Genomic DNA, 143,881 nt, shown 5'->3' with positions numbered 1-143,881 from the left:
CTGTTATTACAATGATAGCCTCTTACAGTCCAGAAAGTGTGGTATACAGACAGTGTGACCTGAGCAGGTGGACATGCCGGCAGTGTGACCCGGGCACGGGTCGGTTATGTGCTCTGTTATCCCCATCCCTTGAGGTGTGAGACCACTGTCTGCCGAGCTGGGGGCTTGCCTCCCAGGATACTGTGATTCTCAGGAATCTCGCCTACTGGGAGCCAGTGTCTGTGAGCCTTCAGTCAGTTGAGCAACCGCAGGCCAAACCAGGCTGGGGCCACAGCCCAGGCCCCTGTTTCCACCCTGGCAAGAGCACCAGTTGCTCTCAGGCCTGAGCTGGGACCCAGCCTAGGCGGGGCAGAGCAAGGCAGCCAGCGCCCCAGCGAGGGCACAGTTCCGCTGCTGCTGTTTTGAATAAGAAACTGAAATCAAGTGCTGTGTTAAGTCACAGCCCGTGTGAAGTCAGCTGTTACCAGCAGTGGGGAAGGGTTTTCTGCGCCACTTGAGGTGAGACAGCTGGTTTTGTGTAAGACATATATGCCAACTGCAGAGAGAAGCAAGGGCCGTGGGCAGCACTTGGCCCACCACAGGCCATCCACTTAGGGGCTCCGTGGGTTCCAGCCCCGCGTGGAGTTGTGTCCATAATAAAGGTGTAACTGTTATTACACTGACTCAAGGGGGGGAGTGTTCGAAAAGGCACATGACAGAGTTGGCAGACCGGGCACAAAGTCCTGGCGCTAGAACTTTCTCACTGGTGGTGTTGAGTACCCGAGCCTCCGTTCCTCCTCCTTTGACCCCTGACTCAGTGGGTGATGAGGGCTAAGTGAGACTTGGGGCTGAGCTCCAGCATGAGAACTATTTGCTGTTGCCGTGCGCTCCGTAGGTGTGCACACTCCTCCCTTCAGCATAGGCAGTGCCTTCTTCAAAAGGCCACATCCTACAGGAAGGAAAGCTAACGGCTGCTTGGGGTCAGCCCGCCCTCAGTGGAGAGAGAGCAAGACAGACAAGGCAGCTGAACTGTGCATCAGCTTCCCAAATCCACGTCGGACCGGCAGCTCGCTGAGGGGGACGCCCAAGCCCGAGGAAGCCCGCACTGGCCCCTTTACTTCCTTGGTGGTGGTGTTGCCTCAAAACTGCCCTGAAGAACCTAGGGGTAAGATGGGAATAAAGACACAGACCTACTAGAGCATGGAGTTGAGGATATGGGGAGGGGGAAGGGTAAGCTGGGAAAAAGTGAGAGAGTGGCATGGACATATATACACTACCAAACGTAAAAGTGGGAAGCAGTGGGAAGCAGCCGCAGAGCACAGGGAGATCAGCTCGGTGCTTTGTGACCACCTAGAGGGGTGGGATAGGGAGGGTGGGAGGGAGGGAGACGCAAGAGAGAGGGGATATGGGAACATATGTATATGTATAACTGATTCACTTTGTTATAAAGCAGAAACTAACACACCATTGTAAAGCAATTATACTCCAATAAAGATGTTAAAAAAAAAAAACTGCCCTGACCACCCACACGCTACTTCCCTCCTGCCCCATCCCAGGACCCTGCCCCTCCTCACTTCCCCTCGTACCTCCCTTCTACTTCTAATAACTTCCACATCCTTCTTTTTCTTCTTTTGAGCCCATAGTTACCTTCCCCATGCACGCTGAGATCAGGGCCCAAGCCTAGGGTCGCTCCCGAGGTCCTGGTCTGCGAGGGGGAGGGAGGCAGCAGCTGGGCTCATTCAGTACCTCTTCCCGTGTGCCTGGCTCCAGCTGAGACATCACACACACGCACGCTCACCCACACTCTCTCACATGCGCGCACACTCACACACATTACATTGTTATCCAAAGTTTGCAGAGGAGGGCATGGGACATTAAAGGGACTAAGAGACTTCCCGGAGTCCACGCTGCAAGTGGCGCTGAAATGCCCTCCCAAGTCCTCTGGTTTTAAAGCTACGATGCTCTCTGCTCGCCCTGCACGCTGCCTCTTTGATGGACAAGCGACAGCCGCTTAGGTCAACTGATGTACTGACAGGGTCCTGTAAGTGAATTATTTACGTGGGATACTTTTAAATTACTGGAAAGGATATGAGAAGGGGTCATCAGGCTGCTCATAAAACCAGTCGCGTTATTTAGGTGTGGTGGTGTGTTGATTTGGGTCAGTCCCACTGAAGGAGGAATAGACTTTCCAGCACATGTTATCAAAACATCTGTGTTAAGTGTCCTGGAGCACATGCAGTTACTGGACTTCCCGTGGGTGTGGGTCAAGAACTGAATTTTTTTTCAACGTAGTTTCCCTACCCTGTTGGAGAGGGGTTTAAGAGTGTTACCACCGAAATGCCTGTCCAGGGACACAGGTGCACATAGACTCTGTGTCCTTGTGCAAAAGGAATAACACCTTAGATATAGAAACTCCTGTCAAGGTGTTACCAGTTTTAATCAATGCACCCTAATCCATGAACTTTACTCTGATTTTAACTCCAGTCAATCTTCAGCAACAGTCCTTGTTGGCCACTTCTTCCCTCATTATTTTGCTTTTAATTTTGATTCACCTCTTAGTAAAATTGAGCACCTCTTAAAGGATTTTGAGGAAAGATATCTAGGATTGTATTATTTATGAGCCCTTCAATATTCAGAATATCTTTCTGGTGTCTTTACATACGAGTGATGTCAGCTGTGCCTAAAATCTGAAGACTGTTACCTTTTGCTTCAGAAAACTCCAGACTTAGCCGCCTTGTCTTTTGGCTTTAATGTCACCTGGGAAAAGTCTTCTGCCAGTAAGAGGTAGCTCCTTTGTTGATAATAGTGGCCTTGCTATTACTTTTTTCGGTCTGTTTGGATACATGTAGGATTCATTATTCTTGATATTCACGAGTATCGGCGGAATCGATTTAGGAGCAGATCTTGGCCCAGTAATTCTCTCTGGTCACTTCGTTTCCATCCAACCTCTAGACCTAGTTTTGTTGTTGCTTTATTTTGTTTCAGACTTTCCTTATGGAGATAACTCTGCAAACCCTGATTGTGCTTCTCTGCCTCACTCCTTCTCTCCCTTTCTTTCTTCTATCATCTCTTCTTTTCCTCCTTCCTTCCTTTCCTGAGAATCAGGTCCTGGTGGGATTTCTCGCTGGGAGCCACCAGAGTTTGCGTCAGCCCACAGACTTACAATGACGAGTTACAAAGCAGCTCCACTTTTCCTTCCAGGGAATTTGGCATTTCTTTTGTATTGCAGAAGTGAGCAAACCCATTAATTTTGAAACAAATGTATGCAAATACATTTATTAATATAGGAAATAGGAAAATCAGTTATTGCTTCCTTTATAAATAATACAGGCTTAAGTTTTAAAGATATTACTTTTGCTAAAATGTATTAGACAGCTGTGAAAAAAATAACATTTTTCTTTGTGGTAATATCTTTAACCAGATTTGTAGCACTAACAATATTTCCTATGTATATATTATTTTTATTTAATACAGGTAATCTTTTTATTACCAAATCATATTGTTTCTCAGGAGATTACCATCAGCACTCATAAAAGCTGCAAAGGGAAAGCAGGACGACGAGAAGGCATCAATCTCCCGCAGACGTTAAGGCGTCGGCTGCAGATTAAATATGCGAAGCTCCTAAGACATTTCAATGAGCGACTCGTTAGGGGCAGATTTATTTAGAATCACTCCCCCTCATTTTGTTTCCCTTTCAATTTGAATCTGATGGTGGGCGTCATCCCCTAGTTTTAACCAAGAGCAAAGCCATCTTGGAGAAAAGCCACATCTTTAAGCTGAGCAAGAACTGTGTTTGGTTGCAAACCCAGGGGTTACTGGGGTTCTTGGTGTCCCTGACCCTGTGCAGAGAATGACTCATGGGTTTCACTGGATCCTCACATCTGACCCAGAAAATTGACCAGCCTGCCAGGATGCCCTGATGTGGCCTCCCTCAGGTGTGTGGCAGGTTCTTCCTTCTCAGAAAGAGCTGAGTCCCCTTGGCCACACATAATAGATCATATGCCCCAGGTCCGGGATTCCCCCCGGTAACCGGCATGAGGGCAAAGCATGCCCTTTGGAGTTGCATCCATGGGTTTTGACCCCAGGTCTTCCATCCATTTCTTTTGGAAAAATTAATAAACTTTGAGAAGCCTCAGTTTTCTGGCCTGCAAAATGGAAATACCAATTCCTTCCTGATGCACCTTCTGTGAGGACAAAGAGAGAGTATCTCTGCGTGTGTGAAGTGCTCGCGTATTCTTTACCCTTCGTCCGCTGCTGCCGATGGGAAATCTCGGGCCCGTGAAGATTGAAGGGAGCTGGTGGGGCCGAGGAGGGTGCTGGCATTCTGGGTTCTCCGCCTTTGTTCTTGGGGCCACATGTGCATTCTGCAGAGGGTGGCAGAAAGAAGGCAAGTTCTGGCTGTACAAAAAAGGCCCGGTTTCTATGGGGACAAGTGAACTGTTGAATTCCAGGGAAGAGGTGTCCCTTGGGCGTCCCTAAACCTAAGCAGACAGACCCGTATCCCAGTTTCAGAAACTCTTTTCTGAAGTTCCTCTGCCTATAGCGTCTTCAGTTCTCCAACGGGCACCTCTCTGCCTCCTCCCAACCCTCAAGATCACCTGATGAATAAGGGTAGCGTCAACTGAAGAGATTTGACAATTCAGATGAGAGGAGCAGAGAATCCAAAGAAAGAATTTGCCTTAAGTCTAAATTGGTCCAATCCCCGTTGCCAAGCTCGGGACTGCATCGAGCCACCTGTGGAAATGGGCCTTGGAAACAAGGCTGGCCTTGCTGGGAGCTGCAGGCAGCACCATATGCCTGCAGTTCTCCATCCTCAGACCTGTTCTCGCTTGTCAAGGCTGCTATGTTCCGTGCCACCAGGGCCCTGGCCTGACCTGCTTTCCTCGCAAGGTCTTTCCCTCTGCTCAGAACATTGACGTTTTCTCTGTCACTAGGCTCACACGCAGGATGCCTGACCGACTCCTCGTCCTGTAGCTGGTCCTTTGTATCCTGTCTTTATGCCTGATTCAGAGCTGACCCTCGGCAAATATGGGAGATGATCAGATGCATGACTGTGGTTTCCTGTCTCTGATCTGAACTCCAGTTTTCAAGCTGGGAAGACATTGCTCCCTTTATCACAGTGGATCACGCACCCTCCATGGAAGCTCCTGTTGTAGGGTTCCAGAGAGTGGTTGAGGGAATAGATGCCTGAAGAAACCATCACACGCATGCATGGACTGACTCACGCACGTGTGTGTGGGGGTGATCGAAAGGTTCTAACGGCGAAACCCGTGCCTCGGGGACAGAGTGGACGAAGGGGGCCCACCCTAGTGACGCCTGTGCACCCCGAGTTCTCACCACATGCGGCTGATCGTGTCGCCCCTTTTCTGCTTAGGGTGGAAGCTTTGATGTGGCGGATAGAATGTTCCACAGCATGAAGAAAGCATGGGAGTCAGCCTCCAGAGAGAACATGAGTGACGTCAGGGAGCTGACCCCGGAGTTCTTCTACCTGCCCGAGTTTCTGACCAACTGCAACGCCGTGGAGTTTGGTGAGTAGAGCCGGGGAGAGGCTGCAGGGGCCGGGCAGCTCGTGGGTCATGAGATCAGTGTCTTTGCCGAGCAGCTAAACACACAGGCCCTCGCCAGACCGATATGATGGGCAGATTGCCGTGAGGCCTCCACTGGGTGGCGGCACCTCACAAGGAGGTGGGAGCTGAGGAAGGACACAGCCCCAGGGCTGCAGGACCACCAAGCCATGGTCCTACCCACGACCTCCTGCCGAGAGTCCCCAGGCCTCAGTCTGCAGTGAGGCAGCGAGCAGGGGGCAGGAGCCCTTGCTGATAGTCACGCCTGGCCCTTCCCTGCTGTGTACCTCAGGCGAGCCCCAGCCCCTCTCTGCCCCATTTTTCTCCACAAAGTCCCACAAATGGGTTAGCCTGGGCCCTGTGAACAGGACCCAGAGATCCTGCACCTCCCAGCACAGACTGCTAGGGTGTCCATGGGCAGTGGTATGGGCACCCTTGGTGGTTCCTTCTCTTTCCTGCCCTCCAGGCCCCACTCCAGGATAAGCCATGCTTTTTTACCTGTTGCTTTAGAGGAGGGACAAAAATTTCAGGAAGCCCCAGTGGGCAGGTCCCCTGGTGACTACATGTACCTTGGGAGCCTCCATTGTAAACATCAGGGTGGCTTGTGGAGGGGGTGTGTGGTCAGAACCCCCAGCAGGGTGTGGCCCTCCCCACCCAGAGGTGCGGGATGGACTCACCCACCCTGAGGAGGGCACTTGTGAACCAGTGCCAGCAGACACCTGGTGCCCCAGAGCTCCCCTTCCTCAGGGCCCTCCTTCTTCCTCCAAACAGCACATGTGGGCCTGCACCTTGAGCCAGACCAGGTGCGGGCCCAGGGGAGCACAAGGGAGGAGACCCAGCCCTTGACTCGAGCACCCACCTCTTGTGCAGTGGTCTGCAGACTGAATACCAGTGGAGCATTCAGAACATGCCCAGGCCCAGGCCTGTCGAGTCTGAGCCCGTGGAACTGGGTGGCCTCGGCAGTGTTCAGATTCTCAGATGCTTCACGTGCATCAGGGATGAGAACCTGACAAATGTAAAGGGTAGTTCCCACAAGATGTGATGAGATCCATGAAAGGAGTAAATCAGGGATGGTGGAAGCTGAGAGGAGGGGTCCCAGCCGACCTGAGGTGAGGGGGCCGCTGGTGGGAGGCACCAGCCCTCCTTGGAGGTGGAGGCTGGCTCTCTGCCGAAAGGGAGGTGCTCAGCAGCAGAAATGACCTGCACAACAGGGACCATGTGTCCTCAGGGAAGTCAGGAAACCAAGTGGCTATTAAGCACATACTGCATTCAGGCACGTTTTAGACACTGAGGATTTAGTGGGTGTCCTGGGGCGGATTGCCCTGAAGGTGTTTATATTCTTTGTGGGGACAGGGGTAGGAGATAGAAAGCATAGACAAAGAAATAAGCTAAATACTCTTCAATGCTGAGAAGTCCTATAAGGAAAGAAGGTAGGAAAATGGTTTGAGGTGACTTAGAGACCCTGTGTTACTGTGGTACCCAGGAAGGAGCTGCCTGAGGAGGTGACAGGTGAGCTGAGACTGAATGATGAGAAGGGCCAGGCCAGGCCAGTCCTGCAGGCCAGAGAGAGAGGACGTTTTCACCCCAGTTGCACCATGAGGGCTCTGGAGGGTTTCAGCAAGGCTATAGCTTGTGTTTACTGAGCAACCATCATATGCGTGGAACTATTCTAAGCATGTTATGTGTATTTTCTCTTCTAATCCTTGTACCAGCCTGGGAGGTAATGGGTAGGAAAGTGACTCCCCAGGAGGTTAAGCAACTTGCTCAAGGTTGTGTGGCTAATGGGGAGGAGAGAGACTCGGGCTTGAAGCCAGGCTCCTCTTCTTGGTGTCTGGGGAAGGTCCCTCCGAAAACCTCCTATCTTAACTTTAAAGTGGAGAGAAAATGCATAAATTATAGAGTTGAATGAAGAGTCAATAAGACAATGCGTGCCAAGCACCTAGCATAGTGCCCTAGCATAGCGGTAGGTGCTCAAAATACGATAGCGTTCATTGCTACTGCTATTACCTCCTTATTTAGCACCGTATAAAAAGCACCTGGATGAAAAGGCCTAGAGCAGAGGGGAGGAAGACGCACAGACGATGATGACACAATAATCATTTTATGCGCGGGCACTACCTGGAAGCAAGTAGGGTCTTATGGAAGCCTGAAGGGGTGGAAGGCTTAGAACCCCAGTAGGAATATTCCAGGCAGAAAGGGTGGGGTCACTCCCCACAGAGGAGGCAGGAAGCAGTGTGGTCTATGCAAGAATCGTAGTACTAGACAGCTCAGTATTTACACTCCTTGGTTCCTAGCCCAGTTTGGGCTCCCATTTATCCAAAGCCTTGCTCTTTCTCGCCCCATTCAGGCTGCATGCAGGACGGCACAGCACTGGGGGACGTGCAACTCCCTCCCTGGGCTGATGGGGACCCACGGAAATTCATCAGCCTGCATAGACAAGTGAGTTGAGTGGGGTCATGGCAGAGTCCCTGGTATCCTGAATGAGGACCTCAGGGTGCCCTCAGTGTTCATGGAGACTTTCTGCCCGAGTGGATGGCTGTGATAAGCACTTCTGAGGCTCTTATATCTGGAGGGCCCAGAGAAGCAGCTGGGTCCCGTGCCCCGGATTGGCAGGAGAAGGCTTGGGTTCTGGGCTCTTTTAAGAGCTCCATTAGGCTTTGCCCTTGTGCCAATTGTTGTGGGACTCATGGGGGAAGCAAATTCAGATTCTTGTTGGATGGAGGGCAAGTCAGTGCCCTTAGCCAACTCTACGCACAGGGCCAAGCCCTGGGCCATGTTGCCCAGTATAGGTCAGGGGGCTGGAGGCTCCAAGGGGCTCCCACTGGCCAAAAGATTTGCCAGGACTGGGGAGGCCTTGACTTATAATGCAGAAAGGCTGATGTGGGTAGAGGCCAGAGGCCATTTGGGGTCACGTATCCTGGATCAAATACCTGCGTTAGCATAAACACATGACAGCCTGTTCAATGTCAACATCATTAGTCATCAGGGAAACATACACTAAAACCACGAGGTGCTACTACACATGCACAAGAATGGCTAAAATTTAAAGTACTGCTAAAACCAAGAGTTACGCAAGAATGTGGAGCAAGCAGAATTCATCATGCATAGCTGGTGGGGAAAAAATGGTATAGCCACTTTGGAAAAGAGCTTGGTCATTTCTTATGAAGTTGAAGATGCTTTTGCCGTATTGCCCAGCAATTCCACTCGTAGGTGTTTACCCAAGAGAAACGGAAACTTGTCCACAGAAAGATGTGTACATAAATATTCATCAGTTTTATTTATACTAGTCAAAAAGAAAAGACAACCCAAATGTCTATCACTGGTAAATGGCTAAACAGGTGATACATCCATACAATGGAATATTACTTAGCAACAAAAAGGAACAGATTATGGGTACATGAACCAACAGGATGAATCTCGAAAGCATTGTCCTGAGCAAAAGTAGCCCCAACCCAAAGCTCCATATACTGTGGGATTCTATTTTTGTGACTTGTTTGAAAAGGTAAACTGTGGAAGCAGAAAGCAGGTCAGGGGTTAGTCTGGGTAGGAGATGAGCAAAAAGGAGCAGAAGAGAACTTTTTGAGTTGACGTAAATATTCTATATCTTGATTATGGTGTTGGTTACATGACTAACATGCATTTTTTAGGACACATTAAACTGTACATTTAGGGCAAATTTTATTGGCAGCAGGCCTGACTAGTAACAACAAAGCTGTGTCTTTTCCTCTGTCCTTCTCCCTTGGCGAGGAGAAAGTTCTTCCCTGGTTTATCCTTGCCTCTGGGAATTCGGTAACGGCAGTCATCTCACCTCCTGCGGCATTACCCATGTGTGGCCTTCTCAAAACCACTTTGGCCATGTGCCTCAGAAAATTAACCTGGCCCAGGTGACCTGATTTTCCCAAGCCCAAGTGTAAGTGTGCATGTCCTCCCAAAGGATCGATAAGGGGAGCCCAGACAATTCCAAATGAACATCTTTGGGTTCTGGGGACCAAGCTTTGGAGCTGGGCTCTACTCAGCAGAAACATGTGCCATCTCTCAGGTGAACTGGGACATCAAAACACAGGCCCACATTCCTTCTTTTTTTTTGCGGTACGCGGGCCTCTCACTGTTGTGGCCTCTCCCATTGCGGAGCACAGGCTCCGGACGCGCAGGCTCAGCGGCCATGGCTCACGGGCCCAGCCGCTCCGCGGCATGTAGGATCTTCCCGGACCGGGGCACGAACCCGTGTCCCCTGCATCGGCAGGCGGACTCTCAACCACTGCACCACCAGGGAAGCCCCCACATTTCTTCTTGCTCAAGGTTATTTTATGGACTGGACAGGCTAGTCAGACCTGTTGTGCCACACTAGCTGGAGGCAGGAATCAGGTGGTCCTCAGATGGACTGCATGTCTGCTGCTTAGTGCTCATCCAACCCAGGGAGGCATCCCTCATCTTTCCTGTGCTGATCTGGCGTCCTGAACCACATGACCCGTCCTGATCTGGGCAGAGGGCCCATGAGTCCATGAGACACCTGTGTTTTTCATGCTCTTTGGGTTTTGGTTCCAGGCTTTGGAAAGTGACTTTGTCAGTGCCAACCTGCACCACTGGATAGACCTCATCTTTGGGTACAAGCAGCAAGGGTCAGCCGCAGTGGAGGCTGTTAATATCTTCCACCCCTACTTCTACGGCGACAAAATGGACCTCAGCAGCGTCAGTGACCCCCTGATCAGAAGCACCATCCTGGGGTTCGTCAGCAACTTTGGACAAGTGCCCAGACAGGTACAGCGTGCCGTGGCCTTCGTCTTGCTTTCTTAAAGGAGTGTGTGCAGGATGAGCTTGGATGGGAGGGAGAGTGAGGAGTAAGCAAGGACTGGAGAGGCAAAATGGTCCTCAGTCATCTCCCTGCGCCTTTGATGTCACGGCTCAACCCTCCATTACCATCTGATGTCGATGGAGGTGATGATATCGTTAATGATAATGATGAAGGCAACATCCATCTGTGACCATGTGATAGACTCTATGATAAACACACAAGATATAATTCTTTATATGTGTATCTACCCTGTAGGGTTGTTGTGAAGATCCAACGAGTTAAGATACCAAGTGCTTGAAAGTGCCTGAAACACGATAAGCCTTCAACAAATATTAGTTATTCTTGTGATACCTCACTGAATCCTCTCATAAGCTCTGGGTATGGGGATTGTACAGATCAGGAAACTGAGGCTCAGAGAGGCTAAATAAATAACTTGCCTACAGTTGTACCATTAGCAGGTGACAGTGGCGAGATCTCACCCCATCTGTCTGGCTCCAAAGCCTATGCCATATTGGCCCCATTGTGAGAGCATCCAAATTCTGCCCCAGGGCCCCTGGTGAAATGGTAGGGGCCTTACATGGGCCTTTGGCTCCATCACCTCCATCCGCATCAGGATGGTCCCGTAGTGATGTGAGGCTGTGCCTTTACAATGACATCCTGATGCTTATTTAACTGATCTCAGCCCTCTTCAACTTCACACTCCCATTTGGTGTAGTGATGTTTTATCCCTGAGCACAGCCATCTGGGTTCAGAAGCACAGCCCCACGGACTGTGGGGTCCCAGCCTGGGCAGTCAGGAACCACACTAGGAAATGAGTGCGTAGACCCAGTCAACTCCAGAACCATCCTGGGCATCAGCTTTCCCCACATGGAACCATGAGGCTTGGACGGGCTCATCTAATAACATCTCTTCTGTCTGGCCTTATTGTGACATGCCCAGGTTTGCTCAGCTCCTAGGTAAGGGAAACGTGGAAGGGCCTGAGGGTGACTTGGAGAACAGACCGCACATCCAAATGCGGGTTTGGCCAAGGAAGGCTTTGTAGAAAGGAGAGAATTGCAGGAATGAAGGTTGGGTAGCCAAATAGTTTCATTTTTTTAATTTTAAAAATATTATAATACAGATAAAACAAGTAATTCAAAGTAGCAGTCCACAAGCAAAAATATTTTCACATCAGTGGGGTCATGGAAATCACACAATTTAAATTCTGGTTTTGCTTAATAAGATATTATATGAGCTTGTCAAAAATATTTCTAACAAATCATCAGAATTAGAATTAGAATTCCTCAAGTGGTCCCAGCCTGAAGACAAGATTGAAATGCTTCAGGACCACGCACTGTTCTATCAAGGGGCTGTGCCTGCAAAAACTGTTACAGGGACCCAGCCTGTGGTGCTTTCGTGATTCTGCTGTGAAAGGAGAACATTCTTTAATGCTCATTTAAAAATCATCCTTCTGATTTCTGTTTGTATTGGTCACCCACCCAGCTTTTCTAGACAGTCTAGCATCTGATCTAGGGTTACAACTGAACCAAGGCTGCTCCGAGACCCCCGGGCTGCCTGCTGAGCCCCACCTCTGCCTGTGCACCCAGCCGAGGCCAGCTCCCCCCATATCATGGCGCCCCATGGATGTTTCCATCTGGGAGCAGAGGAATGTGCTGGATGGCTGGAGAGAGCAGCCCGGCGCAAGCCCAGTCTGGGAGGGGAGGGTGGAGAGCTGGAGCTGGCCTCAGCTGCACTCTCTGGCCCAGCAGCACTTCATGCTTTGTCGAGTTTGGCATTAGGGACAATTTGACAGCAGAGATCTAAGAAAAATGAAAATAAGAAAGGCTGCTAATGGGGTTTGCCTGTGCTCTTTGGAATAGTTGAGAGGATGCTATTAAAGGATTCTGTGTTGATGCCCAGATGGGTGGGCCTGCAGAGAGTGTGTAAGGAGAAGGGGAAAATATGAGAAAAAGCTCAAGCAAATGAAGACAGACGTGATCTACGGAGGAAAGGGGATCATTCTGACCCTATGACATGAGAGGCAGCTCTCCCGGGGATCAGGGGCTCCAGCTTGGAGAAGAAGACAGATTTGGCAACCAGGAGGGCTCTCTGCCAGCCCTGCGCCCTGACCTTGAGAAAGTAGAGCCCCAGGCCTTTCACCGGCAACATCCGAAGGTCGAACCAGATGGTTTTGTTTCAGCTCACCTCAGCCCAGGCAGCTCCCAGGGCAGAGGAGCAGCTGCGACTTGCCTGAGGACAACTCCCCTTCTGTCCATCTGTCCTAATGACCCGTGCGGTGCGTGTCTGTCTCCTTGCCTCTGCAGCTCTTTACTAAACCCCACCCGGCCAGGACCACTGCAGGGAAGGCTTCCCCTGGAAAGGACGCCTCCACACCTGTGAGCGTGCCCGGTCACCCACAGCCCTTTCTCTACAGCCTGCCGTCGCTGAGACCCTCCCAGGTCACAGTCAAAGGTGAATACCTGGCCCTGCTTCGTTTGGTGCCCTGTCCCACAGCTGTCCCCTCAGTGACCGGTGTTCCTCTGGAGGTTCAGAGGCACAGGCCCAGGCAGGGGCTTGGGGGCTGATTCTGCATGGCTGTGTCTCCAGGCGTAATGGGAATCTGGGGAGACCTCTGCTCTGGAAGTGTCTGGGACCGCCTCTGTTACACCCTGACTTCTGAAGACTCACCAGTCTGTCTGTCTGTCTGTCTCTCTGAGACATGCACCCCCTCTCTTTCACGTAAGACACATATATGAACACACACATGCAAACACAACACACACACACACGTGCGCGCACACACACACACCCCTCCTCACCTCCAGAGCTAAGTGAGAGGTCCCAGGTTTCCCAAGGGAGGGTTCCAGCCCCCACTCTCGGCACCCGCATTCACTGTTGCTCCTGAGCCTCCAGGTGGACCGGCAGCCACTGGCCAGGAGCATGTGCCCTGGGGCAGATGGCCCGGCTATGAGCCCCAGCCCTGCTTCCTAGAGGAGCTGAGTGTGTGTGAAGTCTGATGTCTGTGCCACCCTGGGGCCTGCACTGCTTTGGGGATGTCTCACCACCTGGAATAATTTTCTGGTCCCAAGGAGTATAAGGTCAGGTTTTGGGGGGGGTTTTCTTTTGAAATCCAAGAACAGTGTCCTTGGCATCTCCATACAAATACTGCGCACTAACCGATTGCATGACTGGACCTCCACCTCCAGACCTGCTAGAGTTGGTGCGTGGAAGGGGCAGGAAGGGCAGAGCCCCCAGGCTCCTCTGGCTGTGTGCTGTCTTCCCCAGAAGCCTGGGCTCCTCCTCCCTTGGCATCAGTCAGAAAGAGACACTCAAGACCTGCATGGCCACATGCATCTTGTATGTGCTAAGTCTGGGGAGGGACCCGGGGCCAGCGTGTAACGTGGCCCCGGAGGGAGGCCCAGGAGGGAGGTACCTTGATGAGGAGCGGCTCGCGCCTGGGCAGGCACTTTGCCAAGTCGGGGTTGGCTGCGCATGGCTCCTCTCTGGGCCCAGCTAAAGCGGGTGTTGCCCTTTGACAAGTCGGCTCCGCCGTACTGACTGGGGGGCAGATATGTACCTTTTCTCTCTAGGCTCGGAATCCCCCAAAGGAGCCATCGGCCACATTGTTCCTACGGAGAAGACCATCCTGGCCGTGGAGACGAACAAGATGCTGCTGCCTCCTCACTGGAGCAGGACCTTCAGCTGGGGCTTTGACGACTTCAGCTGCTGCCTGGGCAGCTACGGCTCTGACAAGGTGAGTGGTGCCGGGGCGCAGGGCAGCCCCAGGGCCGCAGCCTCCTTCCGGTTGGGGCATAGGTGGTAAGGAGACAGGCGAGCCCCAAGCAGCCATGGTCACCCACACCCCTTCCTCCACGTGGCTGTGCCCCCAGCCTGCGACTGTCACCCAGTGTGGGCAGAAAGTCCTGGGGGCTCCTCCAGCCCGGGTCACAGCTTAAACTCAGAAGGGACATGCTGAGTATTCGGCTGCCGCCAGAAGCGAGCCACGCAGTTGCTCGTCCTCTACCCCTGCTTTAGGCCATCCACTTATGTCTACCTTCTTGATGTGGCCCTGGCTACCTCTGGCCTCCTTTGCTACCCTCGCTCCTCTCCCACCCTATCACGTGGCATGAATTCCCTACCCACCAAGCTTCCTCGCCCCTCCCTAGCCTTCCCCCACCTCCTTCACGAGGCAGCCTGTGAAACTGGTCCGAGATGTCACCCCTTCCTGAAAGCTGACTCTGACTTTCCCAGGCCCACGGGGCGTTTTTGCTGTGTCCCCATAGCCTCCTGCTCCCTTGTCTCTCCCCACCTGCTCCTTGTGTGGTGTGAGCTCTTTGGGGACAGACCTGGACGGCCTGGATTTCGTCACCAGGGCTTGTCACGTCCCTCGGCTCCCACAGCACGCAGGCAGGCAGGCTAGCGGCACCATCCAGCCCTGCCTGCACCCCTCCGTCGCCCTGTCCCAGCTCCCTGCCCTGTGCCGGCTCTGGCACCAGTGCTCATCCCACTCGTCTAATCTCCCGCAGATCCTGATGACGTTCGAGAACTTGGCCGCCTGGGGCCGCTGTCTGTGTGCCGTGTGCCCGTCCCCCACGACCATCGTCACCTCTGGGACCAGCGCCGTGGTGTGTGTGTGGGAACTCAGCATGGCCAAAGGTCGCACCACAGGCCTGCACCTCAAGCAGGTACAGTGCCTCTGCAGGTGGGGCGCCTTGGGCAGGTGTGGTGGCTCAGGGCAGGTGTAGTACCTTGGGCAGGTAGGGTGCCTCAGGCAGGTATGGTGCCCTAGCGTGCTCCAGCTCCCGAGCACTGAGAGCCCTGTCTCCCTTGGGAGCAGAGAGCACAGTGAGACACTGAGGGCAGCACATGGCTCTGTGTCACTCAGGGGCACGGTTTCATGCCCTTGGATGGATTTAACAAGCTCACAGGGCCAGTGCCTCCATGGAGACCCACACCTCGGTGAGAGAGGCTGCTTACACGTGAGGGCCAGTGAAACTGGGGTGGTTTTCTTTTTTTTTGCACTAAGGGTCATGTTTGAACATTTGTCACGGGCACCTTTATGTGAATGGCCTCATTTTACCTCCTCAACAACCCTGTGTCCCCATAGCCTGTGGGATAATATAGGAATCATTATCATCCCTACTTCACTGGTGGAAAACCACGTGCAAGGAAGTTAAGTGACATGTCCAAGATCATAGAGCCAGAAAATGAAAGACTATCTCAGAACAGGGGGGGTTGTGGCGGAAGCAGAGGGAAGAGACCTGGAGGCAGACAACTCTTCTGGTCTTACCTCGCAAACCACGGCTGCTCGGAATAATAAACGGAGAGTGGAACCGGCTGCTTGCTTAACTCTGCACATTAACCATAATCTTGGAAAGCAGGTATTGTTAGTCCCACTTTTAGATAAGGAAACTGAGGCTCAGAAAGGTCAGGGTTGCCTTTTAATCTAGGTTTGTCTAACTCTAAGTCTAGTGCTTTCCCCTGTGTATGCTTGAACTTGCTGGAGAATATCGCTAGGGGACATTTCCACCTCCAAAATGCAATTCACGTTTACATCTGTGTTTTAGTGAACCGTATAGCCCCAAAGTAACAAAAAAACGTTAACCGTACAAGGCTCACCACTGACCAGATTTCCTAAACTCAACATGTTTCACTGGAACTGATTCTGGGTTTCTCTGGATGCTTTTCTAGTCACTCAAATCTCCCCAGAGCCTGCCCTTGTCCCCCGGCTCCACCCCCAGCACTCGCGTGGTGCACAGCGACAGGCACTCAGTAAACGTGAGGTGAAGGAATGAATGTGTCAGTGCTGAGGGAGCTGGTTAATCCTGCAGAGGCGGTGGCATCTGCTGAGAGGCAGCTATGTAGGTCAAGTGCAGGCTGCCTTCACCCAGACTCTCACGGGAAGTCCTCCCAAGCCAGCCTTGGAGCCCCCTGTCTTTTCACATCTTCACCTTCCTGACCTATGTGAAGAGACTGTGCACTACCATTATGGGTGTGGAGCATCCCCCTCCCCCAGGCATCACTCCGGGGACAGCAGGAGATCCAGCCCAACCCCAAAGCCACCTTGGGGAGCCGGGGAAGTGACCCACCCCCCATCGCCGCTCCAAGGTCCTGTTTAGTGGCGAAGATGCAGCGTAAAAACCCCGGTACTGACAGCATAACACATAATTTATCATCCTCTCCTAGTTATAAATCAAGAGAAAAAGGGTATCCCACAAGCTCTTGTTTCCTAAGCAAAATAAAACACTTTATCATTTACCTACAGAGGCTGACCTGGCCTTGGGGATCCCCCAGATGGGAAGCTGCTCAGAGGGAGGTCTGTCCCTGACTTGTAGACTTGTAGGCAGAGAAGTCATCATTAAATAGCTTCATTAACAGTTTAAGTGTTTCTTTTCTAAAAATATTACAACATTAAAGACAAATTTCAAAGTTAAACAGTTTTCTATAATCTGTATAAAAGTTCTCATTGTTGCATACTGCCACCCCCAGATATACATATTTATACCATTCTGATCACTGTGTAGATACGTTGATTCTATTTTCACCCAGTGTATCAAATTGGGTCCTCTTTTCTACAGTCTCTGTAATTTACATTTCAATTGTTCCATATTATTCCATCTCCATAAAATTATATTTCAGTTGTTTTATGTCAAGGCACCACAGTTTAATAAACCATTTCTTCTAAAACTAGACAGTTACATAGCTTCCAATTTTAACTTTTAAATAGTGCTTCAGAAAACATCTTATATAGATTGCTGTTTGCTTCTGATTAATGGTTTCCTTATAGTAGATTTCAAGAAGTGGAATTTCAGCGCGGTGACATAACGCTTTCTATAATGGTTCTGTCGCTTTACAGTGCCACCACAATTAATTAGGAATACCCGCCTCACCACAACATATCCAGCGTGGGGAATTATTTTCAGAGGGTTTTATTTTACTTTATTTTATTTATTTTTTGCTACTTGAGTTAGGTATAAGGTGATATAGTGGAGTTATTTTAATTGGCCGTGGAGAAAGGTATTATTCTGAGAAAACAGAAGAGACAATGGAGAACATTTAAAATCGCTGTCCTCCATCATTTTTCCCCAGGCCTTTCCAGATGGGGAGTGGTGCTGGCTGCCTCCAGGTGCTCTAGTTTCCTGGCTGGTGGGAGGCAACAGCCTTACGTAGGTGGACAGTGCCTGTGCGTGCAGTGGTCCCTCACTCCAGCGCCTCCCCTGCAGAAAGCCGGCAGCCCCGGCTCCAGTAACGGACAGCTCACACAGGCTCTGGGCTCACAGCCTCTGTCTCTGAATCCGCAGCACATGCACCTGGGTCCCCTGGCGTGCACTCTCTGGAGTGGTCCTATCCCCTGCGGTCAGAACTTAGCCATCAGGCATAGTTCGTTCTGGGAGGACCACCAGGAAGCTCCTGTCAAACCCTCTGCTTTCCTCTATTCATTTAGACAGTTTCCACTTCCCTAGTATGAATCCAACCTTCTTCCGTGGGTCACATCCAGAACCTTGCCAGCACCATCTGGTTGATGCCGTGTTAGGACCCATGGAGCACAAATGGGAATCTGTGGCAGAACTTTTAATTGCTATGACCAGGCAAAGTGACAGCTTAGAAAAATGACGCTCAGCCTCATTGACCCAAATGAGTGAGTGGTGGACGGTCCTGGGGGTGGAGATTCACCACTAGGTGAGGCAGGGTAGTCACGTTTTAGAACACCACCTCCGCACTTCTCAGGCTGATTCCAGAGGACAGCAGGCACGTGTGTGCACGACAGCTCTCAGACCAGGCTTAGCTGGCAGCCTCTGGGACAGCTGTGATGGAAACTGTGCCGCTGCCAGCAGCAGTGGGCCTGGGGGTACCAGTGTGCCTGGCAGGCCTCCCCAGTGCCTCAGGAACGTGTGCCCAGGGAGCAAGGCCGCTGGCCAGGTCTGGACACGTAACCATCCATAAGCCAAGCCAGACCCTGCACAGGCCAACCTGAGGGCCAAGACTGAGGCCCTGAGTCACCGGCTGCTAGGAAGCGAGACTGGATATGAACCCGGATCCTTTGGACTTGAAAAGTCAACACCTTTTAAACTATGACCTGACCTCCCTGCCTTCTTCCCAGTTTAGTTTCCAGGGGCATGTGTGTTTCTGAGGTTCCCTTAGTGTGATGCTCAAACTTGAGCATGCCTGAAAAATCCCTGGACAGCTTGTGAAAACCCAGGTTTCAGGGCCCCACTCCCAGAGTTTCTGATTCAGTAGATCTGGGTGGGACCAAGAATTCACATTTCTGACAAGTTCCCAGATGATGCTTGTGCTGCTGGCTGGGACCCCACACATTACAAGTCAGTGCCCTTTGCATATTAATAGCGGTGTGTGTTGCTTCTGGATGCAAGGTAGTGTAGGAGAGCACAGAGCATGAGGATGCTGCTGGTGTCTCTGTCTGGGTTATGATGAAAGGACTGCTGACTCTCCCCAGCTGAGTGTCAACCCTGGAAAGTGATGGTACTGAGAAGCCAGCCATTGACCCATGAACACACACACACACACACACACACACACACACACACACACACACACACACAGACTTTGGAATCACTGAGTCACTCTGAGTCTCTGTTTCCTCATCTGGGGCCCAACAGTAAAAGGGAGAGTGGAACATCTCCCCAAGTAGCTGGGTTAAGGGTCCCTCGCATAACGTGTGGTTCCGTCCCCTGTCGCTAGGCCTTGTATGGACACACACAGGCTGTCACATGCCTGGCAGCATCGGTAACCTTCAGCCTCCTGGTGAGTGGCTCCCAAGACTGCTCATGTATCCTGTGGGACCTGGACCACCTCAGCCGTGTAGCCTGCCTGCCCACCCACAGGGAGAGCATATCTGCCGTTGCCATCAGCGATGTGTCGGTGAGGCCCCTCTTTCTCAAATGTCTGTGTCCTCAACATGTCCATGATTCTGCACGCTGGCGTGGTGGCCAGTGCCCCGAGAGGAAACCTAGGGGCAAAGACCACCCCAGAGTATTGGGAGACCCCAGATGTGTGGAACATTCTCTACACAGGCAGAGTAGAGCCATCAACGAGTCTCAATTTGGGTCTTGATTTTATTTTTTTGCTTCTTTATTTTTTTTCCTTCAGTGGCTGGGGTAGTGGGAGGTGTCTGTTCTAACACAGGCGTCAGGGAGTTGGAGCAGGAAGTTGGCTTTGGTGAGAGATCTTCTGGGTTGCCTGACTAATTCAGCTAGCTGACTGCAAATCTGTGTTGACTCAGCAGGTGCCTCTGGTCTCCAAGGCAGGAAGTGCCTCTGCTTGTCCCTCCATGCTGGCTACCAAAGATAAGCCTGTCAGGAACGTGTGTGTGTGTGTGTGTGTGTGTGTGTGTGTGTGTGATAGACTAATACATATATATATATATATATGTATATATATATCAGTGTATACATATATCAGTGATATATATCAGTGTATACCTATATCAGTGATATATATCAGTGTATACATATATCAGTGATATATATCAGTGTATACATATATCAGTGATATATACATATATCAGTGTATACATATATCAGTGATATATATCAGTGTATACATATATCAGTGATATATACATATATCAGTGTATACATACATCAGTGATATATATCAGTGTATACATATATCAGTGATATATACATATATCAGTGTATACATACATCAGTGATATATATCAGTGTATACATATATCAGTGATATATACATATATCAGTGTATACATATATCAGTGATATATATCAGTGTATACATATATCAGTGTATACATATATCAGTGATATATATCAGTGTATACATATATCAGTGATATATACATATATCAGTGTATACATACATCAGTGATATATATCAGTGTATACATATATCAGTGATATATACATATATCAGTGTATACATATATCAGTGATATATATCAGTGTATACATACATCAGTGATATATATCAGTGTATACATATATCAGTGATATATACATATATCAGTGTATACATACATCAGTGATATATATGTATCTATCTCAGTGTGGAGCTTCTTCTACACTGGAATCCCCATCATAGGGTATAGGGTTTTCTGAGGATCCAGAGACTCTGCATCTGCTAATAGAAAAACCTAGGGGCCTGGAGCCTGGACAGACTGAGCAGGGGTACCACAGGAGGAGGAAGAGATGATGAAGGAGCCTCCTGGTGCTAATTTGGCTGAAAGTGGTGATCCAGATAGGCTTGGATCCAGGATGAATGTTAGATGGGCACATGGATGACGGTGGATGGATGATGGATGGATGGACGGATGGTGGGTGAACGGATGAATGGGTGCATATACTGGGGAAACCACCAAGCCCTGATCTGGGAGAAAATAAATTCATAAGGAATTATGTCCCCAGACCTCAGAGAAGACTGATATCAGGACCACAACTTGTTTAACTCAGCTTGTCCTGGAGCTGGTTGAGCTCACCGAGTGCCTGCTGGGCCCCGCGCTGGGTGCTTGGTAGAGGTGTATCAGACATGGTCCCTGGCCTCAGGCAGACTCCACCAAACGATTCAGGAAAGGACATGATGGAGCCCAGCCCAGAGGGCTGCAGAGGGGCAGGGAGCTCCCTACATCCCTGCTGTGGTCAGGGCAGGGTTCAGAGGCATGGCCCCAGATGGCTCTTGGGGTCCTTGGTGGGTCCTTGGTGGCAGTGACCGCTGCTCTGTTGGGCACAAAATAGACAAGGACTTGAGAAGAAAACACTCTGGACATAAACATTTCAGAAGATGCAATGGGCAGATTTCTCCTCAGAAATTCCCCCTGGGGCGGTGGGGGGAAGTTTGCCCCATTTTATGAGCCACATGCAGTCATTCAAACCTCTGTAACTTGCCCTCCACCAGGTGTCATCCAAAGCTGCTTCATGGGGACAGGGCTGGCCAGCCAGGTGTGGACCCTGTGTCCAGGCCAGGGGTGGTGTGCAGGCTGGGTCTTCTATGCCAGTCAGTACGCTGCCAGGGAGAGGGCTGTGGGAGGAGCCCAAAGGGTGAGCCAGCCGGTCTGAGCTGGGGACAGCAGTATCCAAACACTTGACTGCAGTATGAAGAGAACCAGAAATGTACACTTGTGTGAAAACACAGCAGACCTATGAGTCTGCTGGGAAGAAGTGGGTATCTTAGGAGGTCTGGGAGTACCTTGGTTAGTCCTCAGAAGATGACACGTTGAGGGTGCTTATGTGTACAGACCGAGTGGCTGGGCAGATGGGGAGGCAGCGACTCCTGCCTGAAGTGAAGCCCGCTCTCACTGCTGCAGGGCACCATCGTCTCCTGTGCGGGAGCCCACCTGTCGCTGTGGAGTGTCAACGGACAACCCTTGGCCAGCATTACCACGGCCTGGGGCCCAGGAGGAGTCATAACCTGCTGCTGCGTGATGGAGGGGCCAGCATGGGACACGAGCCATGCCATCATCACAGGGAGTCAGGATGGCGTGGTCCGGGTAGGTGTGTCTTGGGCAGGATGAGGGCATGGTACAAGAAATGTGTTCATCTCCATTCTACCCACTTCCTCTAAGGGTCAAATCTGCAGGCTGCATTTAAGACCATCCCAGACCACGTCCCCACACAGCAAGTGAGGGCAAAGGCAAGGCTCTTTCCAGGCAAAAAGTAAATACATAAAATTATATAATAGATAAAATTATATAAAATTTTATACATACATATACTCATACAATGAAATACATACTTACTGTCACAAGGTATAAAAGCTGAATGGTCAAATGCATAAGAACATAGGCCATTACTGAAAAGAGACATTTGGGCCATCCTTTCATCCATCCATCCATCCACTAATCCATCCACCCATCCAACTATTTATCTCTCTACCTACTCATCCATCCATTCACTATTCCATTCATTCATCCATCCTTTCATTCTTCCATCCATCCTTCCACCTACCCATCTACCCACTCATATGTCCCTGCAACTATCCATCCATCTATCCACCTAACATTCACTGAACTCTGGCTCTGTACCAAGTTCCTACAAGCCGTAGGGGACACAGAGATTAATAATAAACAGGCCCTTGTTCTCAAGATGCTCACATTCTAGAAGGGAAGACAAACAGAAAATACATGAATATGGTTCATGCTATGACTGGGATAATCAAAGAGTGCCATGGATCCTCTGAGGAGGGCCATGGACAGAGAGATCATCAAGAAACCAAGAAGACAACGAAGGAGAAACACTGAGGTGGGAGGTGTAGCACGGAGAACAAAATACAGTAATTTTTCCGAGACTGACAGGGAGGAGGAAGGAATGAATAAGATAAGGAATAATTAAGAGCCCTACTCAAGAAACTGGCACTTGAAATCCACAGTTTGTGAGACGAAATGTCAATTGAATGCCACTAGGTATTCAAGAAAATGCCCTTTGAATTCTCACTGTGTGCCAGGACGGCTAAAACGCAGCCCTGTCCTCCCGGAGCCTCCACGCCCAAAGTCTCAGAATAATCATGGAGGTGATGCGTCAGGAAGCAGAATGAGTAGCGTGGTGGGGGTCCAAGGGGAGCATGGATTTATTTCCAGCAGAGAGTGGTGGCATTTCAGCGGAGCCCTGAGGATGAGGAGAGGTCGGGGCATATGGAGAAGGCCATGCAGGCCGGCGCACCAGCGTGCGTGCACAGGAGAGTTGACTGAGGGGAACCCCCCAAGAAATCTCCTAACAGGGCCCCATCCGTCGGCTGGGAGGGCCAGGGTCGCTGCAGAGAGCAGGGTGTCCTGGGTTGGCCAGAACATGAGGAGGCAACGGAAGTCCAGGCTGGGTGGGTCGTGGTCGGCACTGTGGGTCCGTGAGAGGAGCCTGGGCGGCTGGGCAGCAGCTGCCTTTCCTTCGTGGGGCCCCCAGCGCAGGAGCGTGAGTCTTCCAGGGGCTCAGCCCTCGTCCACGCAGCGCAGTGACTCCCGGGATGGCTTGGCACTGGGCTAGACCCGGCACGGTGCTCACAGCAGCATGTAAGTGGAGGCTGCTCGTTGTCCTGTGGGGACAGAAAGTCCAGGCTCAGCAAGTGGGGTGCCGTCTCTGCTCAGCCTGAGGGCGCCCACTTCAGGCCTGGGACCAAGGACCAGACACAGAGGACGGGAGGCCCTGCTGCTGAGTGGTGAGGGAGGCTTCCAGGGATGGTGGCAGGCAGACAGGACGGCACTAGCTGAGTAAGATGATAGTAAGCTGGCTGCTGAGTCTCGTCCCTGTAGGTAAGGGGTCGGGGAGATGCCCCATGACCCAGAGGTGGGGAGGGAACTCGCTCAGGCTACAGCTGTGCTCGGCCAAACCTCCGCACAGGGAAACTGAAGCCTAAGCAGGCTTTTCTCCCGAGAATATGGCAACATCAAAAGTGAGAGGGGGCCATGCCCCGCTTCCCTCAGGGTCCCCCAGGTGTGGAGGAGTGGATGGGCCCCGAGCCTGCAGACAGGTTCACTGCCCCAGCCCATGGCGTGTTCTCTGTTCTGGACAGATCTGGAAGACCGAGGAGCTGAAGATGTCTGTTCCTGAGCAGGCAGCGCCAGAGGGGCCCTGGGCTGCACCTCCAAGCCCCAGAGGTAACTGCTGTGCTAGTGATGCCTGTGGGGCGCCCTTGGCTTGCTCAGCCCTCCCTCCCCTCTCCTCTCCTTGGCCCGAGGGCTGCAGCTCCATCCAGGCCTGCAGAGCCCAGGGAAGCCATTGAGTCTCTTGGGATGTTGCCAAGCTTGCAGGTGAGGAGCACGTTTCCCGAGAGCTGCTGGTGGAGTGTGAAGCGGTGTTTCAAAGCCTCCCTGAGCACCAGACTCATGCTGCAGGGGTCAGCGAGCTCTGGGATGCTTCTCGGGCGTGTGAACACTGGTGACGGTGGTTGTGGGGCTCCGGAGCCCCAGGAGGGGGACACACCCAGCAGGGCTTGGTTTGATGCTCTCCGTCTTCCTGGGTGACTCTTAAATGCCAAACTTCCCAGCCCAGGACTTGGATCCAGCTGGCTGTTGGCCTGGACTGCCAGGCTGCAGACAGGAGCAGGGACGGCTTTGCTATGTCCCGGGGAGAGGAAGTGGTTCCATAGGCCCCCGTCTGCCCTGCTGATCCTGACTCAGCCCCGCTACTCTCCATGGCAAGTTCCTCAAAGTGGGTCTGAGGATCATCTGCGTCAGCATCGCCCAGGAGGCTCATGGAACATTGAGATCCGGGACCTGTTCTCAACCCAACCTCAGGGAAAAGGTTGGAGGTGGTCAGAGTTCCCATGTCTAACAAGTCCCCAGGTGAGTGGTGGTGTCGCCGAAGTAAGAGAACCACCGTCCTGCAGCAGAGCCCTCTTTGGTTGTGGCAGCTGGGCCTGAAACAAGAAAATCCGTTCTCCCTTCTGCCATCATGGCCTCTGGCACCAGCACCACCATGGCCACCATCGCAGAGCTGTGAGGGAGAGAGGTGACCGTGAGCAGTGTCCACTGTGCATGCTTCCCGTGCATTTTCTTATTTCTCACGGCAACCCCACGAGGAAGATACTACGATGACACCTGTGTGAGAAATAAGGAAACTGAGGCAAGGAGCAGTCCAGCAACTTGCCCAAAGTGACCCAGAAGCGCATTACTACTATCGTTCTCATTTCTGCCGCCAGAGTAGACACGCCCACTGCCAGAACGAGCTCAGCCACCGGCACCAGCCCGTTCCCTCCAGGATGAGCGCAGGCACAAACCTCACCACCAAGGCTGTCACCTCCTCTTCTCACCTCCCTGGGGCCCCGCCATCACCTCCTCCAGTGCAGCCAAGCTTTCTCAGTTCTGTCTTCGCCAAAGGTTCTGGCGCAGAACTGAGACATCCTTCTTCGTGCCCACGATTCAAGAAAGCACGTTACCATGATGTGAGAACTCTCCTGTCATCATGAGTCCTTCTGGTTTGCTCTACATTTCAGGACCCACATCCACTAGAGAGAATTTTCCAGGTTGTGGAGGGTTGCCTTCTAAAGGGAGTAGCTATTTTTAGTTAGTTCATTTCTGAAATGTGCTCCGCACGTCCTTGATTCATTTAGTCACTGATTCATGGATTCTTTATTCACATAGGAGGGGCATTTGCTCAGCCCCTACTAGGTCCTGAGATCTACATGGGAATCCCTTTCCTCAAGATAACACCATCTGGAAGCCCTTGTCCACAACCTGGGCCAACCAGAGTGGTGACCCTACAAGAATCTACAACCACTGTGGATTCAGTTCACTGGTCCTAAGACCTCTAGGGCCCTTTGGGACCACAAGGAATCAGCCCATCTTAGTGTAAAAAGAGACGCGTGAGGATTGCGCACTCTAGGGAGCTCACGGCACTTCTTTGGAGAACAGGGACCAAACTCTCTCCCCTGCCTCCACCCACTCAGCAAGTACGAGGTTCTTATCCTCTGCCTGTTCATGAAGAGATTCTGTGGCACACCTGCTTGAGAGCACACCACTTCAGTCTTGGGCTCAGCTACCCACTTCTGAAGCTTCCAAGCTCCCATAAGCTAAAGGTATTAGCTCAGCCCCTGGTTGATACGTGGATGTCTGAGCAGGAATGCTGGTTGCGTGGGTGGGTGGATGGATGGTGGGACAGACAGACAAAGGGCACCTCAGAGCCATTCCGTTGGTTCTGGAAGTGCCAATGGATTCACAGGTTTCTACTCAGGATGGACAAGGCTGTGCTCATTGGGAATGGGGTCTCGTGAAATGAGAAGATGAAAATCAGGAAACAAGGCTCTAGACCCAGCTGCGTCTCCAGCAACCTCTTAGGCCCTCAGTTTCATCAATAGAGGTACTTCCTGTACATCCTAACTCGTAGGAAGCAGATGACAGAAAGATAATAGACGTAGTCCAAGATCTACTCAACAAAATGTAGTTCATCATTATCATTTTCTTGGACTACTAAGAGACTTCTCCCCTAACACACCAGCTGATGACATTAGGGGACTTACAAGATGGTGTCAGGTGGACAGGAGCCCCAGGCCCACATCCTTCCCATGCTGTTTGTCCTGACCTGCCTGAGGTCACAGCTGTCAAGTAGAATTAACTGCCAGGGTTGCAGTTACAGTTCAAGGGAGGATTTGGATGAAATGACACAAGGGCACAGACATACTCATAAAACTCAGGCTGGGCCACCGCGTAGAGTTAGCAAATCCACGTGCAGATTTACAGGCCTGAGCCACCGGAGGGCTGCTTGTTCTCATAATATTGCTTATAACTGTTTTGTTGGAAGGGGACCAGTACTGGGCCTGACACACAGATGTTTGCACGTCTCTTGGTGTGTCTATTACTGCATTCCTCAAATACCTTAAGGGGCAAGAAAGGAGTTCTTTGAGGGTATTGAGGATATTAAGGTTACTGCATTTGTGTGCAGATGTAATCTGATTTCTGCCTGGAATTCATTTATTTGTCATTTGCAGCAAGGACCAACCCAGTTGAGTCCAATTTATTTTGGGAATCGCTCCATAGATTTGGGCTCAATCTGGTACATAAAAAATGCTTGGGAAAAGCTTGGTTTTTGGATTTTTGCACAAACACAAAATGCACAGAGCTGCCTGCCACCCTGGGACAGCTGGGGCAGCTGCACCACTCCTGCCCTGACTCCGACCAAGTGACTTTGCAGAGACAGACCCAGCTGACGTCTCTCCACCTCACCCTCCAAGAAGCAATTACTGTCTGTCCCCAAATACAGTCATTAAAATGACTGAAGTAACAATCATTGAGTTATATTTTTTGAAAAAACGTTCTCTGCATTTAATTATTGGTTGTGGCGTGAGAGGATTTAGATAAGTTGATAATGCCGACTTTATGTAATTTATTTTTACTAAGCAATTATGGGCTGCATTACATTCCTGGCAGCAAGGTATTGTGGGGCATCTTATTAAGCATAAAGCCAGTAAACACTGATGAACAATTTTGCTGAACTAGGCATGCAATTTAGAAAGCAATAATACACAAATCCAATTTGGTACACAATGGATACCGCAGCACGTCAGCACATGTAACTATCACAGCCTGCAAATTAAATTGGGACGGCCCTTTTTGCAACAGCACAGACCAAGATTAAATATATTTTCCCCCTCAATTTAACAAGTTGCTGACCACAAATATAAATATATGTGTATGTGTTTGTGGCCCTGCGTGTAGACGTACACATGCACGTGTGTGAAAACGCTTGGGTTTTCTAACTCCCCTCGCACACTCCTCACAGGTCACAGGTGGGAGAAGAATCTTGCCCTCTGCAGAGAGCTGGATGTCAGCGTTGCCTTGACAGGGAAGCCCAGCAAGGCCAGCTCTGCGGTGACAGCTCTGGCTGTGTCCAGGTAACGACGGGCTGGCTGCTCCCGGCCTCCAGCAGAGGGCGCTGTGCCACCCCTAGGAAAGCCCTGGCTGTTCTGCTCAGGCCTCCCTGGCCCTGGGAGGTGGCCTTGCTACAGGGACCCAGGAACCCAGAGGGGCCCAGCATATACAGCATACAGGCGAGGCGGCCGCGTAGGGCCCTAGGAAATGGTTTTTGACACACACATTCTTGCTTTTCCTCTCTCTCACTCTCTTGAATATCTATGAATTCATAAAGAAATCAGGAGGTAAAAGTATATTGTTTTGTGATTTTATCCTAAAGAGGGACTTTTTTCCTCAGGTCCACTGCCAATGGTTAACATTTGGTATAATGATTATCCTACGTTACAGAAATTGCCTTTCAAGGGCTCTAAGCCAATGTGGAATAGACAAGTGTCAGATACGACGTTTGACGTTTGGCTACATTGTTTTATTTTTCACAATTACCCGGTGGCGGTGCTTACTGTCATTAGCCAATTCTACTCACTAGGAGTGTAGTCTCGGGGGGCCAGACCTTCAGGAGCCACTGTCCTTCCCTCCCTGCCCTGGAGGGGGCCATTTGGGGTCCGTGGTGGTGGGAATGCCGGGCTGAGGCGGGGTGGCTCAGGCTGGAGTCTGTGGGTAGGGACAGAAGGCCCTGAGCCCTAATTCTTTGCTGGAGAACTTGTCCTTCCTTCTACCCACCAGCCTGACTGCGTATCAGCTCGAGGGAGAAGTTGAGGGCCTCGCCCTCCTCCCTGGAGCCCTGCTCTCTGGGAGCGTCCCCTCAGTGCTTTGCGAGCCACAAGCCTCCTAGTTCAAAGTTGTCCCCGGTTCAAAAGACTCTCCGGTGGGTCAGCTCCCCCCGCTTCGGGTGGAGGCCAGGTACAGGCTCCTGGGGTCCTGGACTGAAGCCCCACGTTGTAACACCGTGCGCGCAGGCTGCACAGGCTTGCTCTAACGTGCTTGTCTGTTCTTTCTCTTCCCAAGAAACCAGACCAAACTCCTGGTCGGCGATGAGAGGGGGAGAATATTCTGCTGGTCCACAGAGGGTTAGGAGGCGAGAGCTGGTGGAGGCGCTGGCACGGCAGCCGTGTGCCCTGAGGGGCAGCAACACCAAGCAGAAGGCGCAGACTCAGTGCCAGGGGCGCCAAGGAAACCCCCAGCCTCCCTTCCGAAAGGTCCCCAAGGATGTGGCCCCTGGCCGCTAGAGCTACACGCCCTGAACTTTGGCCTTGGATTGCACAGGGATGCACTTCTACAAAACAGATACACGCGCCCATCGGGGCCCGTGAGCAGAGCACTGGAAAGCGTGGCGCGAGGGTGCTAACCGGCGCACGAAATCACACGTGACTCACTTTTCATAGGGCTTGCTGCACTGGAAAAACACTGGGCCGCTTACTGGAAACTAATGGGAAAGACTGTATTGTTGTTATTTTACTAAAACAACTATTTTCCAAACACAAGAGGGCTCTTGAGTTTAAAATTTCCACCCTTTCCCACTGAGGTATTTGTAGCCCCACACTTAGAAAGGCCTCAGGGACGCACAGCCCCCTTTCAGAGTGTCTCTCCGCCCCTCCAGCTCCCCCGGGTGGAATCTGGCTCCTCCCGTGGTCTTGCTTGCTGTGTGGGGGGACCTTAGCGTCGGGAGCAGGGGCCCACACTCGAGGCCCAGCGGCCGTGGCTGGGCTCAGGCCACGGACGCAATGGCTGCCCACCGCAGGCGTAGGCCAGTCAGCTGGGAGGACACACCCTGCCTGGAGTGCCTGCTCCCACTCTGCACCCCACAAGCAGGTGGTGGGTCCCAGCTGGGCTCGCTCTTGGCAGGTTTTTCCAGGGACCTGTCCGTACAAGGTCAAGGGCCCCAGTCCACGTGCTGGTTTTGAGTTGCAGCTCATCTCGCGAGAATCTGGACTGCCATGTGACTTTGGTTCTCCATCTGAAAGTACATGGCAGTGGGTATTAGCCCCTCTGAGGAATTCCAGTACCTTAAGGTGCAGGCGTTGGATACTGAAGGCATCACCCTCATTCTCACGTCTTCTCCTCACCCCCAGCCTTCTGGAAGCCTTGAAAGGAAATTCACCTGCCTCTTCAATGAAATCCAGCTAAGGTGGGCGTACAGAGATTGGGGGTGGCAACACTCCTTAGCTTTAACTCCTTTCCTGAGACTTTCCTTCTAGAGGATATCAATCTTTCCCATATTTCTCCAAGCCCTGCAGAGGCCCTGTTGGGTGGCCCATCCCAATTTAGCTCAGGCCTGGGGATGGCAAATAAATGGACTCAGTGTCTTGTGGCCCAGGTCCTCTGGTCTCCAGGGGGGTAGTGAGTCAATGTAAAGATACATATTAAGAAAGTAGAGGCGGGGGCTTCCATGGTGGCGCAGTGGTTGAGAATCTGCCTGCTGGTGCAGGGGACACAGGTTTGAGCCCTGGTCTGGGAGGATCCCACATGCCGCGGAGCAACTGGGCCCATGAGCCACAACTACTGAGCCTGCGCGTCTGGAGCCTGTGCTCTGCAACAAGAGAGGCCGCGATAGTGAGAGGCCCACGCACCGCAATGAAGAGTGGCCCCCGCTCACCACAACTAGAGAAAGCCCTGGCACAGAAACGAAGACCCAACACAGCAAAAATAAAATAAAAATTAATAAACTCCTACCCCCAACATCTTCTTTAAAAAAAAAAAAAGTAGAGGTGGTATGAACTATGTCAAAAATCGTGAGTGAGTGAGAGACAGTTAGGAGATAGTAATCTATCTGTCAACTTTGAGGTCTTTGCAAAGGGAAAGGAGGAGGAGGAGACTTGTCTCAAGTCCTGAGCACTCCTCCCTGGGTGAGAAGTGCAGGTGTCTGACCCTGGAGCCAAGGATCATGTCACCTCCTGCATTGTCTGCATGTGCTGTTAGCAGACAGCCCATTTGCAATCCCCTAGTCAGTCTGGGGCTGCAGCAGAGGACCATAAATTGAAGAGCAGAGTGCGGCCCTCCCCGGGAAGGCCAACAAGCCGGGTCATAAATATCAGGAACCTGCTGTCATGTTTCAGGACGCAGCTCACGGCGTTCGCCCAGAGCGGAAAGGCCTGCTGGCCCAAAGGCTCTCTTGGGCTCATTCGTTCAACATTTCCTGAGCACCGCCTTTTGGTTCCCCAATCACAGGAAAGATGGGGGTGGGGGATGGAGATCTTGCTGGGGTCTTGGAGCTAAGATGTTTGTGCAAACAAATGTGACCTGAAGTGGAAGGGAGACCTCACGTGCCCTAGGGAACGTCATTCTGGCTGTAGTCATTAGCTAGGGCGGCTGTAACAAAGTACCACAGGCCGGGGGCGGGGGGGGGGGGGTTGGGTTGGTGGGGGTGGGGGTGGGGGTGGGAGGGGCAGTTTACACAACAGAAGTTTTCTCACAGTTCCGAGGCCAGAAGTCTGAGAGGAACGTGTCTGCAGAGTTGGTTTATTCTGAGTCCTCCCTCCTTGGCTCACAGATGGTTGCCTTCTCCCTGTGTCTTCACGTGGTTTTCCCTTTGTACCTGTTTATGTCCAAATTTCCTCTTCTTCAAAGAACATAAGTCATTGGATTCCGGCTTATCTATATGGCCTCATTTTACCTTGATTACCACTTTAAAGATGTTATCTCCACATATGGCTAATTCTGAGGGCCTGGGGATGAGGACTTGAATTTGGGGGAAGACGCAGTTCAGCCCAAGACACTGGCTGGAGGAAGTGGCCCTGGAGCAAGACTTGGAAGGGCAGGTGGGTCTTGGCCTTGTGGAGGTGGAGAGCAGCGTTTTATAGGGACAGGGGACAGCGTGGGCGAAGGGACAGGGTGCGTCGGGCTGGTGGCAGAAAGAACGCGCAGGTGAAGATAGAAGGCAAGGTGGAGGCTGGAGGGAGGGGCGGCCGCTGCTCCGGGGCTGTGAGGCTGCAGGCAGGGGCTGGGGTAGGGCGAGCGGGAGTGAGGAGGCAGAGACGGACCCCCCCACCCCCACCCCGACCCCGAGAGCTGCATCCCAGTGCCCAGCTCACGGGAGCGCTCCGCAAGCGCTGCTTCCGTCCGCGCATGTGTAAATGAGTGACTGAGCCGTGGTGGCGGGCGTTTCAGAGTTGGTGGTTCTGGGAGTGAGAAAAACAGCTCTGAGTGACGGCAGGTCCAGGCAGTGGCCCCTTCACGGGCGGGGTGAAGCAACAGGGAGCGAGGATCCGGGATGTGGCTGGGGAGGATGCCAGCATCCTGGGGTGAAAAGGTCGATGCCCTCCACAGAGCTGGCAGCCGTGGAGCGTCCATGGGAGCAGGAGAGGCTGCAGGCAGAACGAACCCCAAGGAGGCGGCAGAGAAGGAGCCGGGGAGGCAGGGTCACCGTCAGGGCGCTGTGTCAGGGAAGGTTCGGGGGACTACCTGGTGGCAGCTCCTTCCTAGTGGCACTGAACTGAGAGCCTATGTTCCACCGAGACCAGCTCCCTGTTACCTAGAGGAGGGAAGCTGGGCGTGCAGATCCAGAGGGGAGCAGGGACACCCTGACCCTCGCTGCAGACCTGGCGCCCCGTGGGCTCCAGCGGGGTCAGAAGCAGAGTCTGCTGGGGTAACAAACAGAGTGGGCCTGGGATGGGGGGCAGGGAGAGAAGCCCCAGGCACAGCGGGAGTCCAGGGTGCGAAGGTCCTCGGCAACCTGGGTGATAGGAGACTCCTGCTGGCCTCAGTATTCCAGAAGTCAGCCAGCCTGGGGTCCCTGACGGTTGTCAGTGATGGAGGGAAGTTCCAGGACAGAGGCCCGAAGAGTAGGGAGGGAGAGCGGGCTGGGCACCAGCGCCCCCAACAGAGGGGCAGGCAGGGCAGAGGCCAGGCACACCGGCCAACTGGGCTGAAGTGCGAGGGCCACGCAGATGCAGGCCTGCCAGCACCCCAAATCCAGCAGGGACAAGGGGCCCCCAGAGCAGGAGCTGTGCCAAGCTGTGCAGCGACCGCTCCGTATCTGGAGACCAGAATCTGAGGACGGGCACGCACAGTGAAGGTCACAGATGAGAGCTGCGCCCGGGCGCCAGGCAGCCTGAGCCCCGTTCCCAGTGTCCCCACTTCCTGCCAACTTCAGCCTCAGTTTCTGTATCTGGAAAATCAGATTCCAGTGTCTACACAATGGCTTGTCGTGAGATTGAAATCCTACCTGTTTATTTGATGGAGGGATGAAGCAAACGACAGGCCGCCAGTCCCCGACATGATGTAATCTTTCAACACATCACTTGTTCATTCACTTACCAGTATCTTTTCTTACTGAGCCAGGCCTTGTGCCAGGGCCCTGGGGACAGAGGGCCATTCTGCCCTTCCCCGGGGAGTCCCCTGCCCAGGCTGGGCAGAGGACAGAGAAAACATGACAGGAAGCACGTTTGCTCTCACTCCCAGAGGTTTATCAGGCTGAAGCCAAGTGCTCACACAGGAATGGCATTTCTTCGGGAACATCCTGGGAGGCAAGTCCGACTCTCAGGCTCTGGGGCTCAGTTAGAGCAGAAGCCACAGTCTTCGTGTTAAAAAAATAATCGCTTGGGTGACGCTGATGTGGGCTGCAGAGTCCCCACTTGGAGGAGACATTCTAGAGTAGACAGAGACAGGACAGGCTGAGGATGGAGGTGTCTGCCCTCTGCTACCCACCCACCAAGAACAGGTGGCTTGGGAGTGGCCTCTGGGGTCAGGGACTCCCGTATTCTACTCACATTCACCAGCTCAGCCTGAGACAGCAGCCGTGCCCAGCTCTCACCCAGCTGAGCCTTCTTAATAACTTCTTAATAACTGTGACAACTTCCTAATAACTCCCGTGACAACTTCTTAATAACTGTGAGACCAGCCCCCAGCCCACCTCCACAAGCAATGCTGTAGCCACTGCTCCCGCCCTGGGAAAGTCTCAACTCTGTCACCGTCCCCAATAAAAGCTGCTCTCCGAGCCGTTCATCATGGCAACACTCCACATCCTCTGAGAGGCAGGGAAGAGGACCCCGTACAACCGACATCCCTCTAATTGCAGAGGGGAAAGCAGGGCTTCCCAGTGGGGCTGTGAAAGCACCAGATCAGGATGTGCACCCGAGTCCACCCTCAAGGACATGGTTCTACCTACTGTGGCCCCTGGGAAGGCTTAGGACGTGCCCACCTCACCACCTCGACAGGCCTGGGCTCACCTGGACATACTTGCAAGAAAAAAGTATTCGTTGTTTATTGGAAGTTCACATGTAACTGGGAGTCTTGTATTTGTATTTGTTAAGTCTGGTCACCCTGCTCCCTGGACCCCTTAGAGGCCGGGAAGGATGGTGCCCTGCCCAAGGGCCCAACACAACCTGCTGGTACTCGGTGTGTGATGGGTGAATCCCTTCTCCTGAGCAGACTGAAATTCAACAGTGGAAGCAGGTGGAGGGCTCACGTGCGGCTCGTTCTTCGTGCCACCAACCAAGTTTCCAGGGCCTCTGGGTCCCTCTGGCCCTCCCTTCTGGGGGATAGAGCCTCCTGCCCCATGCTGGCCCTCTGCTCTCATTCTTTTGTGCCCTGGCCTCCAAGGACAGCAGCCCAGGGCTCTGGAAGCCACTTGTGACAGGAACTGCCTCCCCCAAGCCCAGCCAGCAGCCAGAAGCCAAGTCATGAGAACCCGGTCCTGGGACCTACAGAGGACCTGGAGATTGGATTTGAGCACGTTAACATGCAGCCAAGGAGGGCACATTTGGGCAGGAAAAGACTCTTCATATGAAAATCCTGATGAAATTTGTTCAGCAAATCTCTCAAACCAAAATCAGTTTTGCTTCAGTAAGTTCTTGGGTACACATCACATGCCCCGACTGGACGGGGTGTGTGTGTGTGTGTGTGTGTGTGTGTGTGTGTGTGTGTGTGTGTGTGTGTGTGTGTGTGTGTGTGTGTGTGTGTGTGTGTGTGTGTGTGTGTGTGTGTGTGTGTGTGTGTGTGTGTGTGTGTGTGTGGCTTCCATTGCCCTCTTGCGGGCTGCTGCCTACAGCACCTTCATAGTTTCTTAGGAAGTAGAAGGATTCTCCCAATTGTCTCCTTCCTCCAAATCTCTGAAAACTCAGGGAATACTGTGTTGCCCTGGCTGAGATCTCTGCCCCTAAACTGGTTAATACAGACACAGCCCTTGAGCAAGACCCTTTACCGCCATTTGCCAGGAGTGCATCATTAGAGAAACACCCCTGCGCAATGACTTGGAAGTGGTCCCTGCCCCCAGTGTCACTGGTGCTCAGCGAGGCTGAGAGGCACAAGTATGGGGTGCAAGCAGCAGGGCCAGTGGTGGGGGCCTCATGGGGCTGGAAGCGACCCTCACAGAGAAGCTGCAGCGGCGGAGCCCATGGGGATCAGACCTTGAGGGCACGAGACGCTCCCCGGGCAACTTCTTAAAATAACTGAGGGGTCCCATGTGGATGACCTGCCACTGTGCAATGGGGAGCACAGCCCATGAAAGTGGGGCATTCCCACTCCTCTTGAACAACAGGCTGAAGAAGCCTGGGGATCTTGGGGTCCCAGGGTACAAGTGTGAGCATCGCCCTCACCCGTGTGAGGGGCCTTGGTTCTTCAGGAGTCTGCAATGACCGGGGGATTGGCCAGCTGTGCATCTGGCCCCTTTAGTCCTCAGGGCAGCCAATAGTGATACCCCCAGCAGCCTAGGGAAGAGGGCACCCAGACTCCCAGTCTCTATACTGGTGACCTCTGAAGTTTTGAGACCATAGCAAGGTTACAAACTGTTGGTTTGGGGGACCAGGTAGAGTCTGTAGGTGCCTTCAGTTGGAGCCATGCACAAACACTAGTCATGTAAGAAAAATACCAGTTAAATAAGGTACCTCTCTAAGGAGAAAAAAAAAAAAAAACAACAGCGACCACCGAGTGAGGAAGGGGCCAGGGAGCATGGGAAGAGAAATACGAACCAGGGTGACCAAGACAGCCTCCCCAATAAGATGACACCTGAGAGCTGCAGCAGCAGGGGAGTGAGCACTGGGTGTCGGTGGGAGACGGTGGGGGGAGGTTATTCCAGCACACGGATGAGCACAGGCGCATCCCTGAAGAAGCAGCGTGCTGCTCTGAGAAACAGCAGGGAGGTGACTGTGATTTGGGGCACAGTGATGGAGAGTGTCAGGGACAGGGTCAGAGTGGAGATGAAGGGACGGTCATAGGAGCCTGTCACCCTGGGGCCAGGGGCTTTCAGGCTGCCTCTGCTCTGGAGAGTGGAGGGAAGCCTCTAAAAAAATGGCCACAGAAGGTACCAGTCTGGCCAGGTGTGGCCAGGTGATGCTGGCCTCACACCACCCACATCCTGGGAAGGTACCTCCTGCCTTTGACCTACGAGGCAGAGTGCCCGCCCCCCGCTCTCAGTGGCCCCGGCATCTCACATTCCTGGCAACTGTGCCTTGGAGTCTAGGCACAGGGCTGTGCCCATTAACCAACTGGGAGGCCCACGTCAAGCCTCCTCCCCGCACGTGGCTGAGGCCTGGCCCCCGGCAGGGACCAGTCCTGTCTGCTCCAGAACACGCATCCTCGGCCGGGGAGAGATTCCAGCTGCCAGATCCCCTGCACGGGGATCGCTGTGAAAAATCACAGAGATGGTGAGCTTGGCCATTTCCTGTACAACACATAATTAGGTTAGATAAGAAACTAGCTATGTCTAAGTGCTATAAATGTCTATATTAAGCTATTTTGAAAGTGCTGAGCACTTTGACATTTGAGAGTTCAGAGTAATTGAGGTATTGAAATAAAATTGCTTCTGTTATTTAAAAGGTCATTATCGTCTGCAGCTAGATATATGAGGACTATTTTCCACTCTAGTGAGCCGTTCTCCCTGGCACAATTAGTATCGCTTGAGCAGAGGCCGCTGGGGGACTCCCATCCGCAGCCCCCGCCAGAGGCCCAAGGTAGCTGTTAAGACACATGGAGCACGAGGAAAGCAGAGGAAAGCCTCCGTCACCCAGAATCACCGCCGGCCCAGGGAGCGCCGTCACCGTCGACTCAGCACCTACTGTGTACTGGTCTCTGCATGGACGCTTTCTGTGCAATTTTGTCTCATCCTCACAAAAGGGCCTCAAGGACGCCCTTAGTGTCAGAACATTGCAGGCGAAGACTCGAGGCCATCTGAAGGGAAGGGACAGAATGGTGGGCCGGGCAGGAGGCTAGCACTGTCCCCCATTCACTGAGCACTTAGCATGCTCTGGGAGGCTGCTAGCCCTTTCCTGTCCTGGCTTCTTTAAGCCTCGTAACCATCTCAGGACGAACAATCTCCATTTCACAGATGAGAAAACTGAGACTTGGAGAGGTTAAGAAACGAAACAGCAAGAAAGTGGCTGGAAAATGCTTCAAGTCTCAAGAATTTTAAGAATGTTGGACTTCCCTGGTGGTCCAGTGGTTAGGACTCCACGCTTCCACTGCAGGGGACACAGGTTTGATCCCCGGTCGGGGAAGCTCTGCATGCTGTGCGGTGCGGCCAGAAAATAAAAAAAAAAAAAGTCACCCAGTGCCTAACCCTTCTACACTCCAGCCCCCCACGGCTCAGACGTGTCCTGACCCTCCTTCTGTCATGTCCTGCCCCTCCCCCAGCCTGTTGGACCGCGTGCCTTTAAGGTTCCTCTCAAAGAACAGAAATAAGAGTGGCCCCAGCTGAACTAGTTACATGGATGGATTCAGACCAACAGTTCCCGGGATGGAAACTCTGCTGAATGAGGGTGCTGGCCTATGGGGAGCATGCCACAGGCCTGAGACCTTCACCAGGCCCCTGAGTCTGTCCGTCCTCATCAGTCACATGGTGTTCCTGAGAGGATCCAAATTAGGTACAGACATCAAACTATGCTCAACAAACATGACTGTTAGAAGGTTCCACCATAAAAAACGAAGATGGGAGCTTTTCTCCAATTCTCACTCAAGACACTTCCCCCCCCCCTCCCCCAACTGTTAAGGTAAATAAACAGAACGTTCTTAACTACAAATTAGATGTCTAAGTTAGTACTCAATTATATCCTTGGTGATCGTTGATTGAACATATCACAATTTCTAAATGTCTCTCAAAGAGATCCTTGACTTCCAAAGGCATCTTCGTCTCAATAGCAGGGGACTCACTGCTCTAGGGAATGGATAAACGGCAATAAGTCAGCACTTACAGGGCACTCCGTCTGTGTGAAGCCCTGTCCTGAGCAGTGGCGATCAGCCTCTTAAAAAAACGCATCCTTTGAAAGCATGGTCTCAAACAGATACTTGTACACTCAAATTCGTAGCAGCATCATTCACAGTAGCCCAAAGGTGGAGATACCCAAATGTCCATCGATGGACGAATGGATAAACAACTGATCTGTACATACTACGGACTATTATTCAGCCTTAAAAAGGAAGGAAATTCTGACATATGCCATGATAGGGATGAACCTTGAGGACATGATGATGAGTGAAGTAAGCCAGTCGCAATATCCTGGACTCTCCAAATCGCCAGCATCACTACTCTTGCACTTTGAGGCCATTATTAAGTACAATAAGGGTTACTTGAACACAAGCACGGCGATACTGACATTGCAACAGTTGATCTGATCACCGAGACGGCTACTAAGTGACTTACAGGCAGGATACTCTGGACAAAAGGATGATTCACATCCTGGGTGGGACAGAGCAGGACAGTGTGATATTTTATCACACTACTCAGAACAGCCTGCAATTTCAAACTTATGAATTGTTTATCTCTGGAATTTTCCATTCGGTATTTCAGGACCGCTGGTTGACCACGGGTAACTGAAACTGCAGAAAGTAAAACTGCGGATAAGAGGGGGGATGACTGTAACCCATTTTACGTTTGCCTTAGTTGGGTTCATTAGAAGTTCTGTTTTCCTCTGTTGCAAGATTTTTATGAGCTGCGGAGTCCCACTGAATTCCTCAGAGGAAAACTCAGCCGGGCTGGACGTTGCAAGCGGCAGGGCAGGTGGTGACGTGGCGTCACTGGGGTATGAGAGGCAACTTAACAGGGCAAGGAACAGGAGAAGGACGAGTGGGCAGGGGGTACAGGGAAGCAGCAGGAGATAGCCCTTCTTCTGCTAAATAGCAGGGAAGAGCTAGAGTGGCTGGAAATTAGACCAACCCCTGGGCTTTCCTCAGAGAGGGTTCTAAAAAAAAATATGTGTTGAATTTGGGGGAGAAACACAATACACCAGGAACACCCTTTGTAAAAATGTAAGCAACTTAACAAACATAAGCTACTCTCACAACCTTGCTCCAGAGCTGGGATTTCATCTGGGGAAATAAAATATTGCTGAAGCCTCTATGCATTAGCCTGAAACTGTCTCATACGGAGGCCAGGTATCTTCCTAGGAAGTCGAGGACTTTTCCCCCAGGCCCAAGACCTCTGCTGTGGTCTTCTGATGGCGGTAGTTTCAGAGGCTGCTGGAGGGTCCTGAGACTGCCTCCTGGCCCATCCTGGTCCAGCGCTTCTCTGGGAAAATACACCAGCTCCTTGTGGTCCCACAGAAGAGGCACCTCTGCAGGTCCCCGAGGTGGTAGACACCCCAGGATTCCCGTCAAGCGTCCTCCCTCCCCCTGCTGGGCCGGACGACAGCCAGAGGGTGCTGGCAGCCACTGTGGCCTTGTCACCCACCCCCCCAGACAAGTGTGTTATTTCATGCTGTTCTTTGACGGAAATTAGCGGAGGGGGCTGCCAACAGGATAAATATAGCAGTGCCTTTCTGCTGAGCTGTGGAAGCTCTGGATGGTGTGGTCGGAGGCACGGCATCTGGATGCCTTTAGGGAGGAACAAAATTTATAGGAAAAAAAATCCGTTCCACATGGGTTGTTTTTTAGTTTTCAAAGAGCCTCCCCAGTCCTTGGCTGTTGATACCCTCTCTAAGTACTGAGAAGCAGGTGGGTACCAGGCCCTGTGACAGGCTGCAGGGACAGTGTGGTGACAAGGCGCACAGGGGCCTCCCCTTAGTGGCATTATTTCATTGCTCTGCTCACCAAGGCACAGCAGTCTGAGGAAGTACAACCGGCAGCCAGAGACCGATCTCAGGGCTCAGGGAGACTCTGGAGAGCTCTTTCTGCACGAGGCCTGGCGTTCACACGGGTCATATAAATACTAGCAGATGTTGTTATCCCCAGCTAAGCTGAGAACAAGCTGATGGGAGAGCCAGCCGGGGGGGCTAGACCCTCCCAGCTCAGCATGAGCACGAACACTCTCAGTCCTCGGCCTGCGGGGTGGCTCTCGCTGGGGGGCAGCCGCCTCTCTGTACCCTCCACATGCCTAGCCCTCCCCTGCTGTCATCCGAGGTGACTGTGAGCCCGTCCCTGCCCTCTCTCCCAGAGAACTTATGCCACACGGGAAGATAGCTCTTTAAATCCTGTTGGCCCTGGCTCTTTTTCACATGAAGACACTGCAGGTCGGAGGGCTCAGATGGCTTCTCAAAGACACACAGCAATTAAAAGGCAGGCCCGGGATTTGGACCAGATCTGCCTCTAAATCCTATACTCACGCTACTGAGTGAGAAAAGCCAGGATTCCAGCAAAAGAAAAAAAACTGCGTGGGAAGAGAAAGAACACCAGACACGGAACTCATCTGGAGACTCTGATCCTGACTCTGGCGCCCAAGTCAGAGAGATGGCTTGGATGTATCTGCTGGGTTCATAGTCTGCTCGTGGTACAGGACGCAAAGGATGACTTTACCTGTAAATGGAATGAAGGGGCAGGGAGAGACGAAAAGAGGGAGATGATGATAAGAAGAGATAGAGAGAGATTTGGGCCAAGGTTGGATGGGGAAGGGCCTGTGTGGGCATGTAGAGGAGAGGCAGAGAAGCTGACAGAGACGGAGAGGGGAGGGGAGGTCCCTGTGAAGAAGGAGAGATGGAGGCCGAAGGTCCTCAAGTTCTCAGCGATGGCCACCAGGTGGCACTGTCCACCCCGAGTAGCCCGGCTACTACTACTAGTAGTCCAGGGCTGGCCTCAAGAGAGACGGAGGTGGAAGAAGCCTGGGGGCGGCCACGGAAGGGGCAAGGAAACTGTCACCACCACAGCCGCGCCTGTTAACTCAGGAAGTCCCTAACCCGGAATGAATCCCTCACAACATCCCTTCTTGACAGTCATATGCCGTCAACAGTCAAGCTGGCCATAAACAGAAGAGTTTCTAAATCAGCAAAGGTCTCTGTATTCACATAGCCATAAACCATGTGGACAGTTGTTTGCATAAATTCTCGATCTGTCAAAATCAAGAGAACAAATCCGAGACAAAAGTAACCAGGCCACCAAGCCCCCTTCCTCGGGGATGAGAGTGGAGAAGAATTCCTCAATTAGGGACTTGAAGGTGGAGAACTCCCTGCAGAGTATCTTTTTGTTCTCTCTGCCATCCCTTGGGCATCCCAAATGATCCCTTTTATTGTAGCTTTTGCTCACTTCAGAATGGCCTCAGTTCCTCATGATAAAACAAGGTGATCTCAAGTGCTGGTTGTGAGGGAGGGCATGACGGGGTGGGATGTTCATGATGGTGGTCAGGATGGGACATTGGCTTCTGAGAAGTGAGAAGGATGCCTTGGGGGGACGGCTGGTGGGTAGACATGGAGCTCGGGAGAGGGGTCCAGTTGGAGCCGTGGATGCGGGGTCCTCAGGCTGCAGCTAAAGAGTGGTCAGAGACACAGGTGTGCATGCAAAGAGAGAGAGGGGACGGCACCTTAGAGAAAGCCATCCCTGAAGGGCTGAGTGGAGGAGAGGTGATTACGGGGTGGCCTAGGGGGCGCAACTGGGTAAGTCAGGGAAAGGACGCCTGTGTCAAATGCTAGAACACACGCTCCACAGTGGAGCCCGTGCTCAGCCACGATCCCCGAAGGCCCGGGGCAGAGCTGTGTTCAGGGATGGGGATGAAGGCAGCCAGTGGAGGCTGAGAGGCGAGAGGGGCAGAGGGAGCGTAGACTCTGGGTTATGGAGGGAAAGAGCGGAGGAGACCGCGTGGGAGGTGGGCCACTCAGCCTGAGAAATGCCTGTCACTCTGGAGACTGAGGGAGCAGCTGAAGGTACAAAACAAGAGCGGGGATGCCTAGTGAAGGAGACCCCTGAAAAGCCAGGAAGCGGAATCCAGAAGACGTGGGAGGACGAGGGGGGGAGCGGAGCAAGACATTTTAAACGACTCCAAGTTGGCCACAGGCTGGGCCAGGTGCAGTCATGGGGCCCCCAACTGCGGTTCCCTGAGAACTGGGGATGCACACGGGGGCTGAGGAAGGATAGGGACGGGGGGGATCCTGAAAGGGGAGGCTGGGCAGCCCTGATCCTTAGCTAGGCCAAACACCAACCCTGCAGCAGGCCAGGGTGGAAACAGGTAGGCTTCCTGGAGACAGAGCTTGACGGTGGGCGTGGGGCTCATGGGTGGGCTTCATGGATGTCCCTGAGCCGGAAGTCACTGGCTCTGCCACCAACTAGCAGGTCCTTTTCTGTCTCCTTCGTTTCCCCAGCTGCAAAGGGACCAGCTTCATCATGATGCTCTGGGGGACCTGGCAGTTAGGACCGTGGCAGAGAGTCTCTAGAAGGCCCATCTTTAGTGGCTCGTGGACCCCTTTAGAAAACTGAAGAGAGCGTCAGACTCTCAGATACGCAGTGCAAACTTCTGCATAAAAATCCCTGGGTGTGGGGCTTCCCTGGTGGCGCAGTGGTTGAGAGTCCGCCTGCCGATGCAGGGGACACAGGTTTGTGCCCCGGCCCGGGAAGATCCCACATGCTGCGGAGTGGCTGGGTGTAAGCCATGGCCGCTGAGCCTGCACGTCCGGAGCCTGTGCTCCACAACGGGAGAGGCCACAACAGTGAGAGGCCCGCGTACCGCAAAAAAAAAAAAATCCCTGGGTGTTTGTGGATTCCCTAAGATCCACCCATACACCCAGGAACCTGAGGTTCTAATCATACTATAGGAAGCAATCACACCCGATGCCTCACCAGCTAGAAACGTGTACTAAAGGGAAATAGAACGCTAGCTCTTTCGGCAGCAGCCACGGCCCGCACACAGACCAGCTCCTAATGAGTCCTGTTTGCTGATGGAGGACACTTGTAATAGAGTTTAATGTGGAAGAACAAGGTGCATTTAACCAAAGCTGTAAACATCTCTAATTCAATTTAAAACTATAGGGTGCAGTACATTAACATTTAACAACCGGACACTCAATCGGCGTGAAGTTGGGTGAGCTGTGTTTATTAGAAAGCAGGCTCCAGGTCGTCTTTTATCAATGACAACAGAAGCAGAAGCCCTCCGTGGCAAGCCTCCCACCCCGCCCTACGCGTTAATTAAGTCTTCTCCAAGTCTTCCACCCTGTGGAAAGACACCGACTGCTTTGGAAAAAATCCCCTGAGCAGGGCAGACGTGCTCAGCACCAAAGTCTGTTAGGCTTGTGCACTCGGGGAACTGTTTGCCCCAGCAAAACAAATCTTTTTTAAAATGTGAAATGAACAATTAATTCAGAATGAGCAGCGGTTTAACCTCTATTCTACTTGACCGCTGCAGAGTTCACACTGCTGAGCCCCACCTCCTTTCAGAAACTCCCAGACACAGCTTTCTCCGACCATCTCCGACTCCTCTGAGCTTGCTCTGCTCTGGTCCCCGTCAGGCTCCTCGCCTGCTCTCCAGACCAGACTTGCGGGCGGGGGAGTACCCACCGCTCAGGCCTGGTACCTTCCCTCCTGGCTGAACTGCCTCTCTCTGGAGGAGTTTGCTCACTGCCAGGGCTTCAGCTGTGACCTATATTCTGAGGACACCCCCATCCCCCCTGGGGTCCAGATCCGCATTTCCCAACAGTTTACATCCTTGCTACTCCAAGTGTGCTCTGGGGACCAGAAGCATGGGCATCCCCTGGGAGCTTGTTAGAAACACAGACTCCCAGGGCCCACCCAGACTTCCTGAACCGCGAGCCACAGTTCAACAGAGACCCAGGTGATTCACGCACACGTTAAAGCTTAGGGAGAACTAGTCTATCCTATCCATCTGGACACTTCCCAGAGCCCAAATTCAGCAGGTCCAGGCTGAAGGCAGATCCTTCCTCCAAAACATGAAGTCCTTCTTTGTTTTCCAACCCAGCGAACAGCTTCTATCTGGTGTATGGGGTGGGGGTGGGGCGTGTTATGCTGGGTTGGGGGGAAGGTCAACATTCCCAGCAAGTGGCTGCCTCATCTTATAACAGGCTCCCTCCTGCCCAGGGATACTGGAAAGACAGGACGCTCTATGTGGAAGCCAGCCTAAACTTCAGGGCCAGCCAACACAAAAAGGCTCCCTCCAAGGTCCACATGACAGGGCTCGCCCTGTCAGGTCTCTACCCTGTGCCCTTCCCCTGTTGCCACCAGCATGGCTCAGTACTGCCAGGGTCCCTACTCCAAAACTGAGAGTCCCTCTCTTAGGAGAGAATCAGGCCTGAACCCTGATGGTCCCTCTCCATGGAGAAGGGCATCTTCGGAGCCCTGTGAGGGCCCCACTGAGTGAGAAACAGAGGGCAGCAGGAGCTCGTGGCTGCCAGTTCAGCTGCTGGATGTGATGGAAGTGGGCTCCTTGGGTGGTAAAATTCTTTGCTTCCTGGGCTGGGAAACAGCTTTGATGCATACTGTATTAGTCAGAATTCTCTCCACTGCAATCTGACTAGCTTGAGCAAAACCAGGATTTAGATAGTAGGAGAAGTGGGTGGTTTATTGAATCGAAAGAAGATCTAAAGGAAAAAGAAGAGTCTGGGGGACCTTAGGGACTGGGAGCTGGGATTCCGTGCTCCCAGGACCCTGTCCTCCCTGCTGCTTTCTCAGCATCTGCTTCATTCGCCAAGCCTTCTCCTCTTGGCAGGAGACGTCGCTGTAGGTGGTTCTGATAGGCGGCATCCCAGCTTAGCTGCCCAAGGGAAAGATGCTTTCTTTTTCCTGAGAATTCTGATCAGCCTAGATCAGGCCTCATGCACGCTTTGGCCCATTTTTTTGTGGCCTGGGGCATGAGTCCCATTCTTGGCCCAGCCTAGGTTGTAGTCATGCGTATCAGGGGCTGAGTGATGAACAAGGCCACGAGTAGTCCCTAAAAGCATCAACTGGTTTAGCGTTCTTATCCCAAGTGAGTCTTGGGCACATCAACGTGTGGGATGATGACTATGCGCTAAAAAATAGGAAGTGCCCCATGTCATTTTCACACCAACAAATGTGAGGGGGAGGGTTAGGCTTGGCTTTTTCTTCTATGCCCTGTGAGCTAACAGAGACATGATGAATTAATGAAGAGGTGACCTTAAAGAAATCCCAGCCCTGTCCTCCTACCACAGCTGCTTTAGTTCAGGGCCTGGGGCTTTGACTTGGCAAGACGGTTGCCTTCGGGGAATATCCCTTTCCCTCTCCTTTCCTCCTGTGAAGATTCTGCCATGCACGGCCTAGGCCGAAATCCACCACCAAATCTGAGAGTAGGTGCACTCTGCCTGGAGGTACCACTGCATTCCATTCTGCGCAATGGGTTCTTTGTTCTAACTTTACTTAGATGCACAGGCCATTTTCCATGTTGAAAACAGCTTGTCTACAGTTGTTCCCTCAGATGCTTTATAGCAAAACAAATTGAAGAACTCTTCCTAATTTCTATTTGAATGATGTGTATTCCTTTACTTATCTTTAGAAATGTCAATACAGACTTAGTGGTGTATTTGATAGAAAACAAATAAGTAGACCCATTTTTAAGTTTATTACGACAATAATATCAAGGTTTATCATCCCGAAGAAGCGGCAGGTGCAAGTCATCCATTGCTCCCAGTTCTGAGCAGGGCTTGGACAGTTTGCTTCTAAAGATAATAGTGGGACAAGCTCTGCTTAGATGTTGTCAAGAGCTTCCATGATTCCCTTGGGAAGCATTTTCAGTAGACAGTGATGGTCTTGCCGCCTCCTTTTATACCCTATGTCAGCAGGTCCCCCACTCACGCACTTCAGTGTGGATTTATGCAGCTATGACCAGAGTTTAGGACAGTCTGAATTGAATCACTGAATAGCAATGACTTGTTGGACTTAACCTACAGTTACCAGCTCTTCAAAGCTTGTGCTCTTCTTGGTGGAATGCATTCACTTCCATATGTGATGGCACGGAGCTCCCACTGAATTTAAGGGGGTGGGTTTGGGGGTGATCGAAGTTCAGTTCTGCAGAGGCCTGGAGATCTCCTACTCCATGGCCCTCTCCCCACCATCGCCTCTTCACACACCCCAACTCTCCACTCCCACCCGGCACTCCCAGGGCCCCACCAGTCCAAATAGGTCCTTGTGCAAATCAGGGAATCATCCTCCTTCCCCAAAACACCATATAACCATGTTCTGCCGGAAGACTGCCATGATAAAAATATGATAGGATGCCTAGGATAATTATGATATGAATGGTATACTAACCTTATATCCTCCTGTCCTAAAGAGATGCTCTGGGAAGTTCCTCCTCAAAAACTGCGCAGTTTATTCACTACCTTAGAAATCTGGCAGAGAGGGAGGGAATGAGACGCAGGTACAGGCTAGAGAGAATGACTTCCTCTTTGTAAAGTCAGGTTATTTTTGCTTCTGGAAAATCATTACCTGCTCCCGATTGGTCCCTTTCCAGTAAACTATCATGGGTCTTTGGGAAAGTTACTGTAGAGCTAAGTTTACGGACAAATATTTACTTTTTAAAGTTATTGCAATGAGAGCCTTAAATAGTAAAGACATTTTCATTTTGAAAATATGGACTGGTTTTAGCATGTATGTTAACATAGTGTACTTGTATAGCTATTTATAGTGTCCAGAATCTTCCAATAGTCATTATCCCATTACAAGAATTCTATGAGAGGTTAACTCACCTTTGTATAAACATAGAGTCTGAGACAATTAGGGGATGAGAAACTCAACCAAGTTCACATGGCTGTACAGAGGGGCACAACTCACACTCAAGGTTGTGTTTAAAATATATAATTTACCATATATACACGGTCCATTGCAAAGCCAAACAACTTCTGTAGTGTGCACTAAAAATCCACCCAGACCACACTCACACATCAAGAAGTGTGTCCTTAACAACACAGCTGATAGGATGACTCTGTACCGAAACGGATCCGCCTTCAGTGAGATCCTGGATGTCATATAGGCCCACAGAGCCACTTCCCATGGATCTATCTGCCGTATGCATCACTGCCTCCCAGCCAAGCTAATTAGAATTCACATGCAAAGCTGAGTCGGGCAAGGCACTTTATAACAGAAGCGTGTTCAGGACACAATTTTCCAGCCCTGCTTATACTTCCTACTCTCCTACCATTGGGGAACCAGGCAAAAGACTATGCTCTCACACGAGTGGACATTCAATTAGAGTTGGTAACCTCGGCACACTTCCAAGAGGTCCCCTTCTTCCATCTGTCAATCGATGGCAAACCCGCGGCTCCTTTGGAAAAGGGTGAGTGAGAACTTCTTGGAGAATATAAGTCTCTATACCAGGATAAGCCCCCCTGCCAAAGGGGTGGAAGCCCTTCAGAATGAAAGATGTTCTACTTGTCCAGTGGCCGTGGGTGATAGTGGGTAGAGAAACGGGCACTGGGGTATCCAGATAGTTCACTGTCAGCTTAGATGTCAGACTGCCTCACAGTCTGTCTCTCTGCCCTTGAATCACCAGAGTCAGTGCATCTATTTAAAACAAGAGATGCTATCTTGAGTGACCGCTTGCAATAAGCACTTTGCACCGCTCTGGGTGCCCTGGCAATGTTATCTGATCCTTTGAAAACCAATTAGTACATATCTACCATCTCACACTTGGGCCTATAATGGCATTTCCTCTAGCTATATACTATGAGCTTGATATCACAGATACAGGAAGGGTAGAAGATTAAAATTCAGATTAAAAATTATAAAACCCAGAGAAACAAGAAGAAACATGAAGGGGTTTGGCTCAGCAGAAAATCTCCTTGGATGGTCTCAGAATCAAGAGCCCTCACCGCTCAGGACTCAGACCCAGAAAATCTTGTTCTGGGAGATTTGTCCAAGGGCTGCAGCCCCTGCTCTTTTGCAGAGAGGAGCCTTGTACCTCTCCGAAGGCACCTGGGATGCCGTTGGAATGGGGCTCCCACCATGCAGAAGGCACAAGTGAAAATACAAAAATAAGGACTTTGTATCCAAGGTTTCATAAATAACTGGGGTGGCGGATATTAAATACGATGCACAGTTACAGTTTGTTCTCCTCAAAGAGGATCTGGGCATAGACGGTGCTGGTGGGAATGCCTTTGGCAGCCTGGTGGGGCTTGATCAGCTCCAGCTCAGCATAGGTCAAGTTCTCTTCGGCAATCTTTGGCTATAAGACAAAACACAACACAATTTGAGCTGACTGCCGGGAGTTCAACATCACACATACATTCATCAGGCATGTATTTTCATAGCACTTTGGGGATTCAAAGGGAAACAAATGGACAAAAAATTTAAAAGGAAATGTAAAACCTAAATAACATAAGATAGATCTTGTTATCTTATACAGAACACTATGTCTTGCAAAAAACACTATGATTTATTTTTAAGTTGTCACAGAATACTAACAAAAAATTGATTAAACATGAGGCCACAAAGTAAACTTTAATTCTGAAAAGTAAAAATAATGTAACTACAGTCTCTCATCAAAAGGATAAACTAGAGGTAGAGACGGAAACAAAAAGTCCCAAAAATTGACAACAAAACTAGAATGCTACCATCTAGAAGTTTTAAGTGACTTAACCTGTATAAAACTGAAATTTCAGCATATCTTGAAAATAATGATGAAGATATTACATGCCAGAACCTAAAGAATGTAGTACTCAGAGAAAAATCATATCCTTAAATATCTATATTAAACAACATGAATTAAATGGATCAAGCATCCAACTGAAGTTAGGAAAAAAAAAAGAACAAATTAAAGAAAAGCAGAAGGAAGAATGAAAAAAATAAACACTAGACTGTATAAGTCAGAAAATAGAAAACAGTAGAATAAACAAAAATATCCAAAAGCTTGTGCTTGAAAAACACCAATGAAACAAACAAAAAAATTAATCAAGATAAAAAGGGAAAAAGCAAAAATGAATCAAATAGGAAATGAGAAAGGAGGTATAATAAAATGAAAGAAGTTTTAAAACTTCAACTTTGTTCAACGTATTGCAAAAACCTTGAAATACAGGATAAAATGAGTACTAGTCCAGAAAAATATAAATTATGAACATTAGCTCCAGAAAATGTCAATGTACTAACTACCATCAAAAATAAAGAATGATGGGCTTCCCTGGTGGCGCAGTGGTTGAGAGTCTACCTGCCGATGCAGGGGACACAGGTTCGTGCCCCGGTCTGGGAAGATCCCACATGCCACGGAGAGGCTGCACCTGTGAGCCATGGCCGCTGAGCCTGCGTGTCCGGAGCCTGTGCTCCGCAACGGGAGAAGCCACAACAGTGAGAGGCCCGCGTACAGCAAAAAAAAAAAAAAAAAAAAAAAAGAATGAAAAGAAAGGAACAGAGGAAGGAAGGTCAGGAGGCAGGGAAGAAAATATTGTCAAAAGCACCAGGCACAGGCAGTTTGATAAGAGAATTTCTAAGAGAGATTCCCTTAAGGAACAGACAATTCCAATATAATTAAACTGATCCAGAGCATTACAGAAAAGGAAAAACTTCACATATTTTAGAACAATTTCATGTATTAGTATAAATTAGCATAAATCAGATTTACTCAGAGACTGTGAAAAGGCATACTAAAGATAGATAATCATGTTCAAGTTGACTTTTTTTCCAGGAATGCAAAGATGGTTCAATATTAGAAAAATCTATTAATATAATTCACAGTAGTAACAGAGAGAAAAACCATATGGTTATCTCTATAGATGCTGGAAAGGCATTTAATAAAAATTTTTTAATTTTTGTTAAAAATAATTCTTGATGGGCTTCCCTGGTGGCGCAGTGGTTGAGAGTCTGCCTGCCGATGCAGGGGACACGGGTTCGTGCCCCGGTCCGGGAAGATCCCACGTGCCGCAGAGCAGCTGGGCCCGTGAGCCATGGCCGCTGAGCCTGCACGTCCGGAGCCTGTGCTCCGCAACGAGAGAGACCACAACAGTGAGAGGCACGCGTACCGCAAAAAAAAAAAAAAAAAAAATTCTTGATAATGTAGTCATAGATTTTTTTTCTTACCATGATTAAGAAACATTATTAAAATAAAGAATAATTGGTGATCCAACTTCAGTCATATTAAAAATAAAGCTGCTATAATTAAAACACTGTGGTATCAACAAATGAATAGACCTCAGTGGGACTGATGAAAACATTCAGAAATTAACCCAAATATTATTTTTCAATAAACGGTGTTGGGATACTCGGGTAGCCATTTGAAAAAATCATATCCTTTATGTCATTCTTTACATTAGATAAATTCCAGATGAATTAAAATTTTAATATGGAAACTGAACTCATAAAAGTGTTAAAGAATGTGTGGGGAAATTTTCAAAAAAATAATCTCAGCATATGGAAGGTGTTTCAAAGTCTAACACAAAATCCAGGAGGAACAAAAAAAAGATATGTAAATTTTCATGCTGTATATTGCAGAATATTCTCTAAATAAAGTCAAAGGACAATTGAAAACATGAGCAAAATATTTGCAACTCATATGAAAGGGCCTTACAATTTAACAAAGATAATGGCCAACAGTCCATTAGAAAATTAAGCAAAGAACAAGAGACAGGACCAGAGAGTGCACAGGAAGAGAAACACAAAGGCTCTTACACATATTAAGTGTGATTCAACCTCTCTCAAAATCAGACAAGAGAGATTTAAAATCACTTAGACGTCAGTTTTTGTCTTTCAAGTTGACAAACAAACTAAAAGTTTTCCAAAAGAAACAGAAAGAAACAGGTCCTCTTGTATATTGTTGGTGGAAGTGTTTATTGGTACAAGCAAAAAACTGCAAACACTTCAGTGGACATCAACAGGAGCCTGACGCATTCATAATGGAGTATCCGGTACAGTCTTTAAAAAGAATGGTGGAGCTGTATATGTATACTGTATGTTTTCCTATCATTTGTGTAGTGTATGGGAGTATATATACATGTATATATGTTATATACTCAGAAAACCCTTGGAACTCGCCTGGAAGTCAAGAACCTGGTCTCCAAGGTTCCCTCTGGGGAAGTAAATGGGGTGGCTGGAGAGAGACTCGACCTTTATTGTAGACATTTGTTGGTACCTTTCAAATTTTCTAGATGGTACATTATTTAAACAGCACATTAATTAATTTTAATTCACAATTAGAAAAATAAAAGCTGGACACTAATTTATAGTCGTAAAAGACACATCACTTTCATTTAAGCGGCCCTGCTTTTGTTTTTTGGCTGCTTTGGCTGTGTTGTCATTGTTTTATTTTTTATTTGGGGGCTATACCTTGGTTAACTCACCAGAATTCAGGACAAATAAATCGTACATATTCGATTTAAGTTTCTTAAAAAGTATGCCAAAAGCAAAAAGCCTCTTTTCTTTCGAGATAAAGCATCACACTAGAGGACAGGGAGCAAGAGACAAAGAGAGAATGTAAAGAACTCCTTACGGCCAGTACTGACTGGTCAGGGGCGACCGCCGAGCGACCTTCAAAATTGTCTGGCCCTTTTTAAATTTCAACGTTAAGGACAATTATAGGGATCAGAGCCTCCTGCTTGTCTTTTGATACCAAAAATCTTTACGTTGTTTCTTAGTCATCCATATCTTACCAGCCAACAAAAATACCATTTACATCTTGCCTTTTGGTTTAATTACATTTCACATTATAACGATTCCATTTAGAAATGCCATGTGTCCTCAAATAAGCACACAAAAGCCAACTCATGTAAATTTTAGGACCAAGATTTATGAAATCATATTGTCCAGGTGTTTTATTACATTACTTTGAAATTGCATTGTTTTCTAGCATAGATTATCTGTTTATTCTTAAGTTATTCCATTACGTTTGGATATGAAAAATAACACTAGCTTTCTCAATACAGGTCACCAGGCTGGTTTGGCTGATGTGTTGTTTTCATACATTTTTATGATGTTCCTATAGTAAACATAATTTAATAAAGCCAAAGCACACTAAATAAATAATTGCATCTAGAAAAGCAATAAAAACAAATAAAATTAGTACTTTCATAAGTGGAAAGGTACTTCAATTACTGCTACAAGCAACAACCCACCATAGAATGTGTAGAATCATTTCCCTTATGCATATTTCTGGAATATAATAATTTGATTGAAGATATGAGGCAGCACACAGGAGGCTCTGAATTGTGAAGTGTATACAGTTTCCAACAGGAGATGCATAATATTAGCCCTTGGCACCTTTAAAGAACGTATTGTTTTTCTGGCATGCATCCTTGGCTATCCCCATCAACCATGTTCTTAATTACATTTCCCAGCTTGTTTAACTAGAAATAAATTCCTAACAGCCACTGAAATGGGCAAAATGTAGACTCCTCACCAGTTTTCACCCAGCTACCTTTTTTTGCACTGACACTTTAGTGGAAGGTTTAGGTGCATTAAGAAGTAGCTTAGAGAAAATGAATGGCGTTATCAGTGAGACCAGGTAAGACTGTAGAACTGGTAGTAAAACTGGGAGCCAGGAGCAGAATGTAAAGGTTAAAGTGGGCAATTGCAATGAGGCAGAGGCAGGGTGAGGGACCTGCTGCAGGGCCCCACCTATATGTCAGGTGATGTCCACCATCTTGCCAACACAAACCTGTTTGGATTTAAGATAAGGAATCACTCCTAATGCGTATGGCAATTCAAGAACTGGAGTACAGTGAATGGGTCTCCGAAGGTGAATCAAGACATACTTCTGTTAGTTCCCTGACAGCTTCTGGCCCTCAAATGACCCTCTCTTCAAGCCCCCGTCCTGTTCCTGGTGGTGCAGGAAGTACGTGCGGCATCAGCACTCAAGAAGACCAAGTTTAATACCCTTGAACTGGCTGTTCACAAACACGCCTGCAGCAGCTCTCGATTGCATTGGAAAACACAAAGGAAACTGTGGAAGGTACGGCTTCCAGGCCTCAGACGTGAGCTTTACACTTAGGTCTGCTGTTGCTGTGTTCCCGGAAACAGGAGGGGGCTGGGGACCAACAGCTGGAAGTTCTGGTAGGGTCCTTTAGAAGAGGCTCCAGAACTTTCTAAACATGTGAGAAGCAATAGTGCCATTTCCTCTTTCCCAGGACTGTTTGGTTTTACTTTCTTTTCCCTTTCACCCAGCCTGAAGAGACTCCTGGTCCATTTCTCCTTCTATTCCTCCAACAGAGGCCTGGTATTTGTGTCAACTGCTTGGAGTCTCGTAGGTTCTAAACCCCTTTGTTTTATGTGCCTTTAATCTCACTTTTCATACATTTCCTCCTAGTCATGAAGAATCCACTCCCTAGTCTGGAATGGGATTCTATGAGCAAGGGCGGGGGTGGAGGTTCGGATGTAGACACGTGTCACTGCACCCAAGGAAGGTGAGAATAAAAGGAAATGCTCCCGGTTCAGTGAAAGTGTTCACGGCAAGGAGATGAGGAGAGAGGCCGTCACCCGGTGGCTGCCTGCAGAGCGTGGGTGCAGGAGGAATTGGGTCAAATGCCAGCTGTGGGACCTTGGGCCAGTTCCATCACTGGCACTCAAGGACCTACCCTGACGATGTAAATGAAGATTTAAATGAGACGATGTATGGAATGTTCTGGCACCACTGGGCCTACCCCATAGAAGACGCTAAACGCGTGCCTGCTGAGTGAATAAATGTTCTGGTGTCATCATTTTTCTCTAGAGTGTCAGCTCAAATATCCATTTGTGTACCTTCTGAGATCTTCACGAGTTACCAACAACTATGTGAACTAAGTAGTCCTGGATATCTTCTGACACATAAGGAAGAGATTCTAGGAAATTAGTTGTTACGGGCTGAATTGTGTCCCTGCAAAATTCATATGTTGAAGCCCTTACCTGCAATAGCCCAGAATGTGACTATATCTGGAATCAGGGTTTTTAAAGAGGTAATTCAGGTAAAATGAGGTCATTAGAGCGGGCCCTAATCCGAGATGACTTGTGTCCTTATAAGAAGAGGACATTAGGACTCATATACATACAGAGAGAAGACCATGTAAAGATACAGGGAGAAGATGGCCATTTACCAGCCAAGGCAAGAGGCCTCAGAAGAAACTAGCCCTGCAGACAACTTGATCTCAGACTTCCAGCCTCCAGAACTGTGAGGAATATTTGTTTAAGCCACCCAATCTATGGTACTTTGTCTGACAGCTGAGCAGACCGATAGATTAGTCAGGATGGGGACAGAAGAGAAGGGAAGAGGGAATGGGCTGCCTTAGTGGGAGAGGACTGGGGTGTGTGCATATAATAAGTCACTGCATTTTATGTCAACATGGGAGGAGAGCCGTCCTCTCCCCCTATTCGGTGAGGAGCAACATTGGAATAAAGAGGCTCTAGGACTCTCTCATATGGCACAACTCCCACCCCCCAAGACACACACACACACACCCCTCCCACCCCCGCAGCCCCGCCCCCCACAGCGTAGCTGGACCCTGGGCTGCAACAGACCTAGCTGCATTGCTGGGCCATATACCTATTCGCTTTTAGGAAACATGGGATGGGGATGCTGGCATTTATATCCTGCTAAGAAGGGTGCTTGGCTCCAGCCATGAGAAGGAGGCTACTGCAGGCAGCAACCAAGGCACAGGCACGGCTGCCTCCATGTGAATAATGGGCTGCAAGACAGTCTTGCCCTCTGAACTGAATCCAGGGCACAGACAGAGCCCACGCTTATCCTCATCGTTACAACTGAGCAAACAGAGCTCTGAGTGTGGAACAGTCAGCTTTATCGAATCAGGTTGCTTTTGCCCGAATCCCCATGCACCCACGTGCCCCTCCCCAGCTCTCCCTGAAGCCACTGCTTTTGCTGCCATTTCTCATGCAGCTGATATAAGGAGAAGCAAACCTCAGGAAAAGACTTGGACAAGGTTTAGCAAGTGTTGAGTAGAAGACAGATTGAAATCCCACAGAAGAGGGCTCCTTGATCCAGGGAAGTGATAATACATCTGTGCGCTCAGACCTTCTTGGGCAAGGTGTCTTGTCTCTTCCCAGTGAAACATAAATGGAATTAATTTTGAGACTTGTGGCAAAAAGAATGGAAACCAGGTCTCAGGAAACCAAGGCCCCGAGGTTTAGGTAACTGAGGGTTGAAATCCACTCCATGCTCAGCTTTCCCAAGAGGGTGCAGGGCTGTTCCAACAGTGCTGGGGAGCCCTTCTGCAATGTCTATTCAGAAGGGGCACTCTTCTATAATCTACCTAAAAGTGCCATATGCACTAGCAGTGGCCCCAGCCTATGCCCAGATATCTTGTTGCAAAAGACAAATAAATGACAATGTTTCAAAATAAAATGAAATACATAAAATAAACCACGATTTTGGAAATTCCTACTCCCAGGGCTAAGTGGAAGTGGCCGGATGGTGTGGGGCAGTGACCTGTGATCTCCGGTAGCTCTCAGCAATCATGGCAGCCTGGAGTCTGCTGCCTCTGGTACGGAGAAAGAGGACCCAGCCCACTGTGGGTGTAGGATTGGGTGGGGCTCAGGATATGGGTGTCAACACGAGCCAGAAGCAGGGCTAGATTTATTCTTTCACAGTACCTTCCTCTCGGATCTTTCTGGTGTGTTGTTTGGAATATCAAAGAAGTTCTTTAGCAATCTGTGTTGTAGGTTGCAAGCCCCCAAGGGAAGGCACTGATGTACTTTGGACATCCTGCCACTGCTAAGAGTGCCAAGGCTTATGCTCTAGATGCAAACTATCCCACGTGACTTGCTTTCAATCTTCCTCCCAGGTTCCCCTCCTGTAACGTCCCAAGCAGGCGAGGGGAGCTCAGGTTTCAATTTATGCTGGATCCCTTGGCATGGAATTCCCTCTCCCCTCATACACAAGGTGGACCCCTCCTTCTTCAAAACCCAACCAAGCCCTCGGTGAGGCCTCCCGGACACTATCTTTGGCCACATCTTCCTCCACACCCCTGCCCAACCTTGTGAGGTCTTCTGAGATTGCACTGGGATCCACCATGACACATGCTCCCTCTCTCTCTCTCTCTAATAATAGTAATCATCAAACTGCTCACTGGCCAAAGAATGAAGAGATTTTATAATAAATTCTTATTTATTTATTTACATAAATAAATATTTAAACCTTTCTAAGCATGCTTCTGAGCTATGCTCTCCAACACAGGCAACACCCCATAACCCCCCAGCCCACAGGTTCACGCACGCACCATGCACCCCCAGCCCTAGGATTACAGATCTACTCACACCTCTCACTATGCCTTCCAGGGACACCAAGGAGATTTTTATTTCACTTTTTAATTTAATTTTCTTAAAAGACATGCAGTAAAAGTGACTTTGTAGGGGGATCGTTGTATGCATCTGATCACAAGTACAGGTTTCTGGGCCCAGGACACAGGACAGTCCCATCACATGCCCTCACGCTTTCCTCTGAGGTCATGTCCTCCCTCCAACCTGACCATGGGGGGCAACCTGAGCTGTGTTCTGTCACTATGGTTTTCTCTCTTAGAGAATGTCCTATGAAAGGCATCATACAGTGTGTAACCTTGTGGGATGAGCTTTTTTCTCTCAGCATAATTCCCTCACATTTCATCCAAGTGGCTGCGTGTATCAACAGTTTGCTCCTTTCGATTGTAGGGAGTATTCCATGGTGTGTCACATGCCACGCTTTGCTTATACGTTCACCTGCTGAAGAACATTTGGGTCGTTTTAAGTTTTTGGTGGTTATGAATCGAGTTGCTATAAATATTCTTGGCAGGCTTGTGTGTCATGTGTCATTACTCCAGGGTAAACACCCAGGAAGGGGGTTGCTGGGTTGCATGAAAAGCACGTTGAACTTCAAAAGAAACTGTCATACTACCTGTCCGAAGCGTCTACACCGTTCTTCCCTCCCTCCAGCGATATCTGAGTTTTAATTGCTCTGCATACAGGACGGCACGTGGTGTTGCCCGTGTTTTTTACGTTAGCCCTTCGAGTAGGTGCTAGTGATCCAGTAATTACTATTTCACTGTCCCCGAGGTACTCACCAATTCTAGACTTGCACTCAAGTTCTCACTGATGGCCACTGAGCCAGATTAAATGCCCACACAGCACGACATCCCCTCAGAAGAATTGGGAAAGGATTATCACACAGACCAGTTTTCTGATGTAGTGATGGAATCTTCTGGACACCAGGCATAACAAAGTGAGTATGCAAGTTTCAAAGTCTGAAACACCATGTCTCCCATTCCCTATCCTTCTGTTCTGCCAGTGAGGAGACGCTGCTACAGCAGACGACGGCCTCCAGGCTGGACCTCCCACTTCTCATTTAAGCCCCACTTACCCCCAGTTTTAGGGTGATGATTATGGGACATATATCTATGGGGAAGGATTTACTGGATAAAACTAGCACCAGAAAAGTCGACCCCCAAAAGGCAGAAGTTGTGTAACTCTTGGGAACACACCTCACTTCGAGCTCCTAACTGGAAGTTTCTTGAGTGTTTCATTTTGTAGGTGTGTTTCTGGGATTCAAGCCAAGAATGAACTTTCCTACTAGGACAGAGAGAGATTTAACATTCTATGCAGACTCCTGCAAAACAACACTTTTTCACAGAGATCACAGTTGGACGTGCGAGTTGAATTAAATTGCAGGAATAAAAGAAAAATGCAATTGCAGCCACTGCAAGTTCTCCAATGTCAGAAGCTCAATTGGGTAATACCATTACCGCAGCAACAGATCAATAACTAGGACATGGGATGTTTATGCTAACGTCACCTTAGAGTTTAAAAATGTGATTGCAGTTCTACTGAGTTGCACGATCAGGAATCTATTTACCCAAGAGAGAATTACATATTATCCATATTATCAAGGGCAGACTTCCTCTTCCCCCTTTGAGATAAGTGCTCATTTTTTATTCAACAGAGGAGTACCTGCTAAAACAAACTCTCACCTCCCAATATCCATACACATGCAACTATGGCCACTGGGGTGAGGAATGCTGTGCATTCAGTGAAGCTCTATCTGATGGAGGGCCCTCAATGGATACCTGTAGGTCCCAACTCAGGAAAGAAAACTGTTGTGGTCCTTATATGTCCTGTAAGAATCAACATGCCTTGGAAATGAACTTGACTTAAATTTTGAGTTCCAAAGGTCTGCTGACTGTTTATGTTTATATGTTTATTTATATTTAAACATATTATAGAAAGAAAAAGTAGAGTTCCCTAGTATGCACATTAAATTAAAATAAAGAATCAAACTGAACCAACGAGACACCTTTCCAAGACAGAGATGTTAAACTGTGGTATGAAGGACACAATCCAGAAGCGACTTTGGGAGGCGACAGAGGATGGGGGTTGAGAAGTGGTCCTTCCGAGACAGAACTCAGGAAATGTCAACTAATCTTCACCAACTCAGTCAATCCTCACATACCAGCCCTGAGGTATGCGAGGTGGAGCCAACGGCGATGCCCACTTTACAGAGGGGCAAACAGGCTTTAAAAGGCAGATACATCACTCACAGTCCTGCAGCCATTGCTGGATGGGGTCTGGACTCAGAGCCAGGCAGGCCTGCCCAGAATCCACCCTCTGCTCATGGGCAGTGCCCCACACTTACAAGTACAGGGCCAGCCGCAGTGACTAAGGCTCTGGTGTGGATGCCTGGTACCCAGGTGAGCCAACCAGGCAGACAGCAGACCTTGAAATCCCAAGGGGGAAAAGAGTAACCTTCCAAAGACAAGGGGGAAGCTTCACTGGCACAAATCTCAGGAGAGTGTGTTTTCAGAACGGGTCTGCACTGCTCAGTGGGCAGGTGAGCTCCAGCTAAAGGGGAAGTGGGGCAAAGAGAGCTGCCCCGTGCTCACAGAGGCCTGGCTTGGTGTGGAGGGACAGAGTACTTGAGGGTGCGGCTCCAAGAGCAGACACGTGGTGCTGACACTGACGAGAGGATGATGAAGGAGGAGGGAGTCCCTTCAGGTGATCACTTGTCTCACTCCACAGTCTCACCCACAAAGGACTCTTAACCTCCAAGGACGGAGCAAGTGTGCCTCTTACCAGCATGGGATGGAAGTGACAAGGGTGCAGGCTCTGCTTTGGCCAGACTGCGTGTGAGGTGGCAACAGACTCTCGATTAGAGGTGCCCACTGAACAGGCAGAAATGTGAAGCCAAGTGTCAATGGGGTAGGACTGGAAAATCCAGGGGAATTTTCCGAGGTACCCGCTGGAGCCACATGCCAGGTCTGCTCTCACTGTCTCCTTGGGGCTGAGGTCAGTGGTCCAATGGGACCTCCCTCAGAGCTGGGAGCTGGAATCCAGCTGCATTCTCACAGCCAGCAGGCAGCTGTGACTGCTGACTTAGATGCACCTTGACAATCTGAGCCAGGACCCAGAGACCAGGACCCTTCGTTTCTGTGCACGGAGATAGAGGCACTCTCTGAGGCCCACTTCCTTTGTTGTTTCAGCCATCTATAAGCCTTGCAATTATATCTGCCTACCTCACACCCAGCTTCCCTTCCACATGGTTACTCGGTGACTAATGGCCAATAACCCAGTGTTCTCTAGGACTCTGGAAGGCTTAGAAAGGCTCTGTAACTCAGCAGAGAAGCCTTGGATGGAGATGAAGATTTTAAAGTCTTATCCAGGCATGTTGGCACCTTGGGTTGGATGAAGTCATTCGGAAATCATGAGCTGAGCAAATTCACATCATGCTCCTGAATCTGGAGAATTCAAAGGCTGTTTAGCAAAGTGCATTACCAGAATGAATCTGACATGACGGAAAGTCACATGCCCCTGGCTAATTGCTCTGAGGACAGACAGAAGTGACCAGCTTTAGAAAGTGCTGAAGCTTTGCACTGAAAGGCCTGAGGCATTACGAGTCATCAGACAGATGGATATCTCTAGATTTCACCAACATGTGTTTTGGAAGCTAAAATGTGATTATAGATAACGCTCCTGGGGAGGGTCCTGATACATGAAACTTTCCACAGTGGCACAGTGAGAGCTCCATGATCTAATACAGTCACGTATTTTCTCTTCCCCGTGGACCATAGATGTATGTTTTCCCAGCTGCCTTCCAAAATTACTTTTCCTGGCAGTATTATTCAAGAGAATGCTTATGCTTTGAAAAAGAAAGTGTTTGGTTACCTACTACATAGGAGTCCACTCTGAGAGTCTTCAATCTTGAACACTCTTGATCTTCTAATCAACTGCAATCTTTAACACTTTTCTAGATTCATCGGATTGGGCAAGGGTCTGTCTAGGGGTACTTAAGAGCATGGACTCTCGGAGACTGAAAGACTGCTATTTACCGGCTGTGTGACCTTAGGTAAGTTACTTAACCACTCTGTGCCTCTGTTTCCTCATCAGAGGCACGGGATTCATAAAGTGGGATTAATAATAGTACCGATCCCATGGGGTTATTTTGAGGATTAAATGCATTAATATATGTAATGTACTTAGAAAACTGCCTGGTAGCTCAACAGTAAATGCTACACAAGGGCTCAACTATGACTATAACTTTTATCATAGAAACGAACAAGTGTTGCTTTAACAATTTCCCTTTGAAATATTTAGAGGCAGAGAACTGAAGATATTCAGAGGTCATTTGGAAAACATCATGTACCAGATGCTGCTGGATGCCATGGACCTCAGAAACCAAGGCAAAGAAATGGGAGGCTTGGGCTCAACAGCTAGCAAGCGACAGAGCCAGCGCAAGAGCTGGCCTATAACCACACCACTCAGGTCCATGGGAGTGGTGACTTTGTCAAACTTATCCATTGCTGCACCCAGTGGTGTGCAGGGAAATTGCCGAGCAACTGGTCCTCCAAGAAGAAAACTCTCTTTTGTAGCATTTGCTGATTTACATGTGTAAATCCTCCCGCAATGGCTGATTTCAAGATGCCGAAGAGATCTGTTTTCTCTAGTGGACAGGAGTGCGCTGGGGCACGCCATTGTTTATAACTTAGCTCCTAGGAAGACACCTGACCCAGGTGCTACCTGGCACACAGGAGTTACTAAATGCTCATTTTTAAATGAATGAGTGAATGAATGAATAAGACAAAATGAAAGAAAACCAGTCTGACACTCATTAAAAACTGTTCTGTGGATATCCTTGGTCCCAGGAATGTAGGGAGGGGATGCTCTGAGAAATCATGGGCAGAACCATGGGACTCATTTCTCTTTCAGCCTATCTAGGGTTTCCATGAGGACAGTCTACTGAGAAGTAGGATGCCTGGGTTCTACTACTTGGAATCATAAAATTTGCATATGGCTTTCAACTTTATGGTTTTAAAGATAGATGATAGATAGATAGATGATAGATAGATAGATAGATAGATAGATAGAAAGATATTCTACACTGGGGAGGGTATGAGGAAATGTTCACTCTCATCCTTTGTTGGTGGGAGAATAAAATAAGAAAACACTTTTGGGAGGTAATTGGGCAGAATCTATCAAAATTGAAAATGCAGATATACTTTCCCATCGTAATCCCATTTCTAAAAATCTCTCCTATAGAAACACCATTAAGCAAATTTGTATTTGAAAGGATATTCACTAGAGCACTGATCCAAAGAGTTAGAAATTAGAGTTGGGACTGATTAAAGAAACAATGATGCCATAACACTTTGCAGTCATGAGAAGAATGGGGTAGATCTATATGTACTGATACGGAAATATGAGCCTGATATATTGTTAATGAGAAGACAATTCAACGTGTGAATATTTTGTTTAGGATTGTTTTTAGGGAACACACAGAAATGGATTTGTCATAATCCGTGGACAGGACCTACAATGACTGTGGGTCAACTGTATATACGCTTTGGGAATATACACATATATATGGATTTAAGTTTACATGTACATAGAAAAATACTTAGAGGAATATAAGCCAATCTCCTAACAGAAGCCACCTATTAGGAGGCCCAAGGAAGAATTTTACTTTCTGTTTTAACAAATAGAGATCCTGAATTGCCAGCCTCTTGCACCCCACGCAGAATTACCATTACAGCTTTCATCATGAAAACCCATCCAGTAAAGTCAGGACAGAAAACATCCTCGACCCAGTGGCCTAGGACTTTACTGAGTGCTTTTGATGAGAGGCAGCAGACCCCAGAGTCCAGCGAAGAAGAAGAGGGACTGGGGGCCAAGTACCTGGTCAGATCCAGCTCTGCCAGGTCCATGGGAGTGGTGACTTTGTGGGAGGGGAGTTTGTGCTGGTCCTACTTCCCTATGCCTCCCCTGCCTCATCTATGAGATGGACACATTACAATGCATAGGTCAGAGTCATCCCAATGTCCATGTTGGTAAACACTGGGATAGTGCCTGCATGGGCAAGTGCCGTCAAAGGGAAGTGTGGGTACCATCACCATCATCACCTTCATCATCACCATCATCACCATCATCGCCATCATCACCTTCATCATCACCATCATCACCTTCATCATCACCATCATCACCGTCATCACCATCATCACCACCACCATCATCATCGCCATCACAATCACCATCATCACCACCAGCATTATGTTCTAGACACAATGTACAGGCAAGCATTAGGAGCAAATACAAAATAGTAGGAGGTATGCTAGCTTATTTGTTGGATTCATATGTAATATGGGCAATGGGCACATATGATTGAATTCATAGTTCGTATTCATCATCTTTCTATGCACACTGTAATCTTAATTCACAAGACTGTGTCTTATTGCATCACATGTACTTGTTGGAATTTATAAATTCAGCTTTAGGAACTTATAATAATAAATGAGAATTGAATCTGGCTAGGGAAACAAAATCCCCTAAATGTACCATTAGTTTGTCATGAACTCAGAGTTTCACACAGAAATTTTCTTCCTGATATTCTGGATGCCCACCGTGATGTTACCGATAGGTTGATGATGTTTTTCTTCCTTTTCTTTTTTTCCAAAATGGCGCTTCATTTCTAGTATTCTCTATTTGAGACTGAAAAAGTCTTTTAAAAACAACTCTGGGGCTTCCCTGGTGGCGCAGTGGTTGAGAGTCCGCCTGCCGATGCAGGGGACACGGGTTCGTGCCCCGGTCCGGGAAGATCCCACGTGCCGCGGAGCGGCTGGGCCCGTGAGCCATGGCCGCTGAGCCTGCGCGTCCAGAGCCTGTGCTCCGCAGCGGGAGAGGCCACAGCAGTGAGAGGACCGCGTACCGCAAAAAAAAAAAAAAAAAATGAAGTTTTAAATGAAATAGGCTTTAAAAAAAAAAAAAATCAAATTGTGAGCACAAATGATATTGTTCCAGCAGATTACAAAAATAAAATAGAGTGAAAAAGTTTAAAAAAAAAAATTTCCCAGCAGTGCAATGATCCCAGCAATGAAGTGCCCAATAAAGGCAGCAAATCAGCTGAGCCGAGATGCAAAACAAGCTACCGCTCTGAAGGGACATTCCCTGCAGACACACAGAGATGGCCCTGCCCCAGAGTGGGCCCAGGACCCCCGGGAGCAGGGTGGGCCTGTGCAACCAGCCAGGGTCACTCAGGGGACTGGACCCGCTGGGCTTCCGGGCCTGCCTCCAGCCTGGACCATCCTCGGGCCCAGCTCACCCCTCTGCTGCCTGTTCACCTTTGTCAGGGGGCTCCAAGGCTCCTGTCCCCATAGCGCCTCGTACACCGCCTGTCCACACTGAGTGGGAGACTGCAACATGATCCAAAGGAATCTGTGACGCAGCAAGTTGGAGGAACACAGCTCCAAGGTGGTCAACTCCGAAATCACCTCCCTCCTGAAAGCACAAAGCCACACTACCCTTCTAGAACAGGGCAAGGCAGACTCCCTCTGCACCACTTCTAGAGGAGTCCTGTCATCTCCCAAAAGGGGGTTCCCAAGGAGTGCTTAAGGTGCTACCAGTCTTAAAAGACTCCTGAAAGTAACGGCTTCACCTGGCCCTTTGTTAACAGCATCAGAGCCTCAACCAACCTCCACTGGCCTGTGGTGAAGCTGAGAAGCTTCCAGCCCTGTAGCTGTTTTCAGAGAGCGTGAAGCACAGAGGGGCCTCGGCACGGACCTCGTGGCCTGCGGGGAAGTGACGGCCCTGCATCAGGGCTGAGTCTCTAATATGAGATGTTCCCACTGCCACTTTGGGGAGGCCTGATCTCGCCTCCTTGGTGATCACATCCCACTTACGAAAGGCCCAGCCACCTGCCCTCCCCCGACTGAAGGAAGCCCATGAAACGAAATGACTTCTGTTTTCCCGACTCTCATCCCTTCCGAAGCCCAGGCATCTATTCTTCCCTCCAGTTGACATACATAACTCCCCGTGACAATAATGGGATGTGCATGTGTACCGAGGGGGGCATAGAATTTTTATCTCTGTAAAAATGGTACTAGCGTGGTACAAGCAAAGTTTTTGTTTTCTTCCCAAGGCTTTTACTTGGGGAGATATATTGTTCATGTGCTTGTGGGTTTTTCCTTCTTTTTAATTTTAAGTCGAGATTATGGACATATTTTATGCAGGTTAATATATTCTTTTCATGCAAAATTTAACTGAAACCAGTGCTAGCACACTTAACGACAACAAGAGAAATTCTTCAGCTTATTATAAACATCCTTCAAGAAACCTGAAATGCGTGTCCTCTGGAAATAATTTTGCTGGGATTTGGGTTATTATTAAAATCCTCTCAGAATTCTATCACTGGTGTCTAATGTGCCTCAAAGCCCTTTTCTGCTACTGATCAGAGAAAAACTCTTTTTGGACTTGCAAGTACACTGTCGATAGTGAAAACTGAACTGGAAGAGGGGGCTGCTTTCCTGACACCAGGCAAACACTCAGTAGGGCTGGCATCTCAGTCCTGGGCTGACCACTGGGTGCAAGGCCCACTCCTAAGACAGGTTCCCTTCAACTATGATGGAATGAACCTCATCCCTCTGTTTTAAGTGCTCTGATCTTTCAGATTCCATGAGAGGAGGCAGGTTTACTGCAGACTTTAAACTCAAGGGAATCCCAGACAAGAAGGTCTTGGTCACACATTCCCTACGTGTCAGAATTCTCTACCTGTGACTGTGAGGGGTCCTAGGAGATCATAGGACAGCTACACACAGCTGAGACGGGGATGAGCTATCCAAGAAAGGTTTACAGGAATGAAAGGGAGTCACAATACCCTTTAGAAGCAGATTCTCATGTTTAATTCTCTCTTTGTGGATAAATAAGAAAACCCACCATTCTCCTAAGTGGGCTGAACTGTCTCACTAAAATGTAAATACAACTGTCTTCAGAGGTGGCCGGGGATGACTCTGTCCCGCCAGCCATGACCTAACCAGAGCTGGCTACAGTTTTTTAAGTTACTTAGAGCTGCACTTCTTAAACTTTAATGTTCACCAGATTCATCTGGAACCTTACTGAATTGCAGATTCTAATTCAGTAAGTCTAGGGTGGGGCCTGAGCTTCCATGCTTCCAACAAGCTCCCAGGCAATGCCCAGGCTGCTGGTCCGTGGACCTCACGTTGAGCAGTGAGGACTTAGAGCTCCTATCTCAGATCTCTGCCCTCAATTGTTCATTCATTCCACACATAGTCTGCAGATCCCAGGTCACCCACTGGGGACAGAGTGATGGGCAGGTTGTCGATGACTTTAAAACTAATGCTAATCAAAATTTAAAACTTCTGGGCATCAAAGGACATAGCAACAAAGTGCAAAGGCAACCTACAGAATGGATGAAAATACTTGCAAATTGTATATCCAAAAGGGGTTAATATCCAGAATATATACAGAACTTCTATAAACACAACAACAAAAAACGAGCAATCTGATTTTAAAATGGGGGAAAGACTTGAATAGACATTTCTCCAAAGAAGATATACAAATGGCCAACAGGCACATGAAAAGATGCTCAACCTCACTAATCATTATGGAAATGCAAATCAAAACCACAATGAGATACCATCTCACACCCATTAGGCTGGGCTACTATATTAAAAAACAAAACAGAAAATAACAAGTGTCGGTAAGGATATAGAGAAACAGAACCCTTGTGCACTGTTGGTGGGAATGTAAAATCATGCAGCCACTATGGAAAAGAGTATAGCAGTTCCTCAAAAAATTAAACAGAGAACTACCAGGTGATCCAGGGATTCCACTTCTAGGTACATATCCAAAATATCTGAATACAGGGACTCAAAGAGATATTTGTACATCCATATTCACAGCAGTATTATTCATTGGCTTGTCATTTTCACCTGGAGTCTGAGGGTCTGCTGGGAGTTGGCATGTGCGGTTGAGATGAGGGAGATGGAGCCTACAAAGCACCTAGCAGAGGGTTTGGCACACAGTAGGTGCTCAGTAAATGAGGGTTCTCGCTTTTTGCCAATGAGTCAGCGGAGGTGGCAGGCAGGTTGTTTCCTTGGGGTGAGCGTGTGTCAATATCACTCTGGAAAGAGCGGCTGGGTGACTGAAGGGCTCTGTGGCCTGTGACCACTCCAGGAAGGATGCTTTTATGGATTTTGTGGCAAAATGCAACAATTACAGAATTAAACACCTAAACTGGTACCAGACCCCAAAGAAAAGATGTTGCCAAATTATTTTCTAAATTACCCACTAAGGCCTGTGTGAGTCGACAAGTAGCTATTGACTTTAGTTTCAGCTGCCATCAAGACTTATTGATGTGAGAGAGAAATATTGACCAAATTGAGACCAAGGTCAATGCTGGCCTCCTGGGAAAATAAATCTTAATATTAACCGAAAACTGCAGACGCTAGGCCTGGTATTTTTGACTCTAAACTGCTGGTCAGACAGAGGTCCACTCAAAGTCAGCTCTTTACTTCACTGTGTATTGTTATAGGTGCAAACTGGTCTCCAAATGGACTCGTTTCTGGAAAAGTTGGTATAAAAATTTCAAGCTTTTTCGTATCTTAAAAGATCAAAGGACAATTGGTATTTAAGAACTGTCATGGGTGATATTTCCACAAAACAAAGAATCCATTTTGAAGTGCAGATAAGTGCCCCGACTTACTTTCTGTGAAAATTAAGAATTTCCTATGTTGACTCTCCATCCAGAGGGGCATACCAGCTCAAACAAACAGACAAAAACTCAACCGTAAAAACCTGCAGTTAAGACCAGTTATTTTTGAAAATGCTGTTGAATCTACTTTGTTTATAAGTGGCCCCAAATTGCTTAAGGCAAACTGCTTTTATAGCTGTGGACTCAAAAAAGTTGTCCATTCAAGGCTGCTGACACTGCCCCATCTACTGGGTCAGCAGCACTGTCTTCATGGGAGATGAAACACTACCCCCTGTGGGTTGTTGGAACTTACTTTTCTGAAACAGAGTGTTTGTGTGTCCTCACAGGCAAATCTGGGAGTCGGGGGGCTTATTGTGAGATGACATGCAAAATATGTCCACGTGGTCCATGACACGCAAAATGCGAATATGATGACATGCAAAAAGTGCTTTTTCTTATATATCCCTGGGATATATCAATGGAATGTCAATAAAGAGCGGTTTCTGTTGTTACCAGGGGTAAAAGATTGGATTAGAAACAACAGGCCCTGAGCAACTTAGAACGTAAGATGGGGGAAATTTACAAAGTATAATCATTCTTGAGGTTGTTGATGAATATCAGGATTAAGAATAAAAGATCTGGAAAAGATACACACATACACACGCAGATGTGCAGTGATATGGACAGCCGGGAGAGAGTGAACTCAGACTATCTGGGGAAACTGACCTCAACGGATGGGATGAAGGATGTTCCAAGCAAAGTTGATAGTTTTAGCCTTTGTGTTCAGTTGAGTTTCCCAAAGTCTACTGAATGACCAGAAATCTATTAAAATCAGCAAAAATTCCACTGCTACATTTGAGGACAAGACAGTGTAGTCAACAGAGCAGAACTGATAAGGAATTTCTGATGATATGAACCAGATGGAATCACACTGTATGAAAAGCCCTTCAGGACCCACAACTCATTGCAGGCAAAAGGAGGCTTTCTTTGGAAAACAGAGGAACCATCCTGTCTAGGAGAACAGCAGAAACCTGGGCACAGACTAGGAAGGTCAGGGGCAAGGCTGAGCCATGACAGGATGTCAGAATCATGCACAGAGATCCAGGTTCCACTCTGAGACAAGGCTTCAATTAAGCTGGTTAAAACCTTACACTCTGGCTTCAGAAGGACAAAGGTTCAAGTCCTGACTGCAGCCCACAAGCTGCATGACCTTGGGTTAGTCGTCCATCTGTCACCTTACTGACTCCGAGTCTCACTGTGCCCATCTACAAAAGCACAATGACAGAACCTACTCCACAAAGCTGGGGTGCAAAATCACACACCCCCATCCTGTTGGACACTGCTCTGGCGTGGAGAACACAGCAGTGACCAGAGCAGACAACCTCCCTGCCTTCATGGACCTTGCATTCTGAGAAGAGAAAGGCAGGTCATAGATACGTGTACGTCAGGGTGCCTCTCATGGGGAGTTCCTTCAGAGGGTGGGTGGTGTTTTATATAGAGTTTCAGGAAGGCTTCTCCACTGAGCTGATATTTGAATAGAGACCCTAGGGGGTGAGTAATAAGCCACAGACATAGCCTGGGGAGGACGGTCCAGGCATATAAGACAACAAAAGCCCTACCAGAACATGCTTGGTATGGTTAAGGACTAGCAAGGAAGACAGAATGATGGGAGGGGAATGAGAAAGGGGGACAGTGGTAAAAATGATGTCAAAGAGGTCATGGGGGCTAGATCATTATAGGGCTGCGCTGTCCAATATGGTAACCAATAGCCAAATGTGACTATTAAGCTCTTGAACTGTGGTTCTGAAATGAGATGTGCAGGAAGCGTAACATACACACTGGATTTTGAAGGCTTAGCAGAACAATAAGCATTAAAATACTTCATTAATAACTTTTATATTGGTTATATGTTTAAATGATAATATTTTGATATATTGGGTTAAATAAGCCATACTATGAAAATTGGTTTCACCTGTTTGTTTTTACGTCTTTAATGTGGTTACCGGAAAATTTAAATTACATGTGGCTTGCATGATATAAGGCATTAGAGGCCACCGTAATGAGCATGGCATTTATGCTGAGCAATGTGGGAAGTAAACAGAAATGCACACAAAGTGCTTAGCATATTTCCCAGAACAGAGCGGAAAATGTTTAGGAAACTAGAATTCCATTCACAGACAAACTACTCAAATGTAAAGGCAAATATATTTAGGGGGGAAGACACTGGATTCAAGAAAAAGTGATAACAGAACGAATAAAAGTTAAGTTTAAATAATTGTTTGGAATGTAGTGATGACGTATAATGAAACTGGCAAGTAGTGATTATGGAAATATGAAACATAAAGTTAAATAAAAAAGAATCTGACAAAAAAGAATGACAGATAAAATTGGATCCATTCCTAAAAAGGAAACCATGTAAGTATTTCACTGTAGCCATCCTGGTAGATGTGAACTGGTTTTCTGCTTCTAACCTCCATTCCATGACACCAATGAGATTAAATACTTTTCATGTGCTGACTGGCTATCTGTATGTCTTCTCTGGTGAAGCACATGTTTAAGACTTCTGCCTATTTTTTTGTAGTGTTGCCTTTTTCTTTTTTATTGATTTGTAGGTGTTCACAAATGCTAGGTAAGAATCCTTCACCAAATATACATGCGGCAGGTACACTCTCCCCATAGGTGGCTTCCCTTTTCAATCTTGTACAGATATCTTTCATCAGAATAGACCTTCTAAATTTTAATGTAATCCGAGGTTTTCAATCTTTTCCTTTATGGCTCATACATTACACGTCTTGTTTAAAAATCTTTGCTTGCCCTGACCTTATGTAGATAAGCTAATTTTAGGAAGTTTTATTTTTACCTTTACTTAAGTGTACAGACCTTCTCTAATTAATCTGTGTCTGTGTGGTGTGAAGTCCAGTTTATGGATCATTGTTTTTCATGTGGAGATCCTACAGACCCATCACTGTATACTAAAAATATAACCCTTTCTTCACTGCACTGCAATGTCACGTTTGTCATAAAATCAAGTGACAATACATATGTAGGTATGTTTGGGGCTCTTTATTATGTTCCTCTGGTTTATTTGTCTATTCTTGTGCTAATACCATTACTTACTATACAGCTTAATTACTATGGCTTTAATATAAATCTTGTGAATTGGTATATAAATTCTTCACTTTGTTCTTTTCCTTCAAGATTATCTTGGCCCTCTGCAAGGCCAAGATAATCTTATTATCTTACATACACATTTTAGAATTGGTTTGTCAGTTTCTCTGCCTCTCTCTCCCTTTCTCTCTTTCTCTCTTTCACACACAAATACACAGCTGCTGAACAAAACTGGCAACAAAGTAAATAACAATACGATTACAAACTTAAAAGAAATGAAATCTTCGTGCAGCCATACTGATATAAAGAAATTAGTGAATAAGTCAATGAGGAAAGGGATCCAGCTCTTCCTTACAGAAGAATTTCAAGTAGTAAATGGAGATGGATTGAGGAAAACAGAAAATCACCATCGGTTCACCATAGTAATAAGTGCTGCAAGCAAAATCCTTGGATGAACGCTAAAATGAGTAGACGAAAGTTCAAGGAAAAAAGGCTATTTGCACAGGCTTGATGTATCTCCCCTAAAATACCTATTAATTGCTGTGCTGTTCTTCATATGTGTCCACAAAGTCTCTGAGACCCCTCCCTGAATTCAGGAGATGCAGCTTCACTCTCCTCCCCTTGAGTGTGACCTGGACTTAATGACTGGCTTCTAACAAATAAAGTATGGAAAGGGAAAAACAGTGACTTTATACTGAAGGAACCTGGTAGACCCACCTTCACCAAGTGGTCACGGTCAACATCATAGCACGTCCGCTCCATGGGACACTATGAGAAAGGCATATCTCCTCTGTGTTGTTCTTCCCTCAAATCCATAACCTCATTTCTAATCATCAGAAAACCTCAGAGAAACCCAAATCAAGAGACGTTGTAAAAAAGCGCAGCTACTACTCTTTAAAAGTGTCAAGGCTGTAGAAACAGACAGACGGAGGCGCTGGCCCTGACTGGAGGAGACTAAGGAGACAAGACCACGAAATGCGATGTGACGGCCTGGATGGGATCCTGCACCAGAAAAAGAACATTCGTGGAAAAACTGCTGAAACCTGATCCAAGTCTGGAGTGCAGTTAATGGTAATGTGCTGACGGTAACTTCTTAGTTTTGACAAATACACCATGGCTATGTGAGAAGTTAACCTTAGGAGAAGCTGGGTGAAGGGTAGACGGGAACTCTCTGTACCATCTTCCTCACTCTTCCGTAAAACTGAAGTTGTTTCAAAATTAAAAGTATAACATGTTTTCTGGAAAGTTCTTCAGCAATCTCTTCAGAGTGGTTATCAAGACAAGTTTATACAAGCTGGTCCACTTTCTATTTTATACGTTTCTGAGTGCGATTTTTTCCCTTCTTTTCAAAAAAGGAGCATTGATAATGATAAGTAATTCCATTTGGATCTTTAAAAAGCCACTCTGTGGGAACTAGCTACGGAGAAAAGCTCACTCAAAAGCTGACCCGAGAAGAGAGAACGCCTTTGCTTGGGAACAAAGCCCCAAGAACGCGGAGCATGTTTTCAGTCAATAAAGGTACTCCTTGGACCAGCGCTGTGTTTAGGGCTTGAGGGGACAACACAGAGACTGTGGTTACTCACCAGGGCGACTTTCCTTTGTGGCTTCAGCAGCTTCGGTTTATGGAACGGGGCAGCGATGGGAGCTGTGGAAGCACATCAAAGGTTTAGTCTGCAATTCCTCCCAGGACTCTTAAAACCCACATATCACGAGCACCACGGACAGAGAGCCTCGGACATAGGGCCACTTCCTGTCTTCGTGGAGGAACTCTAGTTTCTGATCCAGGTAACAGCTGGACTGGTGCCCCTCGGGGGAGGGTGATCCTCTCCTAACCTTTGGATACGTCATCCTCTCCTCTCAACAAGGTCAACAAAACCACAGCATAAAACACCGCCAGCTACAAAGAGGTCAGATGTGCAGGTGAGAACCCGGTACACTTGGTAAAGGCTGAGGCTGGGACCTTCCCTGGGGCTTCCTCCTAGTTGCATGCTAACGCTGACAGCGGTGACCTTTGACCCTCACAGCTGCCCTGGGAGGTCAGCAGGGAGGGTCTTATTGTCCCCATCTAACAGAGGAGGAAACCGAGGCTCTTCTTCCAACATCATGTAACTACCTAGTATTTAGATGAATTGGGACTTGAACTCAAAGCCAGGCTCAACCACGTGGCTCTCTGAGTCTCATTTTCTTCTTCCGTAAAGTAGGGCACCATCTATGCTGACTGAATGAGGTGATACAGCAGTACAATGCCTGGCACAGAGCAGGGACAGCTCCCTTCCCTCCCCAGACCCACAAGTGTCACGCCGCGCAGGACGCTCACGCCTCCCAGCCCCTTCTGTCCACCCAGTATGCGTACAGTCTCAGCACCACTGCCTTCCACCACAGGGCGCAAAGGGTGCCAAGGGGCCATCCTGGGAAGCCCCAGTTGAGGGATAAAATGGATCCTGTCTTGTTCTTATTCACCTGGGCAACCCTTGTATTCCTAACTGTATATCAAATCCTTTGATGTAGGACCTTCTCCTAAATTGGCCAGTTATTTTAGGAACAATTTATAAACAGTTTTACTTCTCACCTCAGGAAATGTCCATCTTCCTCATTTATGTTGCTCTAAGTCGTAACTGGAATCAAGTAATAACCCTCATTTTAATCCCCAGAACAAATCCATAATAAATTACACACCTGGTTTTTATCTTTAGGAAAATCATAGAGCCTTCTTTCCCTTGAATGAACCGAGAGGATGCTGACACCCCCTTGGCCCACCCTGCTATGTGCAGAGAATGTTAGTACTTCAAAGGGAAATACACTGTGGAATAGCCTGTAGAGGTTGACCCCCGCTAAGCCATGCACGTCCAATGGCAATGCCCCCAGCCCACCTCAGGGACGGGGCTCAGTTATGACCAGAATCTAGGTGGGGTTCTCCAGACCATATAATCAGCGATGTCACATCCTCCACCTGCCTACCCTCCTGTTCTGATCTCACATCAGACCCCAGGTGCTCTCCACATGGATGACTGCTGGCTGGCTTCCTACCTTTGGCAGGGACTGCGGGAGGAACGTCAGCTTTTTCCTTCCGCCTCTTGCCCTTCTTGGGCTGCAGTGGGACCAAGCTGGTCACGCTGGTGACAGTCTCCCCTGAGCTGGAGAAGAAAAAGGTCCTGGTGAAGGCAAAGGCTGGCTTGTTCCGGGGAAAGGAAAAGGAAGCAATAGTCTCCGGGTACCCCATGTACCTGTGTGTAAGGCAGGGCACTCTTAGAGCCGGACTGGGATCACTCTGTGCCTATCTCCAGGATGTCTGGACGTTTGGTACTGACCCTTGGCTAAGGACGATGAGTTGAGCTAGTTAGGGATTTGTAACATGCTGTGTAAAGTTCATGCTGTGTAAAGACCCAGGGCCGGCTTGCCTACATTGTTTTGGGATGTATAGATTGTCTGTATAGACTGTTTACACCTGGTTAATGGGTTTACACAGTCTGGCTTGGTTACATCACCAGTAGGATATTAAGATATCACTAAAAACTTCTCCTTGAGCTCCCCTAAAACCAACGTTCCTTACACACATCTTTGTGGCTCACAATCCAGAGACAGAGCAGCACCTGTGCAAGTGAGAAGGGACCCTGGCGAGTTGCAGCTGGGAGTCCCTAGGGCGCCCCATGATTGTTCACACTTTCTCCTCCTGCTGTATGTACCTTCACCTTTAAGGTAAAGACTGAGTTAGACCTCAGGAGTGTTGTGAGTGTTTTCAATTATCTGGGGGGTTACCTGTGTAATCACTGTAGTATCAGATTCTATGTGTTACCGTTACAACCCAAAGTAATAGGTAAGCCTTACATTACAGGTAACAAAACCAAGATTCAAAGATGCTAAGTGACTTGCTCTAAGTGACACTGTTTGTAAGCAGACAACACGAAAGCTGCAAAACCAGACTGGCCTGATGTGAAACCTGTTCTCCTTGCTACCTGTGGGGTGGAGTCCAAGCACTTCCTTGAATGGCCATCGTCTTATTTCAAATGCACCCTATGGCTCCAGCAACCCAGAGGGCAGCCTCTTTTAGAATCTCTCGTCCTCAGGCACATATTCCAGTCAGGTAGGTACAGTTACCAAGATAGGCTTGGTAACTCCCTTGATCTCCCTAATACAAAGGATTTCTAGAAATCCATAAGATATGACCTAATAGTCAAAATGAATGAAGGTGGTAAACAGTTTTCACACAAGAGGAAAGGCTCGTACCTAGGAAAACATGCTAAAACTTCCTCAAGAAAGAGAAAGCCAAATTAAAATGTACTGCACTTTCTTTCTGCACATATCAGAATGGCAACAAACTTAAGGCAAAGCACTCTTTTGGCAAGGGTGTGAGGAATCAGGCACTCAGAAGTATTGCTGGTACAAGTGTAAACCCTTCCTGATGGAGAGTAATTCGGCAATCAGGATCACAGGCGCTATCAGAATCACAGAGGCTTATACTCTGTGACCCGGCAATTTCATTTCCGGGAATTTATTCTGTAGATATCCTTGCATGGGTATGAAATGTACATATAAGTCATTATAGTCCTGTTGGTAATAGCAATAGATTAGAAACAACCCAACTGTCCATCAGCGGGGGACTGGTTAAGGAAATTATGGTGAATCCACAAATCCACACACGGGGTCCTTTGTAACTGTAATGAGGGATGAGGAAGCTATTTATACAGGGATAAGAAAAGACACATTGTTAAGTGAAAAAGCTAGGTGTTGGACAATGTGTAAAATGTGTCATTTCTTTTGTATAAAAATACAGAAAAATAATATATATTAGTATTTATGTACACAAATAGAGAAACTTTGGAAATATTCACAAGAATTTAAAAATAGTGGTTCCTTAAAACGGGGGTGCTGAGGAAATAAACAGAAGGAAGATTGGACAAGGAGAATTATTTACTATTATTATTACATATTACATAATATAATAATAATTAATAATTATATAATATAATATATTATTATATAATAATATGAATTATTATTACATATATTTTTAAATTAATTAACTTTAAATTTTAATTATTAGAACATGTGATTGTATAATCTTTGAAAAGCAGTAAATTAAACACTAATAAATATTTACATATATTTAATAAAAGAAAACAGACTATTCTAATATAGTCCTGGAGTTTTAAAAATAAACAAAGACTGAGTCACGTTGTGGGGAAATTTCCAAGAATACAGTTCACACTGAGAGTCCCCAAAGATAGCTTATTTTTATTGGGAACAGAAATTCTAACTGGCCATGGCTTTAGAGTACAGGCTCAACTGTGTAAATTTACAAATAGCCAAAAGGGATGTGTGTTTACAAAACTCTGGCCACAAAGAGAAAACAAGGGATCAGAAACCCTCAGAACTGTTTAAGTACACAACCACACATACAGCTTCATTTCCTAGCTTTTTAAACTCTTGAAATGTTTATTTTTTCTGTCCATTATAAATTAATGCACGTCCATGTTTTAAAATGGTAATTACAAGCATGGAGACGAAAGAAAATAAGTCTATCATAACCAAAACATGATCTTCATAAATATTTCCAGCCTTTTTCCTCTTCCTTGTTTTATTTTTTTAAAAAGACTTTATTTTTTAGAGCAGTTCTATGTTCACAACAAAACTGAGCAAAAGATACAGAGATTTTCCATAGACCCCTGACCACCCCCATTATGAACATCCCCACCAGAGTGGTACATTTGTTTTAATTGATGAAACTACCTTGACACACATCATCACCCAAAGTCCACAGTTTACATTAGGGTTCACTCTTTGTGGTGTACATTTTATGGGTTTGGACAAATTTATAATGTAGCCATTACTGTAGTATCATACAGAATAGCTTCCATGCCCTAAAATTCCTCTGTGCTCTTCCTGTTCATCCCTCCCTCCCCCACCCCTGACAACCACTGATCTATTAAATGTCTCCACAGCTTTGCCTTTTCCAGAATGTCACATATAGTTTGAATCATACACTATGGAGTCTTTTCAGATTGGCTTCATTAACTTAGAAATATGCATTGAAGTTTTCTCCATGTCTTTTCATAGCTTGATAGCTCATTTCTTTTTAATGTTGAATAATATTCCATTGTCTGGATGTACCAGGGTTTATTTATTCATTCACCTACTGAAGGACATCTTTTTTGCTCCCAAGTTTTGGAGATGATGACTAAAGCTGCTGTCAACATCCATGTGCAGGCTTTTTGGGGACATAAGTTTCAACTCTTCCTTGGTTCTTATACATTGTCTTTTTTAAAATAATATTGGGGCTTCCCTGGTGGCGCAGTGGTTAAGAGTCCGCCTGCCGATGCAGGGGACACGGGTTCGTGCCCCAGTCCGGGAAGATCCTACATGCCGCAGAGCGGCTGGGCCCGTGAGCCATGGCCGCTGAGCCTGCGCGTCCGGAGCCTGTGCTCCGCAACGGGAGAGGCCACAACAGTGAGAGGCCCGTGTATCGCAAAAAAATAATAATAATAATATTGTATTACAATTTTGCATCCTTCTTTTTACTTAATCTACACTTTCCATATTGTCACATCCTCCCACTATTCCAGTGAGAAGACATGCCCATAGTTTACTTAGCCTTCCCCTGACATCTAAACATCTAATTTGGTTCCCAGTTTGATATACAAATAACATTGCTATAAATATATTTGTGCATAATGGTTTTCCATTCTTAGACTTTTGTTTTTGGATTCTTAGACCTGGAAATACTAGTTCACAGAGGAGGATCATTTTAAAGGTTATTCAATACCCACTGTCAAAAAAAAAAAAAAAATACCCACTGTCAAAATGATTTCCGACAAGTCAGTACTACTTTATAGCCTCTTGGTCAATGGATGAGGGCATTATCTTTTCATCCTTTTTAACAACAGATTTATCAGTTTAAAAAATTTCTCACTTAATGAAGAAAAATGTGATATGTCCTTTTACTTGCATTTCTTTGCTTGCTAGGAGGAACATTTCCTGTGTTTGTCTGTTTCCTTATTTATGAATGATGTATGGACACCTTCTGCTATTATTTAGTAGGATTGTGAGTCATTCTTATAGATTTGTTTGCATCTTTGACATCCACCTGACATGCTTATTGCAAACATTTCCCTACTTCTGAATTTTGGCTTTTTGTTAAATGCATGGTCATTTGTTTTTGCTAAAATCGTTTGATAGTTTCTTTTTGTCTACTGCCTCTGAGTTGGGATTATCTTCCCCAGTTGCACCTCACACCCCGCAAAATCAAATAATATTTCCCCTTCCTCTTCTCTTTTCTTGGCTCTAATTCTTTAGCTCTTTAATATAAAATGAAAATTTTGAGACATCATAAACGTAGGCCATTATGCCCAGGGCTTTCAGTAAGCTGAAAAAAGGTCTGCTTTGTCATCACCATTCTCCTTGAAAACAGTAAAACTGCACTAAACTAAATTTAGTTCTACTTCATACCTCAATCATGAGCACTCAGATACAATGAGTCACCACAATGACATACGACAGACAGTGATTCCCAGAATCTTACGTCTCGCATTGAGCCAGCAGGGCTGGTAGGAATTCTTGACAAAGTCCGTCTTATGATTCACTTACGAGAAAAGTTATTCTACATCTTGGGTTGCAACAGGACTGTATTTTGTGTCTGACACAAGGGAGTGGGCATTGCTGGAGCCAGTCAAACCAAGGAAGATAGAAAATAGGCCGGAAACTCCAGCTAAATTAGAGAGCTGTGTGATCGGAAAGAAGTGCTATTTGTGGGGAACAGGGCTGTTTTTCTGGCTCCAACAAGGGTGGGGCAGGAGGCGCACATGTGGGACCCTTGTTGTGACATGTACAAAGTTCCGGCCTGGCCGCCTCTCACAGGAGTCTCTGTCCCACAAAGACTGGGCACCTCTGCTCTGTGGCACGTAGTGGCTGGATCTAGCAAACGGGCACTGGACAGGGGCAGAAAGCCTGCACTAAATCTGGTTCCACTCTGACTAGAGAGGTGATACAGGACAAGTCACTCACTTCCCTGGGCCGCATCCCCCAACCTGTAAAATGGGAAGATGTACCCTTGATATCTATCTCACTGGGTCATAGTTAGGGTCAGATAAGAAAGCTCAGCCTCAATTAGATGGGGCATGAAACGGCTAAACAGCATGGACCCTAATCTCCAGCGTGTAGATGCAGTAGGGGGGTAGGGGCATGTCATGGTGTTACCCAGGGAAAACAATTTTGCTACTTGGGTATCTCATGATGCCAAGTCTTGGCCCTGAGGGGAAGCACAAACTTCAACTTAAACCTTGATCAGAAAATCTTTCTGCCGAGGGAGCACAGTGCACCCTCCTAGAGCCACAGACGTAGCAGTGCTGTACAAGTGCCAAGCAGGACAGAGCAGGCGAGCAGGGCGTAGAGAAAGGCTGAACCCCTGAGCAATGGGTGGCCACTCCAGGACACTAGGTAAAGCAGGCAACCTGGATTTTACCAGGCACTGAACAAATTGTGAGCAATCGTATTTTGCAGAAGCTAAAGTTAATAAGAGCTATGTCTGTCTACCCTATGCAAAGCACTGTGAAAAGTGCCTGATATCCATAATCTCTGACCCGCCCAGATGGGAAAATTAAGCCTCAGAGAGGTCCAGGCAGGAGATCTGGGATCTGATCCGGGTGGACCTGCCTCCTTGGCCCTGAAGCTAGGACTCTGAGCCCAGCCCAGACAACAGAGAACAAGAGAACTAGGGAAGGAAGAAGGCCAATCAAGCCAGATCTACAATGGCTGCTCTAGGCTTAAGCCAGCTCCCCAAAAAGGTACCGGAAGGCGACATCAGCATTCCACTGCACTTTCAGTCTATACTAGATCCAGGACTGTTACAGCTGCTCGAAGCCCTGCCCTGGTGGGAGGAAGAGGGGCCATCCTGAATGCTAGGGTCCTGGAGGCAGGAGCAGTGACTGGTGCCCAAGACCAAGGGCCATCCTGGCCCAAGATTGGGCAGAGAAGGAGGGGAGCACATGCCTGTCCCTGGGATTGTCTGAAATAAACAGTATCAGCGGCCCAAAGGAGGTGGGTGTGGCCAGGCCAGCCATGTGGAAATTCTGTGCCTCTACAACGAAGTGTGTCTGGGAGCAGAAAAAAAAAAACAATAGTATAAACTGAGAGGACCCCACCAAGGAACATTTTTAAAATGAAGAACCAAACACCCAGGCACACCTTGCTTTCATAAGTGAATGTGAGCTCAACGCGCCCTCATACCGAACCACACAGCGCCTGTGCATAAGGAGTGCCACCCCTCCATCAAATAGCTGCCTCACTGGGACACACCAGAGGAGCAGTTAACTGTTCCCACCGAGGAGCATTCAGACACCCAGCCTTCATCCCCCAGGTGCCTGGTGTTTCCCTGGATCCAGGACAAGCTCGGTGCCTCCACATATGAACTATGCCCCCTTGGGGTCTGTTCAACCCCGTTTCCAGTTGAATGAGCAGAGGATCCTCATCCTGGCAGAAAGCTGTCCGTCACATGCTACAGAGGGATTCAGTGTGGCCTGAACTGGGATGGCTGGGATGCCAAGTGTGGTCTGTCGGGCAAAAGATCCCGACCCAGAAAGCCCTCCACGAGCAGGGCTGAGGAAGATGTGCCAATCTGGCCCTGCCAGCATCCTTCTGGGCCTGCCCTCCCTGAACCCTTCCCGCTCCCACACCAGCTTTGAAAGTCAGTGTTTCCGTTGATTCATTTTACCTTCCGAAGTGTCCATGTGCTTCCTTTCCTCCAGCCTGCACACCTCAGTTCAGACCGTGAGAACTCACCAGGACCCCCAGAGGGCTTCCTCAGTTCCTCTCCGAGCAGCTCCAGGCTGCCTTTCCAAGACTGCCCGCAACACACTCATCACCCTATAACCTTGTACCTTGCAATGTCAAGTGTGGAATCTTGCAGGAGGAACGCAGGTCTCAACAACTATGTTAGCATCTCACTGTCGTTTACAATGACAGGTCCCCCGCCCAAGGTAGCTGCCATTGATAAAGGCCAAGGACTAGTGCAAATAGGGCGAATTTCCTGACATCTCGCTCTAGGCTTTTGAAAGTGCTCCACGGGCTTTCCTTGCCACACGAGGTCAATCAACAGCACGTGCCAAGGAGCTGCGTACAAGTTACAGAACTTCACTTTCGAGGCAGACGAATGGTGCCTCCCTTGAGATGACTCTTTCTCATAAATGAGTAACACGTGTCAAGCACGTAGAACTGCATCTGGTACGTTGTGTCACCTATGACTATCTTACCAGCATTATGATCATCATTATTATGGAATCTGCTGTCCGAGTTCTTGAATGGGGACTGGACGGACATGGCAGGGTTCTCAGAAACCTGTGCCAGAGCGGGCGCACCTAGAAAGGACCTGCAGACCCCGGGGGTCCTGATGCATTACTTTCTGCTGCTTTCATCCTATGTATGGCATTTTGTGAAGAGCACCAGGATAAAAGCTGCTCCTTCGTGAGGCAGCTGCCAAGGCACCTCCCTGTCCACAGCCTCCCCATGGCCTTTCATCATAAATGGTTTACATCACCTCAGAGGTTCTGCCGGGCCTCACCGTGAGAGCTCGTCCTTCCTGGTCTCTGCCAGTTTCACAGAGTCTGCACAAAGGCTTGGAGGTGGTTTAGTCTGTAAGTTTGAAATCTCTGAACACTAACTGGTAAGGTCAGGAGGTGCTTCCTTAATATTGGGTGGGCCAAAAAGTGCCTTCAGTTTTGTAAGTAAAAATAAAAGACACATTTTTCATTTTCACCAAGAACTTTAGTGAAAAACGTATTCACCCTTTTGTTCCACTACCTTCTGCCATTTTTCAGGCAAATTCATAATTCCATCTTCCCAAAACTTTTTTTTTCTTAACATCCTTATTGGAGTATAATTGCTTTACAGTGTTGTGTTAATTTCTGCTGTATAACAGAGTGAATCAGCTGTACGTATACATATATCCCCATATCCCCTCCGTCTTGTGCGTCCCTCCCACCCTCCCTATCCCACCCTTCTAGGTGGTCACAAAGCACCGAGCTGATCTCCCTGTGCTATGCGGCTGCTTCCCACTAGCTATTTTACATTTGGTAGTGTACGTATGTCCATGCCACTCTCTCACTTTGTCCCAGCTTACCCTTCCCCCTCCCCGTGTCCTCAAGTCCATTCTCTATGTCTGCATCTTTATTCCTGTCCTGCCCCTAGGTTCATCAGAACCATTTTTATTTTTAGATTCCATATATATGTATTAGCATATTGTATTTGTTTTTCTCTTTCTGACTTACTTCACTCTGTATGACAGACTCTAGGTCCATCCACCTCACTACAAATAACTCAATTTCATTTCTTTTTATGGCTGAGTAATATTCCATTGTAATATTCCATTGTGCCACATCTTCTTTATCCATTCATCTGTAGATGGACACTTAGGTTGCTTCCATGTCCTGGCTATTGTAAATAGTGCTGCAATGAACATTGTGGTACATGTCTCTTTTTGAATTATGGTTTTCTCAAAACTTTTTACCTTTCTGAGCAAAAAACTGTCCCAGGTGCCTTTTACAGTCTTCCAGGGAATTGAAATTTTTTCCATTAAGATGATTTTGTAAAGTAAATGGAAATCTGAAGGTGCAATGTCTGGTGAATACAGCAGATGAATCAGAACTTTCCAGCCAAGCTGTAACAGTTTTTGCCTGGTCACCAAAGAAACATGCAGTCTTGCATTATCCTGACGGAAGATTATGCGTTTTCTGTTGACTAATTCTGGTTGCTTTTTGTCGAGTGCCACTTTCAGTTGGTCTAATTGGGAGCAGTCCTTGTTGGAAATAATCGTTTGGTTTTCTGGAAGGAGCTCATAATAGAGGACTCTCTTCCAATCCCACCATATACACAACATCACCTTCTTTGGATGAAGACCGGCCTTTGGTGTGGTTGGCGGTGGTTCATTTCGCTTGCCCCATGATCTCATCGGTTCCACCTTGTTGTACAGCAACCACTTTTCATTGCCTGTTACAATGTGTTTTAAAAATAGAACGTTTTCATGATATTTCAGTGGAGAATCGAGCGTGGAAATATGGTCAGGAAGGTTTTTTTCCCTTAACTTACGTGGAACCCAAACATCAAAGCGATTCACATAACCAAGCTGGCGCAAATGATTTTCAACCCTTGATTTGGATATTTTGAGTACGTCGGCTGTCTCCCACGTGGTATAATGTTGATTGTTCTTAATTATTGTTTTGATTTGATCGCTATCAACGTCAGCTGGTCTACCTGACCGTGGAGCATCGTCCAGTGAGAAATCTCCAGCACGAAACTTCACAAACCACTTTTGACATGTTCGATCAGTCACAGCACCTTCTCCATACACTGCACAAATCTTTTTGTGCATTTCGGTTGTGTTCTTACCTTTCTTGAAATAATAAAGTGTAATATGCCAAAAATGTTGCTTTTTTGCTTCCAACTTCAATATTAAAAAGGCTTCACAAAAATCCACCAATTTTGATATCTTTTTTTTTTTTTTTTTTTGTGGTACGCAGGCCTATCACTGTTGTGGCCTCTCGCGTTGCGGAGCACAGGCTCCGGACGCGCAGGCTCAGCGGCCATGGCTCACCAGCCCAGCCGCTCTGTGGCATGTGGGATCTTCCCGGACCGGGGCACGAACCCATGTCCCCTGCATCAGCAGGCGGACTCTCAACCACTGCGCCACCAGGGAAGCCCGATATCTTTTTTTAAATGCACGCTGATATGACAGCTGTCACATACGATCTAACAAAATTGTCTCGAATGAAGTTAAAGACAACTAAGTGCTACTAGTGCCATCTTACGGAAAAAACCGAACGAACCTTTTGGGCCACCCAAAATTTAGCGGTTCTATGTAGTGTTGGTCTTAGGTCATAAGAATAAAAGCAAGGAGAGGTCCCTGGGATTACCTGCTCAGCATCCACTCCCTGCCCCCTAGGGCTGAAGGCACATGTTTGGGTGGCACTGACCCCCACCCCCTGCTCGGCACAGTTTTATCCTCTGGCCTTACTGCTTGGTTCAGGTTGGTCCCATAACAGTGAGTTCAGTTGTGTTTGTTCATTAGGAAGCAAGATGACTCCTTCATGAGGCCAGGGGTGAAAGCCGTGCTGCCACCGTTCCCTTCCCAAGGGGAGCTGGCCTGGCCTGAGGACACATCAAAGCCTGGAGGCAGCACTGCCCAGAGAAGGGCTGGGAGCAGAAGCCACTGCCCTAAGGACCCTGCGCCCCCCGGAGCAAAGCCCACCCACTGCAGCATCTCCGGTCAGGTGAGCCAGCCAAGTTCCTTCCTGGGTAAGACCATCTGAGCTGGCTTTTCTGTTACCTGGAATCAAAAGGTCCGTAAATAGTAGAGAGGGCTAGCTCTTCATCTAAGAGTTGGCAGTTTTATTCATGTTCTTAATCTGGGGAGAGTAATTTGTACCTTGCAGGGTTTTTATGAGGATCAGAAGTAAATCCCATAAAGTGTTCAGCTGCAGAGGTACACGGGCGCTCCCTGAGTAACCATGAGGAATTAGTCCGCAGCCGGTATTATCTCACTGAATCCTCACAACGACCCTGAGCCACAGGGACAGAGGCAGGTTTGTGCCCATTTTGTGGAGGGTGAAATATTCCCAGAGAAGCTGAGTGACTGGCACAAGCTGCTGAGTGGCACAGCTCAAACTGACACTAAAACCAAGTAGATGTTTGTCACGTTATTCCAGGAATAACAACCGGGTCCCATCACACAGGCCTGTCCTCCTCATGCCTGCCTCTGCCTAGGGCTCTGGAAGGAGGGAGCTGAGCCTGAGCCCTGGGGTGGGGCGAGAAGACTGCACAGCAGTGATGTCAGGGATGCAGGAGGAAGGTCAGGAGACACACGCCCAAGTCTGCTATCCCTGCCCTCGCCCCCTTGCTTGCTCAGCTGAATGCAGACAGAGGCTCAGACACCCACAAATCCATGCCTATGACCAGAGGGATGCACTTTTCAAAGTCAAGGGATGCAGGGAAGCTGCAGCCACCCCCAGCATTGATAGCCAAACCCTTCCCGCTTCTCCTTCCACTGCCTTAACATTTCTGCAGCATCTACTTCTTGTTCATTTGTGTGAATGCCAACACCAAAGCTCTCACAGTCAGATCCAAGCTTCCCAGCACACCTATGCTAATGTGTGAGCCCTGGAGCCAGGTGGCCTGGGCTGGCAGCCCTCGCTGTTCTTCCTCTCACTGGCCAGGAGACCTCACCAACATCGACACTTTTTGTATTGGTTTCTCATCTATAGCATGGAGATAATCACAGCACCCACTCATGGGGTTGTTGTGAGGCGGGAAGAAGATGGTGTGTGTCCCATGCTTAGCACTGTGCCAGGGCATGGCATTTAATAACAGTGTGGCTCCGTTATTGTTATTACTATGATGACTGCCATCCCCTGGCATCTGGCCCTGCCACCAACTCCAGCCTCACCTCCCTGCTGCTCTGCCCTGAATCTGCAGGGTTCCTCACCTCCATGGACTAAATCCCTTCATCCGCTGTGCTTTTCTCTCCCCAGTTCTGTGTGCTGCCCTCCCCCAACCCTCTTCTCCTGTAATGTTCTAACTCACCCTTCAAGACTTGGCCCAGATTTCACCCTCAGGAAGCCTTCCCTACCACCCACAGACCCCTGGGACAGGGTTAGGAGCACCTCCTCTGGGTGTCCGTGACAGCTCCATGGGCATCCCACGGGTGCTGCCACGGTCTTGTTTCTCTGGGTCTCCCACTAGAGGCAGACCTCAGGGCATGGGCTGTGTGTTATTTCATCCTTGTCTATGGGCCTTACAAGCTTACAGAAGAATCAATCGTAAGTACTGACTGAATAATAACAGAACCATTTGCATAGAGCTCACCATTTACCTGTTGGAAGCACTTCATACAGACTAACTCATGAAATCCTCCCAACACACTATATGCTAGGACAATTATTGCCCTCATTTTATCAGAGAGGTTGAAAAATTAGCTAAAGGCACACAGCAATCAGTGGCAGAGCCCAGATGTGAACTGAGGCAGCCTGGCCACAGAATCTTTAACCATCACAGCAGATTGCCTTTCACAGAAGGAATAAATGTTTTATAACACTGCTACTATTCAATATTATACAAATGAAGCAAGTAGTTACATATCTTAGTTTTGAGCATATATCTTCATATTCTCTTTGAAATCACATCTCTGCCTTCACTCTAAATCCTGAACAAATCACTTATTAAATCCCATACTTCGACTGTGGGAGTACGTTTAAAAATCTCTGATCGTTCAGAAAAGAATGAAAAATGCTTTAAACTAAGCTCATAAAGTACAGTAAAACTGTGTCTGTAATTTATCCAACATGTAAATAGTCTATGGCCCTGACTCTTTATCCTTGAGAAAGTGTGTGCGCCAGAAAACATGAAGCTTACACAACTTCAGCTGTAACTGCATCAGCACAGGTGACACAATGTCCATTTTAATTGCTCCCATTTGCAAAAATTTAGTATCTCAAACCCATAAGAAGAGGTCAAGCAAAAGGTCAGGAAACGTACTGGCTGCGAATCGCCTTTTAGGTGCCCCCGTCCACCCTCTTGACAATTTTCTTGTACTTGAAGAAAGGCACCTGATGCACTGAGGAGGTATCATGGTATGAAAACACATTATAACTCTATGAAATTGGTGGCATTTCAACTAAAATCTGGTTTTCCGGGACTCTGGGGTACAGTTTCATACATACCAGTTGAGCTGCTCTCAGGGCTGCTTTCCCCAGGAAGGGCACGCTTAAAATCTTGCAGAATTCTGAGACGCTCACTAAGGCCTGGGTCTCTGCTCCGGGAGACAGCACTCTGCCATCAGAAAGGAACTGTCCCCAGCCCCAAAGGTCAAGGCCGCCCCTCCCAGGAAACGGCTACTTCCGACTTCAAGGATGACACACATTCGAGATGAGACTTGTTTTCCTTCGGTTTGAGCTTCTCTCAATAAGTCATGGAAGTCCCTAGAGTCCCCGGGTTCTGCCCCAGTCACTTGGCAAGGTCCCTGTCTCAGTGACCACAGCCTCAGCGCCAGCATGTGGCCTCTTCCTGAGGGTCCCTCCCCTGCCTGAGGGTTTCTGTTCCTGGCATCTTGTCCTGGTCCTGTGCTCTCTGCCCGTTCTCCCTTAGGAGGAAGTGGTCAGAGGACAGAGAAGGACATTTGTCCCGATCACAGCTTGAGACTTCAGGGCCCGGCTGCCCACGGTCATAGCACAGATGAAGGAGCCAGGATCTGGGAGCCCTCTGGCACAACAGGGACGGAACAAACAAAAAAATGCCTGGGCTGCAGAGACAGAGAACAATTCAGGTCAAGGCCAGTTAAAATGGCAAGGATTGACCAGTTCACAAGTGAGGCCCCGTGGCAGGGAATGGGCTGCACTAGGTCAAATCAGCATGAGGTTCTAATAGAAAGATGAATGCAAGGCAGAAGGGCACCCGCTACCAGGTTCATGGGGGCAGACCTGGCCCCTGCAGGGTCCTGGGGTGCAGTGGACTAGAAGAGGCAGGCTTTTCCAGAGGCAGATCTGTGGGCTGGCCCAACAGGAGACACGCCAACAGGGAGCGCTCAACTCAGGCGCCCAACCAGTTTCACTGACAGCACCAGTGGGTAGAGGGGGCAGCATTTAAGCGGGACTCTGTGGTCATCTCTGATCTCTGGCAGGCATCGCAGTGCTGGGGAGACCAAACTGTAATGCCCACCAGGCTGGGGTGACATCTTCGCTGTACTTCCAGCCTCAGCACCAGCTCTGAATAGGTGCAACTGAAGGGGAAGGCCAGGGAATGGAAGGAAGTGGAGCCCAAACTCCCGCACCGCTTGCTAAGAATGTAAGGCCAGATGCTAGACCACAGCATGCAGATCCTGAGAAACACTGGCAGGCTGGTCCCTCCACAGCCTCTGATCACCTGAGCCATAACCTTCCCCCACGCCTGAAATGCCGGCCCTTGGAGCCTTTTCGGGGCATATGCTTTAAAAAAGAAACAAATTGCTTTACTGAAGCATAATTTACTCCCCATAAAATTCACTGATCGTAAGTGTACAATTCAATAATTTTAGTAGATTTATAAAGTTGTGCAACCATCACCACAATACAGCTTTAGAACATCCCTATCACCCCCAAAACTATAAATAAATAGTTATTTATAGTTAATCCCTATTCAGCCCTAAGCAACTACTAATCTACTTTCTGACTCTATAAATTTCCCTTTTCAGGACATTTCAAATAAGTGGAATCACACAATATGTAATTTTTTGCATCTGGCTTAGTTGACTTAGTACAACGTTTTTGAGGTTCACCGCTGTGGTAGCATAGATCAGCAGTTTCTTACTTTTTATTATCAAATCGTATTCCAGTGAATGAACTACTAAATTTTGTTTATCCACTCACCAGTTGATGGATGTATTTAGATTGTTTCCAGCTTCTGGTGATTATGAATAAAGCAGCTATGAAAAGCTGCATGCATGTATTTGTGTGGACATATGTTTTCATTCTCCTGGGTAGATTCCTACCAGTGAAACTGCTGGGTCATATGGTTAAGTCTATGTTTAATGTTTTAAGAAATCACCAAACTGTTTCTCCAAAATGGCTACACCATTTTACATTCCCACCAGCAATGTACAGGGTTCCAGTTTCACCACAACATGGCCAACACTTGACATTGTCTATCTTTCTACGATAGCCATTGTAGTGGGTGTTCAGTGGCACCACGTTTTGGTTTTATTCACACTTCTCTAATGACTAATCATATTGAACATATTTTCATGAACTTGTGAGCCATTTATGTATCTTCTTTAGGGAAATATCTATTCAAGTCTTTTTTGGCCATTTTTTTAAATTGAGGTATAGCTGCTGTACAATATTATGTAAGTTTCAGGTGTACAACATGGTGATTCACAATTTTTTAAGGTTATACTCCATTTATAGTTATTATAAAATACTGGCTATATTCCCTGTGTTGCACCATATATCCTTGTACCTTATTTATTTTATACATAGGAATTTGTACCTCTTAATCCTCTTCCCTCTCCCCACTGGTAACTACCAGTTTGTTCTCTATATCTGTGAGTCTGTTCTTTTTTTATTATATTTACTGGTTTTTTAGATTCCACGTATAAGTGATATCACACAGTATTTGTCTTTCTCTGTCTGGCTTGTTTCACTTAGCATAATACCCTCCAAGTCCATCCATGTTGCTGCAAATGGCAAAATTTCATTCTTTTTTATGGCTGAGTAGTATTCCATTGTATATCTATACCACATCTTCTTTATCCACTCATCTGTTGATGGACACTTAGGTTGCTTCCATATCTTGGCAATCATAAATAGTGCTGTTATGAACATAGGGGTGCCATGTATCTTTTCAAATTAGTGTTTTTGTTTTTTTCGAATATATACCCAGGAGTGGAATTGCTGGGTCATGAGGTAGTTCTATTTTAGTTTTTTGAGAAACCTCCACACTGTTTTCCACAGTAGCTATACCGACTTACCCCCCCACCAACAGTGTATGAGGGTTCCCTTCTCTCTACATCCTTGCCAACATTTGTTATTTTTGTTATTTTTGATTCTAGCCATTCTGACAGGTATGAGATGATATCTCATTGTGGATTAATTTGCATTTCTCTGATGATTAATGATGCTGAGCATATTTTCATATGCCTGTTGGCCATCTGTATGTCTTCTTTATCCACTTTTAATTGTGTTATTTATCATGTTATTATTGAGTTGTAAGTGTTCTTTATATATTTTGTCCTAGCATCATTTGTTGGAAAGACTACGCTTTCTCAACTTTTTGGAAAGACTTTGTGAGGGGTTGGTATTCTTATTTTCCTTTAATACTTGGTATGCTTCACCAGTAAAGCAAGGTGGGCCTAGGCTTTTCGTGGCTGGAAACTTTTTAGCTAACAATTTAACTTCTGGACTTATTATAGGTTTATTCAGACTATAGCTTTCTTTTTCAATCAGTTTTGGAAATTTGTATTTTTCTAGGAATTTTTCCATTTCATTTATGTTGTCTAATTTGTTAGAATAAACCTGAATTATCAGGATTATAACTTTTTAATTTTTGTAGAGTTTGTAGTGATTCCTTTTTCCTTTCCTAATTTTGGTAATTGGTTATTTTCTCTCTCTCTTTTTTATTTTCACGGACAGTCTAACTTAAGGTTTGGCAAGTCCATTGATCTTTTCAAAGAACAAACTTTTGGTTTCATTGATACTTCTTTGTGTGTGTGTGTGTGTGTGTGTGTGTGTGTGTGTTTTCCATGCCATTGATTTCTGTTCTAATCTCTATTATAACCTTTCTTCTGCTTACTTTGGATTTCACTTACCCTTCTTTTTCTAGTTTCTTATGGTGAAAGCTTCTATTGATTTTAGACCCTTCTTCTTGTCTGATATAGGCATTTAAAGGCCATAAATTTTTCTCTAAGCACTACTTTTGCTGCATCCTATAAGTTTTGATATGCTGTGTTTTCATGTTTATTTAATTCAAAATATTTTCTAATTTTTCTTTTGATTTCTTCTTTGACCCCCATATTATTTAAAAGTATGTTGTTTGAAATTCAAAACATTTAGGAATTTCCCAATTTCTTTCTGTCACTAATTTCTATTTAATTCTGTTGTGGTCAGAGAACAGACTTCATATGATTTCTTACATAAATAAAATACTAATTTTATAAAGATTTGTTTTATGGCCTAGCATGTGGCCTATCCTGGAGAATGTGCCAAATAAACTTGAAAAGAATACATTATGCAGTCCCTGGGTAAAGCATTCTTATTTGTCAGGTAAAACTGCTTCATCTTCTGTGTCCTGGTTGATTTTCTCTCTCAGTATTCTATCAATTATTGAGAGTGGAGCATTGAAATTTCCAGCTATTACTCTAGAATAATTGAAAATTTTCATCTTTTAATTTTCTGTTTTTGCTTCATGTATGTTGAGGCTCTGCTGTTTGGTCCAATACAATGTGTTAAATTATCCTCATATGTTGATCTTTTATAATTATAAAACTTCTTTCTTTGTCTCTAGTAATATTTCTTGTCTTAAAGTATGTCTTATTAACTTAGCTACCGCCTCTCTTATTGTTCCTACTCTCATGGTGTATCTTTTTCTATCCTTTGGATGCCCTCCACTCTCCTCTGCACATGCATGTTGTCTCAGCCAGAGATATGCTTGACCCAACTGTGACCCAAACCTCAGGCTAGCAGAACCACTGGGCCTCCCTGCTCAATACCGCTAAGACTGCCACTTCCACTGCCAGCACTGCTGAACGTGGGCTTTGCACACTGCTCCAAGTCAAGTGAGCCCCCTTCTACCACAATAGAGAGGCTGATGGTCCTCCCAGCATTTCCTGCCATAAAAAAATCTCCTCACCAGCCAAGCTGGGAGGGGAGAATATCAGAGCTGCCCAAGGCCAAAACTCCACAGAGTACCACTGCTCCTCTCAGCAGTTCAGCAGTTTTTCAAGTAGAAAAGCCTCTCAGGTTAATATATACCTCTGGTCTTGCCAAAGTTCTAAAATGGTTACTTTTGTCAATTTTGTTAAGATTTATAGTTGCTTTTTCGGGGAGAGGATTTGCTAATCCCCTCACTCAACCATACTCAGACATCTCTCCTGGGGACGTATACACATACATTTGCACTCACGAAGGCAGGGATTTCTGTCTCTTTACTTCACTGCTGCTTCCCAAGCTCCTAGAACAGTACCTGGTAGACGGTAAGCTCTCAATAAAATAACTTTGCATTTTGATATGAGTAACAGGATTTCTGAGGATCCCAAACTCAATAGCAGGAACACAAAGCAGTCCAGTATAGGGACTGTTGGGACTGTAAACAGGATCCCCCAGAGATATCAAATACAATTGTTAACTGAAACTTTAACAGAGGTAATTGGACATTCACATACAGTCACAAGAAATAAAGCAGAGAGATCTTATGTACACGTTACCCATTTTTTCCCCGAAGGTTTCCTAAGAAACAGCTTTTTGTTTCATTGATTTTCTCTATCACATTGCTGTTTTCAATTTCATCAGTTCCTGCTTTGATCTTTATTATCTCCTTCCTTCTGTTTGCTTCAGGTTTATTTTGCTCTTTTCCTAATTTCCTGAGGTGAGACCTCAGAATGTTGATTGGAGGGCTTTCATCTCTTCTAATATAAGCGTTTAATACTATAAATTTCACTGTTAGCACAGCTTTAGCTGCATACCACATATTCTGTTACGTCTATTCTCATTTTTGGTCAATCCTATGTATTTTTTATTTCCTTCTAGACTTCCTCTTTGACCCATGGATTTTTTTTTAAGTGTGTTGTTTAATTTCCACATGGTTAGAGATTTTCTTGCTGTTGTTTTATTTCTGCTTTATGGTTTAATTCCACTGCAGTCAGAGAACACATTTTATATGATTTTAATTATTTTAAATTTGTTGGGATTTGTTTTATAACCCAGGATTTGGTCTAAGACAAGCCATATCTTATGGTGAATGTTGCATGGGGGATGGAAAAACATGTGTTCTGCTGTTGGTGGTTGGCGTGTTTGATACATATCAATTTGGTCCTCTTGGGTGACTGTGTTGTTTAGGTCTTCAAAATCCTTGCTAATTCTCTAGCTAGTTGGTCTATCTGCTGCTGAGAGGGGATGTTGAAGTTGCCAATTATCATTGTGGACTTATCTATTTCTTCTTTCAGCTCTTTCAGTTTTTGCTTTAGGCATTTTGTGGTTCTGCTATTTGATATGTACACATTTAGGATCTTTGTCTTCCTGGTGGATTGACCCTTTTATCATTATTTAATGTCCCTCTTTATCTCTAGTAAGTTTCTTTGCTCTGAAGTCTATTTTATCATGTATTAGTATGCCCACTCTTGAATTTTTTGGTAATGTTTGCACGGTATATCTTTTTCCATCCTTCTATTTCAATCTTCCTATGTCACTGTGTTTGAAATGAGTTCCTTGTAAAGAGCATATATTTAGGTCATTTTTTTTTTTAATCCACTCTGTCAGCTTCTGTCATCTGATGTATTTAAACCACTTACATTTAAGATAAATAGTATGTCAGCAATTAAGTCTGCCATTTTATTATTTGCTTTCTGTCTGTTTTCTGCGGTTCTCATCCCTCTGTTTCTTTATGTTACTTGAACATATTTTAGGATTCTATCTTTATTATTCTATACTGGTTTTCAATGTACTTTTCATAATCCTTTAATAATTGCTTTGAGCATTGCAATACACACATGTGACACCACAGCCCACTGGTAAAAATGTTCTATCACTTGAAGTAAAGTGTGGAAATCTCATTTCTATTTAGGTCACTTACCCTCCTCATTTTTACATATCATAATGCTCTTCTTGAGTATCAGATGGTTTTATAATTTTTTGTTTCAATCATCAAATATTACTTTTTAAACTCATGAAGAAAAGAATAGTCTACTTATGCACCCATATTTCTGCTCTTTCAATTCTTCCTTCTTCTTTCCTAATGCAACAAGATATTTCCTTTTATTTCACGAATTTCTTTTAGCCATTCTTTTAAAGTAGGCCTGATAGTGAAATTAAAAATTCTTTTCGTTTCCGTTCATCTGAGAATGCCTTTATATCCCCTTCATTCCTAAAGGATAGTTTTGCTGAATATAGAATTTGTGGGTGACATTTCTTTTCTTGCAGTATTTGAAAAATGGGCTGCTTCTTTCTGCCCTCCACGGATTCAGATGAAATATGCACTGTCATTCAAATTTGTGTTTCCCTGTAGGTAATGCATTGTTTCTCTCTGGTTGCTTTTAACATATTTCTCTTTGCCTTTGTCTTTCATCATTTTCTTCTTACTACCTTTCAGAGTCCTCCTTTGTCTGTCTCTTATATTATTTCCAGAATTGATAGTTGTGCTTATTAGCAGGGAAGAGCAGAGAGAAATTGATCTAATCCATCCTGTCTGGACCAGAAGTCTCAAATTTTTAAATACTATGAGTTTGCAATATCTACCATAACTCCATAACTATTGTTACCTGTGAGGTGTGTCCCATCAGCTAAAAGGCTAGCATCTTAGCACATGTATCACTAATGGACGCATTCTGTAGAGTAGGACATAGGACAAGCAGGCGTTGGTGGAAGGGGATCAGGAGTGTTTGTGGTCAAAAGGCATCAAAGTGGTTCAGTCCACCTGCCAGCTCCTTCCTAAACAGGGGAACAGTCATTCAAGAGCAGGTGTCAAGCCTCCTCCAGCATGTATGTTGGGCCAGCCTGAGCCACATGTTTGCTGGCCCCTCTCAGGGTGACAGTCAGAACATGAAATCTGGAAACATGCAAGTGCATGCAGAACACACATTTTAGGCCAATTTTTGAACTAATATGCAGACGTTAAGGTAAAGATATGAATTTAACCATTTCTTGGTAATATCAAAAGAAAGTAAAATAGCAAAGAGTTTTACTTGAAAACAAGAAGAAAATATTCCTACCTGTTCTGAGGGCATTTCACCAAATAGTGTCTCACTGTGAAAGGAAAAAGAAATAGAAGATGGTAAATAAATGCTACTTTAGATATATATTCTCCAGGAATTCCTAGGAAATGTAGGTGGCCAGGTACTGCCCAAACGTTGGCACAACCACCTCTCAGGGCTATTATACTTCTCTTTGGATGAGCACAGCAGAGTCATGGCAAGGACACCACAGTGACTTGATATTGTTCCATACCTGGATCAAGCCAGGCATGAAGCCATACACCTCAGGCTTCCTGGTTACATAACCCCCCAGATTCATTTTTTTTGCCAAGCCAGGTTGAATTGGGTTCTAACCTAGAGTTATAGAGTCACCCAACTTCTGAGCTCTGCCTTAGCCATGAGAAAGGCTTCCTGGGGGCAACTTTTCTCCACTTAGGCGCTCCTGTCTATAAAATGGGTTTTAATTCTCTAATCAAAGCTCTTCCAGGACTAAGAGGAGGTCCTGGGAAACAAACAGCCTTTTTTTTTTTTTTTTTTTTTGCAATGACATCCTCCATAGTAGGTCTCCTTCAGAAAAACCGTGTTCTAGCTACAGAGGAAAAATAAGAATACCTAGGCAGTTATCCTAAAAAGTGTCCACTCTAAGCTCATCGTTGAGTTCACCTCAAATAGAAGTAAAGCTGAAACAGCCACAGGGCCCTGGAGTTGTGTAGTAGAGCGTTACATCAATGGCCTCAATGAATCACACATTAATACATCTATCCACATCCTTGTGTAACTCCCTCCCACACGGACTCTGAGCTTGGCCACATGATGTGCTTTGGCCAGTGAAATATTAGCCAATGAGTCACAAGCAGAAGCATAAAAGGCCCTGTGCTCTGAGGTTTGTGAGCTCTCTCTCTCTCTCTCTCTCGCTCGCTCTCTCTCTCTCTCATTGCAGGGAACTCTTCTGCTATCACATGAAGAAGCCTGGCTAGCCTACTGGAAGATGAGACCACATGAAACAGACACAAGTCATCCCAGCTGAGGCGCCGAAGGAGCCAGGCCCCAGCTGACCCACTAGCAGGCTGCAGCTGCATGAGTGATCCAGCTGAGGCCAGAAGAACCGCTCAGCTGAGCCCAGGTCAACTTGCTGACCTGCAGAATTGTGAGCAAATAAAACAGTTGTTGTTTCAAGCTCCTACACTTGAAGTGATCTGTGATGCAAGTGACCAATGCAGGCTCCAAACCAGAAAGACAGAATCAGCGTTAGAGGGGTTTTTTTGGTTTATCTTGTCCAACCCCCTAATAGTATCTGAACTCTTTCTGCATTCCATTTACTTAATACCTACTATATGCTGGATCATTTATAGATGCAATAATAATAAAACCATAGTTCATACTTCCTGAACACTTCATATGTTCCTGGCACTATTCTAAGCTTATTATATAGATCAGTGGTCTTTAGTCTGGGGTTTGCGTACCCCTGGGCACCCTTAGGAAGAATAGTTTTAAGGACATCTGTTTCTGGATCCTCACCTTCCATGGTATTCTTTACTTAGAATTCATTCCCCTGGAACTTGCCTGAGGTCTGGCTGTATTCCTTTCCCTCCCTCCCTGTTACATCACCCTTTCTACTTCATAAAATCAAGGCATACCTCTTACCCATCCTGACTTGTACTACAGAGACCTGTCCTAGGGGTAAAAGCCAGTGGGCATATCAATGGCCCCAATGAATCAATAAATGATTTAAAATATTGGTGTCAGTGTTGAAAAAGCAATGACTGGGCAAATAAACTTTTCACTAGAGGAAAGCGTTCCAATATTTTGCTTTCAACAAGGATTGAAATATGACCGAATCCAGTCCTCAGCTGGTAGAGTATTAAAATCATTTTCGATGATAGATCATTGTGACTTTTGACATAAAACTCAGAAGCAATTTAAAGTACTGAGTGGTATAAGGAAACTTCATCCATTCCTGCCTCTTTTTATATTGAACGAGGTATTTCAGAGCTAACATCTCTTAAAAATATAGGAATAGAAGTGATGCTGAATTCTATTACAAATTCATACAAGAATATAGGAAGTAACAATAAAAATCCATTTCAATAAATATACATTTCCATTAAAATTTTACTTCTTATGATTATTTATCTAAACTTGTATTTATGTGGTTTTGATTAATTTTATATTCATTTCTAAATCTTTACTAATTGTGCAGTATTTACTGATAACTCAATCCAGGAAAAAAATTTAGCACCTAAAGACTTGTGGAATAAGGAAATTTTTTAAATCTTCATTTAAATTTTTATACACATACTATTTTACAGAGAAATATAATCAGTGATCAACAAAGAACTTTCAAAACAAAAATGTAAGAAAATAGGATAAAATTTTGTGGGGGAAGTGGATTGAAGATAAAAATTCGAAGAGAAGAAGGGACAATATAAAATTTCTAATGGCTAACGTTTGTTTTGGAGTCTTTTTAAATCAACAGATGTAGTTAAATTCATGATACTTAGATTTAAAGGAAAGATTTAACCATTTCTTTTTTTTTTTTTTTTTTTTTGCGGTACACAGGCCTCTCACTGTCGTGGCCTCTCCCGTTGTGGAGTACAGGCTCTGGACGTGCAGGCTCAGCAGCCACCGCTCACGGGCCCAGCCGCTCTGCGGCATGTGGGATCCTCCCGGACCGGGGCACGAACCTGTGTCCCCTGCATTGGCAGGCGGACTCTCAACCACTGTGCCACCAGGGAAGCCCCAACCATTTCTTTTTAAGATGTCAATATTTGCCTTGGAAATTACATCCTTTACAACAATTTATATTTATGATGAAAAAGTTTAGATGTCAAAAATAAAAAACATTCAATGATGCAAAAATTTTTAAATGATTTTAGGGGCTATGCAAACAAAAATGTTTGAAGACCACAACTTTGTACTCTAATTCAATCTTCACAATAACTTTGTCATCATACCTATTTTACAGTGGAGGACACTGAGGCACAGAGAGGTTAACGGCCTTGCCCAAGGTCACACAGCTAATATTATGGGCTGAGCTGTACCCCCTCCCAAATTTATATGTTGAAGCCCTAAAGGTCAATACCTCAAAATATGACTGCATTTGGAGATAGGGCCTTTAAAGGAGTGAGTAAGTTAAAATGAGGTCATTAGGGTGGGCTGGTGTCCTTATAAGAAGAGATTAGGGATACAGACATGCACAGAGGGAAAACCATGTGAAGACACAGGGAGACAATGGCCACCTATAAGCTTTGCTATGGCAGCCCGAGCAAACTAACACACCTGTGAAGGGACAAAACTGGGCAGCCTGACTCCAGAGCCCTCTTGTAACTACTCCACACCATTCTCAGAGGAACTGGGCGGCTGGTATTAGGGCTCCTACAGATGAAAAAAGTAGTGTCCAGGATAAACAGCTGGTCTCCTATCCCAGGGCTGGAGCAGGGCAGAGCCGGGACTGGGCCCTAGAGAACCCCATGCTCTGACCTGTTTGGGAAAGTCCGGTCCAGGGGCAGTGAGGCAGGTAGCCTGCAGATCAGGAAGCCAGGGAGCAGGAGAGCAGCTGGGGGGCTCCTTAGTAATTGGCCATGGGGGCGGGGGACTAACTCAGAAGGGCCAGGAGCCTGGCGAGGAGAGTCGGTGCCAGGCACAGGCCGTGCACCTTAGCCAGCACTTGCCAACTGAAGCTTATGAGGTCTCAGCCCAGTGAATGCAGGGCTGATGTCCCTTTAATGAAAAGGGACAGCCCAGGGGCCAAAAGTGATCCTGGGCACCAAGGGGAAGAATTATGGGCATCTGAGAAATAGACCTTGCCTGGAATCTCCCTTAAATATGCATAGCATAATCACTGCTGATTACATAACTGTGTCACCTGTCTTAGCTAGGGGTTCCCAGAAGCAGAGCCTGTAAGACAGGGATTCAAGTACAGAGTCTATGTGGGAGGCGATCCTAAGAAACCCACTGGAGAGTGGGGAAGTGAGACCAGGAAGAGAAGAAAAGCAATGAAGGGTAATTCTGGAGCCAGTCTCCACCACAGGCCACAGCCTGGCACCCAGGGCACTTGACCCAAAGGCTCCCGGCTCCACGCAAGGCAACCAACCTGCAGAGAAATGAAAACGCGGGACACGGTGTTTTTTAAGTGGTGACTTGTGACCTTCAGGACTTTGAGGACTCTAAAAGAAAGGGCTGTTTTTCTCACCTCTTCCGATAGGAAGACATTTGTGAGCACGAGGTCCTGAGCCACCATTCCTCTGCCTTGTAGCCTAGGGCCACGCTGCACCCAGAGGCCACCGCATGGCCAAACGTCCCAGATGACATGTCCAGGCCGGAGGCCATCAATGCCACCTGGGACTGTCCCTGTCACCACTACCTACCCCACTATGGTTAATCGGGGGTGGAGGCAGCCATGCCCCCCATCCTATCACGCTCTGTAGCAGTGTTAGGGCCTCTGAGGTACGGCTGACCTTCCCCCTCATTGCCCCCCAACTTGCCTGCACCTTCTTCAGAACCCCAGGCCTTGCAGAGACTCTGAGATAGGTCCTGTGGATACTCCTGCTCCATTCACAGAGCATTCTGCACGCACAGTGAGCACAGTGGCATCCCCTGCACAGGGCCCGGTGCATTTGCACGGTGCTCTCCCAGCATCCTCCCGCCCCAGCACAGGCAGGCGCCCTGCAACCTGGAAAAGCACCATCTGCGTCTCTCTGGAGGGTCAGGACTGGGATGCCCTCTTCCTACCCCAGCCGTTTCCTCTGCGCAGCAGGGTGCTCCCGCCACGCCAAGCTCAAGGGCCAGCCCCTCCAGGAAGCAGCCCTGCCTTGACCACGTTTCCAGGCCGGCACAGTTACAAGGACAGGTAAAGCCGTCTCCCTCAGTCACCAGGTGGAAAGCGGAGGGGGAGAACCAAGTTTTCTACCTCCTGTTGTCTTGGTACAAAGAGCATTTTAGGGCCACAGCCGTTCAGTGAAACCACCAGTGCATAAAGTTCTCTATCTAGAGTCATGCTGTCCTGTATGGTAGTCGTGAGCTAGGGTGGCTATCAAGTACGGGAAATGTAACTGGTCCAGAATACGATGTGCTGGAACTGTGAAATCTTAGGGGCTCAGGATGTGTATTTGGGGCCTGAGAAGACCTGCTAGATTTCAGCCTTCATATGAAAAAAGGAATGTAAAATATCTCTTTCAGAATCTTTATGATGATGCTTGTTGAAATGGTATTTCAGATATATTGGGTTTAATAAAATGGATTAAAATTAATGTCACCTGCTATCTTTTTACTTTTTAAATGTGACTACTAAAAAAAAATTGTCCAACTACATGCACAGCCCACCTTGCATTTCTACTCGGGACAGTGCACAGGGGGGTTGTATCTGCCCTAGTCGTCGGGAGGGCTGAGCCACCGTCACCATGACTACAATGGAGGGATGCCACCCGGAGAGGTGGAGCACACACAGAAGAAGGTGGCCCCTGGAGCTGCCCAGGCCCAGGACTGGCAGAGTAACTTTTATCCCCATTTCACAGTGAGGACACCTGGGGCTCAGGACATTTATTTGGGGCCTGAGAAGACCTGCTTTACAAGTAAAGGAGCTTGAATCCAGGCCCTAGGTCCAGCGCTCTATTCACGAAGCTACTGGGGAGGCTTCCGAGAACCCACTCGGGGAGACGGGCTCCCTTCTGATGGGGCAGTGGGCCCAGGAGAGCTCACCGAGCCTTCCCACACGCTCTGATGACCAAGCCTGTGTCTCAGAAGTGTTGGAGGGGAGAGCTAATGCTGGGGTGTCCCAGTGTCCAAGCGTCTCTGATGCCAGGCTGGTGAGCCCTTCATCCTCCCCAAGATCCCAGGGACACCTTGTCCACAGCCACCCCATTCTGTAACTGGCAGTCTCCTCCCTCCACTAAGCGGGGCTGTGAGTGGGAGGCAGCGCCCCAGCTCTCTCTTTCTTGTACTTCTGGGAGAAAAGATCACAGGCCCTTCGATCCCATCACCACGGGTAAGCAAGTAGAGAGCCAGTATGTGGCAGGCAGATGTAGGTGCCTAGCAAGCCGTGGGGAGCCTGGCTTTGGAGCCAGGGTTTTAGCACATCGAGTGCAAGCTAAACGCAGTCATGACAAACGTGAGAGCCGAGACAAAGGGGCTAGACCCCTCTCCCTCTGGCTGCGTGTGCCTTCAAAGCCGTCCTTTTAAAAGCTCAAACACGGAAGGCTGAGGGATTGTTGGGGCCACACCAAAGCAGCAGGTATGGACTCATTCCGGAAGAAGCAAAGGCCTTTGAAACCAGTGTGCTTGAAAATCCACTAGAGTAACGCCACCAGGATTGGTGCATTCCAGGGTGACTCAGAGCTGCAGAGGCCCTGGGATGAAGCTCCGGGCACCCCGGCACTCACAAAGATTAGGGATGGAGACCCACAGCTCAGAGGAAAGTAGAAAGTAAGTCACACGTGGTGCAATTAACTCCAGCTCTATGAACAATGAGCGCCCTAGGAGGACAGGGTGAGGGCAGGGCAGCAGGAAGGTGAGAGAGAAGGGGACTGGCCCTCAGGTCCCCTGGCTTCCAGGATGGGGTGTGTGTATCTCAGGGGCCCAGCGGGAGATCACAGCAGGAGCAGACAGCTGCTCTGACATCCTCCTTTCAGACAGATCTTGCCGAGCAGGCGGGAGAGCGGGTGCCAGGCTGTCCTCTGCTTCCCACGTGTGTGTGAGGAGCCTGCAAACCTGCGTGCTCTGTGGCTCCCACGCAGGCAGGAGGATGCAGAAGGACCAACAAACACACACTTGCACAGGAAACCCAGAAAATGTCTATATAACAAGGGGGTCTGGGCCTGATTTGATTTTTGTGCATCCAGGGAGCACAGTTTATCTATGAGTTTCATTTCAAGATAGTAATGGGATCATTTCAAAATATTCATTGTAAAGAGAAGCGCTGAGTAGGCTAGAGTGAAAAAGAACTGGTTCTAAGGCCTTGCTACTCAGAGTGAGGCCTCCCATCATCAGGGTGGCACTGCCTGCACTTCTCATTAGAAATGCAGACTGTCAGGCCTGCCCTTACGCTCTGAATCAGAATCTGCATTGGAGCAGGTTCTCAGGTGAGCAGTCTGTTCCTGAAGGTTTGGGCAGTGCTGTTCTAAGCCTCTCAGGTCCAGGTGAGGGCTAACGCCAGGCCTAACATGCACAGTCCTGCCAGGGATACAGGATGCCAGCCTGCGGGCAGCGGTTGTACCAGACAGACGCCAAGCCCCCGAGGAGCTGCGGGAGCCGTGAACTGCTGTCTGGGGAGGACCTAGGCAACAACCGCATTGAAGGCTGAAGGAAAATTCCTCGGCAACGTCAGCCCCCAGATGGCTGAGGTTTTCTTCAACAGAAACACGGAGGCTGAGGATCGGGCTGGGCTTGGGCTCTGCCACTCCCTTGTTTCAGGACTTGATCAAGCTCCCCAGCTGTGTCCTCTGTCAAATGGGAGCAATATGGGCTGTCACTCGGGCCGGTGGTGAGGACTCATGAGAACGTGGAGGGGCCAGCAAGGGGTCTGGCCCACAGCAGGTGCTCAGGCAAAGCTCTTGACAGCTCATAGGGCCTCAGACGCTGTGCACAGGCACACACGAGGCCATCTGGAGCCCACTCCCGGGGGCACGAGGGCAGCTAAGATCTGGGTTCTCAGTGGCTCTGTGGGAAGCCTGGAGCTTATGTCCCAGTCTGCCTCGTTGGCTTTGGAGGAGAAGGACTTCTCCTGAACTGCCTACGTTACTTTGTTTTCCTGCTCCTCCCCACGGCCTAAGAGGGCCTGCACTCCAGGCAGATTTCTCTATCATGCCCCTGAGCCCAGGCAGAGGTGCCTTTTGAGCAAAACAGGCTTGGAGACTGCCAATGTGGCATGAAAACTCCAACAGCTGGGAACAAAGCAGCTGGGAAACAAAGCCATTTGCCCACCATTTGTTGAGCAGCTGTCACGAGCCGAATTCCAAGGAGAATGGGTCAGATGCATGGTCCCTGTCTTACACACCATCCTCCTGGAGGGAGGCAAATACATTTGCACGTGTGCAACATGTGCCACGAGCTCATCAAAGCCATCAAGTCTTTGGAAAAGCTAGGGCACCGTGGATGACGTATGCGCAGGCGTGGAGGGAGGCTCTCAGAGTGCAGCACAGACGCACAGAGCACGGTGCGCAGGGCACGGGCTGTGGAAGAAGGACCTGGCTAGAGCTCTGGCTCTGCCTCCAGTGCTGCATGGCTCTGCGCACCCGTCCAGCTCCCCATCCCTTCTCTCCACCCTGCTCGGGCCCTGGAGGCTGACCTCTGTGCACGTCCTCTGGCTTCCAGTCTGGGTGGCAGGACCAAAGGAAAGCAGCCGTGGGACACCTGAGGGCAGGGGGCAGGGAGGGGCTGAGGAAGGTAGGCTCCTGGCTCCCTCCCTGCTGCGGCCTGGTTTGGCATTGCCTGAGTCCCTCTTCTAAGGCTCTTATTGGTGACAATTCTCCCACAGCTGCAGCTCTCAAAAGTTCCAGAAACCTCTTCTCCCCTTGTCCCCTAAGCTCCCCCAGGTGCTGGTCCCTGAATGCCTTTCTCTCCCTCCCTCCCAGATTCCTTTAGCCCTGACTGCACCTCTGGGGAGAGTCCCCTCTGGCAACTCTGCTCAGTTTCTCTGTTTAATTGTCCCCCTAAGCCATGACCACCAAATGTAATACTTCCCAGCTTTATGACCTTGGGCTAATAGTAATAATTATTATATATAACTATAACCATAGTCATCATAAATGCAGGACACTTACAAGGAGCTGGAATGGGTAAAGGGTTTTATTTGTGGGGTTTTTTTTTTTTTCAACTTAATCCTCACAACAATCCTGTGAGACTGGTATACTGGTATTTTCCCCATTATTTAGAGGGAGAAGGTGAGGCACGGCAGGTAAGTCATCAGCTGGTAGGTGAAAAGTCGCCATCTGAACCAGAGTTATTCTAATTCCAGAGCCCAGCTCTTACCCAGATCATCTCTGGGAGCTGCAGGGTCCCCATCCGTCTCAGAAATTCTGAAGTCGGGGTGCACAGGGAGGGTATTTCAGAGGAAACAGGAGCTGGTGGAAACGCGACCTGGAGGTTTGGTGAGAGGCGGGAACTAGAGAGAGAAAGCAGGCAGCATTCACAGGGAGATAAGAGTCAGAGTCATGAGAACTGTAATCACTAAGGAAGAAAGAGTAAAGCAAGAAGGGGCTAAGGACAGAACCCAGGGGACAGGGACACCAACAAGAAAGGAGACGGAAGGAAGGGAACACTCAGACTGGACAGGAAGAGAAGGGAAGGGGTGCCTTTCCAGTCCCATCTGCCTGCCAGGCGCAGTGTCAGGTACTGCAATTAAATTATGAACACACAGCAACATTCAATCTAAGGAAGGTGCTGTCCATCCCATGTCATTTAATAAATGAGGAAACCAAAGTTCAGAGTGGTTAAGGAACGTGTCAAAAACTCAGTCTTGAGCGGCAGAGCCAGAATCAAACCCAGGGTCATCTGACTCCACAGCCTCTTCTGGGAGGAAGAGAGAGGTAAGGGCCCTCAGAAACCACCGAAGGAAGGGATTTGAGCAAAGGGGGTACTGAAATGATGTCAACAGTGGCCACAGTTGATTTTAGCAGAGTCTAAGGTAGGCAAATCCTCTCACTCACACTGCTTACCAGTCACAGGTCAATAACCCCCGGCCCAGGGTGCATCTTTCAACGGAAGTGATACTTTGCCCAACATCTTCCGCCTGTCTGTGGTTTGGTTGTGCTCCCACTCCAGACATGACTCTTATCTGTTCTCTTACCTCTGGATTTCCTCTTGCTAAACACAGACTGCCAGATGATGGCCAGAGTGAAGAGCAGAACGCTGAGAATCCCCACACAGCACACGAGCACAGCGTACACGTAGAGGTCTGGAAGGCAGGGACACGCAGATGATTGCCGGGACAGGCCACACCACGGGAGACGCTCCGAATAAAAAAACTTCACACGTTATCAACACTCAACTCAAAATGAACCACAAGCCTAAATGTAAAAGAGACACAAGAAAACTTCTGGAAAAAACATAGAAGAAAAATCTTTGAGATCTAGGACTAAGCAGAGAATTTTTAGCCTTGACACCAAAAGCACCATCCAGATAAGGAAAACTTGATAAATTAGAAAAATTAGATTTCCTCAAAATTTAAAACTTTGCTCTGTAAATACCCATATGAAGAATGAGATATCCCACATATTGGGATAATATCTGTCAGAACAGCCAAAATAAAAACTAGGACAATACCAAATGCTGACAAAGATACAGGTGAGACATTGCTGGTGAGAATGTAAGACGGTGCGGCCGCTCTGGAAAAACAGGTTGGCCGCTTCTTAAAAGATACACCTACGACTATCATGCAACCCACCAACTGCTCTCTGGGGCATTTGTCCAGAGAAATGAAAACTTAAGTTCACACGAAAACCTGTACGTGTATGTTTGTAGCAATTTTATTCATAATAACCAAAAACTGGAAACAGCCCAGATGTCCTTCAGCGTGTGAATGGGTAAGCAAACTGTGGTCCATCCACACCATGAAACACTTCTCAGCAATAGAAGGGAATGAACTATTGCACAAAGCATTATATTGAGTGGGAAAAAAAATCCCCCCAAATTACATACTGTATGATTTTATTTATACAACGTTTTTGGAACGACAAAATGATAGAAATGGAGAACAGATTAGTGGTTGCCGGGGTTAAGGAGGGAACAGATGGGAGAAAAATGAGTCTTGCTATCAGGGACCCTTGCAGTGATGGGAATGTTCTGTATCTCGGCTATATCAATGTCAATATCCTGGTTGCAATGTTATACTACAGTTTTGTAAGATGACACCATTGGGAGAAATTGGATAAAAGGGTACCAACTGGTACAAGGAATCTCTCTGCATTACTTATTAGAAATATATGTTAATCTACAATTATCTCAAAATAAGTTTGTTTTACGTTCCAATGATTCAATCATGTTCATGTGTATCTTAGTTTAGGCTGCTATAACAAAATACCATAGACTGGGTGACTTAGACGACAAACATTTATATCTCACAGTTCTAGAGACTAGGAAGTCCAAGATCAAGGCACTGGCAGGTGCAGTGTCTGGTAAGGACTCTATTCCTGGTTTGGAGACGTCTTCTCTTGGTATCCTCACGTGGAGGAGAACAGAGAGCAAGCAAGCAAGCTCTCAAGGATCCCTTCTTATAAGGACACTAATCCCATTCATGAGGGCTCCACGCTCATTACCTAATCACCTCCCAAAGGCCCTACCTCCTGATACCATCACATTAGGGGTTAGGATTTCAACATATGAATTTTAGGGGACACGAACATTCAGACCATAACAATATACATCCATTTCTTAAACTCCAGGGATCAACTTTGTCACCGATCTGATTGATACGATGCCCAAACTGCTCAGAAAGCAAAAGGGAAGCTAGAATCATTATTTTAATCTTCTATGAAGCAAAAGCCTGCAGATATTTGAACTTAGAAAATGTTTGAACTTAGCAAAAATGTTTCTCTGCTGACAAATTTCTTTAGCCAACAGACATATTCAGTCTGCTCTTAGGTACAAGAAATATAATGATGAACATCCAAAGGTCTTCTCGTCAAGAAATCAGAGGGCTGCATGGTACCTGAACCATAGAAATACGTGTCCAGAACCAGAAACACGCAGAAGAGGGACCCATCCCGGTTGGGGCGGTTGGGAGGGGCTTCCCAGAGGACTGGACCTCTGTGGTGAGTTGTAGTTAAAATAACACAGACAGTGCAAAAATACAGAGAGAGAATAAAGATAGAGAGAGAAAAAAAGTCATCAGCCATCCATCACTTTGAGTTAACTACTGCTGTACTTTATGATGTATACATATAATTTTTAAATTAAGAGCCTACTGTTTTATATCTTTCTTTTTATTTAAATTTCATTTTCTCATTATGCTCTCTGCAAAAAGTGATTTTAATTTTGAAAACTATGATAAAAGTTTGTGGTATTAATACATCATCATGAGAGACTTAATATCTTATCACTGGCTACTCAAAGTGTTCCGAACGTCCCTATAATAAATGATTCTGTGATAAGTATTCACAACCTTAAACCTTAATGAGTCTCTCACACTGTGTTCTCAAGATTAAAATTCCTAGAAGTGGAATTACTGAGTCAGCAAGAATGCACTCGGGACCTAGAGAAGCAGCTGATTAAGTGCTTAAGCTGAAAAAGCAAGCAGTAAGCCTACTGGGGTGGCTGGCTTCCGCGGCGAGCCTGGAGAAGCAGGTAAGGCTATATGGTCAAGGAGAGGGAAGGAGGGGGAATGGGATGGAATCAGACATCTTGGGTTCCCCTGGGAGGCCCGGGGATGTCCCTGCCCCTGGAGTGCCTCCCTTGGTCTCAGGTTCAGCCAGCATATTCACTTAAGCTAGTTAAACTAAGTAGAAAACACAATAGGACAAGGTTGCAGGTGAAGGGAGCACTCGCACTAATATTTAGGGAACACGGCAGGTGGGTGGGAACGAGAAAGAGTGTCCTACAAAGAGAGCAGGAGCCAGGAGCCAGTCACAGGAGCCGAGGAGGACCCAGTGAGAGTTCTAGAAGCCAAGAGAGTAGAATGCTGTAAGAAAGATTCTCTAACAGCATCACGTGCTACTAGAAAACCCCCACTGGGATTTCCCACTAGGAAGCTACTGGAAAAGTCCTGGAGGAAAGCCCTTTCAGTGTGATGGGAGGGACAAAGCCAGGTTACAGGGGTCGAGGAGCTCCATGGGGTATGAGGAGACTACACAGAAATAGAGAAAACTCTCCCCTGTAACTGAGATCAAAACTGCCTTTCTAAATAGATGCCTGTGTCTCGGATGTGTGGGTCTTGAAACTTAATACAGTAGAGAACTCTGCAAGTGGTCAGTTAGGAGACAGGCTTGGGCCTCCATTTAAACAACACGAAATTCCAAGGGACAGAGCAGAGGTCACAGACTGGGACTCAGGACAGGATACAGGACAGGACAGAACACGGAGAACATAAGGCTAGTCCTGGATTTACACACTGTTGAGCAAACTATTCTGGGAACAGGACTGCAGAGCCATTTCTGGCACCAGCGGCTGGGAAACAATGTGGTCACAGTGCCAGGCAGACAGAACGGGGGCTGGTGGGCGCAGCATCTGCCTCAAAAGGGTTCCAGAGATTCGGGCCCCGGGACCAAAAGGCAACAGCGATTTGGCTTCAGTCTTGGGATGGAGAGAAGAACTATCTTCCTAAAGTTTCTGCACTGCTGGAGCGAAGCAACCTAACCCACAAGCTCCCCTCTTCATCAGAACTCTTTCTTTGGTTGCAGGAACCAAAGTGGGAACAAGGTCGCAGCGAGACTCTCCCACGAGTGTCCCCAGAAGCATGCTGCAGACATCTGTGGCCCACTCTCAGGCAGGAGGCGAGGGGCACCAGGAGGCCCACACGATGGTTTCAGATCACAGCCTCCTCAACGCGCACAGAGGGGGCTCGCCACGGGGAGCCGCAGCTGCAGTCATAAAACATCTGGCCTGTCTGGAAGGTTCAGCTACGCTGCCAAGCACACAGGCCCTCCAGTCTGTGGACACCGGCCAGCAGGCACCAGCCGCCCGCACGTGGGTCCCCACAGGCCTAGGATGGATCATGCCTGCTCTATTGTATTCTTGAAGCCACAAGAACAGTAAAAAGTGTCACCTTGTAGGAGGAGGAAAAACTCAAGAAGAACACCTGAGTTTCCCTGGATTGGGCAGCAGCCACTACCCCAAGGTGCTGACTTTTTCCTCTGTTCCAATCATTCCTTTGCTGCACAAAGGCAATCTCCCTGCTGTATCTACTCAGAATGCTAAAACCACCTCCCCTTTCTCTGAAAACAAAGGTTAAACCCTGAGTCATTTGAGCCGGGGTCACAAACTCCCAACACTCCAGGGATACATTTTGCCAGCAGGCTAGAGCCAAGCTCTGCCCCGGGGACACAGGCAGCCACAGTGCAGCTCCAGACATCGTTCTCAGGCTGGAATACTGGCCCAACGTTGCCCTATCTTCCGTCTTTTCCTTTACCTTTCATGTAAACACCTCTCTAATTATAAATGTGGGCCAGAGGTTTTCAAACTCAGACCCATCCAAACAATGCTTGTCTGGAGGCTGAATCCAAACCTTCAGGTTCAAATTGAACAAAACATCTGCACTTAACCAAATCTGGGTTTAGCTTTTAAAATACCACAGAACACTGAACACTCAAAATAATTCTAAAAATCTTGTTATATTCTCCAAATTCACTTGCAGTTTCGTCTTCTGCCATTGGACTTCCAAAGACATTGCTTCGTTGGACTCAACTGCAAGCCGCCATGCAGAAAGTTATCTCCCTGCTGCCCCCGGCCCGGGGCCTCCCTGAAGCAGATGGTTGGGCCGGCAGGCTGGAGCGATGTGCACGTAGCGGGGAGGCCAAGACAAGGTGCACAACGTCTGCATGCCAGCTCCCACCCTCCCAGAAAGCCAGGCCACACCAGGCAGAGCGGTCCCCGCTCTGCATACCTCCTGCCCGGCAACGCTGAGGCCGGCTGGAGTATTCAGAGCTGCTTTGAAACCCAGTGACCCCAGCATTCCTCAGCACAGGGAAGGAACCCAACTCCCCCCAGACCACTAAATCCAGAAGGTCAATGTCCATCCTCTACATTGCCAGGGCAACGACAAATACCTAGATCACAGTTATGTTGAGAAAACCTCGTACTTCTACTAATTTTTTTATCCAGCCGGTGATAACATCTTGCTCGGGGAGAAATACCTGAGCAATAGCCTTGAAGGATTTTAACTCACTCCAGCGTCTCACCAAGAGAACTGACAATGCTTTTTTTTGTGTGCTGCAGGCAAACGGCCAGGCCAAGCTAAGCCCCAGGAGGATGGATATCCGTCCTCAAGCCCTGCCGCAGCTCTCCCATCCAGGAACAAAAGGGCAAAGGCCTGGGATCAGGCGCTGGGTAATTTCAACTGTACCCCTGACCTCGCCAACGCTGTGGCTGGGTTAAAAAAGCAAAACCCATAGATGCTGCTGCCGCTGTTGCTGCTGAAATCACAGGGAAAGAGCACTTTGGACACAGCTGCTCTGAGGCAGGATACACAGTGAGAATTCCAATTCAGCCTTCCTAAAGGGACCCAATTCTCTGCGTTGAGAAGACAGTGCATGTTGGCCTACAGATTTTTTGCAGAGTTAGATCGAGAATAACCCTGATATTCTGTAGCTACACAAGAATTTAAAAATATCATTAATTATACAAAGCGTTTTAGAGATGCTGATTGTGCCACAAGGCATGTGTGGACTTTTAAATGCTACAATCCTGCCGAATATATAAAGTCTTGGGTTTTGTACCATAGCATTTTCAAACAGTTCTTGGACCACTTGCACCAGAAACACCTCAAGCCCTGATGAAGTGCAAATTCTTTTATCTCTTCCTAAATATAATAATCAGATTCTTGGTAGGGGGTGGGGCAGGGTGGGGGGGCAGCCCAGAGTCTGGGTTACTAACAACCCCCACATGATACCCTTATGCATCTGATGATAAACAGGGCTCCTGCTGTCACATCTGCCAGTGGCCTACCTTAGGGAGCCCCCAGGACATCTCCAGACTCCCACCTCTTCCCAGTGCCTGGGTCATAGGACAGCCTCAAAAATATGGATACATCAATTGCTTTTTCCACTGCTTCACTTTATGAGAAGGAAAGTCACACATCTCTTTGTTAACAAAGGCATTCACTGAATGAGAGACTAAGGGAGGGAATTGGGGATTATTTTACTTGGAGGCCATCAAGTAAAGAAAAAGCCATCTACAAAATGTGCAGAAGAAAAGGCAGGGAATACAAAGAATCACTGTTAAAGTGCAACCCGAGAAATGCAATATTTATGACTTCAAAACGAAACAATCCTAATGGCCTACCTGAGCGACACCTTATGGTTTGCAAACCATGTTCATAATTATGGTTACATTTTTCTAAGACAGAAAGTTCCTCAATCCACTGCTTTTAACTAGCTACTGGAAGACATAGGTTTGAATCCAAGTGCTCGCCCCCAAGGGCAAGTTCCTACACCTGTTGAATTAACAAAAGGTGATGGTGAAGGCCCAAGGCACACGTCTCCTTAGATCCTTTTGGCTAGGTCCATACATCATCAAAAAATGCAATGCCTTCACAAGATGTAATCCTTCACAGTTTCTTGATCACATCTTAACATTAATCTGTTGTGTTTTGGGTTTTTTTACTGATCAAAGGTTCTCCCTGAGAACTCACAAAATACATTCTTTCATTGCTTATGGTCATAATCCTCAACCACTTTACAATAACAATTTCTGTGAGTTTTCCATACACTAAGGCCATATACTTTCTCAGCCTCGACACTCTTGACTTTTGGGGCCAGATAATTCTTTGTTGGTGCATTGGAGGATGTGTAGCAGCTTCCTTGGCCTCTACCCAATAGATGCCAGTGGCACCAAAATGCTAGTCGTGGCAACCAAAAATGTATCCAGTCATTGGCAAATGTTCTCTAGAGGGATAAACTCACCTCCTGTTGAGAATCACTGCTCTAAGGCGCCAGTCTGAGTGTACTTCAGAATCACTCGTAGGTCTTGTTAAAACCCAGATTGCTGAGTACCACCCCCTGAGATTCTGATTCCATAAGTAAGGGTAGCACTCAACACAGTGCATTTGTAACAGCCTTCCAAGTGGTGCTAATGCTGATGTGATGCTGATGCTGGTGGTCCGGAACCAGTTTTGGAAAACACCTCCCTAAGGTCATGGCTGCATGCTGGCAACCCATGAAGAGCTTTTAACAAGTTACAACTTAATCAGAATCTCTAGAGATGTGGTGCAGGCATTAGCATTTTTAAAGCTCCCCAGTGATGCTAACATGGGTTGAAAATCAATTGCTTAAGATTTACAGATGTTTCCAGAATCCCAAACTCCTTAAGAAACCTGAGATAAAATTAGTCACAGTAGATGTAATTTGCATTTTTATATTACTTGAAGATCCCTCCCTCATATCACCTCGGAGCAGAAATTCTGGCACAAAACAAACAACCCCAAAGTATGCAGACTGGAGCTTTCATGTCTGCTTTTTCAAAATCTGTGGGCTGATACCACCAGGAATTTCCCACCTACTCCTGAGTAAGTTTAGGGCAAGAAAACCATTTGATATTAGGGGAAAACTAAGAAGTCTATTCCTTTCCTATTATCTAAAAGTGAGGCTGCATCTTATAATAAAGAAATAAGCAATTACCTTCAAAAAATGCCCAGGTCTCTTTCTTTTTCTCAAACGATGAATCTTCAGACGCTTTCAGGGAAATCACTGTAAGACAAAAAAGAAATGTCATAGCATGAAGTGGAGGAGCTCATGGACCTAGCCCACCTCAGTCCAAAATAATATCATATGGTATATATGACACTTACATTTATAAAGTAATTTTCATATTTGCAAAAACCACATTTAATTGTCACAACCCACAAGCCAGGGGAAGGTGCAATGACTTACATATAACAAGTAAGAGACCAGAGAGGGGAATTAAGTTGCTGGTACTCAGTCCAGCAGAAGCATCACTCACCCCATATATTTGCAAAATAAAGAGTTCCCCAGTGGGAATTCCAAGAACCAAAACATTATTTATTTTACCATTTTAGTGGACATCTTTCCAAAATGTAGTGTACTTGCCTGGGTATCCCTAGATAGAGAAGCCTGAGGTCATCTGATGACTCAGGGTCAGTGCTCTGAGCACATTCTCCATGTAAGACAGTCACAGAGCTGCAAGCATCTGATTTTGAGATTATTTTGTCTGCTTTCAGTCAGTGATTGAGCACTGAATTCACTGTGTCTGCTTTCAATTGTCAGGGAAACAGAATTGAGTTACACTATGTCAAACCTTGAACATCATACTAAAGAGTCTGGAAACATGGGAAGGTTCCACATACAGGGCTAACATAATCATAGGCAAAAATCAAAAAAATTAACCTGACAGAAAAATGTAAAATGTCAGGGAATGAGAGTATTGCCCAATAGAACTTTCTGAGATGATGGAAATGTTCTGTGTCTGCAAGGCACATACAGCTGCCACTGGCCACATGTTTTTATTGAGCATGTGAAACGTGGCTTATTCACATGGGACTAAGAAACTGAATTTGTAACTGTATTTCATTTTAATTAATTTAAATTTAAATAGCTACATTTGGTCAGTGGCTACCACACTGAAGAGCTCCAGAGAAGAGAATCTCTAAGACCCAAATAACAAGACAAAGGTGGCTAGAATAAAAATTGAATCAATATGAGAGGTAAGGAATATGGCAAAGATGGTCTGGAACTTTATTTACTGCCCCTCCCACAAACTTTTATATTATTATTGTCATGGATTCCAATTCTGAATTTTCCATCTTTATTTTTCTCCAGGCCTTGCACTGGGTATTTCCATTGATCTACCACACAGATCACTAATCTTCTCTTCACCTGTGTCTAACCTGCTGTTAAAGCCATCTCTGAAATTTAAGATTTCATTTATGGATTTTTTTCAGTTATAGATCATCCACTTAATTCTTTTTATATATCCTAGCTCTCTGATGAATTTATCCAGCATGTTATCTAATTTTTCAACCATATTTATCACATTATTTTAATGTACATGACTGATATCTTTCACATCTGCATTGCCCATAGGCTTATTTTTATTACCCATTTTTGATTTTGATCTTGTCCTTTGATGTGCCTGATAATTTTTTAATTGAATGCCAGACGTCATATGTGGAAAATCATGTAGATTCGAGATAAAATTTTATTTTCCTCGTAGGAAATTAGAGTAGGGGGATGATCACCTAACCCAATGAGGATATGAACTGTTTAGAAGCTGGGTTTCAGTTTTTATAGGATATGGTTTCTCTCTGGTTTGCCCTTACTTCAGGGATCCCCAGTAGAAAACCTCAAGTATTTATCATAGCGCTTCCAATTTTCATCTCACTGATAGAACTCTGCTCTATCAGAGGCTCTGCTTGCCTCCTAAACAATCTGATTGTCACTTTCTGCATTACTTTTCTCAACAAGCACTGCGAAAAAACAGCTGAATTTCTTAAAGAGTTAAGCGACTCTGACAATTGGTCTCATTCACTGCTCTTCTCTGCACTCTATCTATATAGTCCTTCAGAGAACAATTAAGATAGCTGAAATACATATGCACACAGACAATTGTGTAATTATGTAATACAAATATACTTATGAAATATAAATATATAATTAGGAAAGCTGAAATACAGATTTTTTTTTCAGCATTTCTAATTGTTCTCAGAAGGAGGGCTCTGTTCTGTGGGAAAGAACCCCTCTCCCAGTAGAACCTAAATTCCTCAAAACCAGAAGCTGGTCTTCTACCTCAGTATCACCATCTTGGGACACACTGCCTGGCAGCTGGTAGGTGCCCAGTAAATAAATGAATGATCTATTTCTTCCTGACGGCCCCTCAAAGGAAGAAATCTGGACATCCAGGAATGAACTCTTAGTGGACATTTGGTCTTGCGTGTGATATTAGACATGTCAGACAATTCATCCATCACCTTTCCTGCTTAATTTACCCCACCCACAGCTCCTGTAATCTGCTCACTGCCAGAGCAACCGAGCAGATTCCCCCATCAAGAATTTAAACTAAGAAACAGAGTACATATGGTGGTTGTAGGCCCTGGGGTTGAAAAAGCCTGTGGACTCTGGGGTGGGCAGCCGTGTTTGGAAAACAGGAAAGCAAACGGAGCTGAGGGCAGAACCTGCAGGAGGAATATGGACGTGGGAGGATTTGACCTTGATGGTACTCTGGGTACCAAGAGGGCTGACATGTTATTTGCTGACCTTGCATTGCATGAGCTCCATATCCTTCAACCATCCCCACCTCTCTTCTGAATTAGCTTGAATGGGTTTTCATCTTCAACCAATTAAGCCTAGGCTGCGATAACCGCAGAGTCCTAATGAAGACAATAGCGAAATGAGAAAGAAGTGGACCTCTGAGGACCGTAGTTTTCAGGAGATCAGGGATGCCCAGCATGGTCGAGAGCCTTACTACTCCAAGTGTGGTCCACGGGCCAGCAGCATCAGTGTCACCTGGAAGCTTGTCAGAAGTGCAGGACTGTAGGGGACCCAACCCAGATCTACTGGATCAGAATGTGCTTTTAAACCCAGGTTCCCTGGATGAATTATATGCACTTTAAAGTGTGAGATGCACTGATGTACACCGGGTTGAGTTGCCGTTTGCTGGTTATGTAACCTTGGGCAAGTCACTTAACTTCCCACTGCCTGAGTTTCCTCATTTGTTATGCAGAGATGATAATAAGCTCAGGGTGAGTGTGAGAACCAGATGGGTTAATATATGTGAAATACTCAGAACAGTGCCTGAGACCTAGTGAGCCATTTTTATCCACAAGGACCTTAGCTCCATAAGACAGGGATTTGGTCTATTTTATTCACTGCTCTAATTCCCACACCTAAATCCTAGCATGGTCCTCTGCTATCAGTCCTTTGCCTGAGACTGTGAATCTCCAGTTGTCCAAATGGTCCATAAGAAAGAGTTCCCTGACCTTGTGGCTAAACGTCTGCAACTCAGTCGGGCTGCTACCCTTCCAGCAAAGGCAAAGGCCACTGCCTTTGGACCACTTTTGATTCATCTTACATTTTTTCATTTCAGAAGCTGTGGGCCCTTGATTTAGTCCAATTACAATTCCCTTTGCCTTATGTGGGATAGAAGGTAACAAGGTCTCCCCAGTGGAGTTATGGAGATGGGTGTTGAAAGAGCCAACAAGCTGGGATTCAAAGCTAAGGGGGCTCTAAGCAAGGAATTCACGGAGGTTCCTCATTTCTCTCCTGTGCAGCTGTTTTATGGGAAAGTGCAGCAACTCTGTTTGGCATATGATGATCAGCAACACCAGCCATAATCTTATCTGTTCCTACAAGAAAAAGTTTTACATGAACTCTGCCAGAGCTTTTGAAATTTTCCCGAGGTTCCACGTAGCTCTCTTGTTTCAGCTGCTAATCCCGTGCTGTCTCAAAATGAATGCGATACATTGTCAAGCCGCACGTCTGCGTCCACAGACCATGGCCAATGCCCCGCTCAAGGTGGACTCTGTCTCGCCGCATGCTCTGAGCCCAGCCGCTCAGCCAGGAGCTAATGTGGGGCTGGGCAGTGGGCACCCCCTGGGGAAGGTCCATTACTCCAGCTGCGGGGAGTGATGCCAACCCTGCCTCCCGGGGAGCCTTGCCTCTTCCATCCTTCCTGCATCCAGAGGTCCCGTGAGGGAGGGCGGTACTGGGACCACCTCCTCCCACAGGGTGTGGGGCCTGGGAGGAGGGTAGTGCAACTGATCAGAGAAGCAGAAAGAAGCCCAGCTTGGCCTCAGCACCAAACCACTCTTCTCAATACAGCTTTACCAGAAAGTGGGCATTTTGACTTCTGACTCCCGTGCACATTCATCGATCGGTCTGGGCCACAGGAGAAAAGGAGAGTAAAGGGCGCTCAAAAGCTAAGTCATCAACTGACCTACTGACTGCTTTGTAATTTCCTGGGGACCCCGGCGCCCAGCATGCAGAGTCTGGCTGACCTTCTTGTGAGGTGGTGGCCCGGATAACTGAGCAGCAGGCCGTCCTGGGTCCCTCCCCAAGAGAGCAGAATCCGATGAAATCTAAGAAGGGGTGGGGTGTGAGAGCCACCACGTCTCGGGCCTCTGGGAAGAACCAGTTGAAAGTGCTGCAGGATCAAACGGTCTGGAAGAACACAGCCCAGAGGCACCGAGACAAAAAGATCCTATCAGCCTCATGTCTGGAGGAAGCAGGTTGGAAAGAAAGAATCTTAGTCAAGTCCCCTTTGCTGGGACCTGAGGGGAAACCATCACTCAGAGAGGTGTGAAAACTGAGACCCTTGATTTCTGACTTGGACAGACCGTCCCACTGACTCCCCCGGGGAGGGCATGTTTCACAGGCTGTGGCAGACCATGTCCCCTGAATTCACGCCAAAGACCCTATGACAATGCCCTCCGGCTGAGGGACCTCCTGTTTCCTTCCTGGTCTCCTGTTCACTGATGATACAGAGCATTTACCTGAGCCTGCGCTGAAGGGCTGACCCCCGTCATCCAGTGAACAGATGGCTCGTGATTTTTAGAGGCCCTGGGAAGGCTCCCCTTCTCCCAGTGTTCTTTCCTGCCTGCTCACCTATGCCTCCAGTTCCTTTAACAAAGAATCCTATAATTAAAGGGGCTTACATTGCAACCATGGGTTACACCCAAAGTAGGGTGCACCTTTCTGACACAGAACACCTTCCGGAAGGCAGAGGTTGACGGAGAGGAGTGCAGGGAGGGCCCTGGAACAGACAGAGGAGTGAGGAAGCCGTAGGGGGCAGCGGCACGGATGCGGGAAAGACTGGCCCTGAGTTTGAGAGACACACCTTCACCTTCCTATTTCTACTACCGGTCAGGCTAGGCTGAGGCATTCTCCAGATTGTATAACTCCTGATGGTAGAGGGTGTTGCCTTCACCGAGCACCTGAAGACCAAGATTTCTAAAACTTTACTGTGGGGGAGAATTACTTAGGCCTCTTGTTAAAATGGGGATTCCCAGGCATGACCCCTGAGCTTCTGGTTCAAGGAATTTGGGGAGGGCCTGAGAACCTGCATGATTAGGGAGCACACAGTCATGGAAATTCTGAGGCTTGAGGTCCCAGGACCCCACGTGGAGAAGCCCTGGCTCACATACCCCTACTACAGACAGCAGTGGGCACCAAGTCCCAAGAGACATGGGAGAGGGGATTCAGGTCTTGAGGGGCCAGATCCTGGGCCTCAATCTCCCATCCAGTCTAGGTTGGGGTCCAGCACTCAGAACTCAACCAATGCTCTTCAATTTAATCCAGGAAAAAGGAGAGTAACAGCAAAACCTAAGGAATAAGCCTATCACATAAGTGTTGTTTACAAAGGACTCCCAAGGGGCCCCTTAATAACATGTCTCAGAGCAGAGGAATACGAGGTGAAGAACACAGCTTTCAAGAAAGTTGTTTTCAAAAAAGCAGACTGTCTATAAGGGCTGATGTGTCTCCCCAAGTGGCCGACTCAAACTTGGAAACTACAGAGAATCTGAGTCAGAGAGACCTTCCTCCAATGATTCTCTAATATTCCACACCCTCTGTCCCTGCTGAACACATTGCCTTAGAACGCATCACTATGCTTTACTCATTTCTCCGGTTCATTGTCCGCCTCCCCCAGCAGAAGGGAAGTTCCACGCGGGCTGGAATTGCATCTGTTTCCACTTCCCAGAATCCTTCTTGGCCCATGACAGGTCCTAGTTACGTTGAGCGCACAAATGAATGGAATGAATACGATGCTGTATTGGTGGATCGAGGTCTCCCAAAGAAAGCTTGGTGCTGGGACAAACTTATATTGTGGAAGGCTGGGAAGAAAGCCCAGGGCAGGGGACCCTGGCCTACCCAGCACCTGCCTTCCCATGGAAGACCTGTCTCAGAAGCAGGGGGAACACACTAGCTCACCAGGCCTTCAGGGCCGACTTCTCTGCAGCGCTCTAACTTTGGAGCTGCATGCTTTGGGTCTGTCGTGATTTACTTTACGGCCTCTGAGTTCTTAGTTTCTAACAGAATGGAAGCCGGAAGCCCAGAAACCTTAAGCATAAGATGATTAAGCTCTTTTGAGTTGAAAGGAGAGGGGCAGAAGTTTAAGGCCCTGGACCTTGCATGTAGACCTTGCTAATGTGCACCCAGGGGGTGTAGAAAGCTGGAAAGCGGACACACCCTACCTCAGTTTCCTCAGGCAGCATTCTGCACACATCAATGGGAAAGGAAAATCTCCAAGGACCAGAAGAGGCTGGGGATATGAAATATGCACAAGAAGAGACCCTTAAATAAAATAAAAAGGAGTCAACACTTTTGCTCCAAATTCAAAAATTAATATAGTCAGTTCGCTGGCCCTTCTTATTCAATCATCAGATGGTTTCCCAAGGAAAAACCTAAATGTAGCTGTGTCCCCACTATTTATAACTGGGTCAGTGTTCTCAAGAAAGGCAACTACAGCCCAGAGAGACACAGAGAACTTCTCTGTTTCTGCTTTCAGAAGTTTGCCTATTGCTTCCTTTTCCCCTTGCCCTTCCAAGACTCAGGCCAAAGGCAGTCTCTCTTGGGGCCTGGACAAAGCCATATATGTGACTAGGACCTCTGAGTGACTTGCACTGATGGAGCAGCTGATGAGAAACGGAAAAGCTCCAGCTTTGTCTATTTTAAGCCACTCTTTCCTTTGCATTCACTCTAAGACAAATTCTAGAAAACAAAGCAAAAAAGCAAACGAAAAACCATGTTAAACAGACTTCCCATTGTGACAAGGCAGTTAGATAAGAACTTCACATTCTGAGACGGAATCAGCTGCAGAATACAAAGGCCATGTGTATGTCCCCACATAGCGGTTAGGAAATACTAAACCTTAGGGCTTGGTAACAGGCCCTCTCCAGACACAACCCCAGGGTAGATCTATATATTACTCTCTTGCTACCACCTTCCACTCCTTGTTGCCATTAATTAAAATGGCATTATACCAAAGAGCTTGGATCACTCATCTGTCCTTCATCTAAAAATTTCGTGATGGAGCCCTTCTGTGTACCATGCACTGTGTCAGGCATGTGGGTGCATTTAAGAAGAATCTGGCAGGGTCCCTGGAGTCCAGGTCCCCGGGCAGGGCCACCACTCCAAGCTTTCCTCTTATCACTGCCCACCTTAGCCCTTACCAAGCACAAACATGCATCCAACTCCGCTAAGTTATTTGCAAATCCCTCTTCTCCTTCATCCATACCTTTGCTCCAGCTGTTTCATCTCCTGACATGGCACGGCCCATAGTCGTCACATCCCTCCTCACCCTGTGGTCCCAGCGGAATGCCACATCCTCCAGGTGGCCTTCTCCTATTCCCCAAAGAATGTAACCTTGTCTTCCGCTGACTCCCCCGTACCCGCTTCACCCTCTTGTATGGCCGTTTCATACTCTCTTTCTATTAGCTTTGTCGATAATGTCTACCAAACCTATACCCATATTGACATATGTCTCCTCTTCCAGATTGTGAGGCTGGGGACCCCAGAGGGAGGGGATCAAACCTCCCCACGCATAACTCTCTTTGGGCAAAGCACAGGGACCACAGGCTCATAAACCGGGGCTTCATACATGGTGTTGAGCTTAAATTCCAATCTCTTAAACTCTTCCAAGAACATGGCAGTCGCAAGGAGCGTAGATACAATGAAGAAGTGTTTGAAGTGGTGTTTAAATTACACTCCAGTTGTCAATTTGTTCCTTTTGAGTATAGGACCTGTTGACACTTTAAACATCATGATGTGAGCTTGCTTAATTAAGCAGTAGCACTAAATGTTTCATTAATCTCATTCCTAATCATCTGTTCCACGTTTCTGGAGAAAAAGGAATTCTTTAATTTCTGCCACTGAAACTTGAAATATCGGTTCCCTGTGGTGGTACTTTCAGATCCAATTATTAAATTCCCTCTAATATTTGGGGTTAAATAGATAAGAAATTATATTATAATTTCATCTTTGCCCCCAAATACTTTTTAGGGTAAACAGAGGTTTCTATTTGCTTTGTCCACTCCTAACATTGAAAGCTCACTTATATAATCTGAAGTCAAAGAACAATTTGGCTTGTTAAAATATGTTGTTTGGGGTTAGACTGAAATACTGTTTAAATTGCAGCAGACAGCCCTTGCAAATTGCTTCTCTTATTAGCATTTTCACCGTTGATGAAAACATCTCCACCTGAAAAGATGGAGATTCGGTTCTGCTCAGAACATCAGACTGCTTCTGAGTCAGTGGGTGGCAGAACTGTGCTGAAAAGCCATTGAGGATAATTTTGTACGAGGCCTGGGGAATGGGGAATCCAAGCGGTTGTACCCCTAAGACAAGAAGCTTAAAATGAATGACAATGTCACTCTTGAGAACCCCGGGGGGCTCACACTCCCTGGTGCCAAGGGCGCATGTGGTACCCTCAAGCAAAGCACCAAACTGGCCATGTCAGAGCTCAGCAACTGTTAGGGACATGTGGCACCCAGGACCGTGCCGCAGCCTGCCCTTGACCGGGAGCCCCAGGGACTCTCAGGCTTCATCCCGGAAATCCTCCTGAAGAAAATCCAGGCTTAGAAACTGGTCCAACCTCCCATTCCCACACCCACGCCAGGGCCGTCCTTGCGCTTAGAACTCTCCAGGGTCTGCGTGTCCTGGGAGGGACCAGGCCACATCAGTGCCTGAGGAGGACAGGTATGGGGGGTCACAGGGACATCAAGCAGGATGGAGAAGGCACAAAGGTAGGGAGACCCCCAAAGCTTGGGGAGCAGAGACAGCAAAGGGAGGTCAAGGGATTACTAAAGAAAGCGGGCACAAAACACAACGGGCAAGTGCCTGGACACGGGGGCGTGGGGCAGACAGGGTGAAGGGCGTGCGGAGAGGCAACAAGACCTGCCCGTACCAGCTCAGGGAAGACGGCGGGCTTAATTTAAACTGCACGCCTGAGGCATAGCAAGTACCAGTCAGCGCTGAGTGCAGAGAACAAACGCAGGGTCAGACACTACCTCTGTGTCTACAGGGACAGAGTAAAGCGAACTTCAGAAAGTATCACAATTTGCCAAAAAATTGACCACAAGTAGCTATCGGACTGCTCCTGAAATAATGAAAGTGCTTTTGCACCTATAGGAGAGATGCTGGCCCCCTAAAATAGCAAGCTTCAACTCGATTCGAAAGTGATACTGGAATTTACCCCAAAGAGAACAGCTTGTCTTCACGTCTAGGGACGTGTTATGCTCTCAGGACGTGTTAGGACAGAAATCCTTTTTTATGTTGTTGGACCCAACTACTTAAAAAGCAAAGCTGTTAGTTATTTCTTTTGGCCTAAAGGAACCAAGAACATTTGGAAAACTCTGCACTAGTCTATCTATGAAGCCTCCAGCTCAGAAAACCTTGAACAGCCCAAGCATAAATAAGGCACCCCTTCGAGAGAGACCCCGCTGAGCAGCTTCGTCTCCCTGTTGGAAATTACCCCGAACCCCTGCTCGTGCCCTTTATTTCCATCCTGACTTCCCTGTTCCACCAACTCCAGCCTTGCTCAGCCTGCTCAGCGTTAGGGACAGGGCACTCAGGACCTGACCTCCCCAAAGTCTTGGGTTTGGGCAGGGCAGGCCCATGCAGTTCACTTCCTCCTCTCTCACCTACAGCGAGACCCAACCCTGCATCTCACCTGCTCATGATAAATGAGCCAGAAGCTGTTACCTAGAGATGGTTGTCACCATAAAGGAGGACACGGGGCTCACCAGGCTGCCAGGCTGCCAAGGTCAATGCACCTCATTCCTGCCTGGAACACTGTGCACCTCTAGATTTCCCAAAGATTGACTTTTTGCACTCCTGGGAAGAAGCTGCTACATCTTCGCTCTGCAGTGCTGCTCTCCTACTGAAAACACCTTGCCTTTTCCAGACCACCAGGGGGCTGGCCCAGAGGAGCCCGTTCCAAACACCAAGTCTGCTGCCCCGAATACTGGTGTTTCCCAGGGCTTCACCCTTGGCCCCTGCCCCTTGGGGATCCCCTTGGGGATCTTACCCACCCCCATGGTTTCACCTGCCTGACTCAGAATCAGTTGTCACTGCCCAGATCAGATGGGCGCTTCAGCTCTACATTTCTGCGTGCTTACTGGACATCAGTGCAGGATGGCCTCCAGCCAACCTCACTCTCAATTCCCCTGTGGCCAGCTTCATCTCTTATGTTCCCTTTGTCAGCCGTGGGCACCATCCTGCACACAGTGAGTGAGACTCCTGGCTATCATCCCAAAGCTTTCTCCCTTACTTGCACCCAGTTATTCAAAACTTCTTATTTGACCTCCAATGTCTCTCCATTCCTACTGCCAAACTTTGCAACATTTCAAGCCTGGGAAAATACAAAAGACTCTGCCTCTTCACCCTGTAGTCTGATTCCCCCAAATCCATGTCCCAAGCAGCCAACAGAGGGGTCCGTCAAGACTTTAAACACTTCTCAGGGTTTCCAAAGACTAAAGCAGAGATTCCCCAAAATGCCTGATGATAAATCAACTAGACTGGATGTTAAATATTAAAATTCCAACCCAGACCTAATAGACTAGAATCTCCAGGGCAGATGCTTGGGAATCCGCATGTTAACAATGGCCCTGGAGATTCTTACCATTAGGCAAGGTTGAGAATACTGGCCTACAAAATCAAGTGTAAATTCCTTAATATTCAGTACAGGCCCCTCCACTATCAGCCCTGCCTGCCTCCCCTCGTTACCCACTGCCAGCCCGACCTTCCAGTTCAGGCTCCAGCAGTCCTGACCCACGGCTGTAGGGCCCTCTATCCGCTGTTTTACCGTCCCCTCTGGCTCCCTGCCCCACGTAAACAGCCAGTGTCCGCTCAAGCACTGCCCCCTGCCTCATCCTTAGGGGCCTTCCTGTGCGTGTGCACAGTGCTCCATGCACACCTTTACCACTGCACCTGACTCCATGACATCGTATCTGTTTCTGTATCTGCCACCCTCTAAACAGATCCGCCCCTGTGTCCCCAAGTGTCCAGCAGAGCAGATGCACCATAAAATAAATGCCCACTGAGTGAGAGATGAATGAATCTACCGAGCACTGCAGAGCACTGTAGTCCATATTATTTTCCAATGTGATGTGTTCGCTGAGCCCAGCAAGGCTCCCCCAGCTGAACTGATCGTCTCTCTGAAGGCTGCCACTCATTTCCTCATCATGTTTGCTACTCTGCTCTAGATTGAACCTCTCTTTCTGCAAGTGAGGTTCCCCAAACGGACGGTGTAGTCCACATTAGTGTCTCCCCAGCACAGTACACATGACACAACCAACTTCATTCTCAGGGACACCAGGCCAACTTACTGTATGCAGATGGAAATAACACAGGCTGTTCCTGCTGCCATATCACCCTGCAGATGCGCATCTAATTCACCACTGACATCACCAAAGTCCCTTCACAGAGAGCCTCCCGTTGACTCTCCAACACTGCCTGTGATTCGTTTTCCCCAAATGTATCACTCTGCCATTTTCCAAACTGAATCTCATTCTGGTATTTCCTGCTCGTATTTCTTACCTCCCTGGATTCCCTTTTCATTATGTTTTACTCCTTGCTGATGTTAAGAACGTCCCAATTTTGTACTTTCTGTAAAGTTCATTAAGGTGATGTGTGCCCGCTTTTCAATGTCATTGATAAAACAATTAAATGAAATCAAACCTAACATCAACCCTCCTGGAAACCGCTCCAGAGGGTTCCAACACCATGTGTCACTTAGGGCTTTTGGATCCACGTTCTCTGCAGGCAGGGCTTCTGGCTCAGTGAAATGGTCACATGGCATAAGCAACTGAAGAAACTGTGTAACATTCCTTGCCTTTCCTTCCAGCTCTGTGTGATAAAAATGACACTAAGTTCACATGGTATGACAGGTTCTCTAAAATAAGCCAAGTGTGACTCCACTGTCACCCAGAGGATCACACATTTTCATTCTTCATTATTCATCATATCGTTTGGTACCAACAACACTGAAGGCAGGAGCTCTCCCCACCCACGATCTCATACATATGCGGTTTCCAGACAAACCCCAATTTACTACTTCCCCATTCTTCAAAATCCCCAATTCTCCATCATATTTTAATAATTTGCACAGTTAAAACATAAAATGGCAACTTATGCTTTGTCCCAAATTAATATAGCCAATATTTTTTTAGCCCCATACTTTCAGAGGTGTCTTCAGGAAAAAAGTCATGACAAATTTATTTATTAACATAGTTTTTTTCCCCAATAATTGCTACTTTTTTTTTTTTTTCACCACACACACACATGCTCAAGGACTTACTCTGATTTGGGGGAAACTCAAAAACACACAGAGTAAAATAAAGCAAGTAACACTGCAATTATGGGGGCAAATTGTTATTTGGTCTGTTCTTAAATTTCTGTTCCAGTTTCTCATTTTGCATGACGCTGGTAAAGCACTCTGCAAGCACGTGGCTAACGAGCTGGACTTCGTCAGGAGCCAGCATGTCGGGGACCAGCAGGGATGTGACAGGCTGCAGTTTACACACAATTCCCTGGACACGCCTTGTAACTCCACCCCTTCCTCTTCCACTCATAAGAGCAAATCAAAGTACCGAGAAGTGGGGAAAAGAGATTAGCTCCACTGAAGTCTTAAGAACCACCTCAGGTTTTTGCAGCACGTACCCAAATAAATGTTCTAGAAGGAACCCAGCTTCATTCACTGAAAGTAGACGCACATGAAATAATGGACTGGATGACGGCACTCACTTGAATGTAGGAAATCCTTTTATCTATTCTAACTGGCAGAGCGGTCGTCACTGCCGAGAGATGTACTACACGGCTCCGGGATACACCCAGACATAAAAATTAAAAGGGCAGATATAAGACCTTATGTTTCAGAGCCAAGTGGTATCCAGAGTGGATTCCCTCCTTAACCTGTGGTCATCTGATGTACTCTTCTATTTTCTGTGCCAAAATACATATTTATATTAATAGTCATTTGTTTTCTTGAATTAATTTGCTTAAGGAGAAAAAGTGCACAACATTTCAGATGATATATCATTCCGTGCTTAAGAACATTAAAATAACCAAACTCCAAAGACGAATGAAGTTGGACTATCCATGTAAATGATTTACTTTAACATATAGGATATTAAAAATGCCTATTCACAACTGCGTTTGATCCCTTCAACAACATCACTGATGCCTTTAATATCATGTGACACGTATACAACAAAAGTAGATTCTTTTTCACACTTGGGATCGTCAGCTTTACTCTGTGATTCTCTTGATCTTCTACCAGACCAAATTCAGGTTCCAAGCACTCAGAGATGTAATTTTAGTACACAGTAGCCGGTCTTATTAAAATTGTGAGAGGTGTCTTCTTGAATAGAACATCAGTGGCAAAAAATGATAGCCCTCAAATATGGCACTGGGTAGCTAAGATGTTCCGGAACGCGGCCCACGCCTCCTCTCTGTCTCCAGGAAGGGAGGGCCACCTCTGGTCCCTTGCCCACTTCTGGATGAATTTCTCAGTGAGCTGTTGCCGGAGGCTTGGATCAGTTCCTCTGGGCGACGGGTCAGAGCCACTGAGGCTGCCCTGCTCTGAAGCCTGGCAACTCACATCAGGCATCAGAACCTCCCAATGCAGGCCTCCTCCCATAGGTGCCTGGCACCCTGCCAGGGAAAGAGATCAAGGCTGTGCAGACCTGAGCTGGAGACAAAGAACACAGCCAGACCAATCTTTCAGCTGCAAAACAGGTTTTGACCAGGGGTGGGTTGGGTGGCATGGGGCCAGACACTTGCCCCTTTCTGTTCAGCCTTCCACGCCTATAATACAAGTCAGCCACAGCACCCATGTAAAGATCTATCCTCATTCCCATGGCCCGCCTCATATGGCTTGGCCCTTAGAGGCCAAAAAGATGTGTTCTAGCTCAGCAGAGCCGTCCTGGAGGCCACTGCCTGGCCAGCTGGAGGGAGGCCCACTGACCTGTCACCCTCCCACTCTCCCCAGAGAGTGGATGCACCCTTACCTCTCATTTCTGTCGCCGAGGAGCCGTTGGACCAAGCTGTCCACTTATTCCTGTGCTTGCTGATTTCCTGGACTTTGCAGACGTAATGCCCTTGATCGGCTGGCCGGAGGGTCAAGACAGAGAGGGTGTAGAGCACCCCGCGCCGCTCCTCAAGGAGGCGCAGCCTCTGACGGTAGGCGCTGCGGCTGAAATTCCCATAGTACTGCACCACCCGGAGCTTTGTCATCTTAACCATCAGGGCCTCCTGGGAGTCCGGGCGTGCGAAGAACCAGCGCACGGCCAGCAAGCTGTCCTTCCGCCTCTTCTGGGAGACGTGGCAGAGAAGAGTAGCATTTTCCCCCTCCAGGTAGTCAACCACGGGCCCCGGGGACACGGTGACATTGAGGGCCCCACAGACCTCTGTAGAGAAAAAAGGAAAGAAGAAAATGAGGAAGGCCACCGCCTTTCCCCAGGTGAACACACATGGCGTCTTCTCTCCAGGAGCCAGGTTGGTCTGCATGGCCAGAGAGGTGGGCCATCCCCATCCCCTCTATGCTCTCTCCGCCTTCTCGAAAGAGCCCTCCTTGGGGTGTGGAGTGTGCCTCTGCGGGCACCCATGTCCTCATCTATGAGATGATCCCAGCCAAGCGGGATGCCATGGACCACCTGGCCCAGATGTATTTCTTTTTATTTTAATTACCTGCTGACATTTAAAATTCAGGAGACATCATATAAAGATTTGGATTTGGGGAAGCTCTTAAAAATTTCCAGCTCACATCCAATCCCCCCTCCCCACCTGCCTCCCAAGGCCTGCTTCCATCAGTTTCATCACCTCCCTGAGTGGAAAATGCTGTAGCCCCTTTCCCTGTCTCAGGTATTTCAACTGTAACCAAGGCAGATTATCAGTACCGGTCAGGCGGGTGTTAAACCTGTACCAGGGAGCTGGAATGACAGGAGTGTCTCAGTTTCTTGCTCCGAGTCTCTTAGGACCAGGATCCACGGTCAAGGAGTTGAAGTGCAAGAATAAAGAATGAATGAGCCCAGGAGCAGGGAGAATGAATGAGCCCAGGAGCAGGTGCCAGACTCTCCCAGCAACCCAAAAGATGCTCCAGGATTCCAGGCCCAGGCCGCTACTTCCTGTCCTTTGGCTTCTTAGTTAGGGCTGCCCCTCCTAGCCGCCATTCTGCCCCAAGCTGACTTTTGAGAGTGCCACTCCCTGGCCACCCAAGACCATCCAGCCTAGCCGCCCTCACAGAGGCCTCCTCCCAGGAGACGCGCTGCATGGCGTCTGCAAGGATTGTGCAGTGCGGCGGTGCAGCCCCGGAGCTCACGGTCGGGGGAACCTCCGCCTGGCAGGCAGAGCCCAGAAAGGGACAGGAGGTCCAGAGCTTCCTTCTGTCCAAGCTGGGCTGTCCTCTCACCAGGTCCCACATCGTCACCCCTGCGCTGCCCAGCACACGACTCCAGGAAGCACCATTCCCTGCCCACTCCAGTGCTCGAGCAGGTGCCCCCAAGGTCATCCCAAATTACAAATGGCCCCCAAACACCGCCTTCTGGTCACATGAAGGGACTTGGGCCCTGATGGCAGAGTCACCCAAAGCTTGGAACTCTGGTCAGTGCTGCAGGTAAGCAAGGAGGAAGGATGAAAAAGAGAGCAAAGGTTTGGACCTTCTACTGCGAAGAGGCTGTGAGTCAACAAGGTGAGGCCCTGTGTGTGTTGGGGTGGGGGTTACTGGCGGGGAGTGTGACCTACAAAGCATCCTTCATTGTAAAAACCCAGGCAATAAGCTCATCCTTACGTACGGTTTCCACTATTGATTTAATAAACTAAACACCTTGAGAGATATGAACTGAGGGTCAATTTCATTTCATTTTCTTTCTCATCTCTTAAAAGCCAGGCCACCAGGACACTCCAGGATACTCCAAGATCCTTAACTTAATCACACCCATGAAGCACCTTTTGCCATATAAGGTGACATTCGTTGTTCCAGGGACGAGGACGCAGACATCTTTGGGGGTCATCATTCAACTCACTGCACTGTGATAGTCTTTTGTCACCATAAAAAAAAAAAATGATGGAAGTGAATTCAGAAGAAAAAGATTGATGCTTGGCTGGACTCAGCTCTTTGTGGACAAGAACAAGGTCTTCTAGGTCTACAGTGACAAAGGACAAAGCCGCCCAGGGAGATACTCGGGGAATGCAGATCAACAGGTAACCAAAGAAGGCACACGCTTCCAAGTAACAATCTCACTGTCCACACAAGTCACTCACGCAGGACAAAAACAGGAGCAACTGCCCTTACCGTCTCCCCGCACCTCCCCCACCCGGCCCCCACCCTGCCCACACACCATGTTAAATTAGTCCAAAAGCATTTTCCCCGAATGCCAGGATCCAGGCTGAAGTTCACACGGGTCCCACAGCACGAGTCCCCTGGTGAGTGGCCACACAGCCGGAAACACCAGGCTGACCCCACTCCGCTAGCTGCCCGGGGGTTCAGCAGGTCGAGAGCAGCAGAGATGGAGCAGCTGGCTTCCAGAACTGAAGTCCCGCTCTGCCCGCCCCCGAGGGCTCCCCACTGGAGACAAGGAGAAGGCAGGAAATTGAAACAATATGGATGGGATGAGAGCACAGCCAGGACCCCACACCCTAGTCTCCTCCTATCAATGCTGCATGAAGGAGGGATTATTTATAGTGACTGAAACCAGGAGAACGTGCCAAGTGCTCCAGTCCCCATGAGAGGCCAGATTCCATCCTACAGGCGAACTAGTAACTCTTCCTCTTCTGCAGCTCAGGCCGAGTCAGCAGCTCCCAGGAAAGGGGACGGACTGAACTATCTTCCCCAGAGGAACCCTCGTTATTTCTTTACTGGTGTGCCTCTCTGCCTTCAGTTAGCCCCATACTCTCTTACAAATGGCCCAGGCACATTTCTCCCACTGAAGTGCAAGACCCTTGTTACGGGCTGAAGGGCGTCCCCTGCAAATTCCTATACTGAAGCCCGAATCCCCAGGACCTCTGAATGGGGCTGTATTGGAGAGAAAGCCTTTAGAGAGATGACTAAGTTAAAATGAGGCCCATAGGATGTACCCCAATCCAACATGCCTGGTGTCCTTATAATGAGGGGAGATTAGGATGCAGACACAGACAGAGGAAAGACCATGTGAAGACATAGGGAGAAGACAGCCATCTATAGGCCAAGTAAAGAGACCTCAGAAGACACCAACCCTGCAGACACGTTGACCTCAAGACTTCTGGCCTCCAGAACTGTGAGAAACAAAATTCTGTTGTTGAAGCCCCCTGTCTGTGGCACTTTGTGATAGCAGCCTTGCTCTCAGGAAGGTTCATTTCAGGCCTAGTCCTACCACCAGCCCGAATATTTACACCCACTTTCAATGAGAGCGTATGGGGGTGGGACTGAAACGATGATGCTCACAGCCTCCTTGGCCACATTAAGCTTTGCTAGAAGACACAGGCTCTCAGGTTGTGTGGATCCCTGTGCCTGCAACGACCTTTCTCAGAAAGCTGGTGCCCCAGCTAATGCCCTCCCCTTGACACTGGAAATGACTACCTTAAGCCCAGGGAACACAACTCAGCTCTCAGGCACGCAGCTGTGAGCAGTGGCATTGCTTGAGGGAGGGGAGAAAATGCAGATAGAGGACCCAGTGCTTGGCCAATGTTAGCTGAGCTGGATGTTTAAATACTGGGAGAGAGCATCACACAGCTTCTGCCCCATGGCAGTCATCACGCTGCAGAGGGGCCAAGAGGCAGGCAGTGGAGGCAGGCTGACTAGAGTGTGGGGCCGGGGCCGGGGATGGGGGTTCAGGCCTTTCCCTTCTGGGTCTCCACACCTTGCAGGGCAGAGGGGCAAGGCAAGCAAACTACAAGACAGGGGAGGTGGGGTGTCACTAGATCCTCTGACACCAGGTAAGGTAAGGGAGCAGCCAGGGGCAGGGCAGAGTCTCCTCTCTCCCGGCCAAGGAGGGAGAAGCATCGAAGTCATTCTAGGCTGGAGAATTTAATTTCTTGCTTTCTGACCCTGCATTGCAGGGAAAGGAGGTGGGAGGTAGATCCCCTGCCCCCATCCCCTGGCCACCTCCACATTCAGTGCTCCGCTTCCTCCAGCTTACACCCCAGCTTATGCTTTGTTCACTTAATCACTCAACAAATAGTTGCTGAGAACTGCCATGTGCCAGACACTGGGAGAAGAAGACACATCCCTAACCTCGCAGAGCTGAGAGTCCAGTGGGCTAGGCACTGGTCATCAGGAAAAAGACACAGGAGAATGTGACTACAAACAGCAACACATGCTACAGAGAAAAGGTGTGGGGCTTATGAAAATCAGGGTGAGAGACTTCCCTGGTGGCGCAGTGGTTAAGAATCCGCCTGTCAATGCAGGGAACACGGGTTAGAGCCCTGGTCGGGGAAGATCCCACATGCCGCGGAGCAACTAAGCCTGTGTGCCACAACTACTGAGCCTGTGCTCTAGAGCCCGCGTGCCACAACTACTGAAGCCCACGTGCCTAGAGCCCACGCTCTGCAACAAGCGAAGCCACCGCAATGAGAAGCCCGTACACCACAACGAAGAGTAGCCCCTGCTGGCCGCAACTAGAGAAAGCCAGTGTGCAGCAACAAAGACCCAAAGAAGCAAAAAATAAATAAATAAATTTATTAAAAAAAAAAAATCAGGGTGAGATTCTGATCTCTGCGTGTCAGGGAGGAAAGAGACCCTGGAGAGGTGACCCTGAGCTGAAGGCTGAGGTAGAATTCATGACATAAATTCAGGGCAGCAGTGAAGAATGATCTTCCTAGAAGACGATTCTACCTGTGCAAAGGCCCTGAGGCAGGAGGAACATGGTGCAGTGTCCTCCAGTGAAGTGCACCACACCATCGCCCAGGCAGCCACCTGTGTTTGCAGACTGACCTCAGGAGGGGCCGTTGCACCTCAGTCAGGGCCCCCAAGACCAGTTCTTAAAGGAGGAATATAACAACATGGGCAGGAAACAGACTGACCCAAAACAGAGGGTTGGGATTCCTGCTGCAGAGAACCATATTCCTTCAACAAGCACGTGCTCCATGACTTGGTAGGTGGGTGTGCCCGCCCCACCGTGGGCTGGGCGCGAGGATGCTCCAGGCCCAGAGCCTTCCCAGTGGTGTAGCGGGGCTATAGGCAGAGAGCCAGGGGTTGGAATCCAGCAAAGCCGGGCTGGAACCCTGGTTCTATTAGGAGTGAGGCCCTCAGAGCCTCAGTTTCCTCATCTCAAAAATAGGAAGATGATGCCTTGCGTGGTGGGTATAAGGCTCCAACAAGAAAGCACCTTGAAAATATCGATAAAATTTACACTCCCTGAGGGCGCAACAGGTGGGGATAACAGAAAGTGACACGCACAGTGACCTGTAAGCAGGATAGGCTTCTTGTGGGTATGATCTGCAGTCACACACGGGCCTATGCTTGGAGGGCCCCCACTTGATTTAATCTCTGCTGTTGCTGTCTTAAAAGCTTAAGAATTTTTAAATGAGGGGCCCCGCATCTCCATTTTGCACTGAATCCCACAAATTATGTAGCTGGTTCTGCCTGTAAGTGACCATTAAGTTCCTGTGGATAAAATTTATGGGGTCTAATCCTCTTGATCCCATTTGGATAATGCTGTGAAAAGGACTGAAGCTCACAAAACAGCCTAAAAGGACATCAGTGTGGCCCAACAGTACACAACCAACTCATGCAGTACTCAACCTCCCCCTCTCCCTCCGTCCCTCTCTCTCTTCCTCTCACACTCATCATGAAGTGAGAAATAGCAACTTACAGGTGCAGGGGAGTATAGAACTTCTAACAAAAACAAGGCACCTGCCTCACCTGGGACACAGAGGTAGCAAGGCTGGGGCCCCTCTGTTCCGACCTGGCTAGAGATGTGCTAGTGGCTCCGTGCTCCACACTTCTTCTCTGTCCTGAACAGACTGCCCCCCATCCTTTCAGGGAGCCAGGAGCTCCTGGCTCCCTGAATGCAAATTGTGTGTTCCAGCTGGCAGTGCAAATCTCATTCTTATTAAAAGGACAGTCTGAATTCATGACAAATAAATCTCTGAAAGAAATACAATTGTATTACTTAAAAACCCATGGCATTAGAAGCCGGTATTTACCGAGCACCAAGCAGAGACTCAGTCTATAGAGTAGGTAATGTGTTCATATTAAGGCGGTCACCTTAAAATAGCTCTCAACCAGGACAAACACATGGCCTTGACCAAAGATGAACGCTAACATTTGCTGGGTGTGACCTCTAGGCCAAGTACTGTTCTACTGTAGATGTATTTTCTCAATTTATCCTCATAGTATGTTTATCCCCATTTTTACAGACAAGAGGGCTGAGGCCCAGAGAGGCTAAGCCACTTACTCAGGCTCACACAGAACATGGCAGAGCTGGAATTAGCACCTAGGCCATCTGGCATCAGAGACAACACTCACTCACCAATCTGGACCACAGCACGGCTTTTAGTAAATATTTGCCCCTCACTTTGCTTTTCTGTAAAATGATAGGTGGGACTAGGTAACCCCTAAAGTCCCGCTTCTCCCCACAATGGAGAGGCAGAAAAGTGTACCAGGTAAGAGTCCAGACTTAGGTATAAAGTGGTTCTGCCAGGCTCTCTCTTGAGGGGGAATATGATGAGGGATTGTGGGTGAAAAATTTAGAAAAGAGACGGGCACACATGAGTGCTGCACTAGCAAGGGCTGTCATCATTACACAGCCTTAGGCACAGCCAGGGTGGACTCTAACGGTTCTCTAATTCCAGCTCTCTAGGCTCCTGAGGTCTCCTGGAAACATGAGAATGTCTTTGACCCCCAAAAAGCCCCTCTCTGGGGACACCCTCTCTGACAGCACCTGCAATTAAGAAGGTGGTCATGGAGCACAGGCGACAAAGATCCCTGTGTCCCCTGTATCTCACTGGCTGCTGGCCACTAGAGCTGCCCTGGCCCAACCATCTCAGTCAAACCTCCAGTAACTGTCAGCCAAGACAGTGACAACTGTGAAAGGAACGTTTTCCACAGGGCCGATTTCAAGTTCACTGGAAACTCCACTGCACTGGTAGCCAGGGGACAATGGGTAAATTTCTTCCCACTGTGATCCAAGTTCCTCCCCCCTAAAACTCTGGTCTATGCTGGCTCAAATGCCAGCTCCACCATTTGGTAGCTGGGCCACCCTTGGAAAATTACTTAACTCTACGCATCAGCCCCCTTACTTACAAAACACCAGCAACACAGCCTAGCCAGGCCTCCTGCGTTAAAATCCCAGTTCTACCACGTATAAGCCTTGTCAAGCAAGTCAACGCATAGACCTGGCCTCAGTTTCCTTATCTATAAAATGGGGGTAATAATAATAGCACCTCCCTCAGAGGCAAGCTTAACTGAGTTAATGTTTGCAAAGCACTTGGATATATAGATTTACTCTCGTCATTATTACTTTTGGGCACTGTCATGATTATATGAGATAACTGTAGCTCCCAATGGACACCCAGAAAATGTGAGTGCCATCGATATATTTATTATTACTATTATTCTAGCCAGCACAGCCCTTTCAGCCTTGAGAAATAAGGAGAGAAAATTCTTCGGCAAATTAGAAGTGGGAGCAGAAACCCCAAATGAAAGCTAGCAATGCGGGTGGGGGCTGCCCTAAAGCACGGTGGTTTGGAAAAGGGTAAAGGGCCCGCGGCTCCAGGCAGCCGCGGATCCCCTATCTCCCCAGGCCTGGTCATCACGAAACGCCCGCGAACAAGTCCTCAGACCCCAACCGCCAGCGGCGCAGATCCGGCCCCTTCGGACCGGGTCCTCCGAGGAACTCTCCGAAGAGAGTTAAAGGGAAGTTTCTGCCCACACTAACCTGCCAACAGCTGTCGGTGCTGCCTGTTGGGAAGAAAACAGAAAACAAACCAAAACTAGGGCTCGCACGGTTCTGCTCGCATCTTCCACTTGGAGGCCTGGCCCCTGGAAGGGAACCGGGCTGCGGAGGGTCTCCGCGGAGCGCTGGGGTCCCGGCCGGGCGGGGAGCGAGGAAGGGGCGCAGCATCCCCGACCCTTGGGAGGCGCCGCTGTGCTCCACCGCCTGGCCAACCAGACCCGGGCCCACGGACGCCGACGGGGACCGGGAGGGGACAGCCCAGAGGCGGCAGGGCCTCCCGGCCAGGCCCAAGCCCCGAGCCCCGGGCTCCCCGGCGCCGGCCGCCCTCGCCCCACCCGAGGGGTCCCCGAGGCGCCCGGTCCCAACGCGCTTACCCGGGGCCGGAGCCCGCGCCAGCAGCACGGCCGCCGCCAGCGCCAGGAGCCGCATCTCCCCGCCGCACCCGGCGCTGTGACGCGGGAGCAGCGCCGCCGCCCGCCCGCCACCACAACCAACCCCCACCCGCCCCCCCCCCACACCGACCCCACCGCCGCGCAGCCCGCCCCGCGCCCGCCCCCGGCTCGGCCCCGGCCCCCGCCCCCGCCCCCGCCCCTCGGGCCGCCTGCCCCCGCCGGGCCAAAGCTTCTGGGCGCCCCGAGCGGCGGAGGCGCGGGCCGCCGCCAGCGATCCTCTCTGTGATATGTGGGCGGCTCATTTCACCACCCCCATTTCACAGATGTGAAAACTGAGGTTCTGAGAGGCGATGGCTCAGACACAGGACATACTAGATGCAATGACATTGGAGGTCACTTTGCGTTACAGGCCAGTTATTGCTAAGGGGAGGGTGTCTTGGAGGTTGGGAAGAGGGTGGGGGGCGACTCCCAAATTCGGGGGCTTCCCTGACCTAAGGCTAATCTGCTGCCCAGGGAACCTCCTGCAGTCGCTCCACAGAGACCTTTGGGAGCCAAGGAGCAGCTGAATTTGGATGCGGGTGGGAGGGTATCAGGGACGGAGACACTTGGAAAATTGAGAAGGTCCACACAGATAAGTTCAGAGTGTGTGGACACTATAAACAGTAATGGCTGCTTAGGGTGCCCTCAGCCACAGACCTGGGCTAGATACTTTGCACCATGTCACTAAATCCCGACACTGTGAGACCCTGGGACAGCTTTTCAATCTCCATGTGCCTCAGTTTCCTCCACCTGTACAATGGGAAAATTGGCATGTCCCTCATTGGATGTTGAAGATCAAGTAAGACATTTCCAGTTACGGCACTGCACCTGGCCCCTGGCCTGTGAATGTCACCTATCTTTACTCTTATTATTACAGATAAGGAAGCAGAGGCAGAGAGATGAAAGGGCTGATCCTTGCCAGGATGTGATGACAAGGCCATTCAGCCCAGATTACTCTGAGCCAATGGTCTTTTCACCATGCTTCTAAGTTTGAGCCTGACTGATGTGCTAATCCAGCATCTCTACAGCAAAGAAAGTGTATATTAGGTATGTTTTGTGCGTGTCTGTCAGGGGAGGGCTTTGTGGGGTTCCAGAAAAGGTGGGGCCTAATTGGGACTGGGGTCCCTGGAAGAGGAAGAGAACATGGCACCCTCTCCTTCTCTCTAAAAGCAGTGAATGGGGATGGGGAAGGCGTGGAGACAGAGGTGGTGCTGCCCACTGGTGCTCAGCCCCAGGGCACGTCCCAGAGGAGACGTCCACGCTGCAGCCCAGGCCAGTGGGTGTACAGCCCTTGTGATCTCTCCAAATGCCAGGAACTCCCAGGGGGCCAGGGGCTCCCTAGGGCTCTTCTAGCTGGAGACCCTCACAAGGAGCAGGGCCCTACAGGGACTGGGCTGACTGTCCAGACAGTCTGACTGGAGGGAGCAGCCCCACCTCTCACCACCAGGTGGGTGATGGAACTGGGGAGCCAACGGGGAACTGGCTGCAAGGCTGCTGGGTCTGATGCCAAGGACAAGAAGTGAGGGCAAGAACGGATGTCGAACTGGGTCCTACAGCCCAGGAATGCACACATTTCTGGATTTCTGGGAGACTTCCAGACCAGAGCTTGGAAACCACTTTGCATGTGTGAGCAACTAAGTCTCACACCCCATCCCTGTGAGGTCCCAGGCTCCAATTTATGGGTTAGTAAGCTCAGGCTCAAAGAGGACTGGAGACCTGTCCAGGACTCTTGGGCCACAGAGTATCTGGACGGGGAACTTGGATTCTGACTATGGAAGACAGCGCTTGGTGAGACAGGAGAGAGGATGCCAGAGGAGGAGCGCTGGTTCTGAAAGTCAACAAACATCCCACCCTGGGTGCCACTTGTGGGTCCTTGGGCAATACAACCTCTCTGAACCTCATTGTCCACATGTAAAATGGCATGTCAGCATGACTGCACGTGGGTAGGGCGCTAAGGAAGCAGCAGGACTGTTTGGTGTCCTCCATGGCCTCCCACCTCAACCTTTGTGCTTGCTATTTACTCCCCATTGGTGGAAAGTAGAAAGGGCCCTTTACACAGGTCAGTCACATTTAAAGGAGCCAATTTTTGCTTTGGTCATTGTATCACTTTTTTTTTAAGTTTTTTTTTTTTTTTTTTTGGGTAGGACCCTTTTTTTAGTCTTTATTGAATTTGTTACAATATTGCTTCTGTTTTATGTTTTGTCTTTTTGGCCGCATGAGGCGCCTGTGGGATCTTAGCTCCCCAACCTGGGATTGAACCCATACCCCTTGCATTGGAAGGTGAAGTCTTAACCACTGGACAACCAGGGAAGTCCCCCATTGTATCATTTCTGAATAGCGTTCTCTCCTCACAGAACTGAGCAGATATTGCACTCAGCATTAGTCTTAAATGCCCACCCTTTGCCTCGGTTTCTCTTTGCCAGAATTGATGCTGTGCTGGAGATTTAGGGGCTGGAAAGTGCTTTTCTTGCAGTTCTGCGATACGTAACGTTGTTCTCTTTTCAGCTGTGTGCTCTCTCAGTACTTTTCAGCTTCCCAAATAATCTACCAGACCATCTTGATAAGACCTTTGCTGCATGACCCGGGAACCACATCCAGTCTCCAGGGCGGACACCGCCAGTGACCCAGATGAGATGCAGTATTTCAGTTGTTCTGGACTACAATAGCAAAGACCTTCCAGATACTGACCTTCACGCTGCTGCCTGCTCACTCGCTTACAACCTTAGGACAATTTGAAAATCCTCCACCAACTTATTTGTCCAACCCCTGGCTCCATCAGGTCTATGTTCTAAATTAGAAGAATAATACAATCCAATTATTTTTTTAAGTTATCTCTTCTAAAAATCCCCCCTGTCTGGAGTTTCTAGACGAGCATCCAGACTGTTTTGAAGTTGATCCAGGTCCCGGTGGACACTAAGCTATGCGGAGGCCCTACTCAACTAATCCTGATTCTATCGGTCACCACTGAAAGAATCTTAGAAATCCAAATTCCCTCAAAATAAATGTGTTCTGCGATCACATGGCAGGCTGGGGAGTGGAGGTCTCCTTTTCCTCTTCCATTATTCAGTTGTTTACTAAAACCTGGTCTGAGATGAAAGAAGAGGGCACAGTTTTTTAATCAGCTTGATTTTGTGTATAGCAAGTATATTCCTAAACTAAAAGCACAAAAGAAAAGTAAACACCCCCTTCTAAGGTGTTCGGTGGGTTTCTCTGTTGCTTTTTCAGTCTGGATTTATACAAGTAATTTTTAAGGTCTCCTCCTCCTTAATGCTCGCAGGCATTCTGGAGCCAAAAGCACTTAGTTGCATGCTTGAATTATCACCAATAGGGAGTGAACAAAGAGTACACTCTGGACAGAAAGGGTTTCAGCTGTGACTGATGGAGGGAGGATAGGAAAGAAGAGATCATGGTTACAGAGGACGCATCCATCCAATCAGAAGCAGCAGTCATCAGCCAGCAATGGTGGAACTTTCATGAAACCTGCAGCATCTTTCCCATGCACAACTAGGGAAGGGGTGTGGAGTGCACTGGTTTTTCCCTAAAGGTAAGGAAATATGAAGCCATGAGGCTGGCAGTACATCTAGATAGAAATAGCTTCTCCAAAGCTATAGTATATAAGTTTGGGTCATTCCATGAGCTTAGCAGTGATCGTCAGGTTGGTTGTCAGGCTCTGCAGGCTGGATGCAGAAGGAAACGGCCCGCAGATTCTAGAAGTCTCCAGATGGAAGGGACTGGAAAGAGGGTGGGATTGGGAACTGGACAGGTCATCTATATCACTGATCACAACAGAGCCCATGCCTGTTTCCTCTTCCTATAGTCCTGCTGGCAACATCTACCATGAAAGCAGCCCTTGAACTGAAAATTAAAGGATGCTGGGAGAGTCCCGCCAGCAGCGGGTGATGGACTGTTCCAGGCAAGGGAACATGTGCCAAAGCACAGAGGCTGAAGGACGCAGGACTTTCAAGTCCTGAAGGTGGCTTCTGGGGGCCTAAAAGACCAGTTGAGTCTGGGGAGTGAGATGTGGATGGAGAGACAGGCAGGAACAAAGCCCTAGCAGCCCCGCAAATGGCAGATCCAGGAGTTTGTACTTCATCCCAATGATGGTGGTTGCCATCAGTGAAGGAGGAGAGATGTTGCAAGGGTCCCCCAGGCATCACAGAGGAGGCACCACTAGGTTTGGAGGCAGGGGCTACGTTGAGTCTAATATCTCCAATGCTATTGACAATAATCCAAGAGAAATGTTGAATTTCAGAGTCTATAACTCCCAGTGAGGGTAGAGAAAAAGGAAAGACAATTGACTCAAGCCAATGTGAGATACCTTGAAAACAAGTGTCATTGTCCAGGATCTGAGACAAGAGAAGGGCTGAGTACTGAGCCCTAGAAAACCCATTCCTGCACAGTGCCCAGTGCATGGTGGGCCATCAATATATATCTCAGGGGCGAAGGAGAAAGAAAGGAAGCTGTTTCTTGGGCTACCGTAACAAAGTGCCACAAACTGGGGGGGCTTAAACCACAGAAATGTATTGTACTCACCGTTCTGGAGGCTAGAAGGCTGAGATCAAGGTGTCAGCAGGTTTGCTTTCCTCTGAGGCTTCTCTCCTTGGCTTGTGGATGGCCATCTTCTCCCTGTGTCTTCACCTGGTCTTTCTTTTTTGTGTGTCTGTGTCCTAATCTTCTCTTATGAGGACACCAGTCATATCGGATTAGGGCCCACCCTACTGACCTCATTTTCATTTAATTACCTCCTTAAAGTCCCTATCTCCGAGTACAGTCACTGTCTGAGGTGCTAGGGTTTAGGACTTCAGCATGTGAATTCTGGGGGAGATTCAATTCAGCCCATAACAGCAGGGAAGAAGGGAGGAGGAGGAAAGAAGGAGGCAGCCAAAGAGGGAGCTGAGGAAGGCGGCTGACAAATCGAGATGGGGATACAGAGCCAGGAGAATAGAGACTCAGCCACCAACGTCAGCTATCACGGAGAGGGACAGCCTATCCCCAAACAAAGGCAACAAGAGAACCAAGAAAATTCTTCATTCACTCACCCTAGCCTGGGATTGAAAAACATAGCCTGGGAGTCTGGGAGAAGATACTTCTCTCCTCTCGTGCATTTCAGATGTTCCTAACTAGCAGCCTTTATTGGGCCACAGAGATCTGGAGCTGGGAGCAGCTCTCATGCCAGCACCCACCCCCTCAGCACCCCATCATCCCCACATGGGTGAGCCCATCCTGATCTCCCTGCTCCATCCCCTGTGCCCTGTGGGTACTTATTACTTTGGGTTAATCAAACAAGGAAAGGTCAGTGCTAGAGGTTGGCAGAGGCTGTCCTTGGAGAGACAACCTTCAGTAGGCAGCTTGGACCCCCTAGGGGGTCTTTGGAAATGTGTGGGACATTTTTGATTGTCACAATGATTTGAGGGGTGGATGAACTACTGTCATTCAGAGGCAGGGGCCATGACATGAATGCCCTACATTGCCCTGGGCAGTCCTGCCTGGGAAATAACAGTCCACGCAAAATGCCAATCATCACGCGCACTTTAGAAACAGAGAGAGCGATGGGAAGTCACTGACGCAGTCACCGGGGCAACCGAGGGCTTCTGGGGCTTTGTGAGAAGAGGGTGCACAAGATTCAGAGTCATGTCCAAGAAAAACTGGCTGTTGATTGTCTTCCAGCAGCTCCAGGTCACCATGCTGTTCTTGGACTAGGCATCTTTCAGCCCAGTCTCTCACGGCCAGCCTGGCTTTCCTCTCTGCCTCTGCAGAGGAGTGCTGAGTCCAGTAAAATCAGAGTCAGGACTGCTCAGGCTCCTCCAAAACACTGGCCCAAATCGAGCCAGGGCTGGTCAAAAGGGAAGCCTGGCTGATAGCTCAGCCAGCCTCTATCTCGGGCAGGCCAGGTTGTACCTCCCAGCCTTCCTGTCTGGATGAGGACAAGATGCAAGAAGCTAGTGCTTTGCGCAGCATCTAGAGTAACCTCCTTCAGAGGTGAGTGAGAAGACATCCCACCCTACCTACCCTTTTACTCCCCTGAGGACACAGTCACATGCACCCCACTCCACACACGGACGGATGAGAGATACAAGACATCTTCAGGGTACATTTCCCTCTTCCTGGCACCCACCCCTCCGCAGGTGAGCTCCAAGATCTGGTCCCACTTCTCTGCCACAGCCCTGCCCTAACTCCATTCCCATTCCCTCAGGGACTTTCTCTGAACCTCTAGCTAACTGGTGAAATAATTCACGTAAAAGGCTGATATTGTCTTAGTGTGCGCGCTTTCCAAGGATATTGTAATTAAAATAGACGAGGACAAGTCTTAAGTCAATGAATGGCTCTCTGATGATGAAATTGCTCAACTGTTAATTGCCTGAAGATAAGATCATGGGGACAAAGGGATGAGCTCTCTAGAGGGCAAAAGAAACCCTCTTTTCCTTCTTTATAGTGATAGCCTTTATTCTAGAAATGCAGAGCCCCAGTCCTAGCTCAGTTTGGGATGTTTGGGCTAGTTGCCCCTTCAGGGGGGTGCTGGCTTTCTATCCTTTCAAGACTCTGCTTGAAGCGGTATCACCTCTTCCAGGAAGCCTTCCAAGCCCCCAAAGGCTGAGTTAGGTCCCCTCTTCAGAGCCCCCACGGTTTCCTATACAAATCTCTACACACAGCATCGTAAATGTCCCTGCTGGACTCTCTGATACCTAATACAAGACACTGGCCATCAATCATCTCTGTGTCTTTCCTGCATTGGCAATGGGATGATCTCCGATGGTATAGCTTTACATACTGTCCACACTGGGAGATTGTGTCATCTTAGCATGCTGCAGTGAGAACCCATCAGCCCCAGAAGAATCTACCTTGTATTCAGTCCCATATTCATTTAGGAAGCAACTTGTTTTTGCAAACACCAAGCTCAGCAGTGACATAAAATTAATGTTGTTGGTTTGAGTTTTATTGCTGTTGTAATTGTGTTTGTATTTAATGTGTAAATGTGTTTTTATTTTTATGGTTATCAAGGAACTTATAAACTTGAATATTTGTGTTGTTTAAGTCATTGTGTAAGCAGCAATAACTAAGTCAACCCGGGCCTGTTCTTGGCCTTTCAAAGGATAGTATTCAAGTTTGCAAAATACTGCTGTAGGGAATTCTCACTCTCTTCTCCTAAGATTGATGGTACCTCACACTGCAGTTCCTGGGTGTGCCCTGGGAGGGGCTGCAGGAAGTCCGGCAGCAGAGCGGGTGGGATAGGGAGGGTGGGAGGGAGGGAGACGCAAGAGGGAAGAGATATGGGAACATACGTATATGTATAACTGATTCACTTTGTTATAAGCAGAAACTAACACACCATTGTAAAGCAATTATACCCCAATAAAGATGTTAAAAAAAAAAAAAGCCCTCAGGGGTTAGAGCATCATTCATGGACCTTCTCTGCAGGTCCTTGTGCTGCACCCCAGCCAGGCACAGCACGGCCCAGTGCACAGCAGCACATACCACATACTCACACACAAATGCACACACACGTGCTTACGTGTACACACAGGGTCTGGCTCCTGGCGCCGTGCTTTGAGCTCGAGACATGGCATTTTCGTGAACTGTTTTTGTGAACTCTTGTTCCGTCCTGCCTACAGCTCAGCACATCTTGGTCCTTATCATCCCTGGCCCAGCTCATTTCTAGGTGGGGGCTTCCCGTCAGTCTCACTGACAGGGGAAGCAGTAGAGACTTAGAAGAGAATGGAAGGGAACATACTGTATTCTCTTAACCAACCTACATGCCACCACGCGCACACACACACACCAGATCCCCTCTGATGGGAGCCCAAAGCACTCTGAGTGCTCAGGGCCAGTAATCCCACTCCGTATTTGCCAAAAGTCAGCCTCTGGGTCCCAAATTCAGTCATGCCATTCTGGGCATATAAATCGACAAAATACTGATTAAGCACTCACTGTGTGCTTGCCCTCCTGAGGGCCTGAGACCCGGAAGCCTCCCCACCAGAAACAGGGACTCCTCAAGCCTTCCTGGCTGCCACCTCAGCATCTGTATTCATTTGTTAGGGCTGCCATAACAAGACACTGCAGACAGGGGGGCTTAAGCCACAGACATGTATTATCTCCCAGCTCTGGAGGACAAGTTCAAGATCAAGACGTCTGCAGGGTTAGTGTCTTGGGAGGCCTCACTCCTTGGTTTGCAGATGGCTGTCTTCTCCCTGTGTCTTCATTTTGTGGTCTTTCTTCTGTGTGTGTCTGTGTCCTAATCTCCTCTTCTTATAAAGACATCAGTCATATTGGACTAGAGCCCAGCCTAATAATGACTTTGTTTTACTTTACTTACTTCTTTAAAGACCTTATCTCCAAATAAGGTCACATTCTGAGGTACTAGGGGTTAGGACTTCAACCTTTAAATTTGGGGGAGGGGGACACAATTCAGCCCATGACAGCATCCATAGCTGAGCACCTCAGAGACTCCCATGGAAAGGTCAGTCAGGACTCTGACATCTTTGATGGACCCTCATCTTCCCCCACCCAAGCCTCATACCTGGACCACCTTTGTGACGTCACATTCCCCTGTCGAAGTATCCTCCTTAACATCTGCCCTTTCTCTCTTTCCCCTTCTGTCTCCCTGCAAAGTCCCGTTTTCATGATCTTGTTTTCTTCCCAGTTTCACTATCTTTTACCCTTTCTTGCTGTTGAGCTCCCACCACAGTTTTCTCATGAGATCTCCCTCTCATTCACAGCTTTCAACCTTTATAAGAAATGAGGACACACCACAAAAAGAGCTTTGTAATTTAACTCTCTTGAGTTGGCTGAGTCCTCATTCATTATAAAGTCCTCTTAAAATCAAAGCTAATTTGATTCAGAAGAGCCAAGGATTAACATGTCAAGAGCTGGGCTTCTCAGAATGTGGTCAATAGACCACAAATGTGGACACAAATGTGGACATGTCACTTCTAACCTCAGGTAATGTTTGATTAAATGTTTTATTGCCTTTTTATTATAAAAGCCATGCTTCCTCAAATGGAAAACAAAGAATACTGCATGTTACAGGAAAACCAAAATTTATCAACAATTATCAACTGGAGATAATCACTTTGATGTTTCATTGCACTTGCAATATTTCCAAGAATATCTGTGTATTTAGTGAATGGAATATTTTCCATGTTATTTCCTAATCAGTCACATTTAGTACATAGGAAATCTTTCGATACATATTTTGTCTCAATCCTTCGATTACCTCTTTTTTTTGGAAATTCATTTGAGTTTCCAAGGTAAGTATATTGTCTTTTTCTAAAAAAAACGAACAGAATTTTCTGTCCATTATATATAACATTGCTGTTTCATGTTTTATTGAATTGGTTGTAACCTCCGGAATGATGTTAAATAAAAAATTGTAATAGATGCCATGTTTTACCTGATTTCAGTGGGAACACTTGTAGATTTTTTGCTACTTGGTTTAAGATAAATACTTTATCTCATCTGAAGAAAATTTCTATCCTTAGTTCTAAAAATAATATAGGAATTATTGTTGTATTTACTACATTTTTAATTGTGATATAATTTGCATACCATACAATTCAGCTCTTTAAAGCATGCGATTCAGTGGTTTAGAGTCTATTCACAAAGTGTGTAATCATCACTGCTATCTAATTTCAGAATGCTTTCATCACCTCAAGAAGAAACCCCATATCCATTAGCAGTCACTTCTCGTTCCTCTCCTTTCCCTGAATCCCAGGCAACCATCAATCTGCTTTCTGTCTCTATAAATTTGCCTGTTTGGAAATTTCATATAAATAGAATAATGCATTTTGTAGCCTTTTGTGTCTGGCTTCTTTCACTTAGAATAATATTTTCAAGGTTCATTCACGTTATAGCATAGATCAGTACTGAATTCTTTTTTGTTTATCCATTCATCACTTGATGGACATGTCGGTTGTTTTCACGTTTTTGTATTAGAAATAATGTTGCTATGAATATTCATGTACAGGTTTTTGTGTGGACATTTGTTTTCAATTATCAGAATTGCTGAGCTGTATAGTAACTCTATTTTTGACTTTTTACGGAACTGCCAGAATGTCTTCTAAAGCGGCTACACCATTTTACATTCCTACTAGCATTGTATGAGGGTTCCAATTTCTCCACATCCTCACCAACTCTTCTTATTATGTCCTTTTTTATTATAGCCATCCTGGTGGGTTTCTCATGTAGTTTTGATTTGCATTTCCCTAAAGACAAATGATGTTGAGTATATTTTCATACGCTTATTAGTCATTTGTATATCTCCTTTGAAGAAATATTTTTCAAATCTTTAACCCATTTTTAAATTGGGATACTTGTTTTTTATTGTTGAGTTGTAAGAGTTCTTTACATATTTTGGATACCAGACTTTTATCAGATATGCGATGTGCAACTATTTCTCCCATTTTGTGGATTGTTTTCCACTTTGTTAATAGTATCCTCTGAACACAAAAGTTTTTCATTTTGACGGAGCCCAATTTATATAATTTTTGTTTGCTTGTGCTTTCGGTGTCATATCTAAGAGAAATCATTGCCTAATCCAAGGTCATGGAGATTTACACCTCTGTTTTCCTCTAAGAGTTTTATAGTTTTAACTCTTACATTTAGATCTTTTTTATTTTAATTTGTATATGTGGTATGAGGTAGAAAGCCAGCTTCACTGTTTTGCATACAGATATCCAGTTGTCCCAGCCCATTTGCTGAAAAGATTATTCTTTCCCCTGTTGAATTATCTGGGCACCATAGGTGAAAAACAATTGACCATAAATGTATGGGGTTATTTTTGAATATTTTTCTTTTTAATATCTACTAAGACTATCATAAGATCCTTCTTTCAATATGAAGTATTGTTAGATTTAACAATTTCTGTCTTTACAGTCATGAGATGCCCAAACTCAAATCATGGTGAATTGTTATTTTCACACTCTATAAATTTGATTAGATATCGTTTTGTGTTTATAAG

The 143,881-nt window shown here is 47.7% G+C and overlaps 2 protein-coding genes and 1 long non-coding RNA gene across 6 annotated transcripts in view; 1 reads left to right on the top strand and 2 right to left on the bottom strand.

The window, feature by feature from the left end:
• Positions 1–29,054, top strand: part of WDFY4 (WDFY family member 4) — a 280,347-nt gene extending 251,293 nt beyond the window's left edge. The window contains exons 52-62 of one of the 2 annotated variants that reach the window (XM_067710249.1): positions 5,354–5,507; positions 7,891–7,982; positions 10,089–10,301; positions 12,639–12,786; positions 13,905–14,068; positions 14,841–14,999; positions 19,015–19,194; positions 21,593–21,775; positions 23,788–23,872; positions 27,492–27,603; positions 28,589–29,054. In XM_067710249.1, coding sequence (XP_067566350.1) covers positions 5,354–5,507; positions 7,891–7,982; positions 10,089–10,301; positions 12,639–12,786; positions 13,905–14,068; positions 14,841–14,999; positions 19,015–19,194; positions 21,593–21,775; positions 23,788–23,872; positions 27,492–27,603; positions 28,589–28,655 — 1,557 coding nt within the window. In that variant the 3' untranslated portion in view covers positions 28,656–29,054. Of the gene's footprint in view, positions 1–5,353; positions 5,508–7,890; positions 7,983–10,088; positions 10,302–12,638; positions 12,787–13,883; positions 14,069–14,840; positions 15,000–19,014; positions 19,195–21,592; positions 21,776–23,787; positions 23,873–27,491; positions 27,604–28,588 lie in introns of both variants that reach the window. The other variant, XM_067710248.1, reaches the window with a different exon arrangement.
• Positions 29,055–46,452: 17,398 nt separating this feature from the next.
• VSTM4 (V-set and transmembrane domain containing 4) lies at positions 46,453–132,973 on the bottom strand. Of its 3 annotated transcripts, none has more exons than XM_067710244.1 (9): positions 132,871–132,973; positions 124,634–125,032; positions 110,295–110,363; positions 102,815–102,922; positions 93,052–93,085; positions 72,651–72,757; positions 71,207–71,268; positions 61,933–62,085; positions 46,453–47,834 (listed from the first exon to the last, which is right to left on the bottom strand). In XM_067710244.1, exons 1-9 carry the CDS (start codon positions 132,923–132,925, stop codon positions 47,709–47,711), a joined length of 1,113 nt encoding a protein of 370 aa, XP_067566345.1. In that variant the 5' UTR covers positions 132,926–132,973; the 3' UTR covers positions 46,453–47,708. The 3 variants fall into 3 exon arrangements, with proteins under 3 accessions (XP_067566345.1, XP_067566346.1, XP_067566347.1); XM_067710245.1 differs by having other exon boundaries at positions 61,993–62,085; XM_067710246.1 differs by lacking the exon at positions 61,933–62,085.
• LOC137209081 (uncharacterized) lies at positions 101,797–102,797 on the bottom strand. Its single transcript, XR_010935888.1, has 2 exons — positions 102,684–102,797; positions 101,797–102,130 (listed from the first exon to the last, which is right to left on the bottom strand). It is a non-coding gene; the product is annotated as an uncharacterized lncRNA (long non-coding RNA).
• Positions 132,974–143,881: the final 10,908 nt, after the last annotated feature.

This window comes from Pseudorca crassidens, chromosome 16, assembly GCF_039906515.1.
Source record: "Pseudorca crassidens isolate mPseCra1 chromosome 16, mPseCra1.hap1, whole genome shotgun sequence".
Classification (NCBI taxonomy): domain Eukaryota; kingdom Metazoa; phylum Chordata; class Mammalia; order Artiodactyla; family Delphinidae; genus Pseudorca; species Pseudorca crassidens.
This window is presented reverse-complemented; position numbering and strand designations above follow the sequence as displayed.

Coding starts and splice junctions, on each gene's coding strand:
- VSTM4 (XM_067710244.1), bottom strand. CDS start 132,925: ATGCGGCTCCTGGCGCTGGCGGCGGCCGTGCTGCTGGCGCGGGCTCCG. Junction 125,033..132,870: donor GGCGCGGGCTCCGGCCCCGG/GTAAGCGCGTTG, acceptor TTTTCTCTACAG/AGGTCTGTGGGGCCCTCAAT. Junction 71,269..72,650: donor TCCCGCAGTCCCTGCCAAAG/GTAGGAAGCCAG, acceptor GTGCTTCCACAG/CTCCCATCGCTGCCCCGTTC.